Source organism: Rhinopithecus roxellana, chromosome 10, assembly GCF_007565055.1.
Source record: "Rhinopithecus roxellana isolate Shanxi Qingling chromosome 10, ASM756505v1, whole genome shotgun sequence".
NCBI classification, from domain to species: Eukaryota; Metazoa; Chordata; class Mammalia; order Primates; family Cercopithecidae; genus Rhinopithecus; species Rhinopithecus roxellana.
Genome location: NC_044558.1, coordinates 95,673,328 through 95,788,659, shown reverse-complemented (window position 1 = coordinate 95,788,659; position 115,332 = coordinate 95,673,328). Strand labels below are relative to the sequence as shown.

General features: G+C 39.7%; 1 protein-coding gene across 6 annotated transcripts; it reads left to right on the top strand.

Annotated features, from left to right (window-relative positions):
- Positions 1-317: 317 nt before the first annotated feature.
- On the top strand, positions 318-95,899 carry IFT81 (intraflagellar transport 81). Of its 6 annotated transcripts, none has more exons than XM_010379271.2 (19): positions 318-426; positions 3,074-3,238; positions 3,763-3,866; positions 4,987-5,167; positions 8,917-9,006; positions 11,337-11,402; positions 11,716-11,826; positions 13,165-13,249; positions 20,450-20,613; positions 24,002-24,097; positions 40,096-40,242; positions 57,472-57,621; positions 69,341-69,469; positions 71,348-71,437; positions 82,824-82,910; positions 84,716-84,787; positions 84,868-84,953; positions 88,257-88,302; positions 95,155-95,899. In XM_010379271.2, exons 2-19 carry the CDS (start codon positions 3,095-3,097, stop codon positions 95,335-95,337), a joined length of 2,031 nt encoding a protein of 676 aa, XP_010377573.2. In that variant the 5' UTR covers positions 318-426; positions 3,074-3,094; the 3' UTR covers positions 95,338-95,899. The 6 variants fall into 6 exon arrangements, with proteins under 6 accessions (XP_010377573.2, XP_030795738.1, XP_030795737.1 ...); XM_030939877.1 differs by having other exon boundaries at positions 340-836; XM_030939879.1 differs by lacking the exon at positions 20,450-20,613 and having other exon boundaries at positions 340-426; positions 95,155-95,895.
- The last annotated feature ends 19,433 nt before the right edge of the window (positions 95,900-115,332 follow it).

Below are 115,332 nucleotides of genomic sequence, written 5' to 3'. Positions count from 1 at the left end.
ACCCCTCCACCACCCAGCCCTGCCTCAAAAACAAACAAAAATCATCACCCACGTTTGGCGCATGAATGCATGCATGAATGAATAAATGAATGAATGAATGAAACAGCACACGCATTTAACATAGGTTAATCATGCAGACAGTATTTTGTAAACTGCGAAGTACAGGACTTTCGGGAAGGTTATTGTAGCGCGTCTAGGTCGGAACAACAGTCCCAAAGAGCCAGCTTTGCAAGTAAGCCCAGCGCCTGTCAGACCCTAACCGACCCAGGCCCCACCCCCAGTTCGCGCGCGCGCGCGCCCGGTTCCCCGGAAGTGACGTAACTCCACGGCCTAGCAACCGTTGCCAAGGAGCTCCACTCTAGGAGCCGTCTAGAGCCCGGGCGCCTCCTGGGGGGTGGGGAGACGGTTTCACGAGGAGGATTTGAGGTAACCTCGCCAACTTGCGGTCGGAAACTCCCCTGAACCCCGAAATAGGAGAGTGCTCCCGTCCTCTCTTGATCCCGATGCAGCACCTCCCAAGTGGAAGGGGTCGTCGCGGTTAAGCCCTCGGATAGGGGATCGGGGCCCTGCTGGGATTCGCGCGGATCCAGGCCGCTCCCGAGCTGGATGTGCTGTCGAGCGGCCCAGGGCAGCCCCGGCCAGAGGCCCGGTTGGGTGTGGGGTCCCCTGTCCCGAGCTCGAGGAGGGGGACACTATTTCTGGGACTCCCAGGAGGCTGCGGGTCGGCGCTCGTGCCAGCCTGGGACCCGGGCAGCACGGTTTCTGTCACAAATTGTGCCAGAGAACACGCACGTCCTGGTTTTCATTGTTCCCCGCCCCCTGCGACTCTTTTGTGGGTGAGTGCTTGGGAATTAGCGCGGCGACTTTGCGCTAGAAGAGGGACAGTAATTGATTTTGCTAATTTTAGAGCGCAGAGCCCTCTGGGCACAGATAGCCTGCCTGTTCAGTACACTTTTGTCCTTATTGAGTGACCATTTGCAGGCTAGTGGGCGACTTGGGGGGAACCCAACTAGTTTATTTTGCCTTCCTGTAAACGTTGTACTGGTTTATCCAGTTTTTTCTTTTTTCTTTTTTTTTTTTTTTTTTTTTTGAGGGAAAAAAGAATAGACCTATAGATACTTTCTCAATCATTTAAAATGAAATATATATTTCTGTACGCAAAGATTATGATGTGGACTTTTACTTAAAATACTTTAAACAATGGAAACTTGCACTTCCAATATGGATTTAAAAAAAAGAAACTTATGTAAAGGTTTTCCTTCTATAGCTTAAAGGAAACCTCAGATTTATTATAAGCCATGGTGGTTATCCTTCCTATCCTCTTTTGCCTTATTTCTTAGCAATAATAATTATTTGTGCATAATTTTTCATCATGGTGGAGAAATGATCATATCCTTTTTTGCTTTTTTTTTTTGTTGAAATGGAGTCTTGCTCTGTCCCCTGGGCTGGAATGCAGTGGCCCGATCTCGGCTCACTGCAACCTCTGTGTCCTGGGTTCAAGCGATTCTTTTGCTTCAGCCTCCTTGTAGCTGGGACTATCGGCGCCTGCCACCACACCTGGCTAATTTTTGTATTTTTAGTAGAGACTGGGTTTCACCATGTTGGCCAGCCTGGCCTCGAACTCCTGACCTCAAGTGATCCACCTGCCTCGGCCTCCCAAATTGCTAGGATTACAGGAATGAGTGACAGCTCCCGGCAGCAATTTATTTTTTAATTTATTTTTAATCGTTAAAGCATTTACCTAGGTAAAGCTGTTTCAGCAGTTAAGAAATCAGATATTCAATTTTTTAAAAAGTTATGATCTTTCTCACTGCCAGCCTGATTTCCTTTAGATTTAGGCTTATGTTGTTTCTGGCCTTTTGCCTGTGAAAAAGTTTATTCAAGCTAGTGGAAGGAATCACTGTTTTAGACAGTGGATGTTCAAAAATGGAATTGGACACAGATACGGAATTTACAGTTTAGCAGGGAAGAGAAGATGTGTACCTAAAGAACCAGCACAAGATCAAAAGTCGTGCTAGGAGAGAAGCACAGTTTAAGTGTGGTCAGCTATGGAGGACAGGTGTTGGCACTGCTGCAGAACCTGGAGGATAGCTTGAGAAAGATTTCCTGGGGGAACTGGCATTTGGTGGACATGGCTTGAAAGATGGTTGGGGGGTTTGCACCTCTCGAGATGAAGGAGGGGCGAGCAGTCATTTTAGGCAGAGAAAGCAACATTAACTAAAGTCAGAGTGATAGAAAAACTAAGTGACTGTTTCAATAGGCTGAACTTTGAAGGGGTAGAAAGGTAGCAATTTGGAAATAAAGTTGGAAAGGGATAAGTTATGCCAGATCATAAAAAGTCTCAGAATCCAAGAAGTTTGAGCTGTATTTTGTGTGCGATAAGGAGCCTACAGATGATTTGGAATGGGAAGAGGTGGAGACCAGAGAACAGGAGGCTGTTGCCTCATTGAAGGCCAAAGGAAATGAAGGCCTGAGTTACTCTAGGATGGCAGAGTGGATGCCTACTGGCCACACCAATAACAGAAATGGATGAAGGGTACTTGAAGTGTGCAGCCTCTACTCAGCTGCAGTTGGTTGTGGGCATACACAAATGTGGGCCCATGGTTGCCAGATCTGATTTTCAAGAGAAACTGGAAATACAGATTTTAAAGTAAAAATCTCTCAATATTTTTTGGGAGATTTGGGAGAAACATCTGTTAGGCTTGCAGACAGGCTCCTAAAAATTAGGAGCATGTTTAATTCCTGGGTAGAAATTATGCACCTGCATGGGAAAGATGTTAATAGAGGTGGGATTTATTATTCATTTGTCCACATTAACTCAGATGATTACTGTTAACAACAGATGCATGTACAAAGCATTTGATGTTAAAATTAACACTATATACTGCAGTTTTCATGATAAAGCCATTATACTTGGATTTCTTTCAACAAAATAACCCTTTTCACAGCATTTTGTATGTCATGTAGAATTATACTTTTTGTGCCTACGTTGTGTGAACTTAATTCTGGTTTTTACCCAGGACTTTTGTTACCAGTATTGAGGATTTTTTTTTTTTCTATTTTTACTCTTTAGTTAAAATTATAAGACCTAATTATGAGTGATCAAATTAAATTCATTGTGGACAGTCTCAATAAGGAGCCCTTTAGGAAGAACTATAATTTAATCACGTTTGATTCCTTGGAGCCAATGCAACTATTACAAGTTCTCAGTGATGTCCTGGCTGAGATTGACCCAAAGGTAAGAGTTTTCTCTTTCTTTTTGATCGGTAGCAGAAAGCCAGTTTCTGCCTCTAAATAGCTGTGAGTCTTGGGCAAATTGTTTAACCTCTCTGAGCCTTATTTTCCATGTCTATAAAGTAATAGTAAATGATGCATAACATTTCTCTGCTAGCTCAAAAATAAATTATCTATTAGTACCTTATTTAGAAATTATTTCTCTACTTCCAGACATAAATAGGTTTGGTTAAGGAATGAAAATGCTTTCACAAAAGGTTTTATTGTATTGCAAGTTAGTTCATGTCTCTCATACACTGGTCCATTCCACTGGATACTTTTTTTGAAGCTTAACATTCTTAATATGAATCTTGATCTGACTTGGGTGCACCCTCACTTGGAATCTGGGGACCTCCATCCTTAATCTGTTTTATGAAGAGACCATTGTGCTGTTAAGCTCTAGTAGAACAATTTTGTCAGTGAGTTTAAATATTGTCCTTTGTTACGTATACAGCAATAACATATTTTTTTTTTCAATTTCTTTGTTAGCAACTTGTGGATTTAAGAGAGGAGATGCCAGAGCAGACAGCCAAACGAATGTTGAGCCTTCTTGGTATTCTTAAATACAAACCTTCAGGGAATGCCACAGACATGTAAGAATCTGATCACGTATTGAGTTTTTAAAATTATGCTTTAATATCCAAACCTTCATATACTGCAGTCAATCTTTTTAGGTAATACCTGGTTTCCCTCATTTGATGGCCTGAGAACATCACTGAGTTTCAAAATAATCTTAAACCTTCTATAACCAAACTCAGAAGTCTTAAGTGGGTCAGTTCTTTCCCTTAATCAAGCTGTCTGGTAAATCCACTATACCATTTTATCCTTTATCTGCCATCCTAGATAAAAACAGCTTAAACACAACTTACTTGGATATGCCAATGATATATTGCGGGCCTGATTGTTCTAATTTTCTTTTTTTTTTTTTTTTTTTTTTTTTTTTTTTTTGGAGACGGAGTCTCGCTCTGTCGCCCGGGCTGGAGTGCAGTGGCCGGATCTCAGCTCATCGCAAGCTCCACCTCCCGAGTTTATATGCCATTCTCCTGCCTCAGCCTCCCGAGTAGCTGGGACTACAGGCGCCCGCCACCTCACCCGGCTAGTTTTTTGTATTTTTTAGTAGAGACGGGGTTTCACCATGTTAGCCAGGATGGTCTCGATCTCCTGACCTCGTGATCCGCCCATCTCGGCCTCCCAAAGTGCTGGGATTACAGGCTTGAGCCACCGCGCCCGGCCCTAATTTTCTAACTAATGTACAGAATGACTTTAGAATAGCCTTGGGGCCAGGCATGGTAGCTCACGCCTGTAATCCTAGCACTTTGAGAGGCCAAGGTGGGAGGATCGCTTGAGCTCAGGAGTTCGAGACCAGCCTGGGCAACATGGCGAAATGCTGTCTCTACAAAAAATACAACAGCAGAAAATCAGCTGGGCATGGTGGTTGGTGCCTCTAGTCCCAGCTACTTGGGAGGCTAAGGTGGGAGGATCACCTGAGCCAGGAGGTTAAGGCTTCGGTGAGCTGTGTTGTGCTCCAGCCTGGGCAATAAAGTGAGACCTGTCTCAAAAAAAAAAAAAAAAAAAAAAAATTCCTTGGGTTTATCTTTTTTAAAAAGTTGCAGAAAGCAATTTGGACATTGTAAATCAGCTTTTGAGAAAATGCTGTCTCTCTTCAAAGTTTACTGTTAAGTGTGTGTGTGTTTGTGTGTGTTTCTCTCTTAGGAGTACTTTTCGTCAGGGTTTGGTGATTGGAAGTAAACCTGTAATTTACCCAGTGCTCCACTGGCTTCTTCAGAGGACTAATGAACTGAAGAAAAGAGCATATTTAGCTCGTTTTTTAATAAAACTTGAGGTACCAAGTGAGTTTCTTCAGGATGAAACTGTGGCTGACACCAATAAACAGGTAAACAATACATAAATGGTACATTGAAATTGTAGTGGATTTCAAAGTGTACATATTCAAATACAAGTTACTCTTTTTTTCATTTGCTGTCTTTATAGTTCCAAGTGGCACAAGAAGATAAAACTGTATCAGCTAATGTTCAACTATGGCCACATCTCAAGATAATGGCTTTTGCACACAAATACTGTTTTAGTGATAGAAGTATGTGAATAGAAAAAAAAAACAAACCTGATACTAAGATTTTAGAATAATTTATTACTTAGCAGTTGTGGGTAAATGGGATCCTGGGTTAAGTCTGCACAGCACTTTGTTCATCAGTAAGGTGACTACATAGTTTTTTATCCAAATTAGAGAGAAACAGACTATCATAACATTTAAACACCAAGAAAAATGGTTTAAATTGACACTATCCCAGGCAAATTGGGACATGTGAGCTCCTGGAAAGAAGCAGGCAAAGAACCTAGGCTTGCAGTCTCAAAGGACTTCCTAATCAGACAAAGCGTAGAGATAGATTCCGGAGTTTGAAATCTCAGTGCATCTTTCTCACCAGAGTTTTGGAGTAACATTAGGTTCTGGCATAAGGTCTTAAAGCTCTTGAGTACTGAGGATTCTGGCTGGTCTGGCTTCTGATCCTAAGATCCCTGAGTACATTGCTGGCCAAAGAAAGTAGAGAGAAAGTAATTAGGCTTAGATTTAAAAGGACTTTGATTTTTTTTTTTAAGTGCTTCTGTTTAGTGTTTCACACTTTTATTCCACAGCACTTACATAGACTGATTTGTGCCAAATTGTTGTGAACAGTTTGTCAATCTGTTTTTCCCGATACATTCTGAGGCCCATAGAGACAGGTGTCATGTCTTATCCATCTTTATTTTCTTCCAGACTTTGTATAGTCACTTCTAATGTGAGCTCAATATTTGGATTGAATCACAGTAACGAACTGAATATTTTTATTTTTATCCATGTACTTTGCTATTTTGGGTGGACATGGCAGTAACTCAAAATAGAGTCAATATTGATATCTTAAGACAGTATTTATGCAAATAATTATGTCAGATGTCATAATAGATGCCATGGGAGAAGCACAGCAGAATGAGACCACCTGTCCTTACCTTTGAATATTTTACACAGTGTGGGAAATAGAGAAGTGTAAATGTGTACTTTCTCCTTCCTAGGCTCCCACCGTCAATAAATCTGATAAAAATTAATTTATCTAGAGGAAGTTGATTAAGTCTTTTTTTTTTTCTTTTTCGAGACAGAGTCTTGCTCTGTTGCCCAGGCTGGATGGAGTGCAGTGGTGTGATCTCGGCTCACTGCAACCTCTGCCTCCTGGGTTCAAGCGATTCTCCTGCCTCAGCCTCCCGAGTAGCTGGGATTACAGGTGCCCACCACCACACCCAGCTAATCTTTGTATTTTTAATAGAGATGGGGGTTTCACTATGTTGGCCAGGCTGGTCTCGAACTCCTGACCTCGTGATCAGCCCAACTCGGCTCCCAAAGTGTTGGGATTACAGGCGTGAGCCACAGTGCCCGACCTGATTAAGTCTTTGCTAAATATGCTCAGCTAGTTAATGAAATAATTAATGGTAATAAAGACATACTTGTTCTTTTTTTTTTTTTTTTTTTTTTTTTTTTTTTTTTTTTTTTTTTTTTTTTTTTTTTTTTTTTTGTTGAGACGGAGTCTCGCTCTGTCGCCCAGACTGGAGTGCAGCGGCCGGATCTCAGCTCACTGCAAGCTCCGCCTCCCGGGTTTACGCCATTCTCCTGCCTCAGCCTCCCGAGTAGCTGGGACTACAGGCGCCCGCCACCTCGCCCGGCTAGTTTTTTGTATTGTTTTTTTTAGTAGAGACGGGGTTTCACCGTGTTAGCCAGGATGGTCTCAAACTCCTGTCCTCGTGATCCGCCCGTCTCGGCCTCCCAAAGTGCTGGGATTACAGGCTTGAGCCACCGCGCCCGGCCGACATACTTGTTCTTGAAGCATATCTGACAGGTATCTCTCTGTTTCTCTATATATATACACACACATTATAAATATGAGAAAGAGATATACACACAATGATTTACAGTGTATAATGATTTACACATTTAGCCAGTCATTTCAGGAATCCTAATAAAAATACGTATTATCTTTTGGAATGAAGAGTCTTATAATTAATAATTTGTAGATTTGTAAGATATGATCAATCAAGAAAAATATTATTCCTGTCATTCCCCATCAAAATAACTTTTTGGCCAGGCATAGTGTCTCATGCCTTTAATCCTAGCACTTTGGGAGGCCAAGGCGGGCAGATTGCTTGAGCTCAAGAGTTGGAGACCAGCCTGGGCAACATGGTGAAACCCATCTCTACAAAAAATTTAAAAAATTAGCTCAGCATGGTGACATAAGCTTGTAGTCCCAACTACTTGGGAAGCTGAGGTAGTAGGATCACCTAAGCCCAGGGAGGTAGAGGCTGCAATGAGCTGTGATCGCACCACTGCACTCCAGCCAGGGTGACAGAGTGAGCCCCGTCTCTAAAACAACAACAACAAAAAGACTATTTTAAAACATTTTTAGGTAACAGGATTTTTTTTCATTCATTCCATTACTTTTCTTTATTTGAGACAGAGTCTCGCTCTGTCACCCAGGCTGGAGTACAGTGGCACGATCTCGGCTTACTGCAATCTCCGCTTCCCAGGATCAAGCAATCTCCTGCCTCAGCCTCCTGAGTAGCTGGGATTACAGGTGTGTGCCACTGTGCCCAGTTAATTTTTTGTATTTTTAGTAGAGATGGGGTTTCACCATGTTGGCCAGGCTGGTCTCGAACTCCTGACTTCAAGTGATCCATCTGCCTCAGTATCACAAAGTGCTAGGATTACAGGTGTGAGCCACCGCACTTGGCCCATTCAACTACTTTATCTTAAACACCTCCATGGGTTATGCACTGTGCTAGGCCCCAGGGATACAAGGGTGTACACAATGAATATGATTCTTTTCCTCTTGGCTCTCACTATATGATGGAGGGAGACAGGAAATCATAATAGTCAGTTATAATTGTACATGATATCTACTCTGCTAGGATAGGTAAAGAGCCAGAGAAGGCTTCCCTGAGAATAGTGGAATCTATGTGAAGACTTGAAGGATGAATAGGAGTTGCTTAAGTTATGGGTGAAGGAGTCATAGATGTATAAGCTGGACGTGAGAGCTTGGAATGTTCCGGGACTTAGACATCAACATAGCTAGAGTGTAGAGTGTGAAGTAGGAAAGTAACCAGAAATGAAGATAGAGAAGTATTTAGTGTTAAGATGGTAGAGATGTACTTTTTTGTATCCTATATAAATGTATAAGGATGTGTTTTTGTGTTTTTAATGGTGTTCTTACAATGACTTAAGTTATCGCCGTAAGTTAATAGATAACCTGATTAAGAAAACTCTATGGCTCACGCCTGTAATCCCAGCACTTTGGGAGGCCAGAGCAAGTGGATCACAAGGTCAGGAGTTCAAGACCAGCCTGACCAACATGGTGAAACCCCGTGTCTACTAAAAATACAAAAATTAGCCAGGCATGGTGGCACGTGCATGTAATCTCAGCTACTCAGGAGGCTGAGGCAGGAGAATCGCTTGAACCCGGGAGGCAGAGGTTGCAGTGAGCAGAGATTGTGCCACTGCACTCCAGGCTGGGTAACATAGCAAGATTCTGTCTCAAAAAAAAAAAAAAAAAGAAAACTCGACTGGATCTAGTTATTAGTTTATAATTTATTAACTTATTCTTTTAGTATGAAGAGTTAATGGAAGCCTTTAAAACTTTGCATAAAGAATATGAGCAGCTCAAAGCATCTGGATTTTCTACAGCAGAAATAAGAAAGGTAAAGGAAAGAAAACATAGTAACAATTTTTTTGGGATTTGAATAATATTGGATTTAGCATTTTTGTTTTTAATTAATTCAGTATGAGTCTTAAGACTATATGGAGACTGTGATAGCAAATGGTACATTTTACTTTGTGGGACCTTTGGTAGTTCCTTACTGATGAAATTGATGAGACTGGGGTAAATTCACAATGAGTAGTTCCTTATAGTATGGAAGAAAAGTGATATATATCCATCTACTATTCCTCCATTATGTCCTGTAAGTAAACCAGAATAATGACAAGAACCTAGAGTCTGTATTTTAATTTCATTCATTATTACTAAAGTTTTCTCTCTCTTTTTTTTTTTTTTTTTTGAGACAGGGTCTCACTCTGTCATCCAGCCTGGAGTATGGTGGTGTGATCACAGCTTACTGCAGTCTCTACATCCCAAGTTCAAATGATCCACCTGCCTGAGCCTCCTGAGTAGCTGGGATTACAGGCAGGCACCACCATGCCCAGCTGATTTTTGTATTTTTTTTTGTAGTGACGGGATTTTGCCATGTTGCCCAGGTTGGTCTTGACCTCTTGGGCTCAAGCTATCCTCCTACCTTGGCCTCTCAAAGTACTGGGATTATAGGCATGAGCCACTACTGCAACTATCCTCTATTTCTTGTTTAATCGTATTTTCTAAATTTTCTACGAAGCCATATGTTCAAGAATACTTTAGTAGGCCAGATGTGGTAGCTCATGCCTGTAATCCAAACACTTTGGGTGGCTGAGGCTGGAGGATCTTTTGAGCCCAAGAGTTTGAGACCAGCTCGGGCAAGATGGCAAGATTCTGTCTCAAGAAAAAAAAAAATTAGCCAGGCATGGTGGTGCATGCCTATAGTCCCAGCTACTCGGGAAGCTGAGGCAGGAGGATCACTTGAGCCTGGGAGTTCAAGGCTGCAGTGAGCTGTGATCATACCACTGCACTCTAGGTGGGTGACAGAGTGAGTCTTTGTCTCAAAAAAAAAAAGTAAAATAAAATAAAAAATAATTCACTCATAATCTCATTCTCTAGAGACAACTATGGTTTGACATTTTGATAAATATATTTAAATCTTTTTCTTGGTATTCTGTAGATAAATGTTGTAATCTGCCTCTTTCAAGTAATGTCATATCATGACATTTTCTCATGTCATTAAACATTCTTCTGCATAATTTTTAATGACTTTCATTGTATTATGCAGTGATTTATTTAACAATCCTCATACATTTTGGTCATTTCCAAATTTTAGGTGTAACTTGCGTTAATGAGAATCTTTATAGAGGATGTCTTTTCATGAATGTTTTATCTGGACAAATCATCAGATATAAAATTACTGGGCTAGAAGGGATGAACATTTATTTTAAGACTTTTTTTTTTTTTTTTTTTTGAGACAGAGTCTCACTCTGTCACCCAGGCTGGAGTGCAATGGCACAATCTTGGCTCACTGCAACCTCCACCACCTGGGTTCGAGCGATTCTCCTGCCTCAGCCTTCTAAGTAGCTGGGATTACAGGCACTTGCCACCATGCCCGGCTAATTTTGTATTTTTAGTAGAGACAAAGTTTCAACATGTTGGCCAGGCTGTATTTTAAGACTTTTGATATTGTTCTTCAGTACAATGCTATCAGTAATGAGTAAGAGTGCCCATTTTTCCAAATTCTATCAATATTGACTACCATGTATATTTTACCTTTACTGTTACTGTGATAGTTAAGCTATTAGTTTTTTAGATTTAGGAAGAGGTTTTTTTATTTGTTTGCTTTTATAACAAAATACTATGAAGCTGGTTAATAGGAAGGAAGTTTATTTTTGAAGTCTTTATTTTCAGAGAGGGAATTGGTTAACTGGAAAAACCAGGCACAAATTTATGTCATGAAAATACCATAGCCTTAAAAATGATTTTGATGGAAAATTGGCAGAATATATGGTTTTGTGTTTAACAGAACAGATGGGATGTCAGCAGCTGTTGTTCATGTATTTAGACCTGCACACTTTCCATTATAGAAGATTTTTCAAAAATCATGTGCCCATATTTGGAATCAGAACACAAATGTGCCGGTTGGCAGCTTTACCTTGCTGCATTATAACCGGTTTTTGTTGCATTTCTGGATGAACACCAAGCTGCCAAAAAAATTACCCTGCATAAAAAGCCCTGGGGAAAAAATAGAAATGACCTTCATCCAAAAGAGGATCTTCGTTGTTAATGCTCTGGTTATAAATGATGAAAATGTTAGATGCGTAATCAAAATAAAACCTTATCTGTATCCTATAGACTGAGAATACTTTTTCTTATAATGTCTTCTTTGCCACTTTTTAGGATATCAGTGCAATGGAAGAAGAAAAGGATCAGCTCATTAAGAGAGTTGAACATCTGAAGAAAAGGGTAAGGCAGAATTAGCACTGTAAGACTTTGGCCCCAAGCCCCAAGGACTTGCAAAGATTTAGGAATGCAAATAAAGATTCAGCCAAGCATGAGTGTACATCTGAGGATGGACTCAAATAACATTGACGAAAAGGGAATCTCTCTAGGCAATAGCCCAGCACTTTCAAGGACCTGGAGTCTAGAGCTTTACTGTCATCTCTAGGGAGTACTGTTTACCAAAAGGAAATGATAAGTGGATGTCTGAGTCACATGACATGCTAATTTGTTTCCTCAAACCTGACAGTAACGTGTACTACTTATTCCCTTACTGTAGGTGGAGACAGCTCAGAATTATCAATGGATGCTTAAAATAGCAAGGCAACTTCGAGTTGAAAAAGAGAGAGAAGAATATCTTGCACAACAGAAACAGGAACAAAAGAATCAGGTATCCACATAAAAGTTTATATTTTCGTATGAAAGAAATAGTTCCTTCTCATAATCCAACTGTAAAGAAAAGAGTTTTAAAATTGTAGACTTTCACATTCCTTTTGCTAACATAGTGGAATACTCTTTTACTTAAGATAAATATTTCAGGCCGGGTGCGGTGGCTAACGCCTGTAATCCCAGCACTTTGGGAGGCTGAGGCAGGCGGATTACGAGGTCAGGAGTTCAAGACCAACCTGGCCAACACAGTGAAACCCTGTCTGTACTAAATATACAAAAATTAGCCAGGTATGGTGGTGCATGCCTATAGTCCCAGCTACTCAGGAGGCTGAGGCAGGAGAATAGCTTGAACCCAGGAGGTGGAGGTTGCAGTGAGCCGAGACCGCACCACTGCACTCCAGCTTAGGCAGCAGAGTGAGACTTTATCTGAGAAAAGAAAAAAAAAAGATAAATATTTTGTGGCAACAACAATACCACTTCTTGGGTTTTATATTCTGAATTGTATCTATACACTGTCTTTTGGCCTATGCTTACCTCATGTTGTTCCAGCATTACAGAAGAGTCATTGTAATGTTAACAGTAAGATTAACTGCTAATAAAACTTCTAGAATCTCTAACGGATGCCTTTAGATTCCAGGGCTATGAGACCATTCTTTTTATTCCACTGATCACAGTACCCTCTGCAATTTAATACAATGGCAAATAAGTCATGAAAAGGCTCAAAATCACCTACACTCCATGTTTTTAAACTTTGGCTTAAAGAAAAAATAATTTGCTCAGAAATTATTACCTTTACTTATTAAAAATCTATTTTAAAATCTGAGTAGAGTTATACATTAAAATATATTTCACATAAGCTTCATTTACTACTAAATCAGCAGTTTAAATGTTTGGCTCTGCTGGCACTTGACTTGGCATTGAAGTAGTTTCACTGCAGCAGTAAGCTGCATTGCCTAAGCAGTAAGCTGCATTACTTGGCGTTGGTTTGTGATTCTGAAACATCGCTATAACAATGTTAACATTACTTAGCCTTAAGAAAACCATGTATAACAAGAAAAATCTGCTGTGTATGTTTCTTTGATAAGTATTTTTCCTTAAACTGCAAATTCAATAAATAGCTAAAGAAAAATTTCTGAAAACTTCCTTTAAAAATGTACATGAAAAGGTATTGAGAGAACCAGTTACATTTTGGGTTTAATATGGGAATTTTCTGAGTTCTCATTATTTGTTCCCTTTATATCATAAGAATTTTATGGAACTTGTATTTGCCATTGCTTGCCTAAGTGAGAGGTAAGCTTCAGTAGACTAAGCAAGTAATCAATTTAATTGTATTTTAAAGCTATTTCATGCAGTGCAAAGATTGCAAAGAGTACAAAACCAGCTGAAAAGCATGCGCCAAGCTGCAGCAGATGCAAAACCTGAAAGTAAGTGGAAATTATTATATGGTATAGGTGATTAGAAAATACTAATTTAAATCAAGATCTTCCTAAAAAAATCAATTTGTGGGAATTAATTATCATCAAGTGATGTCTCAGCATTTTGGAACATCATTTCCTAGCTGGAGAAGGAGAGCCCTGATGAAGACATCCCTGGGTTTTCACCAGATGTTTTTAAAAATTCCCAACCAGATGGCCAGGTGCAGTGACTCATGCCTACAATCCCAGCACTTTGGGAGGCTGAGGTGGCGAGAGGTCAGGAGTTCGCCAGCCTGGCCAACATGGCGAAACCCCATCTCTACTAAAAATACAAAAATTAGGCGAGCATGGTGGCAGGTGCCTGTAATCCCAGATACTCGGGAGGCTGAGGCAGGAGAATCCCTTGAATCTGGGAGGCGGAGGTTGCAGTGAGCCAAGATCACACCACTGCAGCCCAGCCTAGGCAATAGAGGGAGACTCCATCTTAACAACAGCAACAAAAAATTCCTAACCAGTTTTTCACATCACAGAGTAAAGATAATGAAAACAATTGTGGAGGGAGGCTGTCCAGTTTATGCTTGTATAAAGGACTTAGTGTGGCTGGGCGTGGTAGCTCACACCTATAATCCCAGCACTTTAGGAGGCTGAGACGTGTAGATCACTTGAGGTCAGGAGTTCGAGACCAGCCTGGCCAACATGGTGAAACCTTGTTTCTACTAAAAGTACAAGAACATTAGGTGGGCATGATGACAGGTGCCTGTAATCTCAGCTACTTGGGATGCTGCAGCAGGAGAATTGCTTGAACCTGAGAGGTGGAGGTTGCAGTGAGCCGAGATCGCACCATTGCACTCCAGCCTGGGCAACAGAGCGAGACTCTGTCTCAAAATAAATAAATGAATAAATAAACAAATAAATAAATAAAGGACTTAGCATGGCTGTTGTGAAAATGATGATTGGAAAAATTGTGAATCATTGTGTTAAAGCCTGGGCTATAAAGAAAAACAATAGAATGCTGGATCCTTAAAACTGAGTGTTGGCCGGGCGTGGTGGCTCAAGCCTGTTAATCCCAGCACTTTGGGAGGCTGAGACAGGCGGATCACAAGGTCAGGAGATCGAGACCATCCTGGCTAACATGGTGAAACCCTGTCTCTACTAAAAATACAAAAAACTAGCCAGGCGAGGTGGCAGGCGCCTGTAGTCCCAGCTACTTGGGAGGCTGAGGCAGGAGAATGGTGTAAACCCAGGAGGCGGAGCTTGCAGTGAGCCGAGATCCAGCCACTGCACCCCAGCTTGGGCGACAGAGCAAGACTTCGTCTCAAAAAAAAAAAAAAAAAAAAAAAAAACCGAGTGTTTTTCATATTTTGGTTTGTAGAATAACAGTGCTAATGATGTTGATATCTCTGGCTGTGTTCTTACATTAGCTTAACACAGAGGATAAACTGTCTTAACAGCCCAGATTACACCACCAGATCCATCCTAGGCATTTTACAAAGCGTTTTTGCTTGTCAGAAGAAAGACCACACAAACTGAAAGAGCGGTGGAAAGCTCTCATTTGTATTGGAGAACTGTCCCAATGTAAATAGCTGATAGATGGTTAATTCATCTTTCTGTAGTAATCTATGAAATTCTATAAGAGCAGGGAGCAGGAGGTTAAGGAGTTCCGACTTTGTTGACATCTTTCTGGGAAGTGGAAAAGTCTTAAGTGATCTATTCACAGCCTAGGAAAAGGGTAGATTAAACATATTTAATTGATCCAGGTATTTATTTTAACAAGCTCTAACTTTTCAGTAACAAAAAAGGCTTACAAAAGCTGTTATTTACTTACATAACAAAAAGTACTTTTAGTATGACAGTGTAATTTGTCTTTTTGTTTGTTTGTTTTTTGAGACGGAGTCTCGCTCTTTTGCCCAGGCTGGAGTGCAGTGGCCAGATCTCTGCTCACTGCAAGCTCCGCCTCCTGGGTTTACACCATTCTCCTGCCTCAGCCTCCTGAGTAGCTGGGACTACAGGCGCCCACCACCACGCCCGGCTAATTTTTTGTATTTTTTTAGTAGAGACAGGGTTTCACCGTGTTAGCCAGGATGGTCTCGATCTGACTTCGTGATCCGCCCGTCTCGGCCTCCCAAAGTGCTGGGATTACAGGCTTGAGCCACCGCGCCCGGCGTAATTTGTCTTTTTGCAGAGTAACAGCTATATTATAAAACATTCACTGAGGTTAATCATTTTTTTTTTTTTCTTTTGAGATGGAATTTTGCTCTTGTTGCCCAGGCTGGAATGCAGTGGTGTGATCTCAGTTCTCCGCAGCCTCCGCCTCACGGGTTCAAGTGATTCTTCTGCCTCAGCCTTTGGAGTAATTGGTATTACAGGTATGCGCCACCATGCCCCGCTAATTTTTGTGTTTTTAGTAGAGACGAGGTTTCTCCATGTTGGCCAGGCTGGTCTTTAACTCCTGACCTCAGGTGATCCGCCTGCCTCAGCCTCCCAAAGTGCTGGGATTACAGGCATGAGCCACTGCGCCCGGCCAAGGCTAATCATCGTTATACTCCACACATTTGTGAGATTTATTACATAAAAGAAGACACTCATTTGATTATAGTAGGATCAGTGAGATGTTTTCAAAGGGTTTTTAATAGAAAAGTTTGCTGACATCTTAGTGATCTTGTATTTAATTTCTCCAGGATTTTGAAAGATAATGCTTTTAAAACTTTTCATAGAAACATATGATTAGTTTTCAAGGTCTAAGTTAAATTTTTTAAGAGAGTAATTTAAAATTTGATGGAAACTTGGGTTTTATGTTTTAAATAGCTCTATTGAGGTAAAGTCGACATATAACAAACCATACAAGGCCTGGTGCAGTGGTTCACACCTGTAATCCCAATATTTTAGGAGGCAAAGGTGAGCAGATCACCTGATCCCAGGAGATCAAGACCAGCCTGGGCAACATGGCAAAACCCTGTCTCTACAAAAAAATACAAAAATTAGCCAGGTGTGGTGGTGTACGCTTGTAGTCCCAGCTACTTTGGGAGGCTGAGGTGGGAGGATCACTTGAGCCCGGGAGGTGGAAGTTGCAGTGAACTGAGATTGTGCCACTGCACTCCAGCCTGGGCAACAGAGGGAGACTCTGTCTCAAAAAAAAAAAAGAAAGAAAAAAGAAAAGAAAAAGCTGCACACATTTGGTGTGGTTCAGTGACTCAATGCCTATAATACTACTCCTTTGGGAGGCCACGGTAAGAGGATCACTTGAGCCCAGAAGTTTGAGATCAGCCTGGGCAACATAGCAAGACCCCATCTCTACAAAAAATAAAAAATTATTTGGGAGGCCAAGGCGGGTGGATCCCAAGGTCAGGAGATCGAGACCATCCTGGCTAACATGGTGAAACCCCGTCTCTACTAAAAACATATAAAAAATTAGCTGGGCATGGTGGTGGGCGCCTGTAGTCCCAGCTACTCGGGAGACTGAGATAGGAGAACGGCATGAACCTGGGAGGCGGAGCTTGCAGTGAGCCAAGATCGTGCCACTGCACTCCAGCCTGGGCGACAGAGCGAGACTCCATCTCAAAAATAAATAAATAAATAATAAAAAATTAGCTGGGCATGGTGGTGCATGCCTATAGTCCTAGCTATCCAGGAGCCTGAGGCAGGAGGATCACTTGAGCCCAAGGGTTTGAGGTTAAAGTGAGCTATGATTATGCCACTGCACTCCAGCCTAGGTGACAGAGTAAGACTTTATCTCAGTAAATAAATAGCATATATTTAAAGTGTATTTTTAAACATTTTTTTAAAATTTTACTTTAAGTTTTGGGTTACATGTGCTGAACGTGCGGGTTTGCCACATAAGTATACATGTGCCATGGTGGTTTGCTGCACCTATCAACCTGTCATCTAGGTTTTTTTTTTTTTTTTTTTTTTTTTTTTTGAGACGGAGTCTTGCTCTGTCGCCCAGGCTGGAGTGCAGTGGCCGGATCTCAGCTCACTGCTAGCTCCGCCTCCCGGGTTTACGCCATTCTCCTGCCTCAGCCTCCCGAGTAGCTGGGATTACAGGCGCCCGCCACCTCGCCTGGCTAGTTTTTTGTATTTTTTTTAGTAGAGACGGGGTTTCACCGTGTTCGCCAGGATGGTCTCAATCTCCTGACCTCGTGATCCGCCCGTCTCGGCCTCCCAAAGTGCTGGGATTACAGGCTTGAGCCACCGCGCCCGGCCGTCATCTAGGTTTTAAACTCCGCACACATTATTTGTTCGAATGCTCTTCTTCCCCTTTCCTACCATACCCTAAAGTGTATTCTTGATTTCTTTTGACATATGTATACACTGGTGAAACCATCAGCTTTTGATCAAGATCACAAACCTATCAATCATCCCCAAACATTTCCACTGACTGTTTTTAATGTCTCACTCTTGCCTCCTTCTGCCTCTCTGGATTTGCTTTCTGTCACTGTAAATCAGTTTATATTTTCTAGAATTAGAAACTTTTTTTTAAATACAGAAAATATTATTTGAGTATTTTAACTCTTGAAAAACATTTTAGTTTTTGATTCCATGCATCTCTAATTACATGGGGTATGTTTAAAAACCTGAGGGTGGAAACGCTGGTCATCTAACAGACAAAGAAGCCAGGATGTAGATTTAATCAAAAACCACATAGGAATGACTGACTGATTACAGTGTGATTTATTTTATTTATTTATTTATTTGTTTGTTTGTTTATTTATTTATCTATTGATTTATTTATTTATTGAGACGGAGTTTCGCTCCTGTTGCCCAGCCTGGAGTGCAATGGCACGATCTCAGCTCCTGCAACCTCCGCCTCCCGGGTTCAAGCGATTCTCCTGCCTCAGCCTCCTGAGTAGCTGGGATTACAGGCATTTGCCACCATGCCCGACTAATTTTGTATTTTTTTTTTTTTAGTACAGACAGGGTTTCTCCATGTTGGTCAGGCTGCTCTCAAACTCCCGACCTCAGGTAATCTGCCCACCTTGGCCTCCCAAAGTGCTGGGATTACAGGCGTGAGCCACCACGCCTGGCCTCTTTTTTATTTTTTGAGATGGAGTTTCGTTCTCGTTGCCCAGGCTAGAGTGCAATGGTATGATCTCAGCTCACTGCAACCTCTGCCTCCCGAGTTCAAGCAATTCTCCTGCTTCAAGCGTGTTTACAGCCTCCAGAGTAGCTGGAATTACAGGCATGAGTCACCACGCCTGGCTAATTTTTTGTATATTTAGTAGAGATGGGTTTTTTCCATGTTGGTCAGGTTGGTGTAAAACTCCCAACCTCAGGTGATTCGCTTGCCTTGGCCTCCCAAAGTGCTGAGATTACAGGCATGAGGCACCACGCCCAGCCTACAGTATGATTTATTAAACACTTTCTCTTCTCTTCCTTTCTCTAATCCTGAAAAAAGAAGGAGTAGTGAAGTAGTGAATGGAAAACTTATAATTTGCAGTTAATAAAATTTTACGTGTTAATATATGGTTAGCACAGTGGAACTAAAAATAGTTTTAAGGCTTTGGGCCAGATGTATTATGCAATCTATGTCCACAGATTACTTAAACCAGAAATTCCATGTGTTAAAAATTCAAGCCAGGCCGGATGCAGTGGCTCACACATGTAATCCCAGCACTTTGGGAGGCCTAGGCGGGTGGATCACTTGAGGTCAGGAGTTGGAGACCAGCCTGGCCTTAACATGATGGAACCCTATCTCTACTAAAAATACAAAAAATTAGCTGCGCTGGTAGTGTGCGACTAATTCCAGCTACTCAGGAGGCTGAGGCAGGAGAATTGCTTGAACCCAGAAAGTGGACAGAGGATGCAGTGAACCCAGAATGCACCACTGCACTCCAGCCTGAGTGACAGAGCGAGATTTCGTCTTAAGAAAACCAAAAAACATTCAAGTCAGAATTTGTAATTGTGTCAATGGAAAGATCTGAAATAAACTTTGTAAATCTCTCTAGGCTGGGAATTTAAAACAAGACTGTTATTCACTGAAAATCTGTGTATATAGTTGTCCATCTGCATAAATAAGAAAACGAAAATCTTAAAAATATAAATTGCCCCTTTGTAAACTAATAATACTTTACAAAATAATAAAAATACCAAAACATGGAAAGCTTAAAACATTTGTGTGTAGATAGATACCTTGTTTTTTTTTTTTTCTGGTTTTTTTTTTTTTTTTTTTTTTTTTTTTTTGAGACGGAGTCTCACTCTGTCGCCCAGGCTGGAGTGCAGTGGCCGGATCTCAGCTCACTGCAAGCTCCACCTCCCGGGTTCACACCATTCTCCTGCCTCAGCTTCCCTAGTAGCTGGGACTACAGGCGCCCACCACCTTGCCTGGCTAGTTTTTTGTATTTTTTGGCCGGGCGCGGTGGCTCACGCCTGTAATCCCAGCACTTTGGGAGGCCGAGGCGGGTGGATCACAAGGTCAGGAGATCGAGACCATCCTGGCTAAGACGGTGAAACCCCGTCTCTGCTAAAAATACAAAAAATTAGCCGGGCGCGTTGGCAGGCGCCTGTAGTCCCAGCTACTCGGGAGGCTGAGACAGGAGAATGGCGTGAACCCGGGAGGCGGAGCTTGCAGTGAGCCGAGATCACGCCTCTGCACTCCAGCCTGGGTGATGAGCAAGACTCCATCTCAAAAATAAAATAGTGCCACTGCACTCTAGCCTGGGTGACAGAGCAAGACCCTGTCTCAACATAAATAAATAAATAAATAAATATATGTGTGTGTGTGTATGTATACACACACACATATATATATACTGCATCAAAAGTATTCCGAAAGAAAAAAAATACATGATCATCTGAATAAAAGAGCACCTGGGTTAGATTTTATTTGTTATCATTTGGTTCATGGGTCTCTTAAATACTTAGAAGGTAAAATATGACCCAACAATATATCTGACTCTGCACATGTTATTTTTGCGTATTGTGGGTTATAAAAGAATTAGGTTATAATTTGAAAAGGTCATAATAACACTTTTTCTATAACTATTTAAATGTTCTTCCATGTAAATTGTGTTTCTTCATTTTCACTGTAATCAAATAAAATATTTTATTTGAAATAAAATATTTCAATGGCCAGTCTTTTATTGTACTATGCTAGATATTATACAAATTGTTTTCAACAGATATGCCCTATCCAGGCCTTATATTTAAAATAGTATACAGAATATCACTGTACCTACTTTTTGGGCTGAATATTTATTTATTTTATTTTTAAAGGTTTAATGAAGAGGCTAGAGGAGGAGATAAAATTTAATTTATATATGGTAACTGAAAAATTTCCTAAAGAATTAGAAAATAAGAAAAAGGAATTACATATTTTACAAAAAGTAGTTTCAGAGCCAGCAATGGGCCATTCTGATCTTCTTGAACTTGAATCTAAAGTAAGTGAGAATCATCTTTTTATAGCTCTCAATTTTATCTGATCCCCAGTCCTATAAAATTATGTGAACTGCTTTCTGTAGTATCCCACTATTGACTCTTAAATTAACCTATGCTAAGAGTTGACAACTCTCATGAGGGTTTGTCCTTTATGAGGAATTATAGAATGTTATGCTATTACTTAATCCACATGATGTTATGAAAACATAGTCAATTGATTAGCAAATGAAGTAACTTAAATATGTAAATTAATATGAATGAATTGACCAGTGGGTTCATGTCTTCATAATATCAACATTTAGATGAGAAATTTAAAAATATTTTAATTATTATTAATTTTTATTTCCAAGCAAAATATTATAGCAATTTTATATTTAAAGCTAATATTTTTATTAACCTGGTATACCTGCCTTGGAATTACTAAATGTTGTAATGCTTATTGAAAGCTAGTATCAGATTATACCATTTTCTATTTTTTTGAGACAGTACTTGCTCTGTTGCCCAGGCTAGAGTACAGTAGCACAATCTCGGCTTACTGCAACCTTCGCCTCCTGGGTTCAAGTGATTCTCCAGCCTCAGCCTCCCAACTAGCTGGGATTATAGGCACGAACCACCAAGCCTGGCTAATTTTTTGTTTTGTTTTTGTTTTGTTTTTTGTTTTTTGTTTTTTTTTGAGATGGAGTCTCGTTCTGTTGCCCAGGCTGGAGTGCAGTGGCATGATCTCGGCTCACTGCAACCTCCGCTTCCTGGGTTCAAGTGATTCTCCTGCCTCAGCCTCCTGAGTAGCTGGGATTACAGGCATGTGCCACCACGCCTGGCTAATGTTTGTATTTTTAGTAGAGACAGGGTTTCACCATGTTGGTCAGGCTGGTCTCGAACTCCTGACCTTGTGATCCACCTATCTTGGCCTCCCAAAGTGTTGGGATTACAGGCGGGCCTTGTTTTGTTTCTTGAGATGGAGTATTGCTCTGTTGCCTAGGCTGGAGTGCAATGGCGAGATCTTGGCTCCCTGCAACCTCTGCCTCCCAGGTTCAAGCCATTCTCCTGCCTAAGTAGCCTCCAAAGTAGCTGGGACTACAGGTATGTGCCACCACGCCTGGCCAATTTTTTTATTTTTAGTAGAGACGGGATTTTGCCATTTGGCCAGGCTGGTCTCAAACTCCTGACCTTATGGGATCTGCCCACCTCAGCCTCCCAAAATGCTGGGATTACAGGTGTGAGCCAATGTACTTGGCCTGATTATACCATTTTTGTTCCCTAGAATTAAAACACTAGGTCAGGTTCAGTGCCGTTTTTTTTTTTTTTTTTTTTTTTTTTACTTTTTAGACTGAACTTGCTCTGTTACCCAGGCTGGAGTGCAGTGGCACAATCTTGGCTCACTGCAACCTCCACCTTCTGGGTTCAAACAGTTCTTCTGCCTCAGCCTCTCAACTAGCTGGGATTACAGGTGCACGCCACCATGCCTGGCTAATTTTTTTTTTTTTTTTTTGTGGAGGATGGAGTCTCACACTGTCACCTAGGCTGGAGTTCAGTGACATGATCACAGCTCACTGCAGCCTCATTTCCCAGGCTCAAGTGATCCTCCCACCTCAGCTTCCCAAGGAGCTGGGACTATAAGGTGCATGCCACCAGTTCTGGCGAATTTTTTAAATTTTTTGTACAGACAGGGTCTGGCCATGTTGCCCAGCATGGTCTTGACCTCCCAGATTCAAGAGATCTGCCTGCCTCTGTCCGCCTCAGCCTCCCAAAGTGTAGGGATTACAGGTATGAGCCATTGCACTCGGCCTAATTGAAAGGTTTTGACTTGCTAATTCTATAGTGTGCTTAATATGTAGTTAATAGCCACTACAATTAAAACTACAATTAAATATGTAATTCTGACTTTTTTAAATTTTGAGACGGAGTCTAGCTCTGTTGCCCAGGCTGGAGTGCAGTGGTGCGATCTTGGCTCACTGCAACTTCCACCTCCTGGATTCAAGTGAATTCTCCTGCCTCCCGGGTAGCTGGAATTACAGTCACTCACTACCATGCCCAGCTAATTTTTGTATTTTTAGTAGAGACAGGGGTTTCACTGTGTTGGCCAGGCTAGTCTCGAACTCCTGACCTTGTGATTAACCCACCTCAGCCTCCCAAAGTGCTGGGATTATAGGTGTGAGCCACCGCACCCGGGCCTGACTGTTTTATGCTTTTAATTTACTTAGAAAAATTAAATGTCCAAGTGAGATCTGGCTAAAAATTTCTTTTGTTATGTTTTGTTTTTGAGATGAAGTCTCACTCTGTCGCCCAGGCTGGAGTCCAGTGGTGCGATATCGGCTCACTGCAACCTCCACCTCCTGGGTTCAAGTGATTCTCCTGTCTCAGCCCCCGGAGTAGCCGGGGCTACAGGTGCATGCCACCATGCCCAGCTAATTTTTTGTATTTTTAGTAGAGACAGGATTTCACCATGTTGGCCAAGCTGGTCTCGACCTGACCTCAGATGATCCACCCACCTCAGCCTCCCAAAGTGCTTCGATTACAGGCATGAGCCACCATGCCCGGCCTAATCTGGCTAAAATTTAATGTCACAGAATTAGGGTTAGGGTTAGAGAGAACTCTAATCTTTCAAAGGATGGATACACTGAAAACCATGGTTTTTGTTTTGATTTGTTGAGGAACTATATGCTTCTGTCAGATTTATTCAGTTTTGTTACGTTTTGGAGATATTTAGATTAATGATTAGGATAAATGATAGCTATCGAAGGTTCACAGATTATTAGCACAGGAAGGGCATTATCCCTGTCAACTCTCAACTGGGTTCATGAATCCTTGTAATAAATCCTTGGTGCATGTTTGTTCACATTTGCTTTATCACTTGCAGTGACTTGAAGTCACAACCTAGGTGAGGGGATAGCTTCAGATTTTTAGAAAGCATCTTTGTGGTAATGTATAAATATTTCATGTAAAATACTTTAGAATAATGTAGACATGGGTGATTAAATCTGTATAAGTAATCAAATTGTGTAACTATATATCATGAAATGTAAATTGTTTCTAAAAGTAATCATAACAAGCTCCCCATAACATTAATGGAACTGTTTTGCCCATCAGAGACTTAATGTTAAGAACTGTAAATTCAGGCTGGGTGCCATGGTTCACGTCTGTAATGCCAGCACTTTGGGAGGCCAAGGTGGGAGGATCACGTGAACCCAGGAATTCAAAATCAGTCTGGGCAACATAGCAAGACCCCATCTCTTAAAAAAAATTAGTCTCGGTGAAACTGAGACCTTGTCTCTTTAAAAAAAAAAAGAAAACAAAACCATAAATTCAAGGCTAGTTTTGCCAGATGTCACTTAGTTTGTGTACTTATAGGGAAAGATTTAACTTTTTTTTTTTGCTCTCATGCTCTTTTAGATAAATGAAATAAACACAGAAATTAACCAGCTGATTGAAAAGAAAATGATGAGAAATGAGCCCATTGAAGGCAATCTCTCACTGTATAGGCAACAGGTAAGAACATTCTTTTGGCTCACATATTTAGATCTGTAAGCATATTCGTGAACCACTGGCTGTGTTATCTATAGTCTTAAAGTGAGAAAGAAGTAGAGAATAAATGTTGTTCTGTCACTGCTAATCTCCAGAATATATCAAAGAATTAGTGGAAAAGCCACAAAAGATGCTTATTCAAGTTTGAAATTTGATACCCCTAATAATGCTTAGTTTCCTCAGCATGTACAAACTGTGGTAATAGAGCTATTTGTGTTTGTATCTGTGACTGTGGAATTTATTTTTAAAATGAAAACTTACCTTAGGTGGTATAAGTAAAAACATTTATAATTTTTAATGAGTTAATAAAAGTATGCTTTTTCAGGTTTAAAGTTAGTTTGCAAGTGTAGAATAAATTAAATTTTAGTTCTAAAGCATTTATTATTTTATCCACAACTAAATTGTCACTTAGTTTTGAGGGTACTTACCTTGTTTTATATTTCTATAAAAGATTGAAATGAAGGCCATGGCTTATCTGAAAAGAACCCAGGTGGGAGGATTTTAGTGTGAAAAGCATTCTATAACCACAGAAAATACTAAGCTACATAACAAAGCATTATTTAAGGACATTAGAATTTTTTAAAACCTTTATAATGGAAAATTTCGATCAATTACAAAGGTAGAGGCAAATTGTTCAATAAACGCTCATGTTTCCCTGAGCTACAGGGTTCATGGCCATTCTTGTTTCCTCTATACTACCAACCCCAACTGTATTATTTTGAAGCATATCTTAGAGTTCGTCATATCATTACATCTATAAATGTTTAAGAATATATATCTAGCTGGGCGTGGTGGCTCATGCCTGTAATCCCAGCACTTTGGGAGGTTGAGGCGGGCGGATCACGAGGTCAGGAGATCGAGACCATGGTGAAACCCCGTCTCTACTAAAAATACAAAAAATGAGCTGGGCGTGGTGGCGGGCGCCTGTAGTCCCAGCTACTCGGGAGGCTGAGGCAAGAGAATGGCGCAAACCCGGGAGGCGGAGCTTACAGTGAGCCGAGATTGTGCCACTGCACTCCAGCCTGGGTGACAGAGCGAGACTCCATCTCAAAAAAAAAAATAATAATAATATATATCTAAAAGATAAAGGCGTTTTAACTTAATCATAACATACCACATCTGAAAATTTTAATAATTCCTTAATATGAGAAAATACTTGGTCAGCCAGGAAATCGGTGACATTTCCTTGTCTCTTTTTCAATTGAGATCCATATAGGATTCATATATTGCATTTGGCTGATTTTTTTTTTTTTTTTTTGGCTGTCACCTATCTGTCCTAGAAAGTATGTCTCTTTTAATCCATATGTTCTCTTCTCACCAATTTATCTATTTAGTGCTTTCTGGCAATATATGTGTTGACAAAACTGGTTCATTTTTCCCATGATATTTCCAACAGTTTGTATTTTACTGATTGCAACCCTATGGTGTTGTTTTACCATGTTCATTTGTTTCCTGTATTTCCTATAAATTAGAACTAGGAGCTTGAACAGATTCTGGTTTGATATTTTTTTGGCAAGAAAACTTTCTAGGTGGTATTACGTACTTTTATTTGGAAGTGATAATGCTTGGTTGTCTCTTAATTGTGACATGAGCAGCCACTCACTATCATTGCTCATTGCTTATCCATTCACTTTATTATAAATTATAAAATGTTCATATTTTGATTCCCTCTTCATTTATTAGCTGGACTACTTTTTTTTTTTTTTTCTTTTTTTTTTTTTTGAGATGGAGCCTTGCTCTGTCACCCAGGCTGGAGTTTAATGGCGCAATCTCGGCTCACTGCAACCTCCGCCTCCCAGGTTCAAGCAATTCCCTGCCTCATCCTTCCAAGTAGCTGGGATTACAGGTGCCCGCCACCACGGTCAGCTAATTTTTGTTTGTTTATTAGAGACAGGGTTTCACCATCTTGGCCAGGCTGGTCTTGAACTCCTGACTTCGTGATCCACCTGCCTCGGCCTCCCAAATTGCTGGGATTACAGGCGTGAGCCACTGCACCCAGCCCTGGAATACTTTTATAAAAAGAAAACCTCTCATCAACTATTTGGTTGTTCTGAGTTATAGTTCATATAGGATAGGCAGGGTACATGCTTGGTTTTTATCATCATTTATCAGTTTTCATAATGAATTTGTTTCTTCTAACTCATTTGCATCCTCCAACAGTGAAGTGATCAATTAGGGCTATTTTTTGTTGTTTTTTGTTTAATCTCATTATGATATCATTATGAATCCTAGATATCATCATATAAGTTTTTTTTTTTTTTTGAGACGGAGTCTCGCTCTGTCGCCCAGGCTGGAGTGCAGTGGCCGGATCTCAGCTCACTGTAAGCTCCGCCTCCCGGGTCCACGCCATTCTCCTGCCTCAGCCTCCCGAGTAGCTGGGACTACAGGCGCTGCCATCTCGCCCGGCTAATTTTTTGTATTTTTTTTTTTTTTTTTTTGAGACGGAGTCTTGCTCTGCCACCCAGGCTGGAGTGCAGTGGCCGGATCTCAGCTCACTGCAAGCTCCGCCTCCCGGGTTCACGCCATTCTCCTGTCTCAGCCTCCTGAGTAGCTGGGACTACAGGCGCCCGCCTCATCGCCCGGCTAGTTTTTTGTATTTTTTAGTAGAGACGGGGTTTCACCGTATTAGCCAGGATGGTCTCGATCTCCTGACCTCATGATCCGCCCGTCTCGGCCTCCCAAAGTGCTGGGATTACAGGCTTGAGCCACCGCGCCCGGCCAATTTTTTGTATTTTTTAAGTGGAGACGGGGTTTCACTGTGTTAGCCAGGATGGTCTCGACCTCCTGACCTTGTGATCCGCCCGCCTCGGCCTCCCAAAGTGCTGGGATTACAGGCTTGAGCCACCGCGCCTGGCCTATCATATAAGTTTTAAACAGTGTCCTTAATGATGCTCAAATTGTCCCAGTTTTGGCTAATGGGAGGCTTTTCAAGTTAACTTTTGAGTTCTTTTCAGATTCTAGTGGCCTTTGATAATTTCCTTGCTTTCTGCATTATTTAAGACATTTCTAGGCTCATCGTTTGCATTTCCTACTCTAGACCTGGAATTAGAGTTTCTTCCGTGAAGCTGATTTGTTTTAGCAGGAAATGATATTTAGAAACTGAAATAGGAAAAGTTTCCTTGTCCCCATCGCAGGGCATGCGACAGGGGGAGTGGCTCGCTTCTTCAGTGCCCCATTGCTCAAACCTCTAGGGGAGCATATAGACAGGCAGGTTGTGGGACTCTGTCCCCACTGCAGTGTCTAGGGGTGAATGTTTACAGCTGAAGCCCCAGTGGGCGTGTGTTACAGTGTGCTCTTTTTGTTTAACCATCCATAGGTAGCTTGTGTTAGTCAGCTCAATTAGACCCTTACCTTATCACAAGGACAGAGGGCTTTCTGTATCCTGGGTTTCTTGTCTTGGTGTCCTGAAGAATCTGATCACATGTGGGCTTGGAGAATGGGTGTAAGGTTTTATTGAGTGGAAGTAGCTTTCAGCTTATAGGGGAGCCCGAAGGGAGATGGTTTTCCCCTGGAGTCAGGCCGCCAAGTGGCTTGACTCTTCTTTGACCACCCTGACTCTTCTCCCACCACCCTGACTCTTCTCCCACTGCCCCATCCTAACTCTGCGTCGTTCTGCCAATCAATGGCCTAGGTCAGTCAGTGGCCTGCCGGTGCCTGTCAGTGTCTCTAGGTGTCAAGCCACTTGTGTCTTCTTCAGCCAGTCTACTTCTCTTGATGTCCAGCCACTTGTGTGTCTGCCTGCTAGGGTCTTGGGGGTTTTTATAGGCACAGGATGGGGGCATGACAGACTAGGGTGGTCTTGGGGCATGGCAGACCAGGATGGTCTTGGGAAATGCAATATTTGAGCATGAAGGCAAGAGTGCCTATCCTCACCTAGGTCCATGGGGACAGACCTGGGGGTGGAGCCCTCACCAGGGACCATGCCCTCCTTTACCCAGCACTTCCCTGCCCCACTTCTGTTTCAAAACCACAGTCTGGGTGTTGGGAGTTCTCACTGATTTTTTCTTTTCTTTTCTTTTTGAGACAGAGTCTCGCTTTGTCGCCCAGCCTGGAGTGCAATCGCATGATCTTGGCTCACTGCAACCTCTGCCTCCTGGGTTCAAGCGATTCTCCTGCCTCAGCCTCCCAAATAGCTGGGATTACAGGCACGTGCCACCACGTCCGGCTAATTTTGTATTTTTAGTAGAAACAGGGTTTCACCATGTTGGTCAGGCTGGTCTTGAACTCCTGACCTCAAGTGATCCACCTGCCTTGGCCTCCCAAAGTGCTGGAATTGCAGGTGTGAGCCACCGCACCCGGCTATGTTTTTAGGTAGCCATTGTTTTTAGGTCTTTTCAGTGGACCAGGCTAGGAGGTATTTCTTTCTCTTTTTTTTTTTCATAAAGTACACCATCAGTGCATACTGATCCTTCCAGTTTGGATTCAGGACTACTTGGTTTTACTTAGTCTCATCAATATCGCATCTTTTTCCTTATCCCACGTTGAAAGTCTTGCTTCTTGGTAACATCAACATAATTTAATTCATCATTTGCTTTTGTCCAGTGGAACCGACATAATTTATCATTTGTATAATATTAATCCACATTTTACACAGAGCAGTCTCAGAATAAAAGTACCAGTAATACCATCAAGAGACTGGGCGTGGTGGCTCACGCCTGTAATCCCAGCACTTTGGGAGGCCGAAGTGGGTGGATCACAAGGTCAGGAAATTGAGACCATCCTGGCTAACATGGTGAAACCCCGTCTCTACTAAAAAACACACAAAAAATTAGCCAGGCGTGGTGGCGGGTGCCTGTAGTCCCAGCTACTCAGGGGGCTGAGGCAGGAGAATGGCGTGAACCTAGGAGGCAGAGCTTGCAGTGAGCCAAGATCACACCACTGCATTCCGGCCTAGGCGACAGAGCGAGACTGTCTCAAAAAAAAAAAAAAACCATCAAGAATATGATTACTACTGAAAATTGGTTTTTAGTTCATTTTGTCCTTGGGGTATATATTCAGAGACGTTTCTAGCATCTATCCCTGTGCTTCTACCCTATTCTTTCCTTCCTGCATAGGTTATTTTTTAAATTTCACACTTTATTATTCCATTAGAAATATTATATAGATGTATATACTCATATCTCACTTCTTAGGGAAAGAAGAACATATTAAACACACTTTTCTTCTCAATGCATTTTTTTTCTTCTTAACAGTATATGCTGGTGACCATTCCATAGTAGAAAACCTTTTATTCCTTTTTAAAAATAACTTGATTGAGATATAATTCACATACCATACAATTTACCCATTTAAAGTGTACACTTCAGTGGTATTTTAGCGTATTTATAGAGTTTGTGCAAACATCACCATGATCAATTTTAGAACCATTTTATCACCCCTAAAATAAACCCCAAACCCATTAGCACCCACTTTCCATTTCTCCCCTAAACCCCCAATTTCAACTGATTTGAGACCAAATCAGTCTCTATAGATTTGCCTGTCATGCACATTTCATATAAATGGAATATTTTAATATATTATTCCTTCTTTCACTTAGCATAACATTTTTAAAGTCCATCCATGTTGTAGTATATATATCAGTACATCATTCCTTTTTATTGCTGAATAATACTCCACTGTATAGCTACATCATATTTTGTTTGTCCATTCATTGGTTAATGGACATTTAGGTTATTTTCACTTTTTGGCTATTATGAGTAATGCTACTATGAACATTCTTATACAAGTTTTTGTGTGGATATATGGGATTTTAAAATTATTTTCTAAATTGACAAATACAAATTGTTTATGTTTATGGTATGCAACCTGATGTTTTGAAATCATGGAGTGATTAAATCAAACTAATAAATATATGCATTACCTCACATACTAATTTTTTTGTGGTGAGAACATTTAACATCTATCCTCTTAACAATTTTCAAGTGTAAGATACATTAACTATAATTATATTATACAAAGATCTCTTGAATTTATTCCCCCAACTGAAATTTTGTATCCTTTGACCAGTATCTTTCCAATCTGTATACTTCCCTAATCCCCTGAAAGCCACCATTTTACTCTTTTGCTTCCATGAGTTCAGCTTTTTAAGATTCCTCATATGAATGAGATCATGCAGTATTTGTCTTTCTGTGCCTGGCTTATTTCATTTAACATAGTGGCCTTCAGCCTCATCCATGTTGTTGTAAATGACAGGATTTCCTTCTTTTTGAAGGCTGAATAGTATTCCATTTTGCATATACCATGTTTTCTTTTCTTTTCTTTTTTTTTTTTTTTTGAGACGGAGTCTCGCTCTGTCGCCCAGGCTGGAGTCTGGAGTGCGGTGGCCGGATCTCAGCTCACTGCAAGCTCCGCCTCCCGGGTTCCCGCCATTCTCCTGCCTCAGCCTCCGGAGTAGCTGGGACTACAGGCGCCCGCCACCGCGCCCAGCTAGTTTTTTGTATTTTTTTAGTAGAGACGGGGTTTCACCGTATTAGCCAGGATGGTCTCGATCTCCTGACCTCATGATCCGCCCGTCTCGGCCTCCCAAAGTGCTGGGATTACAGGCTTGAGCCACTGCGCCCGGCCACCATGTTTTCTTTATGTATTCATTCACTGATGGATACATGGGTTGATTCCGTATGTTGGCCATTAAAATTAATGCTGCAATGACAATGTAAATGCAGATAGCTCTTCAATATAGTGATTTTTAGTTCCCTTGGATATATACACACTAGTGGAATTGCTGGCTTATATACTAGTTCTATTTTTAATTTTTGAGGAACCTCCATACTGTTTTCTATAATGACTATACTAATTTACGTTCCCATCCACAGTGTACCAGAGTTCCCTTTTCTTCACATCCTCACCACCACTTGTTATCTTGTGTCGTTTTGATAATAGCTATTTTAACAGTTACGAGGTGATAGCTCATTTTAAAATTTACATTTCCTTGATGATTAGGGATGCTGAGCATTTTTTCATATACCCGTTGGCCATTTGTATGTCTTTAATAAATGTCTCTTTAGGTTCTTTGCCCATTGTTTAATCAGGTTATCTATTTTTTTTATATGAGTTGAGTTCCTTATATATTTTAGATATTAACCCCATTTTTGAATTGGGTTATTTGGTTTTTTGTTGTTGGGTTTTAGGAGTTCTCTGTATATTCTGGATTTTTTTTTTCTTAGAGATAGGGTCTCACTCTGTTGCCCAGGCTGGAGTGTGCCATCATAGTTCACTGCAGCCTTGAACTCCTGGGCCCAAGTGATTCTCCCTCTTCAGCCTCCCACGTAGCTGAGACTCCAGGTACCTGCCACTGCACCTGGCTAATTTTCTGTGGAGATGGGATCTTCCTACAGTGCCCAGTCTGGTCTTCAGTCCCTTCAAGAGATCCTCCCGCCTGGGCCTCCCAAAGTACTGGGATTATAAGCATCAGCCACTATGCCTGGCTTATTCAGGATGTTAATCCCTTATCAGATACATGACTTGCAAATATTTTCTCCCATTCTGTGTGTTGCCTTTTTACTCTGTTGTCAGTGTCTTTTGATGCACAAAAGTTTTAAATTCTCATGAAGTCCAATTTGTCTAATTTTTTCTTTTGTTGCCTGTGCTTTTGATGTCATATCCAAGAAATCATTGCTAAATCCAGTGTTGTGAAACATTTACCCTATGTTTCCTTCTAACAGTCTTATGCTGTTCCCTAACAGTAATGCTGGCCTCAGAGAATGAGTTAGGAAGTTATGCTACTCTTCAACTTATTGGAAAAGTTTGAGAAGGATTTGGTGTTTGTTATTTTTTACTTTTTTATTTTTGAGACCAAGTTTCACTCTTGTTGCCCAGGCTAGAGTGCAATGGCGTGATCTCGGCTCACCCCAACCTCCGCCTCCCAGATTCAAGCAATTCTACTGCCTCAGCCTCCTGAGTAGCTAGGATTACAGGCATGCACCACCACGCCAGTTAATTTTGTATTTTTAGTAGAGACAGAGTTTCTCCATGGCTCTACTAAAGGTCAGGGTGGTCTCGAACTCTCGACCTCAGGTGATCCACCCGCCACGGCCTCCCAAAGTGCTGGGATTACAGGTGTGAGCCACTGCGCCCACCCTGGTATTCGTTAATTTAAGTGTTGGGTGGAATTCACCAGTGAGGCCATCAGGTCCAGGGCTTTTCTTTGTTGGGAGATTTTTTTTTTTTTAGACGGAGTCTTGCTCTGTCACCTAGGCTGGAATGCAGTGGCGCAATTTCAGCTCACTGCAACCTCTGCCTCCTGGGATGAAGCAAATTCTCTGCCTCAGCCTCCCAAGTAGCTGAGATTACAGGCCACCACCCTTAGCTAATTTTTCTGTATTTTTAGTAGAGATAGGGTTTTACCATCTTGGCCAGGCTGGTCTTGAACTCCTGACCTTGTGATACACCCACCTTGGCCTCCCAAAGTGCTGGGATTACAGAGCTTGCAATGAGCTGAGATCATGCCATTGCACTCCAGTCCGGGCAACAGTGCGAGACTCCCATCTAAAAAAAAAAACGTATTTTTGGCCGGGTGCGGTGACTCACGCCTGTAATCCTAGCACTTTGGGAGGTTGAGGCAGGCAGATCACATGAGACCAGGAGTTTGAGACCAGCCTGGCCAACATGGTGAAACCCTGTCTCTGTTAAAAATACAAAAATTAGCCAGGCATGATGGTACATGTCTGTAATCCCAGCTACTCGGGAGGCTGAGATGGAAAAATCGACCCTGGGAGGCAGAGGTTGCAGTGAGCCAAGATCATGCCTCTGTATTACAGCCTGGGTGACAGAGGAAGACTCTGCCTCACAAAAAAAAAAAAAAAAAAGAAAGAAAAAGAAAGAAAAAATGTATTTTTAATTTCCACAAGTTTGTTAATTTACCAGTTTTGTTTCTGTTAATGATTTCGAACTTCATCCCATTGTAGTCAAATAAGATACTCTGTATGATATCTATCTTTTAAAATCTACTGAAACATTTTTTTTTTTTTTTGGACACAGTCTCACTCTGTCACCCAGGCTGGAGTGCAGTGGCGAGATCTCAGCCTCTATATGTCTCAGTTTTCTATATGTCTGCTAGATCTAGTTGGTTTATTTTGTTGTTTAAGTCCTGTATTTTCTAACTTATATTCTGCTTGTTCTATCCATTATTGAGACTGAATGCTGAAGTCTCAAACTATTATTATACAATTGTCTTTTTCTGTGTTCAATTCTGTCAGTTTTAGCTTCATATATTTTGATGGTCTGTCATTAGATGTGAAAATGTTTATAATTGCTTATAATCTTGCTGTATTGAACCTTTTATTAATAATGTCCTTCTTTGTCTCTTGTACTCTTAAAATTTAAAGTTATTTCATCTGATATTAATATAGTCACCCTGTTGTCTTTTGTTTATTATTTGAATGAAATATCTTTTTCTGTCCTTTCACTTTCAATTTAGTTATGTCTTTGGATCTAAAATGAGTCTCCTGTAGACAGCATTACTTGGATCATGTGGTTTCTTGGGGGGCTTTTTTTGAGACGGAGTTTCACTCTTGTTGCCCAGGCTGGAGTGCAATGGCATGATCTCAGCTCACTGCAACTTCTGCCTCCCTGGTTCAAACGATTCTCCTGCATCAGCCTCCTGAGTAGCTGGGATTACAGGTGCTTGCCACCACGCCCAGCTAATTTTTTGTATTTTCAGTAGAGACGGGATTTCACCATGTTGACCAGGCTGGTCTTGAACTCCTGACCTCAGGTGATCTGCCCGCTTCGGCCTCCCAAAGTTCTGGGATTACAGGCATGAGCCACCGTGCCCGGCATGGATCACATGTTTTTTATCCATTCTGCCAATCACTGTCTTTTCATTGGATAGTCAATCTATTTATATTTAAAGTGATTACTGATAAACAGCAACTTCTGTCATTTTGCTATTTGCTTTCTATATGCATTATAGCTTTTTTGTCCCTCATTTCCTGCTTTACTGTCTTTTGTGTTTAGTTGATTTTTTATGGTGAAATGTTTAAATTCCTTTCTCCTTTCCTTTGTGTATATTCTATAGCTATTTTCTTTGTGGTTACCATGGGGATTACATCCTAAAGTTCTATCACTGTGATTTGAATTTATACAAATTTAACTTCAATAACATATAAAAACTCTGCTCATTACAGCTACATCCCCACCCCTTTCAGTTGTTCATGTCACAAAATGACGTCTTTACACATTGTGTGCCCAAAAACATAAACTAATAACTCTTTTAAATGTGTTAATCTCTTAAATTATATACAAAACAAAATGTGGGGTTATAAACCAAAATTACAGTAATGCTAGCCATTCAGCTATTAATAATTGTGTTGTTTTAAATGTATAGTCTCTTAAATTATGTAGAGAACGAAAAGTGGATTTACAGACCATTGTTACACTAGTACTAGCTTTCATAATTGCTCATGTATTTGCCTTTATTGAGATCTTTCTTTCTTATACAGCTTTGAGTTACTTCCTAGTATCTTTTCACTTTACCTTGCAGGACTTATTTGAGCATTTCTTCCAAGGCAAGTGTAGTTTTAACAAAGTCTCGGGGCCGGGTGCGGTGGCTCACGCCTGTAATCCCAGCACTTTGGGAGGCCGAGGCAGGCAGATCATGTGGTCAGGAGTTTGAGACCAGCCTGGCCAATGTGGTGAAACTCCGTCTCTACCAAAAAAAAACAAAACTTAGCCTGGAGTGGTGGCGTGCGCCTATAGTTGTAGCTACTTGGGAGGCTGAGGCAAGAGAATTGCTTGAACCTGGGAGGCAGAGGTTGCAGTGAGCCAAGATCATGCCATTGCACTTCAGCTTGGGCAACAGAATGAGACCCTGTCTCAATAAATAAATAAATAATCATAATAATAAAAGGCCTTAGAACAGAAAAGAAAGGAAGTGCACTTGGAAGAGACCCAAGCAGGCACATGAAGTTTAAAGAAAGACGGTCAAGCACCAACAGTTTGATTTTAATGTGTCTCAGTGTGTGTCTCTTTCAGTTCATCTTTCTTGGAGTTTATTCTGCTTCTTAGATGTTTATATTTATATTTAATCAAATTGATGAAGTTTTCATACATTATTTCTTCATATATTCTGTCTGTCCCTTTCTCTTTGTCTTTTTTTTCTGGGACTCCCACAGTGCATATACTGGCCTACTTAATGGTATCCCACATGTTCCTTAGGCTCTGTTCACTTTTCTTCAATATTTTTCTCTTTCTATTTCTCAGACTTGATAATTTCCATTGACCTGTCTTCAAGTTCATGGATTCTTTTGTCTGCCTTCCCAAATCTGCCTTTGAATCCCTCTAGTGAATTTTTAATTTCAATATTGTACTTTTTAGCTCCAAGATTTCTTTTTCCTTTCTCTTTAGGTTTTCTCTGTATTGGCATTTCCATTTTGTTAATACATCGTTTTCTTGATGTTCTCCACATCTCCATGAGTTCTTTGAGCATCTTTAAGACAGTAGTTTTAAAGTCCTTATCTAGTTGATATGCCATCAGGTCTCTTTCAGAGAACTTCTATTGATTCATTTTTTTCCTCTGTTTTTATTTTTATTTTATTTATTTATTTTTTTTTTGAGACAGAGTCTCACTCCATTGTCCAGGTGGAGTGCAGTGGCACGATCTTAGCTCACTGCAACCTCCACCTCCTGGGTTCATGCAGTTCTCCTGCCTCAGCCTCCTGAGTAGCTGGGATTACAGGCTAATACAAAAATTAGCCATCACACCTGGCTAATTTTTGTATTTTTAGTAGAGACAGGTTTCACTATGTTGGCTAGACTGATCTTGGAACTCCTGACCTCAAGTGATCCAACTGCTTTGGCCTCCCAAAGTGGTAGGATTACAGACATGAGCCACCGTGCCTGGTCTGTTTTCAAATTTTTTAAACAATTTTATTCTAAAAAATAGAAACAGGGTGTCATTATGCTGCTCAAACTGGTTTCAAACTCCTGGCCTCAAGGGATCCTTCTGCCTTAGCCTCCCAAAGTGTTGGGATTATAGGTATGAGCCACTGTGCCTGGCCTCATATTTTTCCTTTAGATGTATCATATTTTATTGTTTCTTTTTATGCTTTGTGACTTTTTTGGTTGAAAAGTGGACATTGGAATCTCATACTGCAGTAACTCTGGAAATTAGGTTCTCTCTTTTCCCAGGGGTTTACTGTTTTTTTGTTATTGTTTTTGTTTTTTTGATTGGTGTAGACTAGGCCAAAGAATAGGCTGAAGTGTAAAGTTAAGATAGGGTGAGCACAGTGGCTTATGCCTACAATCTCAGCACTTTGGGAGGCCAAGATGAGTGGTTGAGCTCAAGAGCTTGAGACTAACCTGGGCAACATGGCAAGACCCTGTCTCTACTAAAAATACAGAAATATAGCTTGGTGTGGTGGTGTGTACCTGTGGTCTCAGCTACTCAGGAGGCTGTGGTGGGCAGATTGCTTGAGCCTGGTAGGCGGAGGTTGCAGTGAACCAAGATTGGGCCACTGCACTCCAGCCTGAGTGACAGAGCCAGACCCTGTCTCAAAAAAAAAAAAAAAATTATCTCAGGTCTTTTCTGAGCCATTGCATTTCTCTGGACATGTGTGGTCACTTTCTAAATTTTCCCATATATGCAGTTGCTTTTTAATGTCTTAGTCTTAAATGTCTGGGTTCCAAAAGGGGAGAATGAGAAAAATTAAAGGGACAGAAAAAAGGATCCAGACCTATAAATCCTCTAGAAGTCACTTCAGTCAGAAGGGGAAGGACTTGCAATAATGGTAGAAGATGCAAAACAATGGCCTCCCTCTCTTTGTCTGCACCTTTGTGATCAGAAGTAGCACTCAGGTCACAGATGCCCAGTATTGGAGGACTAGGTCCTTTCTGTTCACTCTTGCTCCAGCAAGCTGTGTGCACGCTGCACCAGGAACATGTGTTTGGGGCGGGGGGTGGGAGATGAAACCTGCTACTGTGCTAAGGGCTGAAATTGATTGAAATTAGCCTCACTTTGCTGTCCAAGCTTTCCACTGGATGTTGCAAGCACTCAGTATTCCAACAATTACACTGGTAGAATCCGTGTGTTGTAATTATTTTGGAATACCAGAGCAATTGTTCACTAGGTGAGGAGACAGATTTCAGGTGCTTCCTACTCCACCACCCTCTCAGAATCTCGCCTCCTCAAACAGTTTCGAAACTAAAAGTAAAATTTATGCCTACATATTGTATTAGTCAGGGTTATCCTAATCAACCATATATCCTATTGGTTAGTCAGAACTAATAGGATATAGGTATATATAAAAGAGAGTTTATTACGGAGAATTGGCTCACACAATTACAAGGCAAAGTCATGATAGACCATCTGCAAGCTGGAGAAAGAGAAAATCCAGTAGTGGCTCAGTCCAAAGCCAAAAGCCTCAAGGCCAGGGAAGACAACAGTGTAGCCTTCAGCGTGCAGCCGAAAGGCCAAGAGCCCAAGGAGGCTGTTGGTGTAAGTCTCAAAAGCTGAAAAACCTGGAGTCTGATATCCAAGGACAGTAGGAGAGGAAGCATCCAACATGTGAAGAACAAAGAGAGCCAGTAGACTCAGCAAGCAAAGCTATCCTACCTTCCTCTCCCTGCCTTGTTCTAGCAGCACTGGCAGCTGATTGGACGGTGCCCACCACATTGAGAGTGGGTCTTTGTCTCCCAGTCCACTGACTCAAATGTCAGTCTCCTCTAGCAACACCCTCACAGACACACCCAGAAAAAATGCTTTACCAGCCACCTAGACATCCGTCAATCCAGTCAAGTTGACACCTAATATTAACCATCACACATATTTACTTTCATTTTTGCTTTTATAAATGAGGGCTTTTCTTTCCTTATGTCTTCCGACTGATTTTGTCTATGAAAGCTATTGATTTGGTTTCTATAGTTTTTCTATTGATTCTTTTGGACACATAATTATATATAACATGCAAATTCCAATTTTTCCTGTCAAATTTTTATGCTTCTAACTGCTTTCTCATGTCTATTAGCTAATACTTTCAACACAGTAATTAAACTGTAGTAAAGGTAGTGGGCTTTTTTTTCTTGTTCCTGAGTTTAGTGGGAAATACTCTCATATTTTTCTATTAAATAAGATCCTGGTTTGGGAAATGAAGTTTATATTTATTTTATGTTACTTATTTTATTATTGAAGTATACCATCAATTCTTACACAGTTTGGTGTTCTATCATTCCTTCTTCACCACTTTTTTTTTTTTTTCCTCTCTTTTGAGATGGAGTCTCACTCTGTCACCCAGGCTGGAGTGCAGTGGTACAATCTTGGCTCACTGCAGCCTCCGCCTCCCACGTTCAAGGAATTCTCCTGCCTCAGCCTCTCAAGTGTTTGGGACTACAGGTACACGTCACCATGCCTGGCTAATTTTTGTATTTTTAGTAGAAACAGGGTTTCACCATGTTGGCCAGGCTAGTCTTGAATTCCTGACCTCAGGTAATCCGCCCTCCTTGGCCTCCAAAGTGCTGGGATTACAGGCGTGAGCCACCATGCCTGACCCACTTTTTTTTTTTTTTTTTTTTTTTTGCTTTGAGACAGGATCTCTGTCACCCAGGCTAGAGTACAGTATGTGATCATGGCTCACTGTAGCCTCAACCTCTTAAACTCAAATGATCCTCGCATCTCAGCCTGCCAAGTAGCTGGGACCACAGGTGTGCATCACCACACCCAGCTATTTTTCTTTTATTATTATTTTTTTTCAGAGTCGGGGTCTCACTATGTTGCCTAGGCTGGTCTTGAACTCCTGGGCTCAAGTGATCCTCCCACCTTGACCACCCAAAGTTCTGGGATTACAGACGTGAGCTACTGCACCCAGCCTCCTTCATTGTTTAAGCTAGAATAGTTCTATGGAGTGAAACATTCCTTCATCATCACCTGTCTTTTCATTTTTTTAAAAAAAGGACAATAGAATTTTTTTAAGGATTTGTGCTAGAGATTTCGCTCCCCTGTCATATTTTCTTGAAAAATTATTTGTATCCTTTCTCTTAAGACAGATTGGCTAATGTTTTTCTTAAACTAGTATACCTATGGTTCATTTAAGGAAATCTCCCAAGAGTTATTAGCTAATATAAAATGCTACTAAGAGTAGCCATTTGCATTTTGTAAACATTTGCCTAATTCTGGTGAGTCAGATGTTTGAGTCTGAACCTGCATTTTATTTATTAGAATGGCCATATATAATAGATGTTAAAAGTATGGATATTGAATTTAGTAAGATGACCCGTGTTGTAGTTTTGAGAATGAAGCATTTTTTTTCTTCCAATAAAGGGAAACCCACCATGTAAAAATACAGTAGACTTGGTGTTACCTTCTATTGACTTGAACTAGGATGTATTTTCATTAGCATTTGAGTGTTATCTGAGGAGGCTTTAATATTTTTCTTTTCCTTCTTTTTTTTTTTTTTTTTTTTTTTTTCGAGACAGAGTCTTGCTCTGTCACCCAGGCTGGAGCCCAGTGGCGTGATCTCGGTTTACTGCAACCTCCATCTCCCAGGTTCAAGGGATTCTCCTGCCTCAGCCTCCTGAGTAACTGGGATTACAGGCACACACCACCACACCCGGCTAATTTTTGTATTTTTAGTAGAGATGGGGTTTCACCATGTTGGTCAGGCTGGTCTCAAACTCCTGACCTCGTGATCCGCCTGCCTTGGCCTCCCAAAGTACTGGGATTACAGATTTGAGCCACTGTACCTGGCCTAATATTTTTCTTATTAGCACGTTTTTGTTTCTCTGCTGATATGTCTTACATTTTCAGAGCTTTGTCTTCCGAAGTGTTTGTAGGTTGGTGTTTAATATACATTGTATATTCATATTCAGTATAATTGGTGATGATAAGTAGTAGGGCAAGGAGTATTGGTTAGGAGAGGCCAAGCTGATATTGAAAATATAACTTGGTAAAATCTAAAAAGTAGATAATTTCACAAGATAATGGGAAGCTGTTTGTATATCTTATTATACATTCATATTTAATGCTCAATCAGGCATCTATCATTTCCCATAAAAAAGAAGCCAAAGCTGAAGAACTTCAGGAGGCCAAGGAGAAGTTAGCCAGCCTAGAGAGAGAAGCATCAGTAAAGAGAAATCAGACCCGTGAATTTGATGGTACTGAAGTTTTAAAGGGAGATGAGGTAAGCTGAACCATTTCATGGGACAAGGGTATAAGTATTGTTTTTAATGTGAAACTATTAGTGTGTTTGACTTTCTTAGTTTGAATGTTAATATTGGGAAGTTAATCTTATTTTATAAAACTTATTTAAAACTGAATAGTCTTTTTGCAATAATACCGAGATTTTTTTTTCTTTTTCTTTTTCTTTTCTTTTTGAGATGGAGTTTTACTCTTGTCACCCAGGCTGGAGTGTGATGGCGGGATCTCTGCTCACTGCAACCTCCACCTACCGGGTTCAAGTGATTCTTCTGTCTCAGCCTCCCACATAGCTGGGATTACAGAGATGCCTGCTACCACGCCCAGCTAATTTTTGTGTTTTTAGTAGAGACAGGGTTTTACCATGTTGGCCAGGCTGGTCTCGAACTCCCGACCTTGGATGATCCGCCTGCCTTGGCCTCCCAAAGTGCTGGGATTACAGGCATGAGCCATCACACCCGGCCATACTGAGAATTTCTTGATGTAAAATGGCAGATATGTTAGTGATTTTACAAGATACTGTATTCCAAATTTTCACTTTTTTTGTGTTTTTTTTTTTTTTTTTTGGAGATGGAGTCTTGCTCCGTCACCCAGGCTGGAGTGCAGTGGCATGATCTTGGCTCACTGCATCACCGCCTTCTGGGTTCAAGTGATTCTCCTACCTCAGCCTCGTGAGTAGCTGGGATTACAGGTGGATGCCACCACACCTGGCTAATTTTTGTATTTTTAGTAGAGATGGGCTTTCACCATGTTGGTCAGGCTGGCAGACTCCTGATCTCATGATCCACCCGCCTCAGCCTTCCAAAGTGCTGGGATTACAGGTGTCAGCCACCGTGCCTGGCCCCAAATTTTCATTTCTTAATTAAGTGAATTTATATTGGATTTAATTATTTATAAATATTAAATTATAAAAGTGAAAAACATTAGTAGCAAACAGATAATACAGAAATCTATATTTGTTGGTAAATGTATTTCCATAAAGGGTTAAGACAATATCATTAAGTTATTTTGTCAGTAATGTATACTTGTCTGGTGGGACTGACATGATTAAAATGACCTCATCATAGAGGCTTACAAGTTTAAAAAAATACAATTGTATCTCACATTGCTATATACTTTAAATTTTGAACAATGCTTTAACAGCTTTTGTTTCATTTATCCTTCTGTCAGACTCATAAGATTAGTAGGACAAATAATATTTTTTTATAGATGGCTAAACCCAAGCACCAAAAATGTAATTTTCCATCCTCTTTTCATAAAATTAGCCCAGGAATGAATGAATACATGAAGTCAAATATCTTAGCTTGGTGCTTTTTTAGCAAAATAAAGTGATAGGTCATATTTTAATTCCTAAACATTGTCTGGACTTTACCAATTTTTACAGGCTTTTAAATTTTGTATTAGCTACTAGATCTCAGCAAAAGCTACTGTGGAAAGCTACTCTTGTCCAAACCTCGTTTTTGACTTTGAAAAGTTATTGAATCCATACTGTTACAAATTGGCATGAACCTTCACTGTGCCAAACAAATGAATTGTTCCCATAGTACCACTTTTCTCTGTGGTACTTCTCCTTGTACCCTCCCAATGTGCCTTTTAGCTTGTTGGGGAAGTAGTAGAGTCAGGAAGTCAACATGTGATTGAAAAATTCCCTTGGCTTTTAACATCCACTTCCAAATTGTTTTAAGACATGGGAGTGTTTTAAACGATATTTGGAAGTCAACAGTGTATGCTTCATGACATCCTTGCTGTCTGGAGGAAAAAACAAAAGATTAATTATGCAGCAATTTCACTTTATAAGAGAGTATGCCACCTCCTGGCATTTTTATCTTTTTTTAAGAAAATGCTGCCTAAATGACAAAAAATACTAATTGTTATGGCTGTATTTGGCATAAATAGTACTTATAATTCATATTAGATGTTCCCTCTGTGCAAATGTGAGGGAAAAAACCTAGTGCCAAGTTATTAGTCCTTTTTTTTTTGAGACGGAGTCTCGCTCTGTCGCCCAGGCTGGAGTGCAGTGGCCAGATCTCAGCTCACTGCAAGCTCCGCCTCCCGGGTTCACGCCATTCTCCTGCCTCAGCCTCCCAAGTAGCTGGGACTACAGGTGCCCGCCACCTCACCTGGCTAGTTTTTTTTTGTATTTTTTAGTAGAGATGGGGTTTCACCATGTTAGCCAGGATGGTCTCCATCTCCTGACCTTGTGATCCGCCCGTCTTGGCCTCCCAAAGTGCTGGGATTACAGGCGTGAGCCACCGCGCCTGGCCTATTAGTCTTTATTTTTGAGAAATCAAGGTGAACAGGAGAAGGATCTAATGACAGGAAGAAAAAGCATTCTTTTTTTTTTTTAAGGGGAAAAAGATAGCATTTGGAAATGATAATTTTTGAACAATATCTGGTCGGAAACAGAACAAATCAAGTAAGGTATTTGGCAGTTACCTAAAAGAACAGAAGGTATTGGGGAACATTAAGCATAATTTTATAAAGAACAAATCTTGGTATACCAATTTTATTTTCTACTTTGATAAAGTGATAGGCCATATGGACAAAATAAAAGAAGTTTCTTATATTTAAAAATATATAATACAGTTGGAAGTATAATTCACTGAGGTGCCTAATTTGGTATCACATGGTTCACTGAGGTTTCTGGTTTGATATCACATAGTAATCTCCAAAAAGTTATGTCCTTTGCCCCCATCTGTTAACACAGTTGGTGAGAAGGTATTGATAATTAGTGGCATGGTGTTTGGAAAGAACACTATGCCAGGAATCACACGCAAAATAAGGGGGAATCACGTTTATTGAGCACTTTTTATACAAAGCTCTATGCCAGGTACTTAGCAAACAGATACTTTTTTACTTCTTATAAAAGGTGTTGTTATCATTTCCCTTTCACAGTTGAGTGATGCTCAAGGAGACTGCAGTTTCACACAGCTAGTAAGTGGCCAAGCTAAAACCCAGGACCTCTCCAAGGTCTGTTGACCTTGAACAAATTACTTGACCTCCCTGAGGCCTCTCTGTCTGTAAAATGGGGCTGATTACTCTTTATTATCTCTGGGAAAGGCACATGAAATAATAGATGCTAAAAAAAAAAAAAAAAAAAAAAAAAAAAAAAAAAAAAAAAAATAATAGATGCTAAAGCTTCTGAGAAACTCAAAGGTTCAGTCAACATATAACACCTGGCATCTGAAAGTAATCATTCCCATGGGTGGTATGTTACTATGTGTGTGAGAGGCAGCACAGTGGAGTGGTTAAGAGTGGCTCTACAACTTGGTTGTTTGAGTGCAAATCCTGGTTTTGCCGCTTACCAGATGAATGACCTTGGATGAGTTCCTTACCCTCTTTATGCTCAGCTGTAAAATGTGAATGTTTGTAGGATATAACTTCTAAAATTATTTTGAGGATTAATTGAACATGCTTAGAACAGCACTAGGCACATAGTAAATGCTCAGTGTGTTAGTTCTTAGTATTTGTATATTTTTGTTATTCACTTGGATGAAGAATTTGAAAGCTAGAAATATAGTTTACAGCTTAAAAGGTGAAACTAGTATTTCTCAGACTGGGAGCAATTTAGTGGAAATAAATATGAAATAGTTTCTGTTTAGGAATAAATAATTTACACAAATTTAAGATAGAATAAGATAGCACTAATGAGAGTAATTTTAGCTGCCATTCTCTGAGCAGTTACTGCATGGTCAGTCTTGAGGGCTTAAAAAATACAGCTTTAGTGATGGTTATACAGCAACGTGAATGTACTTAAAGCCACAGAACTGTATACTTAAAAATGGTTAAAGCGATAAGTTTTATGTTATCTCACAATATACCCTAATTCATCCTCTTGGAAAGCCTCTGAAGTAAATATTACCTCCATTTTGTAACCTAAGAAACAGAGACATTGAAATAATTTGCCCAAAGTCACACAGTTAGCAGGTAAGAGAATATTGCCATCAAATGTGAATCCTGAAATTTACCCATTCCAGTAGTGCCTTGGAGACGGCACCATTAGAATGGGTAAATTTTAGGATTCATATTTGACTCTAAAGAGGACTACACTGTGAACAATCATTAATTGGAAGTGTTTATTTGCGGGAAATTATATGACAGCCATTTGTCTGGATGTAAAACTTTATTCCTTGATTGTCCATATGTAGTTGTTTGATTGATCTTATCTTGGAAAAATTTAGGAACATAACATGTTAATAAACATAAATGTAGCAAGTTCTAGACGTATACAGTGATACAGTGATTTATATTCTTTTGTCATTTTCTTTTTAGAGGTCCATTAGCAGTTTTTAGTTTGGTGGTGAAGTATACATTTTGATGCTTCCTACTGCCATTAAAGTTAATATTCCAGATGTTACATACTGTCTAGGAGTTTTAGCTCTTCTGATTGCAGATGCTACAGACATTTTTTCTTTACTAGGCCTTTTTATTAGTATTTCATTGGTTTTCCTTATTAGTAAAAGATGAAGTTTCTAGAATTACTTTCCCTCCATTGTACTTTATCATTTTAACATTTTATTTTCATAAAGTAAGACAATACACAGGAATAAGCACAGGCATGTATTTATCTCTTATTCTGCCAGAGTCCTGACATAAGTAGGAATTGCTTGAACAGTTGAAATGATCTTCTCAGTGATAAAAGATACATTTTCCTACCCATCCGGTCAATCTTGATTTCTTTCTCTTCATACCAGTATTTGGAAGATGATAGAAACTACACTCTATCACTATGACTATGATAGAAACTACACTCTATCACTATGACTATCACTATGACTACATTTAGTTTAGCGATTACACCCTGCTAATGTAACTGAAAATAAATAGTAATGAATATTTTACTGTTTTTATATCTCAAAGGTTTTTATATTGGATTTTAAGTATATCTTAATATAAATCTGGTTGAATTGATAGTCTCAAAATATTTTGATTGCTGTCATCTCTGAGGAAGTGTACACACAAAAAATGCCATGGAGATTTGCCCTTTATCCTAATTTGTTTGTTATTATCAATACTTTAGATAAATAATAATTTTTTAAATTATGCAATTATAATGTGCCAGATATCATACTAGTCTTCTTATATACATTATTCTCATTTATGTCATTGTACAACTCTGTAAGTATAATTTTTTTTTTATTTAAGTTTCTTTTTTTTTTTTTTTTTTCCAGAGACAGGATCTCACTCTGTCACCCAGGCTGGAGTGCAGTGGTGTGATCATGGCTCACTGCAGCCTGAAACTCCTAGGCTCAAGTGATCCTCCCACCTCAGCCTCCTGAGAAGCTTGGACTACAAGCATGAGCCACCATGCCCAGCTAATTTTTTTTTTCTTTTGTTTTGTTTTATTTTGTAGAGATGTGGTCTCACTGTGTTTTCCAGGCTGGTCTTAAACTCCTGGCCTCAAGCAGTCCTCCCACTTCAACCTCCTGAAGTGGTAGAATTACAGGCATGAGCCTGCGCCTGGCTGTAATTACTATTCCCAGTTTTTACAGATAAAGGACCTGAGACATACAAGCTGACTTGCCTGACACCCCATTTCTTGTAAGTAGTAGAACCAGGAGTTGGATTTAGCAGTCTGGCTGTAGAGCCATCAATAGTTTGCATATGACAAAAAGCTGGAAGAAATAGTCAACCTGAAACACATGATGGAATTATAGTTCAGAATCATCTTGGTAGATAGAGGCACTGTGCTTAAACAAAATGCCATAAATGGGATTATAATAAATATAATGTGGTAGAATTCAGGTTTTGTTTGCCAATTCAACACATCATCTATTACTAACGCAGCTTTAAAAAAGGCATAAATGATTATACTACATTAATTTTTAAAAAGTATCCTTTTTATGGTCTAATTATGCCCGGAGTATTATTTCATATTTTTGACTTCATGTTTTAAGAGACAGTCATGCCAAAGTCCCATATGAGGGTGACTAAAATGGATGAAAAGTCTGGAAACTTTCATATCAATAATTGATTATGTATTAACTGAAACAAAAGACTAGAGAAAGACACAGTGGGAATTGATTATGTATTAAGGAATAAAAGACTGAAGAACAACATAATAAATAGTTAAAGGATTATGAAAAAGATGGTGTTCGGAAAAAAATTAACATGCAGGCCTGAGACTGCTATCCCTAGAAAGGTCTGCTTGCAAAGTTGGCCCTTGGCTGGCATCTGGGGGAACTTGGTTCTTGGATGGATTCCTGCCATTCGCTGATAAGAGTGGCTCACCTTGCCTAAAGTATATGAAGAGTGTGGTTTATGTCGAGCTCCTGCTTGCCTTTCCTTCCTCCATCTCTCTCTCCCTCCCTCCCTCCCTCCCTCCCTTCCTCCCTCCCTTCCTTCATTCCTTCCTCCCTTCCTTCTCTCTCTCTCTCTCTCTCTTTTCTCTCTCTCTCTCTCTCTGTCTCTCTCTCTCCTCTTCCTGGACTATTGGTACAGGGTAGGCAGAATGTGCCTAGATGATCAGCTCCTAGTAAAAACCCTGGGAACTAAGTCTCCAGTGAGCCTCCCTGATCATTTCATGTGTGTTGTTACAACTCATCGCTGGAGGAATTAATTATGCCCTCTGTGACTGCAGTGGGAGACAACTTTTAGAAGTTTGCACCTGGTTTCCTCCAGATTTCACCCCATGTGCCTTTTCCCTCTGCTGATTCTGCTTGGTATTCAGTGTAATAAATCATAGCCAAGAGTATGACTGTATGCTTTGAGTCCTCCCAGTGAATCACTGAATCTAGAGATGGTCTTGGGGACCCCTGGCACAGATAGATTAGTGGTTTTTGTTTGTTTATTTATGAGAAAGCCAAATTAGGATCAACGAATGGTGATTAGAATGAAATATTTGATTGACTAGAGAAAAATGTCTACCACTTGAGCTTTCTTCAGTAATGGAGCAGGCTGACAGTCTCACTCTGTCACTCAGGCTGGAGTGCACTGGCATGATCTCAGCTCACTGCAACCTCCGCCTCCCAGGTTCAAGCGATTCTCATGCCTCAGCCTCCCAAGTGTCTGGGATTACAGGCGCCCACCACCATGCCCAGCTAAGTTTTGTATTTTTGGTACAGACGGAGTTTCACCATGTTAGCCAGACTGGTCTTGAACTCCTGACCTCAAGCAATCTGCCCACCTCAGCCTCCCAAAGTGCTGGGATCACAGGCTTGAGCCACCTCACCCAGCCCAGATAAGGGACATTTTTGAAGTATTGTGTGCAGTAAGTAGAAGAACATTGGATCAGAATTTTGGGTTTTTTAATTTTTTTTTTTTTTTTTTTTTTTGAGACAGAGTCTTGCTCTGTCACCCAGGCTGGAGTGCAGTAGCGCTATCTTGGCTCACTGCAAGCTCTGCCTCCCAGGTTCACGCCATTCTCCTGCCTCAGCCTCCTGAGTAGCTGGGACTATAGGCGCCTGCCACCACGCCCAGCTAATTTTTTTGTATTTTTAGTAGAGACAGGGTTTCACCATGTTAGCTGGGATGGTCTCGATCTCCTGACCTTGTGATCTGCCTGTCTCGACCTCCCAAAGTGCTGGGATTACAGGCTTGAGCCACCGTGCCTGGCTGGGTTTTTTAATCTTAAAAAATCTGATTATGCCAGGTGTGGTGGTTCATGCCTGTATTATTATTATTTTTTATTATTATTATTTATTTTTTTTTGAGACGGAGTCTCGCTCTGTCACCCAGGCTGGAGTGCAGTGGCCAGATCTCAGCTCACTGCAAGCTCCACCTCCCGGGTTTATGCCATTCTCCTGCCTCAGCCTCCCGAGTAGCTGGGACTACAGGTGCCCACCATCTTGCCTGGCTAGTTTTTTGTATTTTTTAGTAGAGACGGGGTTTTACCGTGTTAGCCAGGATGGTCTCGATCTCCTGACCTTGTGATCCGCCCGTCTCGGCCTCCCAAAGTGCTGGGATTACCTGTATTATTTTTTAAATACCTGGTGGGAAACTTAAATTTGCCATTTAATCTGGTAGCCTTCAGCTACCTCTTTTGGTATGATTTTTGCTGTTTCATAGGCAGCAATCTAAGCTTGAAGACTTTCTCTCACTTACTGGAAGGACAAAGAATAGAACATGTGCCTCTTGTAGTAGTGCCAGTAGCTAGTGATTTTACCATCTTAGTCACCTTGATCTCTCTGATTCTCTGCTTTCATAATTTGAAAAAGCAAACAAAAAACCAGTCCCAATGATATACAGTACTAGTGCCCTTCCCAAAGTGGTCATTTGTATGAATGCATGCCTTTGGGATCTGAATTTTTTTTATAGCAACAAATGAACCTCTGGTTAAGGTTCCATTGGAACTCATGCAATGAAAGGTCACCCCTGGTTTATGGTGTATGGGTGTATTATAGCCCATTGTGCTTTCTCCCCTGACCATTACAAGAAGCTCAGCTGTTTTGCAGTTATAGCTACTTTTAAAATATGCTTGGTCAAGTAATATTTATAAGCAGCTTTAGAAAGGGCCAGCCAATTCATTCTACAGCTACTGACAGAAATCCTAGAGCTAAATTGGAAAGATTATGAAATCTTCTTAAAATACTTCAAAGAGAAGCACAATGAAGATAAGGGAATCCTGGCAAGATGTGCTGCAGCTGTCAGGTCCTGAAAAATTAGGAATCAAATTTTGACACTTGTAATTGAATCATCCACCCTTCTAAGTGAGCCCAGGCAAACCTGTGATATTTTTAGAACCTTTCAAATCACATTGTACTCTTTAGAGTTCATAGCAGGACCTGAGGCCCCTAAAATTTCCCAAGAGATAGAACAAAACAGAATCAAATAAATTTGGCTCAGTTCACTGTAATAGAAGTGTAGTGCATTATGCATGCAGTCTAGGTAATGCCACACTTTTAACCCCAAATTTTAAAACTTTTCATGGATTTTTTTTTTCTGGATACTTAACTGCTTGGACAGCAGTCGAAGCACCCATTAGAGATAGTAACAGCTGTGTGGTGGTGATTTGATTTATAATGGAAGCACAGAGACCTTGGATGGTGTGACTGTGTTCCACAGATGGATGTTCCTGTGTCACAAATTTCATTTAATACAGATTTCTACCCACATATATCATATTGATTATTACAGACTCTCTTAAAAGATTGAGCAGTTAACTAGCCACTACCATATGTAGATAATTACATTGGTTATGCTTGACTTGGTGAGATTTTCTAATTTACAGTTGAAAATGTGCCACTAACAGGTTAGAAAAGGTTAGTATAGTATTTGTATGTGTGTTTATATGGCACTAGTTATGATGGGTGATTTAAAAAGACTGTCATTTTAGCAGATTACAAAGGCTGCTTTGAAACATTTTCTCTTGCCTTAAAACAAACAGCAACTCTGAGACCAGACTTCAGGGAATCCAAATAATTTATTGGAGCGTGACATGATGGCCTTTTCAGGTTTTCTTCAAGTCTGAAGTTCTGTCTAGAGCATAAGACACTGACAAATGAGCAGAAAGACGGTGGCCTTTGTGTGTATTCATGCCACTCCTAAACAGTTGGTTCTATCTCATCTCATGCCTAACTCCCTTGAGCCAATTCCTGTAGTTGTCTATGCTTATACATCATTTGATGAAATAACTGACAAAGATGTGATTTAATTAAGAAATGGAAAATAGCCTGGATGTTGTACTAACAGTATTTGAAAAGTGTTCATTCTAGTTATTTTTTCTAACTTACTGAACTTTGGTAAGTAGTATTAATTTTTCTATGGGTTCCTAGTGCTTTTTTATTTTAAAAAATGGCTCTGGCTGGATGCAGTGGCTGATGCCTGTAATTCCAGCACTTTGGGAGGTCAAGGTGGGAGGATCACCTGAGGTCAGGCGTTCTAGACCAGCCTGGCCAACATGGTGAAACCCTGTCTCCACTAAAAATACAAAAATTAGGCCAGGCAAGGTGGCTCACGCCTGTAATCCCAGCACTTTGGGAGGCCAAGGCAGGCAGATCACGAGGTCAGGAGATCGAGACCATCCTGGCTAACATGGTGAAAACTCCATCTCTATTAAAAATACAAAAAAATTACCCAGGCATGGTGGCAGATGCCTGTAATCCCAGCTACTCGGGAGGCTGAGGCTAGAGAATCACTTGAACCTGGGAGGTGGAGGTTGCAGTGACTCGAGATTGTGCCATTGCATTCCAGTCTGGGAGACAAGAGCAAGACTCCGTCTCAGAAAAAAAAAAAAAAAAAAAAATGGCTTTGTGGTTCTTAAACAATATAAAGTGCTTATTATATGATAGTCTTAAGTCTTCACAGCTAATTACTTTGAAAATCATTTTCATGCCAGATATCGAGGGAGAAAATTTACAGTAGGAGCAGCAGTTCTTGTTTCACATAAATTTCTAGAATGATGCCTGGAATCCATTAATTCTTTTGAGTTTTCTGATAAGCAAAAAACATTTATAAATGGTTATATTCTTAGAGAAATAAACTGCCTATCTATTACAGAAGCTAGCTCAGACTCTGATCATTACTCTTAAAGGCTGTAAAACATATTAAATACACAAAAGGAAAAAGAACATTTGTCAGTTTCCATTTTGATCACAAGGGAGCCGAGTCTTTAAAATTGGTCCTGAAGCCAGAAGCTACCACTATAAAGCATTAGTCCATTACAAAAGAGATAAAGATTAGAGTTTCACACAACTGAGTACTCTCTCAGCACCTGCTAGCATAAATCGTAAAGTATTAATCTTATTTGATCTCAGCATCTAAAATGATGGCTGCTCTTTCATAGAAGACTAACAGATTACAAATGTATATGAGTACAAATGATTAGTAATAGCTGCTATAATGGGCTTTCCTGCCCAGTGGCAAGCTTTGTAGTTCACTTTACTGACAAATTCGTTTGGTTTACCTGTTAATGATACACTATGGGAAGGTTTTTCCTTAATGTTCTAAGAATTTGTTGCTTACCTCCTATGCCTTTAAAAATTATTTTTTTCATTTATAGCTAAAGGTGACTGGCTGAGAGTTCTTTATAATATCTTGCCCAGCTACTGCAAAGGTTGAGTGGATTAATATCTTGGCACACCTGCAATATTTGTGGCACGTGTGTGTACCGGAGCATACCCCATTTAGGAAGCTCTGCTCCGGAGCATTGCTACTCAAAGTGTGGTCTGTAGACTAGTTTCAGTTCAGAGACTATTAGTTTCTTCTAATCTGCAGCCATATAAATTGAGAGGAAACATTTAGAAACCCTTATAGTCATTTGACCTCGGTATTTTCATTATTTTACAAAAGTATCCGATGAACAAATGTTTAGAAATTTTTTAAAAAACTGGTCCTTTATCCTCAACAGATAGTTTGAGAAGTCCTGCTACTCGTAGAAGTGGAGTTGGTGAGCCATAGAATATGTACAGTTTCTACTTCAGGAGACAAGCCAAGTTGTTTTCCAGACTGTTGCTCTAAATTACATATCTTGCTCTCTACTTCCTCCACATCATCACCAACACTTGGTATTGAAAGATTTTTTATTTTTGCCAATTGGGTAGGTGTGAAAATGGCATCTCATTGTTGTCTTAATTTTTTTTTTTTTTTAGATGGAGTCTCTCTCTGTTGCCCAGTATCTTCTCTGGCTTTGAGAAATTTGGCTCCCTTTTTCTATATTGCATTTATTTATTTGCTCAATCAGTTAACTTGCTTGTTTGCTCGATTTAAACAATCTATCAACTACTCCAGCCTCCTTCTTTACACACCAATTCTGTGCCCCTATCCCACCAACCACATTTTAACCCTCTGTGTCTATATTCCCCATGACTCCTCACTCACCCCTCTGTGTCCTTAGCTGCCAGGCCTGCTAGCCTATGTCTCTGTGTGTTTCCTCAGCCCCTAACCCCATCATTGCATATCCTTAGCCATTCAGCCTGTTGATCTGTACTTCCATTAACTCCCCCTACTCCCCTGTGTCCCCAGTCACCAGCCTCCTGGTCCACACTTCTAATACAAATTCCCGAGTCCCCCCGTTTCCCAGTATCCTCAACCTCTGAACCCTGTACCCCGCCATACCTCTATGCAGCTCCCCAACCTTACTGGCACCTTCATGCAGCTCTCTTATCTACTGCCCACCTCTCCAGCCACCATTTTGACCCCTGTGAACCAGGAATGGAAGGGAAGAGGAGGGCAATTTTTACCCTTACTCTCATCTGAGTGTACAGCAGAGTTTACCAGAGGCTTCACAAATGATCAGGCCATTGCTCTGGCAGCTAATGGAATTAGTACTTATGTTTTATAAGTCTGAAGATTTAGTTTCAATGTGTTCGTCAGTTTTGGTTTTTGTATGACATTGAAGATTCAGAAATAACCTAAAATCCAAATGATAATTAAAAGAAACCATGAATGGAAGAAAAAACATTGATAATGTGTTTTCTTTGTTCTAAATAATTGTGGAATAGTAGAGCTCTTAGAATGGTTTGATGGCTACCTATTGCTTAATCATATGTAACTGATTAATCTGACCCAGACTACTCTTCTATTAGGTATTATATATAATGAATATCAAATAATAACCAATCAGCATAAAGCACACTCAGTAATTTGTAGGTTTGTTCTTTCATCAGAAACATTTATAGCTTTCAGCTTTTAAAAATAGTTCTGGAGCACAGCAAGATAGAGAAGGGGAAAATTGGCCTCTATATTACAGAGGATAGCAGATGAACAGGGTTGATTTCATTTTGGGCACTTTGCCCAGGACACTTTTAATAGCATATATAGTTACTCTAGGGATTCTGAATCTGTGGTTATGTCAGGCTTACACATTTATTCTTTAAAAGGAAAATTTGCAAGTTATTAGACTTCAGGTACATTAGTATGACTTAAATTTTTAATTTTTAAAGAAGTTTCTATAATGCAGTCATTGAAAATTTGTGGTGTGAGGGCTGGATTCCTTAATATTAAAACTAACCTAATCATGGATAGAAAAATATTTTAAACTTTCTTCTTCTAAAACACAGTGTGTTCCTCAGTTCTTTCAAAATTTTTTTTGTTTGTTGTTGTTTTGTTTGTTTGTTTTTTTGAGATAGAATCTCGCTCTGTCACCCAGGCTGGAGTGCACTGGCACTATCTCAGCTCACTGCAACCCCTGCTTCCCAGGTTCAAGCGATTCTCTTGTCTCAGCCTCCTGAGTAGCTGGGATTACAGGCACACTCCACCACGCCTGGCTAATTTTTTATATTTTCAGTAGAGATGAGGTTTTGCCATGTTGCCCAGGCTGGTCTCAAACTCCTGAGCTCACACAGTCCCACCACCTCAGCCTCCCAAAGTGCTAGGATTACAGGTGTGAGCCACTGCACCTGGCCAACTCTTTGAAAGTTTAAGTCAAGTTTAAAAGATGTCTAAACTAGGAATTGGAAGTTTATTTAACGTGAAGAATTTTTTATCTTAATATTTTAAAGGAATGTTTGTATACTCAGGAATCAAGTATTTTAGAAAAAAATTAAATGTTAGAGATGCCATACTTTCTATTTTACTACTTTATAAGTTAGAATTATTGACCTTAGAATTTGCTTTAAAAATTGGAAGGAAAAGCCAGGCACAGTGGCTCATGCCTCTAATCCTAGCACTTTGGGAGGCCAAAGTGGGCAGATCACCTGAGGTCAGGAGTTCGAGACCAGCCTGGCCAACATGGTGAAATCCCATCTCTACTAAAAATGCAAAAATTAGCCAGGCATGGTGGTGTGTGCCTGTAATCCCAGCTACCCAGGAGGCCAAGGCAGGAAAATCGCTGGAACCCTGGAGGCAGAGGCTGCAGTGAGCCAAGATCGTGCCACTGCACTCCAGCCTGGGTGAGAAAGCAAGTCTCCGTCTCAAAGAAAAAAAAAATTGGAAGGAAAAATACCAATATGGGCTGGGCACAGTTGCTCATGCCTGTAATCCCAGCCCTTTGGGAGGCCAAGGTGAGTGGATCACCTGACGTCAGGAGCGAGACCAGCCTGGCGTGGTAGCAGGCACCTGTAATCCCAGCTACTTGAGAGGCTGAGGCAGGAGATTCGCTTGAACCTGGGAGATGGAGGTTGCAGTGAGGGGAGATTGCGCTGCTGCACTCCAGCCTTTGAGACAAGAGCAAGACTCCATCTCAAAAAAAGAAAAATAACAATATGGTAATAGAGCTTGTGTTGGGATAGTGGCTTTGAGTGAACTTTTCCTTTTTTCTGTTTTCCAAAATTTCAACAATATGTTCATTACTTTTATTATTTATAAAATTATTTATTAACTATCCCCCAAAATTAGCTTTAAGAAGCAGTGGACATTAAAAAGGCTAAGATTCTTTTTTTTTTTTTTTTTTTGAGACGGAGTCTCACTCTGTTGCCCAGTCTGGAGTGCAGTGGCTCAGTCTCACGGCAACCTCTGCCTCCCGGGTTCAAGCAATTCTTCTGCCTCAGCCTCCCAAGTAGCTGGGACTACAGGCACATGACTGGTCTTGAATTCCTGGACTCAAGCAGTCCCCTGCCTCAGCCTCCCAAAGTGCTGGGATTATAGGCGTGAGCCAACTTGCCCAGCCAAAATTATTTTATATAGTACAAAAATCTGGAAATTATTAGTAGTCTTAATACAGAAGAGGAAGTGTTTTTAAAGTATTATGTTCTGTTTCAGAAATATCAGAAATTTCTGGCATTTTCTTCTGGCGTTTGCTTCTTACATTGAGCAATACTGTACTGTCATACATTGCTTAATGACAAGGATACATTTTGAGAAATGCACCGTTAGGCAGTTTTGTTGTTGTGTGAACATCATAGACCTTACGCAAACCTTGATGATATAGCCTACTACACAACTAGACTGTATGCCATAGCCTATTGCTCCTAGGCTGCAAACTTGTGCAGCATGTTACTATATTAAATAGTGTAGGCAACTGTAACAGAGTGGTAGGTATTATTTGTTTATCTAAACAGACCTAAACTTAGAAAAGGTACAGTGAAACTATGGTATTGTAGGCCAGGCACGGTGGCTCACGCCTGTAATCCCAGCACTTTTGAGGCCAAGTCTGGTGGATCACTTGAGGCCAGGAGTTCAAGAGCAGCCTGGTCAACATAGTGAAACCCCATCTCTACTAAAAATACAAAAATTAGCCAGGCGTGGCGGTGGGTGCCCCTAATCCCAGCTACTCAGGAAGCTGAGGCAGGAGAATCGCTTGAACCTGGGAGGCAGAGGTTGCAGTGAGCCAAGATGATGCCATTGCACTCTAGCCTGGGCGACAGAGTGAGACTCCACCTAAAAAATTGTGTATATGATATTGTAATATTATACAAAGAAATCTCTTTCTTTCTTTCTTTCTTTCTTTCTTTCTTTGTATGGAGGGAGGGCTGGCTTCAGTTGGAGTCGGGAGGGATGGCGGGGAGGTCGGAGGGCAGGAGGAGGGAGGGAGGGAGTTGATGTGGATGTACGTGAGTGACGGATGGAGGAGGTTTATTTGGTCTTCTGGAGTGGTCCATAAACGTCACATCAACGCCCCTCCCCTCCCCCTCCCTCTCCTCTCCTCTGCTCTCTTCTTTTCTTTTCTTTCAAGACTGAGTCTCACTCTGTCGTCCAGACTGGAGTGCAGTGGTGTGATCTCAGCTCACTGCAACCTGTGCCTCTGGGTTCAAGCGATTCTCTTGCCTCATCCTCCTGAGTAGCTGGGATTACAGGTGAGTACCACCACACCCAGCTAATTTTTGTATTTTTAGTAGAGATGGGATTTCACCATTGAAGGAGGGGCAGGCACCAGGCTGGTTTCGAACTCCTGACCTCAAGTGATCCAACCATCTTGGTCTCCCAAAGTATTGGGATTACAGGCGTGAGCCCCCACACCCAGCCTTGAATTCCTTTTAAATATTATGCTACTTTGCTCTTCCAAACTCTAGTTGGTATTACTTAATAATGGGGTGTTTCCATTAGAGTTGTAACTTTTTTCCATTATTAGTTATAACGTTGATATCATGGGTAGGTAAATAGATAAATTAGATAACTACGAGTTTTCACTAACTTGGGATATTCTTAGCTTTTTAACATTTGGAATGGGTACCATCCCAGTGTCTCAGATGTCTGATAGCAATATATAGTCACAGTACATTTCTTAAGTGATAAATAGTAGCCACGAGTGTTGATGGTTCTGGTTGGCTATATTAGTCCCAGTAGTCCAATGGACTGCTACCAAAATAGTACAGTACATGAGATATACTGTGATAAAACCACAACTAGAATTGTGGTCATTATCTCCTCCTTTTTCTTCTTTTTTAAAGCTTTTTATTTTTATAAGATTGTGTTTCTGTTTTCCTAATCCTTATTTGTAAAGTCTAAAATGAATAACTTTTATATAAGGATTTAGAATATTTAAGGCCAGGCACGGTGACTCATGCCTGTAATCCCAGGACTTTGGGAGGCCAAGGCAGGTGAATCACTTGAGTCGAGGACTTCAAACCAGCCTGGGCAACATAGTGAAATCCCATCTTTACAAAAAATGCAAAAATTAGCCAGGCGTGTTGCTCTGCACCTGGGGGCCTCCTACTCAGGAGGCTGAGGCAGGAGAATTGCTTGAGCCCAGGAGGTTAAGGCTGCAATGAACTGTGATCCCACTACTGCACTACAGCCTGGGCAACAGAGCAAACCCTATCTCGAAATATATATATATATACATGCACACATATATATATACACGTAAATATTTTATATGTATACATATACATATACACATAATATATACATATATTTGTACATATGAGTCAAAAAATTAAAAACACAAAATATTTAAACACTCTGGGTGACAGAGTGAGATTTGGTCTCAAAAAAATAAATAAGTATAGGAATTCATTTGGTAAGTACTGTTTATTATCTATTACGTATTAGGCACTGTGCCAGATACAGAGGATACAACGCAGAGTTGCTTAGAGCAAGATACTTGCAGGTCCTGCCCTCATCAAGCTTAAGGAATAGTGGGGAAAACAAATACTGAACTGAAATTTAAAATGGTGGCAATCGTTACACAGAACTGAATAGGCTCTGCAAATAAGTAACAGGAGTTTAACCTGGGTAGGGATGAAGACAGGAAGGTGGGGTTTGAGAAGTTATCTAATAAAACTAAATTATTAAGTTATTATATAATTATATAAAGTCTTAAAACGAAGTTATATATGTGTGACACATGTTGGGAAGTAGAAAAGAAAAAATGTTAATACATTGAGTTTATACAGATGTATGATATTTAGCTACTACTTTTCTACTCATTGGATTACATACTGTGTTTCTTTTACAGTTCAAACGATATGTCAGTAAACTTCGAAGCAAGAGTACAGTTTTCAAAAAGAAACATCAGATAATAGCTGAACTTAAAGCTGAATTCGGTCTTTTGCAGAGGACTGAAGAACTTCTTAAGCAACGTCATGAAAATATTCAACAACAATTGGTAATATGGTATTTTCTTGGGCTACTATAAATACAAATGCCAGGAGATTTATGGGTTACAGCTTTATACTGAGGTCATTGTTTTTACTGGAAAAATCATAAAAGTATTACTTTTCTCTGATTAATTACAGACATGTCATATAAGTTGATTCATTTATTTTTAATGTAGCAGTAAGCACTGGCTTTTGTGTGTGTGCCGACTTTGGGGTTATTAATAGAATAACTTGAATTCCAAGTAGGTTTTTTCTTTTGGTTAGTTAATATGAGTAAAATTATCATACCAAGAGAGTGACTGTAAAATTTTTTTTTATCATGGCCTGCTGGGCAGGAATTTCTAAGCAGCTACTTCCAAGAAGCTTTAGAAAGAAATATCCAGGAAAGTGCTGTGTGGAAGTCTGCTTCCAGGCTTATTCCTTATGTGTTTGTGCCTTAGTTGTCTGAGAAGAGTTAAACCCAAAGTAGTCCAACAGCAAGGTTGTTCTAATTGTGGATGCCAGTTCCTCAGGGTTTTCTTCATTTGGCTTTTATTTTTTCTTTCACCAATGGGGAAACTGTTTCATCTGGGTGCTGGTTTACCAGCTAGCAATAATCTGGTAGAGGTAAGTGGAATTTCAGCCTGTTGTGTTTCCTTTTAACTGGCAATATGAACTGTCTCATGCTGATGAATATTACTTGCTTTTAGGGAACTTAAGGTTGAAAATTTACTGTGAATCAACATGGATTCTAACAGCACTAACTTTAAAACTGATAGTAGTAACTACATTATTGTTTACTTCAAAATATTTTCTAATTTCTATTGTGATTTCTTTGACTTTTTGGTTATGGCTTAAAATCAAACATTTGGGGGATTTTCTAGTTACCTTTCTATTATGAATTTCTAGGTTATTTTCATTGTGACCAGAGAGCACACTCTGATTTCAGTCCTGTGAAATCTGTAGTCTTGCATTATGGCCCAGCGTATGGTCTGTTTTGGTAATTGTTTCATGTGCAATGAAAGGAATGTATATTGTGCAGTTGTTGGGAATAGTATTCATTTTTTTTTTTTTTTTTTTGAGATGGAGTCTTGCTCAGTCACCTAGACTGGAGTGCAGTGGCGTGATCTCAGCTCACTGCAAGCTCCACCTCCCAGGTTCACGCCATTCTCCTGCCTCACCCTCCCGAGTAGCTGGGACTACAGGTGCCCACCATCACGCCTGGCTAATTTTTCGTATTTTTAGTGGAGATGGCGTTTCATCGTGTTAGCCAGGATGGTCTTGATCTCCTGACCTCGTGATTCGCCCACCTTGGCCTCCCAAAGTGCTGGGATTACAGGCATAAGCCACTGCGCCCGGCCGGGAATAGTATTCTAAGTATGTCAATTCAGTCAGTATGTTAGCCATGATATTCACATCTTCTATATTCCTGTTGATTTTTTGTCTGCCTGTTCCATCAGTTACTGAGATAAGTGTGTTAAAAATCTCTAACTATAATTATTGCTTTGTTGCCTTTTTTAGTTCCATCAGTTTTTGCTTTATATTTTTTTCTTAAGTTGGGTTCCTAGAAGCAGAGCTTGAGAAGGGAATTCTTTGTGCTAGTGATTTATTGAGGGAGTACCTTCAGAAGGAGGAGAGTGAGGGAAGCAGATGAGGCAACAGAAAAAAGCCAAGCAAGAAAAAGACATGGTCTGAACTGGAGTTGGCTTCATTCTGATCCCACGATCAACTTTGGAACAAGTTGCACTGGAGTTGATTCCACCTTGATGCAAGGGGGCTGGCCTTTTGTACTGCATAGCAGTCAGTCATTTGGCTGTGGTCAGGTGTAACCTCTTAGGTGAGACACCTCCCATTTGGCTGAGGGCACTCTCTGGAGAGGAGTGTAACTATGAGCTATTTAGCAGTCAACACTCATAACAGTTTGCAAATGAGGTCTGAGTGGGGCACCAGCAACATCTACTACAGTTCACCCCTTGCACTAGTAGAATCTACTTGTTTGTCGCATTAAATTTACTCCACCCAGCTATAGCTTCTATAGGATTCTGGTTGGTCACAATTTCTAGGAAAACTTATAGGAGAAAGATTTGAGAGAGAAATGGAAACTCTCACTGCTACATTTGGTTCCAAGGACATAACTGATATTCAACATCTCCTTCCTTTACTGTCTATTCTAGAGTTCCCTCACCTCAGCTAGCACCTCTTCGGTTTCGATGACTTACTTGGTGGGATGACCCAGTTCCTTATCCTTGAGAAGTGTGAGACTCTAGTAATCATGCCCTTACCAGGCCATGGTTGCTATACTTCCCCATTTACAGTTAAAACTGGGCATGGGAATACTAAGATATGCCCTAATGGATCATCTGAGTCCTAAATATATTTCTTTCTGTCCCTATTATATAGCAGCATCTATATAGCCTTATGATATCCTGCTTTCTTTGCCTGCTATCCTATTGACATGAGGAGCCCAAGTGACCAGATGGTAGTCAGAACATTAAATGTCAAGGGCCTCTTAACGTGCCTTCTGATGGAAGCATGCCCACTCTGGCAACCAGAACACCTATACCCACAGAGCCTAAAGTTGGTCTGGAAGGGAAGCATAATTCCCTAAAGTGGATCAATGGGGATCGTGGTTAGTGGTGACACCTATACTTTCATCTCATGGTTCTGAGACCTATGCTTTCTGTTGGGAACATAGCACCATATCATGGGCATTGGTTTAAGGTGTATACCCCATCCTAAAGGTAGAACTCGTTTTCATAGGCCATCCAGTTCCAAGCTGGGGCCTTAAGTTTAAGACACTGGTCCACTATTCTGTCAGGCCATCAGCTTTCCAGATAGTGTAGTATGTGGTAAAATTACTAAATTATATGGTCATATGAAAGCTATCATACTTCCTTTGCTGTAAAGTGTATCCCTTGGTTTGAGGTGATATTATGTGAGATTCTACATCAGTAGACTGAAGCCCTTTGATAGCCCAAGACTCTTAGCCCTTGGATAGTACTGCTGGCTGAAGTACAATGGGCAAGAAGGACAAACCTATACCCAGAATATGGATCAGTCCCATTAAGGATGATATGTCACCCTTTTCAGGGCAGAAAGAGTCTGATGTTATTAAATTGCCACAAAATAGGGGGTTAGTTTCCTCAAGGGATGATTCCATACCCAGAGCTCAGGATTGGTCCCTGTTGCGGGCGGGTCAGACGTTTGATATTGGCAGTAGCTAGATGAGCATGGATGAGAGAGAGCCCATGCTGTTTGGCTCATACATAACTTCCATCTCTACCAACAAAGCCATTCTGTTTGTGAGTCCACTGTTTAAGCACTGTGTGGGCCAGTGTCAGAGGCTGACTGACATCTGCTGGCCAAATCATCGTTTCCACTTAGTTGTTCAGTGCCTCTTCTGCAGTGGACATTTTCCAGTTTCCATGTAATAAAAAGATCTTTATACTTAGTGCCTACACCCATAGGTTCATCCACATGCCTCTTTCCTGGACCTCCTTGTCCTTGCTGTCTTGCATCTTCCAGGGCCTTGACCAACAAGCTGAGCCATTTGCCACTGCCCAGAGGATACAGGATAATCTGGGGATTCAAGGTTCTTAAGTGGGTCTATCCATATACCCTCATCCCAGACTCAGCACCCTTTTTCTTCTCTGTCAGGGCCCTGACTTTGGCATGGAATTTGCCTAGACTAAGAATTCAACTTTCTCTGGAGTTTGGCCAGTCTTAAAATTAAGTCCTGTGCCTGGTTTTCAGCTCCCTCTGCCCTTTAGCCATGGGAAATGAGGGTTTCTTTAAAGCCCTTAGGGAGGTTCTCTAACTTGATCACTTTGCTTTAAATTACAAATTAATGGATTTGAGCCTGTTATCTCTTCAACCATCAGTGGAGATTAGTGATAGCCACCCCAATTCCATAGTCCTTATAGTTACTGTTTCTCCTCAAATGCCAGAAACATTACACTGTCTAGTACATCTTTGTATCAGTTCAGATCCTCCAAGAAGCAGACATTGAGATGGGATTACATGTACAAGAGATTTATTGAAGGACACACTTATGAAGGATAAAGGGAAGGGAGCAGGAAGAGGCAGGGAAAGCCTTCAGGCTCTGATCCAGGTCTGACACCTGTGAAAGGAGAGGGCAAAGGAATGAAGATTGGGTAGAAATAGCCTCAAACTTCAGCACAACTCTGAGAAAGTTTTGGTCAGGTTAATGAAGAGTTCCTGAGCCAGTCACCTATTAGAGGAGTCCCTTGTCAGGCAGGACTGGGCCAACACTAGTACTACTGCTGTGCTCAGTCATTGGCTGAGAGCAGCTCCAGGGAAGCATAGTGTTGGTGCAAACATGGTGATGAACCCAAAGGGGCAGCAGCTATGGATATCAGTCAGCTCTGCTCCCCTCAGCCAACTCTCTTGAAAGCAATCTGAGCCATAAAATTTTGCTGGCCACTACAATCCCCATCCACCTGTATTCTTCTTCCCCAATTCACCACAAATGAAAGTCTTATTAGTTAGTTGCACTGCTACAACATGCCCGGGACTGTCAGTACTCTACCTGCCACAGTGATAGAGTCCTTAGTTCCATTTAGCCAGTGAGTGATTGCACTCTAGTGCTTATGCCAGAGATTATAATATACACCCTTGACTGATTACAGTCTTCACTAATTTTTTTTTTTTTTTTTTTTTTTTGGTGACAGAGTCTGTCTCTGTTGCCCAAGCTGGAGTGCAGTGACATGATCTCAGCTCACTGCAACGTCCACACCCCAGGTTCAAGTGTTTCTCCTGCCTCAGCCTCCCAAGTAGCTGGGACCACAGGAGTGTGCCACCACACCCGGCTATATTTTTGTATTTTGTTTTAGTAGAGACAGGTTTCACCATGTTAGCCAGGATGGTCTCGATCTCCCGATCTTGTGATCCACCTGCCTCGGCTTCCCAAAGTGCTGGGATTACAGGTGTGAGCCACCACGCCCAGCCAGTCTTCACTAAATTTTTACTTTTGCTGTGTCCTGGGCAATGCAAGAACCTAAAACACTTTAACTTTGTTTACCACCTTCCCATATTTAGTGCTATGGTTGATAATGTTTTTTAATTCTAAGTACAGTTTTCTTGAGAAAGGGTCTTGTTCTGTTGCCCAGGCTGGAATGTAGTGGTACAGTCAGAGCTCACTGCAGCCTCAACCTCCTGGGCTCAAGTGATCCTCCCAAGTACCTGGACTACAGGTGTGCATTACCACATCCAGCTAATTTTTGTGTGTATTTTTTTCAGAAATGGGGTCTCACTATGTTGTCCAGGCTGGCCTCAAACTCAGGGGCTCAGGCAATCCTCCTACCTCAGCCTCCCAAAGTGCTAGGATTACAGGTGTGAGCCACTGTGCCTGGGCCTAAATAGAATTTAAATCGTACATGATATTGTATTCATTATTATTCTAGATTATCTACCTGTTTATTCTTTTCATGGTTCTTCTTTTCTTCCTTCATCATCTTTCTTCTATTGGTATCTGCCTAATGAGCTCACCTTAAGTATTTCATTTAGTTCAGGCCTGCTGAAATCTTCTCAGTTTTTGTTTTTCTTAAGACACCTGTGTTCTATGTTCATTTTGAAACACATTTTTACTGAATGTAGAATTTCTGGTTGGCAGCTATTTTCTTTCAGCACTTTAAAGATTTAATTCCATTTTCTTCTGGCTTCCATTATTTATTTCATAACATCAACTGTACATCTTGTTTTTTTTTTTTTCAAGGTAGTCTGTTATTCTCTGGTTGTTTTTAAGATCTTCTCTCTGTGTTTGGTTGTTCAGTGGTTTTACTATGACTTTTCTAGGTATGATTTTCTTTTTTATTCACCTGGCTTAGGGTCTGTGAAGCTTCTTGAATATGTGGCTTGCTGTCTTTGTTCATTTTTGAAAAGTTCTCAGCCATGTTTATTTATTTATTTATGTCTTTCTTTCTTTCTTTCTTTCTTTCTTTCTTTCTTTCTTTCTTTCTTTCTTTCTTTCTTTCTTTCTTTCTTTCTTTCTTTCTTTCTTTTCTTTCTTCTTTCTTTCTTTCTTTCTTTCTTTTCTTTCTTTCTTTCTTTCTTCTTTCTTTCTTTCTTTCTTCTTTCTTTCTTTCTTCTTTCTTTCTTTCTTTCTTTCTTTCTTCTTTCTTTCTTTCTTCTTTCTTTCTTTTCTTTCTTTCTTTCTTTCTTTCTTTCTTTTTTCTTTTTCTTTCTTTCTTTCTTTCTTTCTTTCTTTCTTTCTTTCTTTCTTTCTTTCTTTTCTTTCTTCTTTCTTTCTTTCTTCTTTCTTTTTCTTCTTTCTTTCTTTCTTCTTTCTTCTTTCTTTCTTTCTTTTTTCTTTCTTTCTTTCTTTCTTCTTTCTTTCTTTCTTTCTTTCTTTCTTTCTTTCTTTCTTCTTTCTTTCTTTCTTTTTTCTTTCTTTCTTTCTTTCTTTCTTCTTTCTTTCTTTCTTTCTTTCTTTCTTTCTTTCTTTCTTCTTTCTCTTCTTTCTTCTTTCTTTCTTTCTTTCTTTCTTTCTTTCTTTCTTTCTTTTCTTTCTTTCTTCTTTCTTTCTTTCTTTCTTTCTTTCTTTCTTTTTTCTTTCTTTCTTTCTTTCTTTCTTCTTTCTTTCTTTCTTTCTTTCTTCTTCTTTCTTTCTTTCTTTCTTTCTTTCTTTCTTCTTTCTTTCTTTCTTTCTTTCTTTCTTTCTTTCTTTCTTTCTTTCTTCTTTCTTTCTTTCTTTTCTTTCTTTCTTTTCTTTCTTTCTTTCTTTCTTTCTTTCTTCTTTCTTTCTTTCTTCTTTCTTTCTTTCTTTCTTTCTTTCTTTCTTTCTTCTTTTCTTTCTTTCTTTCTTTCTTTCTTTCTTTCTTTCTTTCTTTCTTTCTTCTTTCTTTCTTTCTTTCTTTCTTTCTTTCTTTCTTCTTTCTTTCTTTCTTTCTTTCTTTCTTTCTTTCTTTCTTTCTTTCTTTCTTTCTTTCTTTCTTTCTTTCTTTCTTCTTTCTTCTTTCTTTCTTTCTTTCTTTCTTCTTTCTTTCTTTCTTTCTTTCTTTCTTCTTTCTTTCTTCCTTCTTTCTTTCTCTTTCTTCTTTCTTTCTTTCTTTCTTTCTTCTTTCTTTCTTTCTTCTTTTTTCTTTCTTTCTTTCTTCTTTCTTTCTTTCTTTCTTTCTTCTTTCTTCTCTTTCTTTCTTTCTTTCTTTTTTCTTTCTTCTTTCTTTCTTTCTTTCTTTCTTTCTTTCTTTCTTTCTTTCTTTCTTTTCTTTCTTTCTTTCTTTCTTCTTTCTTTCTTTCTTTCTTTCTTTCTTCTTTCTTTCTTTCTTTCTTTCTTTCTTTCTTTCTTTCTTTCTTTATTTCTTTTTCTTCTTTCTTTCTTTCTTTCTTTCTTGCTTTCTTCTTTCTTTCTTTCTTTCTTTCTTTCTTTCTTTCTTTCTTTCTCTTTCTTTCTTTCTTTCTTTCTTTCTTTTCTTTCTTTCTTTCTTTCTTTCTTTCTTTCTTTCTTTCTTTCTTAAGACAGGGTCTCACTCTGTTCTCCAGGCTGGAGTGCAGTGGTGTGATCTCAGCTCATTGCAGCCTCGACTTCCTGGGCTCAGGCAATTCTCCCACCTCAGCCTCCTAAGCAGCTGGGCCCACAGGCCTGAGCCGCCATGCCCAGCCTTTGTGTGTGTGTGTGTATTTTTGGTAGTTTTTTTAGAGACAGGATTTTGCCATGATGCCCAGGCTGGTCTTGAACTCCTAGGTCCAAATGATCCACCTACCTCAGCCTCTCAAGGCTGGGGTTACAGGCATGAGCCACTATGCCCAGCTCAGTATTTCTTCAATTATTACTTCAATCTTATTCTGTCCTCTTGCACTTTAACTCCAACTACATGCATGTTGGACATTTTCACCATTTTCCATGTATTTCTTATGGGCTTGGTGTTTTTCTTTTTCTTTTTTCCATTTTCTATTATTTTTTTCCTCTCTGTGATTCAATCTGTATTTTTTTCTACTGTGCTATTTTCCAGTTGATTAATCTTCTTCTTTTTTGTGTGTCTCGTCTGTTATTTAATTCATTTGTTGAATTCTTAATATCAATTATTATATTTTTCAGCTTTAGAATTTCCATATGACTCAATTTTATAGATTGCAGTTATTTGTAACATTCTTCAACTTTTTGTTTATTTTCTTGAATATATTAATCACAGCTATTTTAAAGTTCGTGTTTGAAATTTATTTGAGCACCTATTTCTGTTGTCTGTTTTTTGTTTTTGTTTTTTTTTTTTTCGAGACAGAGTCTCACTCTATCACCCAGGCTAGAGTGCAGTAGTGTGATCTTGGCTCACTGCAACCTCTGCCTCCTGGGTTCAAGTGATTCTCCCACCTCAGCCTCCTGAGTAGCTGGGACTACAGGCATCCACCACCACAGCCAGCTAATTTTTTGTATTTTTAGTAGAGACGAAATTTCACCATGTTGGCCAGGCTGGTCTTGAACTCCTGACTTTAAGTGATCTGCCCTTCTCGACCTCCCAAAGTGATGGCATTACATGCATGAGCCACTGTTCCTGGCCATGTATTTTTTTCTCTTGATTTTCATTCATTTGGGCCTATTACTTTGCTTACTTAGTAATTTTTTTATTGAATGTTGGGTGTAAAGTGTCGTTAAATTTTAGAAGCTCTGACTATGTTTGTTTTTAATTTTTTATTGAATGTTGGGTATAAAGTGTCATTAAATTTTAGAAGCTCTGACTATATTTGTTTTTCTATAAGGAGGATTTAATTTTTTTCTGGAAAGTTACCTTGATCAAGTTGAGGGTAGGTTTTTTTGTTTGTTTTTTTTCCTTAAGCTGGTATTTCTCCAGTTTTCTCTTAATCCAAAGATACAGTTCTTATACCTGTGGTAGAGACTTTAGGAAGTAGTCCTTACTCCAAGGATGTAGGTCTTACTCCTAGGTTATAGCCTTTCTAAGGAGTAGACCTTCTAGGTTTTCAGTTGATAATGTGAGGCATTTACCAAAGCCCGTGCACCCTGGCAAGTCTTGAATTCCTACCTTTATCTCTCTAGTACTGTGAGAGTGCTGCAATCTTTGCTCAGCTCTTTAATAACCCATCTGTTGATTCCCACTTGGTTTTTGAGAGTCTTACTCTGCTTATATATATCCTAAGATTTGGTAATGCCTAAAGAGGAAACTGCATACAGAATTTGGGGTTAATTCTCTTTAGGTCCCAGTCCTACTGACAGGCCAAAATCTTAACTCTTCTTCCATTCTGCCTTTCCTTGTCTTTCTTTCATTTTGGTTCTTTCATTCTCTTCTGAACTCTCTTCAATACAGTTTTCACACTTACCATTCAACTAAAATATCTTTTGTCAGGCCGTGCACGGTGGCTCATGCCTGTAATCCCAGCACTTTGGGAAGCCAAGGTGGGTGGATCACCAGGTCAGGAACTCGGGAGTTGGAGGTTGCAGTGAGCCAAAATCACGCCACTGCACTCCACCCTGGTTGACAGAGTGAGACTCTGTCTCAAAAAAAAAACAAAAAAGGCCAGGTACAGTGGCTCACGCCTGTAATCCCAGCACTTTGGGAGGCCAAGGCGGACAGATTACGAGGTCAGGAGATCGAGACCATCCTGGCTAACACAGTGAAACCCTGTCTCTACTAAAGAATACAAAAAATTAGCCGGGCGTAGTGGCAAGTGCCTATAGTCCCAGCTACTCGGCAGGCTGAGGCAGGAGAATGGCATGAACCCAGGAGACGGAGGTGGCAGTGAGCCAAGATTGCGCCATTGCACTCCAGCCCGGGCAACAGAGCGAGACTCCATCTCAAAAAAAAGAAAAGTCTTTTGTCAGGTCACTAATACCTTCACATTGCCAAATCCAATGATTAATTATTAGTCCTTTTCTTACTTGACCTAGTAGCAGCATTTAGCATAGTTGATCACTCCACCTTCCTGTAAAACTTCTTCTGTCTTCTAAGACACTACACTTCCCTGGTTTTTCTTCCAAACTAACACTCCTATTCCTATTCCGTTGCGATTTTTTATCATTTCTTTAAAGTTTAAATGTTGGGTTCCCTAGGCTTAGCCCTTGGATCTCCTTTCTATCTTTACTTCCTTGGTGATCTTATCCTATCTCATGGTTGTAAAGGCCCCCTTATATTGTGACAACTCACCAATTTATATCTCCAGCCTAGATTTCTCCTCTAATTCCAGTCTTTTTTTTTTTTTTTTTTTTTTTTGCGACGGAGTCTCACTCTGTTGCCCAGGCCGGAGTGCAGTGGTGCAATCTCGGCTCACTACAACCTCCACCTCCCGGGTTCAAGTGATTCTCTTGCCTCAGCCTCCCAAGTAGCTGGGATTACAGGTGCCCACCACCACATCCGGCTAATTTTTATATTTTTAGTAGAGACAAGATTTCGCCATGTTGGCGAGTCTGGTCTCAAACTCCTGATCTTAGGGGATCTGCCTGCCTCAGCCTCCCAAAGTGGTGGGATTACAGGTGTGAGCCACCAGGCCTGGCCTAATTCCAGTCTTACACATATAACATCTTGTCCTCTCAATTTTGATACCTAATATATATTTCAAATTTTTAACATGTCCAAAAATAAACTTCTGATCTGCATCACCTCCTCAAACTAGTCCCCATTCTTCTTCATCTCAACAACAATGGAAGCTTCAACAATGGAAGCTTCAACAATGGAAGCTTCATCCTGTTAGTCTCTCAAGTCAGAAACCTTGAACTCATTCTTTATCCCTTACTTTTGTTCACATCCCTGCATCTAATTTTCACATTATCTTGTTGGATCTGCCTTCAAAAGAACCATTTCTCATTACTTCTGTCACCACCACCCTGATTCATACTACCATTTTCTCTAACTTGAACTATTGAGATGGTCTTCTAATTGTTCTCTCTGCTCCTACCTAGCCTGATCTCAGCACAGGTGTTAAAGTGATCATTTTTAAATTGCCCTAACTCTGAACCTTTCAACAGCCTCCCATGTCATTTTAAATAAAACAAAGCTGTTTCATCTGCTTAAAAATAAGATAACAATATAACTTATTATCTAAACTAGGATACTTTTTAGGGAGTGCAAGGGACAGTAGATATACACTGAGACCTAGCAAACCAGCTGAGCTCCATGTAACCCCTCCTTTATCCCCACCTTATTCTCACTGCACCTCCTTACTGTTTCTTGAACTGGCCAAGTTTGCTCCCAGCTTTTGCACTTGCTGATTCCCTAACTTCCTACAGGGCTTTGCTTGGATGTCATCTTCTCAGGATCATCTTCTCTAACTACCTTGTGGTTATACTATATTTATTTATTTACTTATTTACATATTGCTTATTTATTCCCACTAGTCGTAAGCTCTGTGAGGGAAGGGATCTTTTTTTCCTGTTCTATTCGCTGCTGTATACCTGGTGCCTGGAACTGTGCTTGACACATTTAAACATATAATAAATATTGGATGAGTGAACAAATGCAAGTACAGCTAATCAATTGAGAATTCATTCTTTCATCAAATGTTTATTGAATTTATCCTATGTTTTAGGTTCTGTGCTAAGTACATAACATTATTATAAAGTCTACAATTAGAAATACTTCCTATGTACCTGAAGATACCATAGATTTATAATATATAAAGGCTTGTAATTGAATGAACTAATAATTGAAGTCAACGAAGATTGTCCTTTAGGATTCTAAACTAATTCTATTTACAATTTTTTGTTACATATGAAACTTGTATATTTCTTATGGGAGCCAGCAAGGTTTTGACACATTTTGTGGCCTTTTTATTTTTCACTTATAGCAAACTATGGAGGAGAAAAAGGGTATATCTGGATATAGTTACACCCAGGAAGAGCTAGAAAGAGTATCTGCACTGAAGAGTGAAGTTGATGAAATGAAAGGACGAACATTGGATGATATGTCTGAAATGGTGATGATACTTTTATTTAAATTTTCTTTTATTGTGTAGCTAGAAGGCAGGTGTTTTGTTTTTATTTTCAGTGAAACATTCACCTGTTAATTTCTGTACATTATATTCTTTCATCTTTTTTTTTTTTTTTTTTTTGGCAGAGTCTCGCTGTATTGCCCATGCTAGAGTGCAGTGGCATGAATTTGGCTCACTGCAACATCTACCTCTGGGTTTCAAGTGATTCTCATGCCTCAGCCTCCTGTGTAGCTGGGGCTACAGGTGTGTGCCACCATGCTCAGCTAATTTTTGTATTTTTAGTAGAGACAGGTTTCACCATGTTGGCCAGGCTGGTCTCAAACTCCTGATCTTAGGTGCTCCACCTGCCTCGGCCTCCCAAAGTGCTGGGATTACAGGCATGAGCCACTGTGCCTGGCCTTATCTGTCTTTATCAATCTCTTTTAAATTTTTTTCATCCTAGTAAGGTTGTTTAAATTCTAATTGTTCTGGCCGGGCGCGGTGGCTCAAGCCTGTAATCCCAGCACTTTGGGAGGCCGAGACGGGCGGATCACGAGGTCAGGAGATCGAGACCATCCTGGCTAATATGGTGAAACCCCGTCTCTACTAAAAAATACAAAAAACTAGCCGGGTGAGGTGGCGGGCGCCTGTAGTCCCAGCTACTCGGGAGGCTGAGGCAGGAGAATGGCGTAAACCCGGGAGGCGGAGCTTGCAGTGAGCTGAGATCCGGCCACAGCACTCCAGCCTGGGCGACAGAGCCAGACTCCGTCTCAAAAAAAAAAAAAAAAAAATCTAAATTCTAATTGTTTATGCATTTTCTGTTTTTTTATGTGCAAAAGTTATATAACATTAAATAAATATTTAAGAAGAAAAATAAGTTTTCCCAGATCATACCACCCTAATAGAATTATTTAATGGTTGTGTATGTTCTTAGAATCTTTCCATTTTCAGGACTGGTATTTAATCAGGATGTACTAGTGCACTTTCACCAGGCATTAAAATGTTGAAATCTTATACTACTTGTTGGTAAATAGCTGCCCTAAACCCTCAGAGTACCCCCCTCCAGTTGCCTTGCCCACATTGGCCATTCCCCCAGAACCCTCTGGATCTCATCACAATCTAACTCCTAAAAGGGTTAGCATGTAAGACCCTGTATAGCCTGGGCGCTGTGGCTCACACCTGTAATCCCAGCACTTTGGGAGGCTGAGGTGGGCGGATCACTTGAGATCAGGAGTTCAAGACCAGCCTGGCCAACATGGTGAAACCCTGTCCCTACTAAAAATACAAACATTAGCTGGGCATGGTGTCGCACGCCTGTAGTTCCAGCTGCTCAGGAGGCTGAGGCATGAGAATCACTTTAACCTGGGAAGCAGAGGTGGCAGTGAGCCAAGATCACACCATTGCACTTCAGCCTGGGCAACCAAGCAAGACTCTGTCTCAAAAAAGAAAAGACCCTGTTCATCTCTCTGACTGGTGTCCATTCTGATGGATCATTACTTATGCTATTTGGACTATACTGTAGTGTTTTGAATGTCACTCCATCTATATTTATGTATATTTTTTATGCCTACATAAATAATACATCATGATTAGAGTTATATAAGGCAATTTTATAATTTATTTTATTTATTCAATATTAGATTATAAAGATTTTCCCATAATGGTTTGCAGTCTTGAGAATTGACATTTTGAATGATTAAATAGTCTAGTATTCCACCTTGCTGAGGAATCAGGATTTTCTAAAGCACTTCTCTGTTGTTTGGAACTGACATAATTTATAGTTTTTTACTCATATTTAACACTGAAATTAATATCTTTATGTATGTAGTATTTTTCTTCTTTTGAATTCTTTTTTAGGTGTTACATTTTTTGTTTAAATGACAGGTGAAAAAACTGAATTCACTGGTATCTGAAAAAAAGTCAGCTCTTGCGTCAGTTATAAAAGAGCTACGACAGTTGCGTCAAAAATGTCAAGTAAGTGAATTTGACTTTATGATACTTTTAGTATTCTACCTTATTCACATGTGCTAGTTAGAACCCTGAATATTTTACATGGGTAATATAGAAAACAAATTATCATTATTATCTTATTGATACGATTCTTCAAAAGAGAATTACAACATGACATATAGGCCAGTTGTGTTGGTTTATGCCTGTAATCCCAGCACTTTGGGAGGCTGAGACAGGAGGATGATCACTTGAGCCCGGGAATTGGAGACCAGCCTGGCTAACAACAAGACCCTGTCTCTACAAAAAATAAAAGAATTAGCTGAGTTTGGTGGCATGTACCTGTAGCCCCAGATTCTCGGGAGGCTGAGGTGGGAGGATTGCTTGAACCCAGCAGGTCAAGATTGCAGTAAGCCATGATCGTGCCATTGTACTCCAGCTTGGGTGATAGAGTGAGACCCTGTCTCCCACCCTTCCCCCCAAAAAATGACCTACAAAGGTTTTTGTTTAATTTATGCTGCTTATTTAGCCATAAATTATTGGAGGCAGGGGAGAAGGAGAAAAAGTAGTTTAAGCTGAAATCCTCAAATTCAGCCAGAGGAGATTTTTTTCTTTAAATCACATGGATGTTACAGCTATAAATAGGAAGTCACACTCTTCTGTGTCCAGGTAAAAGCTCAGAGTCTGCCCATGAGTGGTAACAAGTTAACTTTAGATTAATGAACTTGCACTGCGAGGAGGCATCGTGCACAGCAAACTATGATAGATTATGAGAAGTGATCAAATACCATTACTTGGAAACTAGTTCTAACCACTGCTTTAAACATAAATTGTCAGAAGGTAAATGCCCTCTACAAATCCAGATCAGGTGGCCTCCACCATTTGACATTCACTGTTCTCTATTTTTAATACTATTTATTTTTTTAACTTGTTTAACTATATTTAATACTTGAAACTACAAAAATACATTATGACACTTTTAAAGAGCAGAAATACTTAAAAATACATAATTTACCTTAATGGACAACCCTCAACTATTAGGAAATTTTATAGGGAAGTGTGAGTATATTTCCTTTGTGTGGTACTTGCATTTTTTTCTAAATTTGAATATTAACAACTGTTTGAATATTAGAGCATCACCACTGGATTAGTCTGTTCTCGCATTACTGTAAAGAAATACCTGAGATTGAGTAATTTCTAAAGAAAAAAGACTTAATTGGCTCATGATTCTACAGGCTATACAGGAAGCATGATGCAGGCATCTACTCACCCTCTAGGGAGGCCTCAGGAAGCTTACAATCATGGCAGAAGGCAAAGAGGGAGCAGGCATATCACACGGCTAGAGCGGCAAGGGGGTGGGGGGAGGGGCTCACACTTTTAAACAACGAGATCTTATGAGAACTCACTATCATGAAAACAGCACCAAGAGAATGGGGCTAAACCATTCATGAGAATTTCACCCGCACGATCCAGTCACCTCCCATCAGGCCCCACCTCCAACATTGGAGGTAGCAGTTTGACATGAGATTTGGGCAGGGACAGAGATCCAAACCATATCAACAATGAAAGATGTCTAACTTAAATTTATCTAAATCTTTTATAGTCATCTAGAATTAGAATAGCATTTTGAAAAGTTTTATGTTTATTTTCTTAGGAGCAGTTCTATAAATTATATGTAATTAAATGGAATAATTATGTATAATTGCTAATATGTAGGAAAAAACTGAAATATTCATATTTTATTTTATTCATTTAATTTTTTTAAGTAGAGACGGAGTCTACTGTTGCCTAGGCTAGTCTCGAACTCCTGGGCTCAAGCAGTCCTCCCACCTTAGGCTTCCAAAATGCTGGGATTATAGGCATGAGCCACCACACCCAGCCTGTTTATATTTTAGAGTATGCAATCTGATAATTTTTAGTTTCCATGAAATATCTTTTGTTTATTACTTTTTCATATAAAAGTAAAATCATGTTCTTAGCAATAATTAAAGCTATACAGAGTTATTTAAGGAAAAGAATAAAAATCATTTCTTTCAGCATCCCCAGCATATGACTTAACAGCTCCATATGTGTTTTCCAGAAATTTTCTGAGAATTAATGAACAGATAATTATTTAGTAACTACCTTAAATTTGTTCTCCACGCTTTTGTTCTACTTTCTAAAAACAAAAGCTTTTTTCAGGAGGTGGGAGGACTGAAATCAACCTTGACTGATACCAAGATCAAAATATCTGCTTTTTTTTTTTTTGACATTTGGTTGCTGTACTTTTTTTGCCCACCTTATACTTTCCACTTTTAAAAAAAGTATTTTGTTTCTGGTATGTCTCTTGAATAGATCTTGAGTTAGGTTTTGCTATGTCATATCATCTGAAAGGTTTATTTTAATAGGTAAATTTATATATTAATATGCAAATACATTTGGTTTGGGTGGCATTACTTTATGCTTGGCTTTCAATTTTAAAGCCTACAAAAAACCTTCTCCTCCTTTTTCCCCTCCTCATTCATCCCCCGACTTCTCTCCCTCATGTGTGTGTTCTGGCTTATGGTTTTAGTTTTAGCCTTTTAACTGTACTATTCATTATTTCTTTCTTTTTTTTTTTCTTTTTTTTTTTTTTTTTTTGAGACGGAGTCTCGCTCTGTCGCCCAGGCTGGAGTGCGGTGGCCGGATCTTGGCTCTCTGCAAGCTCCGCCTCCCGGGTTCACGCCATTCTCCTGCCTCAGCCTCCTGAGTAGCTGGGACTACAGGTGCCTGCCACCTCGCCCGGCTAGTTTTTTTGTATTTTTTAGTAGAGACGGGGTTTCACCGTGTTAGCCAGGATGGTCTCGATCTCCTGACCTCGTGATCCGCCCGCCTCGGCCTCCCAAAGTGCTGGGATTACAGGCTTGAGCCACCGTGCCCGGCCTCATTATTTATTTCTTTAGATGGCATCTATTAATCCCCACTATGAGAAGTCATGAAATTGGTATATTTCTTGTTCCTCCTCCCTCCCTTCCCTCTCCTCTAGCACCTGATTTTAGTAGATTGTATTGTCTTAGTGTTTGCCGTTATACCTTGAATATGCTTATACTATGACTTGTTAGCTTTAAATGATATTCTTTGACATTCCCCCACCCACCCCTAGCAATTAAAAAAATGAGGAAACCAGCTTACTTATTCTACCTTCCACCTTTTTTTCCCCTTCTCCTTCCTGAAGGCTTTGTTGTATCATTTCTAACTTGTCACTGCATATAACATTTACATTCTCTTCTATTACCCTACTGCTTACTTTGGTTTTCAGCTCTAGACCTGTAATTATTAGATCCAGTGCTCGTTACCAATCCACTGACTGCCCCTTGTCTCACTTCTCTTTTGATTGCCTGGAACTTGTCATCTAGTTAAGTCCTCAAAAAAGACTCATAAGAACAGTATTCCCTGATGAGTTCTTGCATGTTCTAGTTTATTGCCTAAACATTTCAACAGCCATTTGACTATTAGATCATGCTTTCTTTCCTTGAGGATTTTGTTAAGTGTAGCTCCATAGTCTTCTAGGGTTAAATGTAGCTATGGAGAGATCCGAGGCCAACCTAATTTTTTTGGTAACTTGATCTTGAAAAGAATGTCTATTTTCCAGTTGTTGAGTACAGGGTTTTCCATGTGTTCGTCAGATCAGGCTTATAAAAGTGTGTTCTAAACTTCCTAGTGAATGAGTAAAATGTTTCACTGAAACTTTTTCAGATGAAAAGAGTTGTGTAGATGGATGCTGGTAATGGTTGCCCAACATTATGAATGTGCTTAATGCCAACTGAATTGTACACTTAAAAAATGGTTAAAATGGCAAATTTTGGTATGTGTATTTTATTACACCAAAAAACAAAACAGACTGGGTGTGGTGGCTCATGCCTGTAATCCCAGCACTTTGGGAGGCCAAGACGGGTGGATCACTTGAGGTCAGGAGTTCGAGACCAGCCTGACCAACATGGTGAAACTGTCTCTACCAAAAAATACAAAAATTAGCCAGCCATGGTGACACACATCTGTAGTCCCAGCTACTCAGGAGGCTGAGGTGGCAGAATCACTTGAACCTGGAAGGCAGAGGTTGCAGTGAACTGAGATTATGCCACTACATTCCATCCTGGGTGACAGAGTGAGACTCCATCTCAAAAAAAGAGAAAACAAACAAACAAAATCTTCCCGGTTAAAAAACAAAAACCAGTCCAGAGTAATGCCACATGCTTGTAGTCCCAGCTACTCAGGGGCCAAGGCAGGAGGATGACTTGAGCCTAGGAGTTCAAGACCAGCCTGGACAACATAGTGAAACCCTGTCTTTAAAGAAAGAAAGAAGAAAAAAAAACTTCCTGTTGAATTTTATGTTCTGTCTTTATTTTTAAACTTTATTCCTTATTATGGTACATAATGGTTTTTGCCTCAGAGTATTATTTTGTCTACTATTAAAGCGTATATGCCAGCTTTCTTATGATTAGTATTGCTTCTTATTTCTGTTTGCTTTCAGCTTCCTATGTCCTTATTTTTGTCTTATATATGTCTCATAAATAGCATGTAGGGCCAGGCAGCAGTTGCTCATGCCTGTAATCCTAGCACTTTGGGAGGCTGAGGTAGGAGACTCTTGAGCCCAGGATTTCAATACCAGCCTGGACAACACAGTGAGACTCCATCTCTACAAAAAGTAGAAAAATTAGCTGAGCGTGGGAGCACACACCTATAGTCTTAGCTACTTAGGAGGCTGAGGCAGAAGGATAACTTGAGCCCAGGAGTTCAAGGTTGAAGTGAGACATGATAGCACCACTGCATCCAGCCTGGGTGACAGAGTAAGACCTGCACTCTAGGTAGATAGGTAGGTAGGTGGGTGGGTAGATAAGTAGATAGGTAGGTAGGTAGGTAGGTAGGTAGATAGATAGATAGATGTATTTTGTGTGGGTGTAGTTTCTTACATCCAGTTTGAGAATCTGTCTTTTAACTGGCAAGTTTAATCCCATTTATGTTTACTCTAATTTTTGAAGCATTTGAATTTTTTTCTATTTTGTACATCCTATTATTTACTGTGTTTTCTCTTCGCTTTTTTTTTTTTAACCATCCATTGTACCAATTCTGTTTTCTTTTCTCTTTTTTTCTTTTTTCTTTCTTTTTATCTTCAATTCTGATATGATTTACTGTTAGGTTTTTATCATATATATATATATTCCTTACTTAACAAAGTCTAAAATTGTTAACATCTCTACAATACAGGAACCTTAGAATAATTTGACACCCTCTTCTACCTTACGTATGTGTTGTTATCCTCTGGCATTTTATTTATTTATTTATTTGTTTTATTTATTTATTTATTGAGACGGAGTTTCGCTCTTGTTGCCCAGGCTGGAGTGCAATGGCACAACCTCGGCTCACCGCAACTTCCGCCTCCCAGGTTCAAGCGATTCTCCTGCCTCAGCCTCCTGAGTACCTAGGATTACAGGCATGTACCACCACGCCCAGCTAATTTTGTATTTTTAGTAGAGACAGGGTTTCTCCATGTTGAGCAAGCTGGTCTTGAACTCCTGACCTCAGGTGATCCGCCCACTTTGGCCTCCCAAAGTACTGGGATTACAGGTATAAACCACTGCACCCAGCCCTTACTTCTTTATTTGTACATCTCTGAAAGTAGTTGTCATGGTGGTTGTTAGCATTATAATAACAACTTTATATAATCATTTCCTGTTTAGATTTACCTATATATTTAGCAGTTTTCACCATCACTGCTTGTATTTTACTCCTTATTTCTGGATTCAGTTTTCTTTTTCCTGAAATACAATTTCCTTGTTTTGTGTGTGTGCGTATGTGTGTGTTTAGTGTTCTCAGTAAAGAATCATTACAATAAGTAAACCATCTTTTTTTTTTCTCCTTAAATAATGACGTGGTCAGAAAAAAAAAAATATTTTCATGCTTTCTTTTGTTTTATTGAAGGGTCGGCTATCAGTTTATCATTTATTTTTAGGTAATATCTTCCCTATAACTGGTTTTCATATTTTTATCTTTTTCTTTGGTGTTGTCCAAATTTCACTACCATGTTTTGAGTGTATATTGAATTTTATTTACTTTTGTGAATTTGTGTTTTGTGTCTTCCATGAATTCCGGAAAAAGTCTACATAATACCTTCAGATATTTTCTCTCCCATTTTTTGTGGTCTATTTTCCAACTACTCATATTAGAGATATGTTAGAGATATTTATTCTGTTCCCTGTTACTTAATCTCACTTTCATATTTTTGTCTGTGTTGAATTCTAGATAATTTCTTCAGCTCTGTGTTTTAGTTCATTCTTTTATTTCCTCAGTGGTGTCTAATACTATGTTTATTCCATCCATTTAATTTTTAATTTCAATGACTGTCTTTTTCATTTTTATTTTTTCTCACTTTTTTTTTTTTTCTTTTTTAGGCAGTCTCACTCTGTAGCTCAGGCTGGAGTGCAGTGTTGTAATCTCAGCTCACTGCAACCTCCGTGTCCCAAGTTCAAGCTATTCTTCTGCCTCAGCTTCCTGAGTAGCTGGGACTACAGGCATGCGCACCACGCCTGGCTAATTTTTGTATTTTTTGTAGAGACACGGTTTCACCATGTTGGCCAGGATGGTCTCAAACTCCTGACCTCAAGTGATCTGGCCTCCTTGGTCTCCCAAAGTGCTGGGATTATAGGCATGAGTCATCGAACCTGGCCTCACTGTTTGTAGTCTTTTGTTTTCAGTTCCTCCTTTATAGTTTTTATTATTTTAAATATACTTATTTAGTTGGCTTATTTCTAGTATCCAAAGTTCCTTTAGGCATAGTCCTGTTATTTATATCTTCTGTTTCTCACTCCTAATGAATTGATTTTTCCCTTATATGTTTTATACTTTGGGACTGTGAGCTTTCATTAACAGAGTTTGTCTCTTGAATCCTGGCATCCAGGATGGAGGGTGTGTCCCTCTACAATGGTTTTGCAGTTTTTCTGCCAGGTGTTTTAGAAATATCACAAACTTGGAGCTAATATTGAGTTAATTTCTCAGCTTGGAAGTTCCTAGACCATGTAGATAGGGTAAATTCAAACTCCAGAGCTGCCTGAGGACAGCTGTGATCACTATCACAGCTGCATAGTGATCAATTTGACCATAAGACTTGTGACCAAAAAAAGATTTTATCAACTATAGTACCTTCATCTCATTGAGAGGCAAGCAGCCACCTAAGTACGTAGGCTCTACGGCCCCTTTTCCCATTTTGGATGTGACTTTCACCCTTGAGAGCCTTGGGTGTCTGTAGGTCACTTTGATACGTAGAAGCCACATCCCCTTTCTCCCAGCAATCTTTTATTCTGTACTAGTGACCCCAACCCAGATGCAGTCCCACACAACAAAGGCAGCATACACATTACTCATCTGTGCTAACTATCCTGTTTCTAAGGAAACGGTGCAGCAGGAAACCATGCAAGGTCATTCTCAGGATGGTGTTAACCCTTTACTCACAGTTTCGCAGGTTGAAAACAACTTAAGATTTACTATGGGGTCCTCAGTTCTAACTTCCCACTCTGCACAGACATAAGGCTTTGCATCTGCTCTGTCTGAACATTAAAATCACTATGTTACCAAGACTGGCCATTACCAATTCCTTTCACCAAGGATAGCCATAATATTACCCTTTCTTTTTGGTCCTGTTAATTTCTTTTCTTTCTTTGAGAGTTCAGTTCAGCTCAGGATTTGAAAGGATGTTGCTCTCTTACCAAGCATTTATAGATGCAGCCATGCATCACTTAATGATGAGGATACATTCTAAGAAATGCATAATTGAGTGATTTCATCATTGTGCAAACACCATAGAGTGTACTTACACAAACCTAGATGGTATAGCCTACTCACATCTAGGCTATATGGTAGATAGCCTTTTGCTCCTAGGCTATAAACCTGTACAGCATGTGACTATACTGAATACTGTAGGCAATTATTACACAATGGTAAGTATTTGTGTATCTACACCCATCTAAACGTAGAAAAGGTACAGTAAAATTATAGTATAAAAGATTTAAAATGGCATGCCTTTATAGGGAACTTACTATGAATGGAGCTTGCAGGACTGGAAGTTTCTCTGGTTGAGTCAATGAGTGAGTGGTAAGTGAATGTGAAGGCCTAGGACATTACTGTACACTATGATAGACTTTAGAAACACTATACACTTAGGCTACTCTAAATTTATGTAAAATTAAAAAAAAAAAAAAAAACCTTAGCTTACTGTAGCTTTCTTGGCCGGGGATGGTGGCTTACACTTGCAATCCCAACACTTTGGGAGGCTGAGGAAGGCGGATGATGAGGTGAAGAGTTCCAAACCAGCCTGGCCAACATAGCAAAACCCCATCTCTACTAAAAACACAAAAAAATTAGCTGAGTGCGGTGGCACACGCCTGTAATCCCAGCTACTCGGGAGGCTGAGGCAGGATAATTGCTTGAACCTGGGAGGTAGAGGTTGCAGTGAGCCGAGATCACGCCACTGCTCCAGCCTGGGCGACAGAGCGAGACTCTGTCTCGAAAAAAACTTTTAAAAACCTTTCTTACTTTATAAACTTCTAATTTTTTAAAAAAAATTTGACTTTTTTGTAATAACAGCTTAAAACACAACCACATTGTATAGTGGTATGAAAATATTGTTTCTTTATATCCTTCTTTTATATGCTTTTCTCTATTTAAAAAAACATTTTGGCCAGGTGCAGTGGCTCACGCCTGTAATCCCAGCACTTTGGGAGGCAAAGGTGGGCAAATCATCTGAAGTCAGGAGTTTGAGACCATCCTGGCCAACATGGTGAAACCTTGTCTCTACTAAAAATACAAAATTATCTTGGTGTGGTGGCGCATGTCTGTAGTCCCAGCTACTTGGGAAGCTGAGGCAGGAGAATTGCTTGAACCCGGGACGCAGAGGTTGCAGTGAGCGGAGATCGTGCCATTGCATTTCAGCCTGGGCAACAAGAGCAAAACTCTGTCTCTAGAAGAAAAAAAGTTAAAAAAAATTTTTTTTTTTTTGAGATAGGGTCTTGCTCTTGTCGCCCAGGCTGAGTGCAGTGGCCCACTGCAGCCTCAACCTCCTGGCCTCAAGCAGCTTTCTCACTTCAGCCTAAGGAGTAGCTGGGACCACAGGCACATACCACCAAACCTGGCTAATTTTTATTTATTTATTTATTTTATAGAGGTGGGGTCTTGCTGTGTTGCCTGTGCTTGTCTCAAACTCCTGGGCTCAAGCGATCCACCCGCCTTGGCTTCCCACAGTGCTGGAATTACAAGAGTGTGCCACCACACCCAGCCTTTTTTCACTTTTTAAACTTTTTTGTTAAAAACTAAGACACAAACACACACCTAGGCCTACACAGCATCAGGATAATCAATATCACTGTCTTCCACCTTGAAACATCTTGTCCCATTGAAAGGTCTTCAAGAGCAATAACACACATGAAGCTGTCATCTTCTATAACAATGCCTTCTTCTGGATGCCTCCTGAAGGACTTGCCTGAGGCTGTTTTACAGTTTACTTTTTATAAGTAAAAGCAGTACACTCTAAAATAACAATAAAAAATATAGCATAGTAAATACATAAACCAGTAACATAGTGGCTTATTATCATCATCAAATATTGTATACAGTAAGTAATTGTATTGCTATACTTCTATACAACTGACAGTAGATTGATTTACACCAGCATCACCACGAACGCATGAGTAATTTGTTGCACTATGGCATTATGATGCCTATGATATCACTAAGGTGATAGGAATTTTTCAGCTCCATTATAATCATATAGGACTGCCATGATATATGTGGTCCATTGTGACTGAAACATCTTCCCATGCATGACAGTATTTTTAGCATTTCTATGTGTTTGTAGCAGGAGATTTTCAAATTATCCCATTCAAAATACTACATTAGAAGAAATTTTGAAACAACTTAAACAAAATTTAAAATTCCTCCCTGTCCCTTCACAATAAAGAAACTACTTAACCTGAATTCAAATTGTTATTCCACCTTTTTTTTTGTCTTTTTGAGACAGAGTCTCACTCTGTGGCCAGGCTGCAGTGCAGTGGCACGGTCTCGGCTCACTGCAACCTCTGCCTCCTGGGTTCAAGCGATTCTCCTGCCTCAGCCTCTTGAGTAGCTGGAACTACAGGCACGTGCCACCATGCCCAGCTAATTATTTTTTGTATTTTTAGTAGAGATGGGGTTTTACCATGTTGGCCAGGATGGTCTCTATCTCTTGACCTCATGATCTGCCTGCCTGGGCCTCCAAAAGTGCTGGGATTACAGGCATGAGCCACCGTGCCTGGCAGACTCCACCTTTTTTTAGCAGTATAATCTTTGGCAAGGTACTTGACTCCCTGAACTTTCTCCAAGCATTATGTGGTGGTATTAATATCTCTTTTGAGGTGTCATTATGAGATTTAGTTATTATCATTCAAACACCCTAGAATGTTTTACGAAGTTTTAATTAAGCCCCTGCCTAGGTAGGTCTTCAGCCTCCCCTCACCATTTCCCAGAAATAGACCAGCATAGGCTGGGTGTGGTGGCTCACACTTGTAATCCCAGCACTTTGGGAGGCCAAGGTGGGTGGATCACCTGAGATCAGGAGTTCAAGACCAGCCTGACCAACATAGTAAAACCCCATCTCTACTAAAAATATAAAAATTAGCCAGGCGGAGTGGCACATACCTGTAATCCCAGCTACTTGGGAGTCTGAGGCAGGAGAATTGCTTGAACCCAGGAGGCAGAGGTTGTAGTAAGCCAAGATGGCACCATTGCACTCCAGCCTAGGCAATAGAATGAGACTCTGTCTCAAAAAAATAAATAAATAAATAAATAAATAAATAAATAAATAAACCAACATAGTAAACTACTTGTAAGTTTCTTAATTGTTCTTGTTCTCTGTAGCTTCCAATCCTTTATACATAGTGTTCCTGTTTTTAAATACTCTCTTCCCCTTGTTCATCTTCCACCTAACTGTTCTTACTAATCCTTCGTGATTAGCTTAGATATCAATTTCTCCAGGAAGTTGTCCTCACTGATCCCCAAACCTGGGTTAGGTTCCCCGGAGTCCTGTGTGCCTTCTGTAACACCTTGTGTTTTCCTATCATAGCTCTCAGCAGCCTGTTTACTTGTCTGAACGTTATTTGAGAGGAAAAATTTTTGGCTGTTTTATTCACTATTGTCTCCCTAGCGCCTAACAAAGAACCTGGCACACAGCTCAATACATGGTAGCTATTATTCTTATCAGCACCTTCATCTATCATAATTCTCAAATGTCTGGTTGTTGTATAAATAACTCTTAAGTATGCCAAGAAGCTTAGAGTTAAGTTACAAGACTGACAAGGGCATGCATTGTTTCAGAGCCATGTTTGGGACCTTTGTTTTTCACTTATTCAATCATTTTCCCTTTTTATACTAGGAACTGACCCAGGAGTGTGATGAAAAGAAATCCCAGTATGATAGCTGTGCAGCAGGCCTCGAAAGCAATCGGTCCAAATTAGAACAGGTAAGAAGAGATTTTTTGGCCGGGCGCGGTGGCTCAAGCCTGTAATCCCAGCACTTTGGGAGGCCGAGACAGGCGGATCACGAGGTCAGGAGATCGAGACCATCCTGGCTAACACTGTGAAACCCCGTCTCTACTAAAAAATACAAAAAACTAGCTGGGCGAGGTGGCGGGCGCCTGTAGTCCCAGCTACTCAGGAGGCTGAGGCAGGAGAATGGTGTGAACCCGGGAGGCGGAGCTTGCAGTGAGCTGAGATCCGGCCACTGCACTCCAGCCCCGGCAACAGAGTGAGACTCCGTCTCAAAAAAAAGAAAAAAAAAAAAAAAGAGAGATTTTTTTATTTTAACAATTTAGCAAAAACTACCTGTGTACACACCTATAGTCCCAGCTACTCGGGAGGCTGAAGCAGGAGGATCGCTTGAGCCCAGGAGTTTGAGGCTACAGTGAGCTATGATCACACCACTGCGTTCTAGCCTGGGCCACAGAACAAGACTCTGTCTCTAAAAAAATGTTTTAAATACTGCCTGTGTGTGCACATTTTCACTACATCAATGTCAAAAGATTCCCAAATCTTTATCATCATCTCCCAAGCCTGTCTCCAAAGCTCTTTATTTCTTTAATTTGTACACACTGAATTTCCCATCTGTACCACTCCCAGCAAAGTATAAGGCTCATTATCTGCTGCCTGGCCTCCACAGAAACCTTTTACCTATTCTCTTGCTTCTACTCTTGCTCTCCTAAGGTTTATTCTCCATAGGGCAGCCTAAGAAACCTGTTTAAAATTTTTGCCACCCTTCATTGGCTTCCTGTTGCACTTAAAATAAAATCTAACCACCAAACTGTGATCTACAAGGCTCCACCTGCCTTATGAACTTCATGTCCATGTGCTCTACTCCTCATCCATGGAGCTTCAGCCACTCTGACCTTCTTCCTAAACTTCAAACAGGCCAAGCTTGTTTTCACTTGTGGGATTTTGCATGTACTCCTCCCTTCTGCGTGATATACTCTGCTCCTAACTCTTTGCCCTCCTCTCTCCTTTTCATCACTAGGTCTCAGCCTCAGTGTCTCCGCCTCTCAGAGATCTCTGATTACCTGATGTTATCCACTCTCCTTCCCAACCTGGCCCACCCAGTCCCTCTATCACATTCTACTGATGAATTTCCTTCATAGCACTTACCCCCATCTCAAATATCCTTCATTATGTTTCCTTGTTTATGTTGGTTTCTTCCACTTCAGTGAAAGCAGGGAACCTGCCTGTTCACTTCTGTGTTCTCAGCACTTAGAACAGTGCTGGACACACAGTAGGTACTTAATAAATGTATGATTGGGCCAGGTGCAGTGGCTCATGCCTGTAATCCCAACACTTTGGGAGTCCAAGGTGGGAGGATCACTTGAGGCCAGGAGTTCGAGATCAGCCTGGCCAACATGGTGAAACCCCGTCTCTACTAAAAATACAAAAATTAGCCAGACATGCTGGCATATGCCTGTAGTCTCAGCTCCTCAGGAGGCTGAGGCACAAGAATTGCTTAAACCTGCGAGGAGGAAGTTGCAGTGAGCCAAGACTGCACCACTGCACTCCATCCTGGGTGACAGAGCGAGACTCTGTCTCAAAAAATACAATTGGACTTGCAGGTGTGATATGAGTTTCTCTAGAAAAAGATTATTTCCTATTGTGATAGAATAAACAAGTTAAAATTGCAGAAGAGAAAATGACTCTGATGGTAGTCCTTTGTTGTACATCCAAAGTCATCATCACCATGTGTCTCATTCTTTTGATAATGTCGCCTATCTAAAATTATATATTATAGGAAGTTAGAAGACTCCGTGAAGAATGTCTTCAAGAAGAAAGTAGATACCATTATACAAATTGTATGATTAAGGTAAGACAAAGTAGATCAAAAACATTTCTGAGTTTTTTCTATATCAAAGTCTTCCCTAAAACTTAAGTCTTTCTATTTAGAACCTAGAAGTTCAACTTCGTCGTGCTACTGATGAGATGAAGGCATATATCTCTTCTGATCAACAAGAAAAAAGAAAGGCAATTAGGCAAGTAATTTTGTTGTTTTATATTGAGATACTTAATATTTTCACCAATAAAAGTTTTATAAATAAGATAGAATTATACAAATTTAGCATATTTAATTAAGTAGACACTAAGATATTAATACTAAATCTTACTAAATGTCTAGATATTTCAGCCCTGCTAAGTGGGAATACCTATGATTTTATTTCTTACTTGCTTACTTTTTGATTGTGGGGAAATATGTAAAACGTAAAATTTGCCACTTTACCTATTTTTAAGTGTACAGTTCATTGGCATTGATTACATTCACAACATTGTACAGCCTTCACCACTGTATAGGTAAAAAATTTTTTCATTATCCCAAACAAAAACTCTTGTAACCATTAAGCAATAATTCTTCGTTCTCCCTCACCCAGGAATATATATAATTTCATAAATCCTTTGTCATAAGCAGTAAAGTTGGTCTCTTTTTAAAGTCCCACATGGCCTAGATTCTAGTCATCTGCCTGCTAATTGTGCAGTGTGATGACTGCATTTTAGCTGGAAATTGTGTGATTGCAGTGTACCAGTCTTCAAAACAAGAAGGATGTATAAATACTGCTTAGTCCTTATATGGTGCTTTTTTTGCAATCCCAGCTTGTGGCATACTGTAATAAATCAAATCCTGCCTAAAAAAAATACATTTATGGTTGAATTGCTAGCTGTGATAAAATGCAGTCATTGAACAACATAAGCCTTCTTTGCCCCTCATCACAATTCAAATGTTAAATGTTTTGTTATTACTATTCAGTAAAAATTCAGATAAAATGTAGGACTCGCGTTTATTCTAGATTGCATTGAGATTTTGAGTGGCATGTACATTAATGTTATAAAAAGAGACTGGGCGTGGTAGTGAGTGCCCATAATCCCAGCTACTCAGGAGGCTGAGGCATGGAAATCACTTGAACCCGGGAAGCAGGGGCTGCAGTAAGCCGAGATCATGCCACTGCACTCCATCCTGAGAGACAGAGGGAGACTCTGTCTTAAAAAAAAAAAAAAGAAAGAAAGAAAAAAGGAATCTAAGAAATAGAGTGTCTCGCAGAATCTGAATTTTTTTTCAGTGTAATGCACTAGAATGCAAACCAGACTGAAAATATTATATAAATAGAGCAGTGTTTTTTCTAATACTCTAACATACTAAACTTAAAATGTACTTATTCATATTATTTCATTGAATGTAAACTTCGTTCATATAAATCTATATGGCCAATGATAAGAAATGAGAAAAGTTAAATTTGTTCTTAAAAAATAAAAATTTTTATAAATTAAGTTCTATTTCTTCCAAAGTTATCGATATAAATAGTAAAGAAGGAAATAAGTGCTCTTGAACTATTGATTTTCTGATCTGTCTTCTAGCCAGAGATAGATAGATATATATATAGATAGATATAGATATAGATACAGATATAGATATAGATTTTTTTTTTTTTTTGAGACAGAGTCTTGCTGTGTCACTCAGGCTGGAGTGCAGTGGCGCGATCTCGGCTCACTGCAACCTCGGCCTCCCAGGTTCAAGTGTATTCTCCTGCCTCAGCCTCCCGAGTAGCTGGGATTACAGGCACATGCCACCATGTCTGGCTAATTTTTGTTATTTGTGTTTTTTTAGTTTATATTTTTGTATTTTTGTAGAGATAGGGTTTCACCATGTTAGCCAGGTTGGTCTCAAACTCCTGACCTCAAGTGACCCACCCTCCTCGGCCTCCCAGAGTGCTGGGATTACAGGCATGAGCCACCACGCCCCACCGAAAATGAGGGTTCATCAGGACTAATTGCAAAATTTTCCTTTACTTAGACTGCTATATTTTCTTTTTTTGTGGCTTATGATTTCTTGGAGTCCCAATTTTATATTGTTTACTTTTTTCTTAAATACTACAGTGTAGCTTTACACAGAAAAACAGTCTCTTCTTTGTTGTGTGTTCCTTTACCCTCATCCTTCAGTCTTTATGCTTAACATGTCACCTGCTTTAAATCTCACATTTTGTCTTAAATAGTATTGAAATATAATTTTGTTTATAAGTAAAATACAATGTTATTATGTTTTTAATTTTTACGTTAAAATTATTATTTTTTTAGCTTACCAAAGAAATACTTGTAAAAACAAAAGTAACCATTATGAAGTAGTGTGCACAGAAGTTGAATGCTGTCCATATTGCCATGCCTCAGAAATGTCTACTATTAATACTTTGGTGTACATTATGCCATATTCTTTTCCCATGCGTTTGCTGATACATCTGTATATATGTGTGTTAGTTAATGAATGGGAAATGTTATGTGTATGTGTGTATACACAAATGTATACGTATATATGTATATAAAAATAAGATTAAACTGCACCTGAGTGTGGTGGCTCACACCTGTAATCCCAGCATTTGGGAAGCTGAGATGAGCGAATTGCTTGATCCCAGGAGTTCAAGATCAGCCTGGGCAACATGGCAAAACCCTGTGTCTACCAAAAAACTACAAAAAAATTAGCCCAATATTGTGACACATGTCTGTAATCCCAGTACCTGGGAGGCTAAAGTGGGAGATTCGCTTGGGCCAGGGAGGTGGAGGCTACAATGAGGTGTGATCATGCCACTGCACTCCAATCTGGGCAACACAGTGAGACCTTGTCTTAAAGGAAAAAAAAAAGATTAAACTACATATACTGTTTTTCTCTTGATCTAGAATATTTTCCGCTTCAGTATTTATAGATTTACCTCATTCTTTTGTATAACTCCTTATTATTTGTTTGACTAGATGTGCCATAATTTGCTTAAACATTTTCCCATCTACAGACATTTAGTTTGTTTGCATATTTTCACTATTATAAGCATTGGTGAAGTAAATAATCTGCTTCTATGTTTATTTAAGTTATGGGATATTTTTGTAGGATGACTTCCTAGAAGTAGAATTGTAAGATTAGGTGCTACTTAATGTTTAGTTGAAATGTATATCCTTTCTCCTTTCTACAAGCCTCTTCAAAAACAATGTGTAATTTAAGCAAATGGGTTGCCATTGTTTTGAGGGGAGATTAACCAAAAATAGTATTTAACATTTTAATTCTCTTAATTTCCTATGGAATGTTTTGCTATCTTTTTTTTCCTTAAATTACTATTTACTTGAAGAACTAACTAAAGATGGGGAAAGACAAAGAATTTGATAATGGGTTTCATTCTGACTCCAGTACCCTAAACTATATTGCCTAATGTATTTTAGATAGATATATTAATTTATAATTCACTTGTATGATCAAATCATTGATTGAAAGTAAAAATTGAAAGTAAAGCATTATGTTGACTCCCTAGGGAACAGTATACCAAAAATATTGCTGAACAAGAAAACCTTGGAAAGGTAAGAATTATTATTATTTTTTACATGTGTCTGAGTGATTCAGGCTTTCAGTACTGTACATGGTTTATGACTGTCATTCTTTCCAAAAGGTCATAGTACAGTTTTTGAGAGGAAATTGTTCATTCTTTTTAAAGATAGAAGACTTCCTTAAGAATTTAGTTTTATAGAAATAAAGGCACAATGGATTTTTTAAAGAAAAAATTATCTATTTTTAAATCACAAAGAGTTCATAATAATGTTCTGCATTACAGTTTTCAGATTATCTTCAGGCTGGGCACGATGGCTCATGCCTGTAATCCCAGCACTTTGGAAGGCCAGGGCCGGTGGATCAGTTGAGGTCAGGAGCTCAAGACCAACGTGGCCAACATGGTGAAACCCTGTCTCTATGAAAAATACAAAAATTAGCCAGGCGTGGTGGCAGGCACCTGTAATCCCAGCTACTCTGGAGCCTGAGGCAGGAGAATCGCTTGAACCCGGGAGGCAAAAGTTGCAGTAAGCCGAGACTGGGCCATTGCACTCTAACCTGGGTAACAGAGCAAGACTCCATCTCAAAGAAAAAAAAAAATTATTCTCAGATACCTCTTTATGCGATAGGTATAAATTTATTCATTTACTTTATTTAATAAACATAAAGCTCTTACTATGATCTAGGCCCTGGTCTAAGCCCTTTACAAACATTAATTTATTTAATACAAACAACTGAAAAACCTTGCTTGAGATACTCATCTCCCTCCTGCCAGAGTTATCAGATGGTAACTGAAATAGGACTGTATGATTATTGTTCTTAGTTCTCTGAGCCACTCCAAGAAGTGGTAGAGAGTAAGTTATGGCCTTGACCATCAGGACTTAAATGACCAACTGATTAGTTATTCTAGCTGACTTCATAAAGCAACCAATTTAACAAAGACACCAGCTTTGCATTCTTAGGAGAAAAAAAGAAAAAGCATATACTTACTAATAATTCAGAGGAAAGATGACCAGTCATCAAGTGACTTGGCTTCACTCTTAGACTTGTGATTCTAAACAAGCCCTCTAATCACTTTAGAGTTCAATTCCTCATATTTAAACTGAAATAGGTAGATGAGCAGTGAGCAGTCTGGGAAACAAGAGCAAAACTCCATCTCAAAGGAAAAAAAAAGATAGCCTTTATTATCGAAATTTTCAAAACTGTATTTTACTAAATCCATATATATCCATCATCCAACTCTAATTATTAAATTCGTGGCCAGCCTTGTTTTATCTATAGTCTCATCCAGTACCTGCCCCCAATTTTTTTCTAAATTATTTTTAAGCACATCTCAAACTTCTTATTATTTTATCTCATCACATTTCAGTATGTATCATAAACACTCTTTTTGAACATAACCACAATACCATTATCCTACCAAAAAGAATTTAACAATAATTACATAACATCCAATACCCAATATTCAAACTTCACCATGATTTATTTGTTTAAATCAGGATCCTACTAACAGTCCATACATTGTTATTAGCTTATATCTCTCTTAAGTCTCGCTCTCTCTAGGTTACTCCCCCATCATTTTTTCCTTACAATTTTTTGTTGAAAAGGAAAAAAAAAAAAAAAAAACTGATAATTTGTCCTAGTGGGTTTTCAACATTTTGAACTTTGCTGTTGGTAACCCCTTGGTGTCAATTAGCATGTTCTTCTGTTCCCAGTATATCCTGTGAATTGGTAGTTAGATCTAGAAGCTTGATTAAATATGTTTTGATATTTGGCAAGAATACTTCATAGATGGTGGTATGTACTTCTGTCAGGAGGCTTTCTTCTTATGATGTAGACAGCCATTGATAATCATTTCCTGGATCCATAATTCATTAGAAAGTTGCACAGTGGTAACATTCTGATTATGTCATTCCTTCTTCATTTATTGGCTGGAATAATTCTGTAAGGAGCAACTTCTCCTTATCTTCTGTTTACTTACCCTGAGTTACATTCGTATAAGAAAGGTAGAATAACTGCTTGATTCACTCTTTACTGGTTTTCAAAATGATGAGTTGGTTCTTTATCATCCTTCAAAAGTAATCTTATGACTTTTAGATTGAGCACATTTGATATGTTTCAATCTATTGTGATTATTAGTCCCATTAGTACTCAAATTTGGCCAGTGGAAGCCTCTGAAGTCAGCTTTTGAACCCTTTTGAAAAAACCCTAGTAGACTTTGATGGCTTCTTTGTTTTCTGGTGTGACAGAATGTTCTAATTTCATACTGTACATTTTCTTTCTCAAACCTGAAATTAGCCATTTCTCTAAAAAGTGTTCACCTGTGATTTGTTGATAAGTGACCATTATATCAATGAAAATAAATAAAAAATAAAAGGAAGTCTTCTCAAAGCTGATTCCTCCATTTACTGGGAGAATAGTGAATTCCGTGTACATTATTTCACTTATGGGATGACACACCATACTTAAAAGGAAAAGAAGAAATAATTTTCATATTTGAAAGCATGTATGTGAATCAAATTATAAACATTCATTTGTATAATATTTTAACTAGAGATTTTTGGATTTGTAGGATTTGATATGATTGTCAAAATTGACTTTTTTTTTTTTTTTTTTTTTTGAGATAGAGTCTCACTCAGTCACCCAGGCTGGAGTCCAGTGGTGTGATCTCCGCTCACTGCAACCTCCACTTTCCAGGTTCAAGTGATTCTCATGCTTCAGTCTCCCGAGTAGATGGGATTATAGGAGTGTGCCACCACACCCGGCTAATTTTTGTATTTTTGGTAGAGATGGGGTTTCTACCTGGTTAGCCAGGCTGGTCTCGAACCCCTGACCTCATGTGATCCACCCACCTCAGCCTCCTGAAGTGCTAGGATTACAGGTGTGAGCCACTGCGCCTGGCCCAAAATGGACTTCATCCAAAGATTTCGTGTAAAGTAATTTACTTTTTTCATATGAAAACATTCCTCTTTTTTTTTCTTTTGCAAAGTATCTGGATGGATGCTGTACATACATAAATATTTTTCAAACCTGAAATCCTTTCAAAGACCCAACCTTAATTGCCAAATCTGATTAAAGATTATTTTCCCCCATCCAGTGTAGTGTTTTCTAGCAGGATCGTTGGGAAAAGTGGCAATCTAACATCAATTATATTTAAGCGAGTGAACCAATGACTGGCTCATTCCTCAGATGTCAGGCTGTATCATTTAAGAAACAAAGCTTCTTAATCCTCAACGTTTTAGAGTAGATCTAAATTTTCAAGGCAGACAGAACAAACCTAGCCTTTCAAAGTGATGATAGTCTAAGCCCTCTAAGCCAATATAAACTGGGCATCCATAGACCTCCTCAGGCCAACTGAGTTTCCCCCCTTCTACACCACCACCTCCTCCTTTAAAGAACAATGAAATATGTGGTTAGTGATTTTTGTACATTGCAACCATAAACAAATGTAAATAATAATAAGATTTAAAATATATACATACTAATATACATACTAACGTCAGTTGTATTCATAAAGTTAAAGGTTTCAAACACACATGGTTATGAAGCAAATTAAATGTAATATTTCTGACACAGACAGTGCCCACATCCTGTCTTTGGTTCTTTAAATAACTTTTATAGGTTGTTAGAATTTTTTGACAAGGAAATTATTCCAATAATATAAGAAAAGTTACAGGTTAAATAGTGCCTTAATTTAAAATCATGTGCAGAAGTCTTAAAATTCTTGGTCTGCCTTAACAGCCTTTCTAAATACTTTTTAGTTTATGAAGAGAAAATATTTGTTGTAAGATACATTATTTGTAATGTAAACTTAAATAGATGTATTAATATGCCACGTATTGCATCAAAAAATGTACTGGTTATATTTATATTTTTAAAATTCTGTGTTCTATTCCTGTTTGCTGTTAACTTTGCTTTCATTATGCATAGCTGGGTGGGCAGTATTTTAATGGGTGGTTTGAATCTGGTCCTCAGCTTAGTTAATCCTCTTATTTGCGCAAGTGCCAACTACCAGCATTCTCATTTGTGTCTCAGATCAACTAGTATATTGACCCTATGTTAAAAGAGGAAAGGATGAGGATGTTCCTGTGCACTCTGCCTCTGTGTCTCTGCTTGGTTTTCTGTCTGTCTTGGTAATTTTCTCACACTCGGTGTCAGTACAGGTATTTGTGACACACTGCGTTTCCCTCTATGTGCACTATCACCTTTTCTACCAAAATGTCAACTGTAGTTGTCTCTAGAGCATGGGATTATGAATGAATTCCTTTCTTTTCCTTTTCTTTTTCTTCTTCTTTTTTTTTTTTTTTTGAGACAGAGTCTCACTCTGTCACCTGGGCTGGAGTGCAGTGGCACTCCAGCTCACTGCAGCCTTGAGTTCCCAGGCTCAAGTGATCCTCTTGCCTCAGCCTCCTGAGTAGCTGGGACCACAGGCATGTGCCACCATACACAACTAATTAAAAAAAATTTTTTTTTGTAGAGATGGGGGAGTCTCACTTCGTTGCCCAGGCTGAATTCTCTCTCTCTTTTTTCCTACCTTGTCACCTATTGTCTCTGACTTTGGGTCTACTCTTGCTTTCAGTCACCCTTTCTCAATTTGCCATAATATGGAACCAAAGTATATTTTTGTAATGTATTGGAGATTCTTTTATTCCTGTTTAAAATTTTAGAGTCAATGAGTAAAACAGTTTTGGCAATTGGACTGTCTAATATGTTAGTAACAAAAACAATTCTGAGAAGGATTTTGGCTTATTTAATAGTGTACTATTTTTATAATCACTGAGCTTGCTCCCTGAAGTATATGTGCATACAATTTTATTTATTTGGACATAAATAGAGTATACACTGTTTCAGGATGGGATAGAATACAACATTTAATAACAAGAATATTTATAATACATGATAATTTATCAAGTATTTCAATATCTATTATGTCACTTGAAAACATAATCTTATCAAGTAAATACGTTTATTTTCCCCTATTGTTAGCCTTGATTTGTTTTTTGTGTTGTGTTTTTAAGAGACAGGGTCTCGCTCTGTTGCCCAAGCTGGAATGCAGTGGTGACAGCATAGCTCACTGCAGCCTCAAATTCCTGGCTCAAGTGATCCTTCCACCTCAGCCTCCCAACTAGCTAGGACTACAGGCACGTGCCACCACCATTCCCAGCTAATTTTTTAGTTTTTATTTTTGTAGAGACAGGGTATCATGTTACCCAGGCAGGCCTTGAACTCCCCAGCTCAAGCAGTCCTCCTGCCTCGGCCTCTCAAAGTGCTGGGATTACAGGCAGTGAGCCACTGCGCCCAGCCCCCAGCTTCCTATTATTCACCTTATTTTATTTTATTTTTTTTCTAGCGACGGAATCTCACTCTGTTGCCCAGGCTGGAGTGCAGTGGCACGATCTTGGCTCACTCTGCCTTCCAGGTTTAAGTAATTTTCCTGCCTCAACCTTCTGAGTAGCTGGAATTACAGGCACATGCCACCATGTCCAGCTAATTTTTGTATTTTTGTATTTTTAGTAGAGACAGGATTTCACCCTGTTGGCCAGTCTGGTCTCGAACTCCTGACTTCAAGTGATCTGCCCACCTATATAGCATGAGTCCTGTTTTCCACTTGAAACTCCAAGCATACCTGACACATAACAGGTGCTCCATAATTATATCTTGAATAAATAAGAATTAGGTTTTAGTATATAGAATATGCTGATCCTGTTGGTTTCTTGAGAAATTTTTATGTATATGGAAATTCTAAAACAAAAGGTGGACATTTCTCAGGCTTAGGCTAATAAATGAATTATTTTAAAGCTATCTGAGCTATAACTATACATTATTCTTGAGTAATATGTCATGTACATCCTCCTAGCTGGTTTTCATTGGAGAACTAGAAAGGCAAGCAGTTTGACTGAGAGTCTCATAGTGGCGCAATCACAGCTCACTGCAACCTCCACCTCCCAGATTCAAGCCATACTCCTGCCTCAGCCTTCTGAGTAGCTGGAATTACAGGCACACGCCACCTGTAATGCCCTGCTAATTTTTGTATTTTTAGTAGAGACAGGGATTCACCATGTTCATCAGGCTGATCTCGAACTCCTAACCTCGAGTGATCTATCCGCCTTAGCCTCCCAAAGTGCTGGGATTACAGTTGTGAGCCACCACGCCTGGTCTATTAACCTTTATTGATAATGGAGAATTTATTGATAATGATAACCATTATTGATAATGAAGTCCCAAGAAATTAAGTGCCTTTCTTACTGCTAGAGGAGACAAAACCAATTAAAACTGAAGTCTTCTGACTTCCAAACTCTACATTCTTCTTTTCACACCATGATACTCTTCCATTTTCCTAAGTATCTGTTTCTCTTACTTCCTTCTATAGTTTTGTGTGTTTTTTTGTTTGTTTGTTTTTGTTTTGTTTTGTTTTGTTTGAGACGGAGTCTTGCTCTGTTGCCAAGCTGGAGTGCAGTGGCATGATCTCTGCTCACTGCAAACTCCGCCTCTCAGGTTCAAGCGATTCTCCTGCCTCAGCCTCCCTAGTAACTGGGACTACAGGCGCACACCCCCACGCGTGGCTAATTTTTGTTTTTTTGTGTTTTTTTGGAGAACTAGAAAGGCAAACAGGTTGACTTAGTGTCAAGGTTAGTAGAGATCTCGATCTCCTGACCTCGTGATCCGCCCGCCTCAGCCTCCCAAAGTGCTAGGATTACAGACATGAGCCACCACGTCTGGCCTTAGCTAACTTTTATAATCTTAGTTTTGATACATTATAGGAGTATGTGGTTTAGCTAACTATTATTTATCAAGTGTAGAAAACATACCATATTCCTCTGACTATAGCAGTAGAAATAAGCCCCTGTAACTGAGATTTAATTATTCCTGGTTTTTTTTTGTGATAGAAACTTCGGGAAAAACAAAAAGTTGTACGAGAAAGTCATGGTCCAAATATGAAACAAGCAAAAATGTGGCGTGATTTGGAACAATTAATGGAATGTAAGAAACAGTGCTTTCTGAAACAACAAAGCCAAACTTCCATTGGTCAGGTAATTCAGGAGGGAGGAGAGGACCGGCTAATACTGTGAATTGTGTCATCGTTTGGAGTTTTACTTGATACCACTAGCTATAAGCCTAATTTCATAATGTATTTCTTTTTGAAACTGATTTGTATAGCGTTTTATTTTCAGATTAGCCATTCTTTATTAAGTTTTCGTAGAAAATAATGTTAAGGTAGATTTAGTTTTAATGTTTTTTCATATGAAAAAGAGGCTTTTATTATTTTCCGTAGTTTAGACATCACTGGCCTCTTCTGAGTTTTATGAGACAGGAAACTAAGTTTACTATCTGTAAATGTAAACATATGTCCATTAAGAAACACGTAGGTTTTTTTTAGGATGTAATAACCCAATGGCTTACTGTTTAAGTCTTTTTTAAAAAACTTTAGAAGAATCTTTTAGGAATTAGTATCTCTTGTTTTGAAGAAACGTTTATCTGAAGTTCAGCAGTTCATACAGTTTCACTTCAGTTTATTTTTCTTCTGTAAAATGCAAGAAAATTTAATATTTTGACTAACATGTTTGTTCTGTTTGTATAATTTAAAGGCAAATAAACTTGGTACATATTTTATGTCTATTTAAAAAATGTAAAGTTGTGTCAAAATTTATTCTTTTTAAAGTAAGTATTAACATCTAATATTAAATTGGGATTATTACTTTTCCGTTTTTTTTTTTTTTTTGAGACTGAGTCTTGCTCTGTTGCCCAGGCTGGAGTACAGTGTCGCGATCTCGGCTCACTATAAGCTCCGCCTCCCGGGTTCACGCCATTCTCCTGCCTTAGCCTCCTGAGTAGCTGGGACTACAGGCGCCCGCCACCACGCCCGGCTAACTTTTTGTATTTTTAGTAGAGACAGAGTTTCACCATGTTAGCCAGGATGGTCTCGATCTCCTGACCTCTTGATCCACCTGCCTCAGCCTCCCAAAGTGCTGCGATTACAGGCGTGAGCCTCCACACTCAGCCAGATTATTACTTATTTTCACCAAAAATCTATTACAGATTTTTTTTTCTTGTCTTTGAAACGGAATCTCACTCTGTTGCCCAGGTTGGAGTGCAGTGGTGTGATCTCAGCTGACTGCAACCTCCGCTTCCAGGATTCAAGCAATCCTCCTGCCTCCACCTCCCAAGCAGCTGAGATTACAGGCGCCTGCCACCACACCTGGCCAATTTTTGTATTTTTAGTAGAAACAGGGTTTAATCGGGCACAGTGGCTCGTGCCTGTAATCCCAACACTTAGGGAGGCCGAGGCAGGTGGATCACAAGGTCAGGAGATCAAGACCATCCTGGCTAACATGGTGAAACCCCATCTCTACTGAAAATACAAAAAATTAGCCGGGAGTGGTGGTGGACACCTGTAGTCCCAGCTACTTAGGAGGCTGAGGCAGGAGAATGGTGTGAACCCAGGAGGCAGAGCTTGCAGTGAGCCGAGATTGCGCCACTGCACTCCAGCCTGGACAACAGAGCGAGACTCTGTCTCAAAAAAAAAAAAAGAAAGAAAGGAAAAGAAACAGGGTTTTGCCATGTTGACCAGCAGGCTGGTCTTGAACTCCCAACCAACCTCAGGTGATCTGCCCACTTCAGCCTCCCAAAATGTTGGGATTACAAGCGTGAGCCACCCATGCCTGGTCTATTACAGATTTAATAATATAATAACCAGGGTGGGCATGGTGGCTTATGCCTGTAATTCCAGTACTTTGGGAGGCTGAGGCAAGCAGATCATTTGAGGTCAGGGGTTCGAGACCAGCCTGGGCGACATGACAAAACCCCATCTCTACAAAAAAAGACAAAAATTAGCCAGGTGTGGTGGCACACCTGTGGTCCCAGCTACTTGGGAGGCTGAGGCTAGAGAATCACTTGAACCTGGGACGTGGAGTTTGCAGTGAGCCGAGATCATGCCACTGTACTCCAGCCTGGGCAATAGGGAGCAAGACCCTGTCTAAAAAAAAAAAATCATCATCATAATAATAATCTGATAGTTATGGGAACTGTTATTTTATTTTATTTTATTTTATTTTTTCTTTGAGACAGTCTCTTGCTCTGTTGCCCAGGGTGGAGTATATAGTGGCACAATCTCACTCACTGCAACCTCTGCCTCCCAGATTCAAGCAATTCTCTTGCCTCAGCCTCGCGAGTAGCTGGGATTACAGGCATGCACCACCACACCTGGCTAGTTTTTTGTACTTTTAGTAGAGATGGGGTTTCACCGTGTTGGCCAGACTGGTCTTGAACTCCTAAGCTCAAGTGATCCACCTGCCTTGGCCTCCTAAAGTGCTGGGATTACAGTTCCAGGCATGAGCCACCATACCCGGCCTGATATTTTAAATATAAAAAAAATTGTCATAGAATATAGATATCACATATTAAATGTAGCACAAGACTCAAAGTGAAATTCAAGAGTTCAAAGTGCTTCCAATCTCTGCTTCATTTGGACAAGGTACTTGAAGATTTCTTTGGTTTCCCTTAGAAAGATACCAAATTCATGCCATGCTTTACTTAATTTCAATTTTAGTAGTTTTTCAAAATATCTTGGCTTTAGATTTGAAAACTCAAATTTCAAATTGTTAGCATGTCCATCTTAGGCTAGTTCTTTTCAGTTGTCTTTAAATTTTTTTTTTTTTTTTTTAGAGACAGGATCTTGCTCTGTTGCCCAGGCTGGAAGACAGTGGTATGCAGTGGTATGATCATAGCTCTATGCAGCCTCAAACTTCTGGGGTCAAGTGATCTTCCTGCTTCAGCCTCCTGAGTAGCTGGGACTATAGGCACATGCCACCATGCCTGGCTAATTTTTTTTGTTTGTTTGTTTTGTTTAGAGATGCTATGTAAGCTGTTTTTGTGTCAGTATATAGAAATACCTGAGGCTGGCTAATTTATAAAGAAAAGAGGTTTAATTGGCTCATGGTTCTGCAGGCTGTACAGGAAGCATAGTGATGGCATCTCCTCTTGGCCAGGGCCTCAGGAAGCTTCCAGCCATGGCAAAAGCTTCCTGGTGAAAGGGGAGCCAGCACATCATATGGAAAGAGCAGGAGCAAGAGGTTAGGGGCAGGTGTCATTCACTTTTTTGTTTTTTTTTGTTTTTTGGTTTTTTTTTGAGATGGAATCTCGCTCTGTCCCCCAGGCTGGAGTGCAGTGGCACGATCTCGGCTCACTGCAAGCTCCGCCTCCCGGGTTCACGCCATTCTCCTGCCTCAGCCTCCCGACTAGCTGGGACTACAGGCACCCGCCACAGTGCCTGGTTAATTTTTTGTATTTTTAGTAGAGACAGGGTCTCACCGTGGTCTCGATCTCCTGACCTTGTGATCCGCCCGCCTCGGCCTCCCAAAGTGCTGGGATTACAGGCGTGAGCCACCGCGCCTGGCGTGTCACTCACTTTTAAAGAACCAGATCTTGTGTAAATTCAGAGCTAGAAATCACTAATCACCATGGGGATGGCACTAAGTTATTCACAAGGATCCACCTCCATGATCTAGACACCTCCCACCAGGCCTCATCTCCAACACTGGAGATTACATTTCAACATGAGATTTGGAGGGGACAAACATCTAAACCATATTAGATGGGGTCTCCTTTTGTTGTCCAGGCTAGACTTGAACTTGTGGCTTCAAGTGATCCTCCCACCTTGGCCTCCCAAAGTGCTAGGATTATAGGCATAAGCTACCATGCCTGGCCCAAAACTTTTTTTTTTTTTTTTTTTTTTGAGATGGAGTTTTGCCCTTGTTGCCCAAGCTGGAGTGCAGTGGTGCATCTGGCCTCACTGCAACCTCCACCTCCCAGGTTCAAACCATTCTCCTGCCTCAGCCTCCCAAGTAGCTGGGATTACAGGCATGCACCACCACCAAAAACATTTTTTAAAGAATAAAATTGTTTCTACCCTGTAAAAAATATGGATCTCTCTGTTCCCATGTGTGTCCTACTTTTAATTTTTGTTTGAAAGGTTTTTTATTGGTAATCAAAGAGCCTCACTAGCTAGAGATAATTGGTAATGCTAGGAGCTGTAGCAAGAAGAGATGGGGTCCATCAGAATAAGGAAGAACTGGACTTACCAGGAAAATATGGAGAGAAATATCTTTTAAATTTTTATAAGAAAAACAGAAGAATTTCAGTGTTCATAAGTGATTTGAATTGGTCCTCTGCTTGTTTTATCCTCTTATTTGTGCAAGTATCAGCTGCCATCATTGTCATTTGTGCCTTTAGATCAACTAGCAGACCAGCAGTCCCCCAAAAGAGGAAAAGCTGTGTCTCAGTGTGTAGAAACAAATCCTTAATTCAATCATCATTTTTTGGATAGTGACATAGATATATTTGTGTGGTGTTGGCTACTGGCATGTTGTTTTTAAGCCAATAGTAAGTGATGCTACTTTAAACAGAATATGAATTCCTTTGCAAGTATTTGAAAAAGACTAGATGCCCTTTATAGAAACAGCATTTTATTCCTCCAGAGGAAAGTCAGTTCACAAAATTATTAAGCCTAGTGATTAATTATTTTTTAGCCCTTCACTGTCTGTGGTACTCCTCTTGATGTTCTTCACTGTCTTTGGTACTCTTCTTGATTTTTAAAATGGTTAATGACAGATACTCCACAGAATCCTTAGAATTCTACTGATTTGATTATTACTTGCCGCCTTTATTCCATACAGAAAGAATGTGTGGATTAAACACAAAGGCAGCTCCAAATTACTTTATTCACTGAAGCAGAACATCATTATTACTTCAAGAAAAGCAAATTGAAAAAAAAACTCTAAAAGTACAAAGTTATTTATAGATTGTATGTAACATTGGACATTTAGTAATGCAGCTTAATGGGTTTAATGCAGTGACTTTCCACTCATTTCATGATTTGATTAGAACATTAAAAAGCTTTAACTAACCCTGACAGTCTTTGACAGCTGGCACTTACTGAAGAGCTTATTACATTTTTCCTTCAGGATTGATACTCTGGCTAGCTAATTGATCAGAGTACTTAATCATTTCAGAAACTAATTCGTCTTTCATGTGATGGCCCAAATAAAGGAGAAGAATGCAGCCTGTGAAATCTGCCTCTGTGTTCACAGATTTCCTTCTTCTAATTGCCAGCTGTTGCATGGGACTGACTGTATAAGTGTAAATTTCAAAAGGCCACTGCTTAAATTGCTTTCTGTGTTAGTTCAGGAAACAATCCAACTTTAAATGGTGTCTTTTAAGAAGAATCTTATAATATGATAATGTGCTTTCTGTTATAAATCTATTAACAACTGAATTCCAAAGCCATGTATTTTCTAGGTCTGGGGAATGTACCACAAGGGTCTTAGAACACTGTTCAAATCCATATGGAAATCAAACCAGAAATTGCAGAACACCTACCTTTTTCTTTAGATTAATACTTGCCCTTATTTTGCTCTAATTCAGGAGATAATAATAAAAGAAATTTTATTTAAACTATCAGATAAATATAAATATGTTATTTTGCCTAATTAACATTTATAAGTTTTTAAGGTCTATGCACTTTCCAAGTCTGTTTCTTTTTTTTTTTTTTTTTGAGACAGAGTTTTGCTCTTTTTGCCCAGGCTGGAGGGCAGTGGCAGGATCTTGGCTTACTGCAACCTCCACCTCCCGGGTTCAAGCGATTCTCCTACCTCAGCCTCCCAAGTAGCTGGGATTACAGGCATGCACCACCATGGCTGGCTAACTTTTTGTATTTTTAATAGAGATGGGGTTTCACCATATTGGTCAGGCTGGTCTTGAACTCCAGACCCCAAGTGATTCACCTGCCTCGGCCTCCCAAAGTGCTGGGATTACAGGCATGAGCCACCGCGCCCGGCCCCAAGTATGTTTCTTAACTTTTTAAGGTAACACAATACAGAGCACTTTTTAGTAATTTGACTAAAATAAAAGGCTAAATATATTGCTGGAACTAAAAATATACAAATTTGCAGAATTTTTCTGAATTGAATATGAAAATATGACAAATCACTAACTTGCCAAAGCTGTCTTTACAAAGACAAAGTCAAAGTTTGTATTGAAAAATGACTTTGTGGCTGGGCGCAGTGGCTCACACTTGTAATCCCAGCACTTTGGAAGGCCAAGGTGGGCAGATCATCTGAAGTCAAGAGTTCATGACCAGTCTGACCAACATGGAGAAACCCCGTCTCTACTAAAAATACAAAATTAGACAGGTGTGGTGGTGCATGCCTGTAATCCCAGCTACTCAGAAGACTGAAGCAGGAGAATCGCTTGAACCTGGGAGGTGGAGGTTGCAGCTAGCTGAGAACGCACCATTGCACTCCAGCCCGGGCAATAAGAACGAAACTCCATCCCCCCCCAAAAAAAAAGAAAAGAAAAAGAAAAATGACTTTGCATGCAGGTGTGTGTCTTATAGAAGCCTTGTCTTACACAGGCATTCTACCCTGTGTTGGTGACTAATGAGTGTGAGTAAATGACTTGTTTCTACAAAGGATTCTAGGTGCTTACATCATTCATCTTGCCTGACATGAAGGAGTCTTTAGCCCCAGGGAGCGGGTAAGATAGCATCCTGATGATTAACTTTCTTTAAACTTGGTTATATCAGTAACGTCATTGTTGTAGTGAGGTGAGGAGTAGATTACATATGCAACAGATCTTTTTTAGACAATTCATGGCAGCCAGGAGAGACATAAGCTGTATCTTTATTAAATATGTAAATTATTCCTCCACTCATACTGGCGTAGCTCCTCTTCCTCTTCCTTTTAATGAGAGCAGTTTAATTAGAGCTGCATTGTGTATGGCAGCCAGGCCTGGGATGAGCGTTTTGTCTCAGGGGATGGAGAGGGATCATTAAAAGTTATCTATGTATTTTTTATCTTTGACCCTACTGTCTTAAGATAATCTTAAAAAGAGAAAGTTGACTGTAAATATTATTTAGCCCCACCCCATCCTTGCAAAAGAGATAAAAAAATAAAACGCAGATCCCAAATAAGTATTTTTAAGAGACTTGGACAAACATATGCTTTCTGCTCCTATGCTCCCTCTTTTGGCAAACTGGAAGTACTTTCTTGGCAAACATCGATATTTTCACAATTTCCTTTCTAGAACTGCTGAGAGGCTTGAGTCACCAAACTCGGTTTACTGCTATGGAAATTCACTATTCCGAGCACAGGAAGAAATTAAAGATTTTTGTTTTTCAGTGAAAGTATGTGTTTCCACCTCAGTTCAGAGTGTAACAGCAGGTTCCTGGCTTGGCTTCTTAATGCTGCACGTGATATCCTGGTAAACAGTCATAGAATTTTGGAGCTTGAAAGGAACCTCAGAATGATTCATATAATCATTTATTAGATCGGGAGCTTTGAGGGATCTCTTCCAACCTCTCTCCAGTGTGGAAATCAGTTCTGTAGCGCGTGTAGCAAATCACTTTCCAGCCATGGCAGTGTACCCGCAATGCGGCTCACTCCTCGTGAGGGAGCCTGTTTCATTGTTAGAGCACAGCCTAATTTAAGTTATTGGTTCTGAAACTGAAGCAGACTTACAAAGGACTTTTTATGAACATCAGTTATGCAAATCAAGATTTAACAAATTTTATTCTCTGAAGCTGTAATCATGGCCATGATCATATGAGTGATTCAAGCAACTAACCTGGTACTGAGCACTCCATGTACTTGTACCAGGCACTGTCCTGAGTGCTTTACATGTAGAGCTAACATAACTCTCACAATAACCTTATGAGGCAGCTGCAATTATCCCCATTTTATAGATAAGGAAACTGAAGCACAGAGAGACTTTCACAATATTATACAACTAATGATTGTGGCAGAGCCACGATCCAAAACCTGTGCTCTTAAGTACTTATATTGCAGTGTGACCCATATATATACCTATTGTATATAAACAAACAGATTGATGTCTATTTGTTAGTTATGGTATGAAATAATTTTTAGTGCTTATTATAAAATGATAGTACCTTTTTTTAAAAAATGTGTTTGCTTATTATACCTAAAGAACAGACTTTACTAAATGGTTAAAGGTAACCTCAACCAACCAGATGAGGGAATTATACTGAAAATAAATGTCCTGTAAATGAATGAAAGAAATGAGTAGTAGTTTTAAATACAGAGTAAACTGAAACTTTATAGGGTTATTTAAATCTCTCTGTGACTGTGTTAAAATCATGCATGTCTCCAATTGCTGGACATTTAGATCAACTCTAGTTTTTCACTTTATGAACAATGCTGTAATGAAACTTAAAGATTGAAATATAGCTGGGTGGCCGGGCACGGTGGCTCACGCTTGTAATCCCAGCACTTTGGGAGGCCAAGGTGGGCGGATCATGAGGTCAGAAGTTCAAGACCAGCCTGGTCAACACAGCGAAACACCGTCTCTACTAAAAATACACAAATTAGCTGGGCGTGGTGGCAGGTGCCTATAATCCCAGCTACTTGGGAGGCTGAGGCAGGAGAATCTTGAACCCAGGAGGCAGAGGTTGCAGTGAGTCAAGGTCGCACCACTGCGCTCCAGCCTGGGCGACAGAGCTAGACTCCATCTGGAGAAAAAAAAAAAAGAAAAGAAAAAGAAAGAAATACAGCTGGGTGCGGTGCTCACACCTTATCCTAGAACTTCGGGAGGCTACGGCAAGAGGATTGCTTGAGCCCGGGAGTTTGAGACCAGCCTGGCCAACATGGTGAAACCCTATCTCTAATAAAAATACAAAAAATTAGCCGAGTGTGGTGGTGCACACCTGTAGTCCCAGCTACTTGGGAGGCTGAGGCAGGAGAACCGCTTGAACCCAGGAGGCAGAGGTTGCAGTGAACCAAGATCGTGTCCCTGCACTCCAGTATGGGCAACAGAGCAAGATTGTCTCAAAAAATAAAAATTAAAAAAATTAAAAAAGAAGATTGAAATACAATAAGATAATAAAGCAAAACCACAAAATTTATCAAATTTGGTGAAATCCAGAATCTGCTGAACAGCTTTATAGATATTTTATATAGATATTTCTTGTCTCTTTCTGTGAAAATACCAACAGGCAATTTCTTTCTTAACCAAAGAAATTAGCAAGATAACACTTCATTAATAGGAGAATGAAATTAAAAGTCCATTCATTTATTTTTATGCAGGTATTTGTTATCTTGTGTGCCTGACACTGTGCTAAGTGCTAAAATAGAAATTGAACATGACCTAGTTTTTGCTCTCAAAGACCTCACAGTTTAGAAGACTCAAATATTATGCAGCAAAATAAGTGCTGTGCATACAAAGAACAGGGAGCTCAGAGGAAGCAGCAATTAATACTGATGGGGGATTGTGAAAAGATTAACAGAGGAGATGGGACTTGAGCTGATTTATAAGGATGAATTAAGATTTTGATAGGCATGGGAAAAGTGAAGACGTAAAGGCATTTAACGATACGGCATGTTAAGGAAAGGACAAGAAGTCTAGTATGGCTCAGTAAGTTACACAGGTGCATGGGGGATGGGGAAAGAATTCCTATTTTGTATCAAGCTCTTGGGTTCTGTAATGTGCTGGACACTCAGCTAGACTGAATGAAAAGGTGCAGTAAAAATATAAGATATGGCCCCTGTTGTTAACAGGACTAGCAATGCATTAAACAACAGTAGACACATCAAGAAGTAATAACCAAATACTAAATTTTGTAGAGCAGTAGAAATTCAATCAAACTGGAGCTACAGGGAAGACCAGAAGGTCAAGGAAGAGTAGAGTCAAGGAGGCTTTATCAAAGAGGTAGGAATTGATCTGGGCCTGGAAGGATGGGTAAGATGTGGACAGGGGAATGGGAGAGAATGGCAGAACAGCAGGAGTGAAACCAGCAAGTATTCGTCACCAACCTCTTCCTTATCCAGCTCTATAGCAAGTATATTGAGCAAGAAAAGCATGGCTGTCACTTCTAAGCAGCTTAAAATCCAGTTATCAAGGTAAGTGATGTAACCAGCAAAGCAGTGCTAGATTAGCCAGTAGGCAAACATGCACTACAGATTTTCTGAAAGTATTTGATATTTCAAAAATCAAAGAAGTTTACATTAGAAAAAGCAAAACTCAGCCTGGCGCGGTGGCTCACACCTGCAATCTCAGCACTTTGGAGGCTGAGGCCAGGCAGATCACTTGAGGTCAGGGGTTTGAGACCAAACTAGCCAACATGGCAAAACCCCTGTCTCTACTAAAAATACAAAAATTACCCAGATTGGCCGGGCGTGGTGGCTCAAGCCTGTAATCCCAGCACTTTGGGAGGCCGAGACGGGCGGATCACGAGGTCAGGAGATCGAAATCATACTGGCTAACACGGTGAAACCACGTCTCTACTAAAAAATACGAAAAACTAGCTGGGCGAGGTGGCGGGTGCCTGTAGTCCCAGCTACTTGGGAGGCTGAGGCGGGAGAATGGCGTAAACCCAGGAGGCAGAGCTTGCAGTGAGCAGAGATCGCGCCACTGCACTCCAGGCTGGGTGACAGAGCGAGACTCCATCTCAAAAAAAAAAAAAATTACCCAGATTAGTGACGTGCGCTTGTAATTCTAGCTACTCAGGAGGCTGAGGCACGAGAATCGCTTGAACCCAGAAGGCAGAGGTTGCAGTGACCCGAGATCGCACCACTACACTCCAGCTTGGGTGATGGAGTGAGACTCTGTCTCAAAAAAAAAAAAAAAAAAAAAGAAAGAAGAGAGAAAGAAAAAAAGAGAAAGAAAAAAGAAAGAGAGAAAGAAAGCAGAACTCTATTAGATGTCCTTATATTCGTTTTACGGTTTAGTTTTTGTTTCTTCTCATTGCATGTAGTGGGGAGGAGAACTATAATTTTTTGGGAGTTAGTTAGGGTCTCTAAAATTTTTAGTTCAGCTTCCTGGAATGGGATAAAAACCACATAGATAGTAGAGTTAATAATCCCCACAGAACTCAAAGCGGGAGAAAATACAGGCTGGAGCAATCTGGTCAGGCTAGAGGAGAAAACATTCAAGTTAAAACTCTTATGGAAGCTTGAGTAGAAATTGGCTCCGAGAGGGAGCAAGAGCTCCGTGGAGAAGAGGAAGCCCCAAAAGGGAATGCCCTGAGGTATGAGCCAGACCCAGCTGGAGGAAACAGAGAAGATTACGCTGGAAAGGGAGTGAGAGATCGAAGCTGAAGGTTTCTAGTTGGTGCGATAATCAGCCATGGTCTGTTGGTGATAACAATAGGAGTTCTTAATATTGATGAAATGAGATTCACTGCATTGTAGGGAATGACAAATTATCATCTCCCACAGAAGACTGCCATCATGGACTAAGTTTGGTTTATTTTTTGTGACAGAAGAGCAATACAGTTGGTAAGCCAGTTAATTTCTTTCATTGTATTTTGGGGGTTATTTTTTACACTAATTCAAAGATTCGGCATTTTATTCTTTTGTGTTTTTGTTTTTGTTGTTTTGTTTTGTTTTTTGTTTTTTAGAGAGAGATGGGGTCTCACCATGTTGGCCAGGTTGGTCTTGAACTCTTGGCCTCAAGTGATCCTTCCACCTTGGCCTCCCAAAGTGCTGGGATTACAGGCGTGAGCCACCACACCCGACCTCATTTTATTCTTTGATTCATTTTACAACTCTATATCATCTATGCTATCACTTCTTTGTTACATTTAACATTTTCAGATTTGTGAAAAAGATTTGGTAATTCCAAGGAATTAAGCTGAGAAACAGAATATTTAGAGTTATATTTTTATTGGGAGACATTTTTATAAGTTTATGTGATTTCCTATATTTTAAAAAATGTGAGAAGAATTCAAAGCTGGATTTTCACTGTGCTTGATTTTTTTTTTTTTTCTTAAGAGGAGGAAAAAGAACTTTTTACAGAATAATTGCTAAGTCGGCAAGGAGAGCCTCAGCCCTTGAAGAGACCCACTTGCTAGTGACTTGGCAGTGTCAAACAAATGTTCAACTTTTATTCTGACACTTCTTGAAGAATTTGATTGAAACTATATATGTCCAGATAACACTCAGCAAAGTGCCCTTCTTGCATTTGTTTCAAGATATATTTGGAAACAAAGAGATGACCTTGGACTCAGCTGCTTTTCCAATTTAGGACTTCTCTCTAGGTCTACTGAATAATAATATTCCCCAACATTGAAAATTCAACGAATGGAAAAACATTTTAGTTACTATATGCCATAAGTCCTGTGATAGAGGACTTTTTCTCCCAGCAATATGTTCTGCTTCTAAAAGAAATGATATATTTAGCCCACAAACTCTATATTAGCTTTCTAACCATCTACTTCGACATACATTTAGGAACACATTTGCTTTTCATCAGAGTGCCTTTTTGTAATCTAAATTGAGCTATCCTTGCTTTTTAAAATATTTTAACATCTAAGAAATAAAAAAACAACCCGCAGTTAACTCTTCGCTTTTGCTTTCTGGCATTCATATTTTCATTTGAAGCCAGGGTTCATTGTAGCTTGATGTAAGATCTAAAAGAAGACTTTGGAGGCCCTGACATCCCCTTCTAAGGCTATTGCCACCTGTCCAGATGACAATAGAAGTCCTGCTGGTCTAACCTCAAGCCTGAATGCCAAGGTTAGCTTCCAATTGTGTCTACATTTAGCCCATGGAGATGGATGTTTTAACTATCATTAAAGTGACATCCTTTCAGTTACCATTTTGCATATTTTGGAGGTTTCAGCAGTTCCATTTTTAATTTGTTGTTATGGTCACAGGATAAGATGTAGGTAACCTTTCTGATAAGGTGGTTTTACTTTTAAGCAAATAAGAATTTTAGTCTGATAATTGTCCTACATGGCGTATTACCAGGGATAGCCACATTTTCTATTTTCATATGGTTTCCTAATATGTTATAGGCAATTAGAGCATTTATAGAGATTAATATATTGTTAGTTACAGTCTCCAGCGTGTGCAATACATTAATTCCTAATAAAATGCTGCGTTACAGGCCAAGTGCAGTGGCTCATGCCTGTAATCCCAGCACTTTAGGAAGCCAAGGCGGGTGGATCACGAGGTCAGGAGATCGAGACCATCCTGGATAACACAGTGAAACCCCATCTCTACTAAAAATAAAAATAGAAAAAATTAGCCGGGCGTGGTGGCAGACACCTGTAGTCCCAGGTGCTTAGGAGGCTGAGGCAGGAAAATAGTGTGAACCTGGGAGGCGGAGCTTGCAGTGAGCAGAGATTGCACCACTGTACTCCAGCCTGGGATACAGACCGAGACTCCGTCTCAAAAAAAAAAAAAATTCTGCATTACACATAGGCACATGCAAACATGCACATGTGGAAATAGATACACCATATTATAACACTTTATTAAAGGATAGCTTGTTCTCAAGGATTCCTTCTTGATTGATTTGGAATCAAGTATTAATCATGTGTTAGCCACAAGGTGAGTGATTTTGAAAAGATAGTCGAGAAATTTTTAAACTATTACCACAAAGTAAATAAAAAATAAACTATTACCCTGTTACCACTTAAGATACTTTTAAAGATGACCCGTCTTATCAGATGACATACTGATCTTAAATTTTTGTTACACATTATTGCACCAGCATTACTTTGCAGTCTCCTAACTCAAAAACTAGTGACTTTTATTTTTAATCTAACATTTACTCCTTTATAAAAACAGGTTTTGCATGGGAGTGGCTATCCTGTGTACATTTCCATTATTGTAGTGAAGTTGAACTACAACAATTGCTAAAGTCACCACACTGCCCTAATTAAGTAAATAAGATCATATACTAATCAAGCTAATTGATTTTACAGAATACACAGGAAAAGTAAAGTTTGCTTTTCCTGATGTCAGAGATGCCTCCAGCTACACAACTTTGGAACTGTGCTTTTTAAAGGCTTGAAAAAACAAAATAAGATGATCTACAGAATGTTCCTAAGATCTGTAGTGCTCAAGGATGATTTTAATGAGGAAAATGTCTCAGAGAAAAGGTAATTTTATTTTAATAGATTAAATTTGAGTTTTGCTGAATGTTTTCATAAAACACTGTGTGTTTTCAAGAGTAAGTTTTCTCGTTGACAAAAGTTTGAGCCAAAAGGTCAGAATATTCCTGCATGGTTTGTGGTTATTAAGTTTGTCGTATGTTTCAGGAATCTTTTTCTCTCTATCCATCTCTCCTTATATTTTCAGATACACTTAACCAAATCAGCATTATTGATGTTCAGTGAGTATTCATTGCTTGAGAGTAAGAACCTCTCTGTCAGCATTCCTAAGACAGGAGAGATTTCTGGAAATTACAGAATAACATGGTTCTCTAAACTCTTTTATGTGTCTTCCATAGATGGAATTCATATCCAGCTGTCTGCACATTTATATGGAATCTGGTTTATCCAAATACTATATTTGCAGTCCCGTCAAATCAAAGATTTCTTTTTCTTATCGTGCCCAAATATCTTACCTTGATCTTTTAGTTACAAAATCCAGATGTGTTTATTTAAGGATACAGATCTAACATGCTTTTAGTTAAAACTCATTTAAAAGTCTTTCTTTAGCCGGGCATGGTGGCCTGTAGTCCCAGCTACCCAGGAGGGTGAAGCAGGAGGATCTCTTGAGCCAGGGAGTTGTTCAAGGCTGCAGTGAGCTATGATTGCATCACTGCCCTCCAGCCTGGACAACAGCATGAGACCCTGACTCTAAAAAAAGAAAAAAAAAATCTTTCTTTGTTTTCTGTCTCTGACCTTCTCCATCTTTTTTTGTTCATATATGTTTTTCCTCCCTGTTTATGAGTGTTATACTATTCAAATTTTTTCTGATTCTCTCTCACACAAATTTTCTTGGCAATAGTAAGTTCACTTTTGAAGCATCTTCCAAAAATATATTTTCATTTTAAAAAATATATGCAGTAGGTATGATTGCATAACTCTGAATATATTAAAAACCACTGAATGTATAAATCCACAAAAGTCTTCTTTAAATTGGTGAATTGTATGATGTATGAATTATGTCCCAATAAAACTGTTAAAAATTAAAATGCATGCTTAATGTAACAAAATTCAAATAATATCAAAGAATATTCGATTAAAAAATAAAAAGCCAGCCAGGCAAGGTGTCTCACGCCTGTAATCCCAGCACTTTGGGAGGCCGAGGCGGGCGGATCACGAGGTCAGGAGATCAAGACCATCCTGGCGAACACTGTGAAACCCCGTCTCTACTAAAAATACAAAAAAATTAGCCAGGCCCGGTGGCGGGCGCCTGTAGTCCCAGCCACTTGGGAGGCTGAGGCAGGAGAATGGCGTGAACCCGGGAGGCGGAGCTTGCAGTGAGCAGAGATCGCGCCACTTCACTCCAGCCTGGGCAACACAGCGAGACTCTGTCTCAAAAAAAATAAATAAATAAAATAAAAAAATAAAAATAAAAATAAAAAGCCCTCTCCTGCCCCAGTCTTCTCACTCCTCAGAGGTATTTACACAATTCGGTTTTGAAATACTCTTCCAGATGCTGTAATTTTATGCACAAGCACATAAATACATTTACATCGTTTTAAAATTTTGTAACAGGGCTGGGCACGGTGGCTCATAGTCTATAATCTCAGCACTTTGGGAGGCCGAGGCGGGCAGATCACTTAAGGTCAAGAGTTTGAGACCAGCCTGGCCAACATGACGAAACCCCATCTCTACTAAAAATACAAAAATTACCTGGGTGTGGTGGTGTGTGCCTGTAATCCCAGCTACTTTGCTCAGGAGGCTGAGGCAGGAGAATCTCTTGAACCCAGGAGGCGGAGGTTGCAGTGAGCCAAGATTGCGCCACTGCCCTCGAGTCTGGGCAACAGAGCGAGACTGTGTCTCAAAAAAAAGAAAGAAAGAAAGAAAGTGTTGGCCGGGCGCGGTGGCTCAAGCCTGTAATCCCAGCACTTTGGGAGGCCGAGACGGGTGGATCACGAGGTCAGGAGATCGAGACCATCCTGGCTAACACGGTGAAACCCCGTCTCTACTAAAAAATACAAAAAACTAGCCGGGCGACGTGGCGGCGCCTGTAGTCCCAGCTACTTGGGAGGCTGAGACAGGAGAATGGCGTGAACCCGGGAGGCGGAGCTTGCAGTGAGCTGAGATCCGCCATAGCACTCCAGCCTGGGTGACAGCGAGACTCCGTCTCAAAAAAAAAAAAAAAAAAAAAAAAGAAAGAAAGAAAGTGTTATATTCACTGTTCTACAACTTGTTTTTTGAATTAAACCATAAATTCTAATCATAGGTATAGAGTTATCTTAATAGTTGCAAATATTCTTCTATATGGATCTAGCACAATTAAGTTCCTTATTGAATGTCCTTCTACATATATCTTTGCACCCTTATACAAGTATATATCTAAGAAAAGTATTAGAATTGTTGGGTTCAGAAGTATGTGCATTTAAAATTGTAATAGATATTGCCAAATTGCCCTCCAAAAAACCGGTGCCAATTTGTACACCCATCAGCTGGATATGAGCATGCTGAGTTTGCTGTCCCCTTGCCTATACTAGGTATACTAGCTTTATAATAGTCTTGCCAATATGATAGGTTTAAAGAATCATTTTTATTTATATTTTAACAATTATGAGTGTGGTTGAGTTTTTTTATGGCCCAGATTTAATTTCTTATGTAACATTTTTCTGTATTTGAAAAAGAAGTCCATATAATTATTGTAAAAATTTTGAATGATACAGGAGATAATTAAGATCACCCAGAGATTATTACCATTTACAATTTTTCTTTAGGCTTCTTTCTATGAAGATCATCTTGTGATTATTTTTAACAAAAAATGAAGGTTGGTAAAGGAGCTTTTTAAAAAATATGTAATTTATCAGATGAAGTTATAATTTAGCTACTTAGAGTACTACTTTGAGCTCTTTTAATCAAGGTGCTATATAAATATTCAGTGGACTGAGCTCCCCTCTGCCAAGCTTTTGGGATCAGCTAGTGGAAAAATCATTAACATTCTTTCCTTGACACTGTCCTGTCACTACCAAGTCTCAAACTGGATGAGATTTCCTCGGAGCCAGTAGGTCTGTTAGTGGCAGAGATGCAGCTCGATGATCCCTTAATGGCGGGGAAGATAGAGGAATCTTTACCTTTAAAATCTATACCTTTAAAAAGGAGCATATACATTTCCTTAAATATATGTGTGTGTATTTACATACACATATATGTTTATGGTTGTGTGTGTATATATATTATAATTACACATACATAATATGTAAACAGGAGATGAGGTCAGTGAGCCAGGACAAGAACATAAAGGTGTGGTGAACCCTGGGGGATGGTAAATGATTAGCATGTAGGGTCAGCCATTCAAAGACACACACCCTGGATGCTTCCGTATCTGTTTCCCCTTTTGGACTGTAAGAGCATGGAATACAGGATTGGTTTCTGTTGACAGTTGTATTCCCTGCGCCTCCTTAGGCAGATAGGCAGGGTTGATGAATATATATTAGTTAAATGAAGAATGAATGAAAGGGAAAGAGTATGCCTTGAGCAAATCACTTTGTTGCTCTGAACCTCAATTTCTTTCCCTACAACATCCAAGCATTATTGAAAGGATCAAATCAAGTAAGGTATGAAAATGGTAGATGAGACTGGGAACCCTCTCCAAGGAGACTGTCTCCTCATTCTTTTCACAAAGCTCAATATGGTTCCCATTCAGGCCCCAGTCAGGCAGGTCCTAGTATATAGCAACTGCCCAAGCATTCAATTTTTTTGGCTAAACAGAGAATAAAGTAAATGTAATATCACTTTATAATTACAAATAACCATCCCCAGTGTCTCTGGTATACCTTACATGGAAACACACTTGTGTCCTCTTATATAGAAAGAAGCAGCCAGTGATATTGTCACAGAATTTACCAGAGAACAATTTAAGGGATCCTGATTATAATGAAAAATGTTGAGGTAGTATGTCCTGGGGACTTTGACATCTTAGTCACAACTGCTTTCTCAGTAGTTCTAGGTACATAATTTTAATAATAGAGCCCACACAAGGCTTAGGATAAAGTTCATAGCAAATGGATGCTATTGTGACTTTAAGACACTTAAAAATGCATCTGTGTGATTATTGTTTAAAGGCAGAGATGCTAACTTGGGAAATCACATGATGCACGTATGGAATAGTAGCTATTCTGGGAGCTGGCCTTTTGCATGTGATTGTAATGAACATCTGTCCTTTTTAGCATATCTTCTATCAAATTGTCAAAGACAAGCAGTAGTTACATTTTGAAGTTGTGATGAAATTTTCAAAAGCTATGCAACATTTTCTGTATTACTCAAGATAGATTCTATAACCTTAAGGTTTGTTGAAAGATGAAGCTAGTGTATTATAAAATCAGTTAAAATAAGAATGAATTTAGAATATAAAATAGCAGCAGCTCATAGACCTTAGAGAAGATTTAAGTTTTTATTAAAACTTGATATAAATAGAAACATTTATCAGTCTTCTTTCATGTAATGACATAAATATAATAGACTAGCACATAAACTTTCCCCTCTCTATTTGTAACCAAAAGAATTGCATAATCAGGCAGGAACCAGGAAGTAAAAATAATCAAAATTAAACCAAGTGGTCTGTTTTCACTACTCTAAGAAGAGTAAAAAATAAAGGTAAACACAGCCAGCAAGTTTCTTTATCAAATTTGAAAATTCTTTCCATGTCTGTTATACTTTAATAGCGTGATAAAAATGAATTTTTATTAAGGTTTTTTACTCAAGACCGTGCTTTTAAAAAAAAATTAATTTTAAATTGTGGTTAAAAAAACAGAACATAAAATTTACCATTTAACCATTTTTATGTGTGACATACAGTAAACTGTGCACATTGTTGTACAACAGATGTCCAGAACTCTTTTCATCTTGCAAAACTGAAACTCTAGACCCGTGAAATAACAACTCCCCATTTTTCTTTCCTTCCAGCCTCTGGCACCTGCCATTTTACTTTCTATCTCTATGAATTTGACTACTCTAGGTATTTCCTATAAGTGGAATTATGCAGTATTTGTCTTTTTGTGACTGGCTTATTTCACTTAGCATAATGTCCTCAAGAACATTGCTATCATGTCATCCATGTGTAGGATGTGTCAGAATTTCCTTCCTACTTTATTCCTTTTTTACAATTGACTAATAGTCCATTGTAGAGATATACTACATTTTGTTTATTCATCTGTTGACATTTGGGTGGTTGCCACTTTTTGGATCTTATGTGTAATGCTGCTGTGAACATTCAGGTACAAGTTTGTTCTTGGAGTAATTCCACATGACAGAGTGGAATTAATGGGTCATATGGTAACTCCGTATAGTAACTTTTTAAAGAACTGTAAAAACTTTTTCAAAGCGATTATGTCATTTTATATTCCCAACAGCAAAGTATGAAGGTTCCAATTTCTCCACATCCATCACCAGTACTTCTTATTGTCCTCTATCTATCCATCTATTTGGTTTTCTGTTTGTTTTTGAAATGGAGTCTCACTCTGTCACCCAGGCTGAAGTGCAATGGTGACATCTTGTCTCACTGCAACCTCCGCTTCCTGGGTTTTTTGTTTGTTTTCTGTTTTTTTGTTTGTTTGTTTTTAGATGGAGTTTCACTCTTGTTGTCCAGGCTGGAGTGCAATGGCATGATCTCGGCTCACCGCAACCTCTGCCTCCCAGGTTCAAGCGATTCTCCCGCCTCAGCCTCCCAAGTAGCTGGGATTACACGCATGCACCACCACACCCGGTTAATTTTGTATTTTTAGTAGAGACGGGGTTTCTCCGTGTTGGTCAGGCTGGTCTCAAACTCCCGACCTCAGATGATCCACCCCCGTCAGCCTCCCAAAGTGCTGGGAGTAAGGTGTGAGCCACCATGCCCAGCCAGCCTCCTGTGTTTAAGTGCTTCTCCTGCCTCAGCCTCCTGAGTAGCTGGGGGGTTTTTTGTTCGTTTTGTTTTTTGTTTTTAATTTATTTATTTATTTATTTTTGAGAAGGAGTTTCGCTTTTGTTCCCCAGGCTGGAGTGCAGTAGCGTGATCTTGGGTCACTGCAGCCTCTGCCTCCCGGGTTCAAGCGATTCTCCTGTCTCAGCCTCCTGAGTAGCTAGGACTAGAGGCACACGCCACCACACCTGGCTAATTTTTGTATTTTTAGTAGAAATGGGGTTTCAC

Excerpts from the sequence above, each read along its gene's own strand:
- IFT81 (XM_010379271.2), top strand. The coding sequence starts at position 3,095 with ATGAGTGATCAAATTAAATTCATTGTGGACAGTCTCAATAAGGAGCCC. Across the intron at positions 20,614-24,001 it reads TTCTTGAACTTGAATCTAAA|ATAAATGAAATAAACACAGA; the intron begins GTAAGTGAGAAT and ends ATGCTCTTTTAG. Across the intron at positions 24,098-40,095 it reads TCTCACTGTATAGGCAACAG|GCATCTATCATTTCCCATAA; the intron begins GTAAGAACATTC and ends ATGCTCAATCAG.